Source organism: Pogoniulus pusillus, chromosome 12 (assembly GCF_015220805.1).
Source record: "Pogoniulus pusillus isolate bPogPus1 chromosome 12, bPogPus1.pri, whole genome shotgun sequence".
NCBI classification, from domain to species: domain Eukaryota; kingdom Metazoa; phylum Chordata; class Aves; order Piciformes; family Lybiidae; genus Pogoniulus; species Pogoniulus pusillus.
In genome coordinates, this window is record NC_087275.1 from 16,015,036 (window position 1) to 16,159,214 (window position 144,179).

General features: G+C 39.4%; 4 protein-coding genes across 15 annotated transcripts; all 4 read right to left on the reverse strand.

Moving 5' to 3' along the window:
* Positions 1–4,686: 4,686 nt before the first annotated feature.
* On the reverse strand, positions 4,687–15,405 carry CFAP298 (cilia and flagella associated protein 298). Of its 4 annotated transcripts, none has more exons than XM_064152418.1 (8): positions 15,276–15,405; positions 15,019–15,193; positions 13,095–13,262; positions 11,223–11,290; positions 8,186–8,344; positions 7,608–7,739; positions 5,444–5,539; positions 4,687–5,343 (listed from the first exon to the last, which is right to left on the reverse strand). In XM_064152418.1, exons 2-8 carry the CDS (start codon positions 15,155–15,157, stop codon positions 5,233–5,235), a joined length of 873 nt encoding a protein of 290 aa, XP_064008488.1. In that variant the 5' UTR covers positions 15,158–15,193; positions 15,276–15,405; the 3' UTR covers positions 4,687–5,232. The 4 variants fall into 4 exon arrangements, with proteins under 4 accessions (XP_064008488.1, XP_064008489.1, XP_064008491.1 ...); XM_064152419.1 differs by having other exon boundaries at positions 15,313–15,403; XM_064152421.1 differs by lacking the exon at positions 7,608–7,739.
* A 142-nt stretch (positions 15,406–15,547) lies between these two features.
* SYNJ1 (synaptojanin 1) lies at positions 15,548–84,948 on the reverse strand. Of its 9 annotated transcripts, none has more exons than XM_064152430.1 (33): positions 84,762–84,830; positions 83,259–83,404; positions 71,180–71,266; positions 69,977–70,244; positions 67,025–67,250; positions 65,138–65,221; positions 64,255–64,316; positions 63,571–63,667; positions 62,254–62,423; positions 60,190–60,271; positions 57,398–57,550; positions 54,541–54,697; positions 52,862–52,885; positions 48,309–48,500; positions 48,096–48,180; positions 46,235–46,375; positions 45,677–45,869; positions 44,234–44,392; positions 42,446–42,602; positions 40,317–40,434; positions 39,992–40,207; positions 38,777–38,855; positions 37,645–37,807; positions 34,770–34,976; positions 33,747–33,875; positions 33,092–33,130; positions 27,921–27,968; positions 26,242–26,280; positions 26,082–26,152; positions 23,963–24,071; positions 23,033–23,253; positions 20,684–20,707; positions 18,533–18,621 (listed from the first exon to the last, which is right to left on the reverse strand). In XM_064152430.1, the coding sequence occupies exons 2-32, from the start codon at positions 83,380–83,382 to the stop codon at positions 20,687–20,689; spliced, it is 3,921 nt and encodes a 1,306-aa protein (XP_064008500.1). In that variant the 5' UTR covers positions 83,383–83,404; positions 84,762–84,830; the 3' UTR covers positions 18,533–18,621; positions 20,684–20,686. The 9 variants fall into 9 exon arrangements, with proteins under 9 accessions (XP_064008496.1, XP_064008492.1, XP_064008493.1 ...); XM_064152428.1 differs by having other exon boundaries at positions 20,684–20,704; positions 54,541–54,706; XM_064152427.1 differs by having other exon boundaries at positions 54,541–54,706.
* Positions 84,949–92,103: 7,155 nt separating this feature from the next.
* PAXBP1 (PAX3 and PAX7 binding protein 1) lies at positions 92,104–121,085 on the reverse strand. Its single transcript, XM_064152431.1, has 18 exons — positions 120,538–121,085; positions 118,668–118,796; positions 116,924–117,100; positions 115,400–115,621; positions 114,195–114,298; positions 113,006–113,226; positions 111,884–112,073; positions 106,897–107,020; positions 104,554–104,653; positions 104,005–104,120; positions 101,590–101,789; positions 99,538–99,682; positions 99,264–99,385; positions 98,374–98,450; positions 98,043–98,109; positions 96,342–96,488; positions 95,789–95,943; positions 92,104–93,631 (listed from the first exon to the last, which is right to left on the reverse strand). Exons 1-18 carry the CDS (start codon positions 120,986–120,988, stop codon positions 93,514–93,516), a joined length of 2,865 nt encoding a protein of 954 aa, XP_064008501.1. The 5' UTR covers positions 120,989–121,085; the 3' UTR covers positions 92,104–93,513.
* Positions 121,086–125,259: 4,174 nt separating this feature from the next.
* On the reverse strand, positions 125,260–126,143 carry EPCIP (exosomal polycystin 1 interacting protein). The gene has a single exon (XM_064152432.1). It carries the CDS (start codon positions 126,141–126,143, stop codon positions 125,469–125,471), a length of 675 nt encoding a protein of 224 aa, XP_064008502.1. The 3' UTR covers positions 125,260–125,468.
* Between the last annotated feature and the right edge of the window lie 18,036 nt (positions 126,144–144,179).

Below are 144,179 nucleotides of genomic sequence, written 5' to 3' on the forward strand. Positions count from 1 at the left end.
TATGGACTGGATCCTTAAACTGCAGGAGCTGTCACTTGGGTGAGAGACAAAGCAAAGTTGGTCTGAAACATCAGACCACATCCATAGCAGTGCTTCTAGACCCTTACATGGTCACAGAATCACAGACCTTTAGAGGTTGGATGGGACTTCCAGAGATCATCGAGTCCGACCCTCTGCCAAGGCAGGATCCCCTAGGGTAGTGGTGAGTGTCCTCCATTTTCTGGCTGCTGTGGTTGTCAGAGGTGAGCAGGAACAAGAGCTGCACTCTGACAGTATGTCAGTGCTGCTGAAAGCAGTGGCTGCAGCTCTTTGTGCCCACCGGGGTATTGAATGAAGAATCAGGTGCTCACTGCTCTGCTGGGTCAGCTCTGCAGCAATGGCCGTACACCACAGACACCCACTCTTGCAGCCATGCAGACTGCAGTCCTCAGTCCTCTCCTGTCATTTGGAAAACTTAGAACAGAGCACAAGGGCTCTGTAAGCAGAAAACGTGGGAACAGAGAAGGAAAATAATCAGGAAGTGCCACCAAAGTATTTTAAAGCCTTTTGTGTGCATCAGTCTCACCCTGCTCTAAGACCTTCCAGTACAACTGCCAAATTCCAGTTCTCTGGTGGCTTTACTTGACCCTCATGTGACAACGTGATACAGGACCACCCACTGGCTGGCACAAGGTAGGCCCAGAGCAGTGCCCTGCAGAGCAGCACCCCTACCACACCCTGGGGAGTGTAGTCCACTTCCTGCAAGGGTAAGGTGGTACAGGAGCCCCCTCTACACACAGCAAAGCGCTTGTGCCTTGTTTCCTCCCACCCTCCTATTCAAGGAAACCTCAATAGCACATTAGGAGTTGTAATGGCATTAGCAACTCCCATAACTTTCTACTCTTTAAGATGTTGATGTGGCCACAAACCAAACATTTTAGCAACACTCTGCTGTGCATGCCCTTTGATAGAGAACAGATTTTCCCTTTCTGCTACCAAACTTCAGAAATCAGCAGTTTAGAAGAAAATCAAAATACTTTTGCCAATTTACAAACCTAGGTGCAGAGTTCCTATCTCATCATTCTCAAATTCTACAGACATTTAGGTATCTACAGGCCTTGCTTTGTTCCTGTACTCTTTAGTCTTCTTCCAGTAAGTTAACGCAATTTCCGGCATAATATATGAATGCAGCAGATTCACAGATGCTGTCTTGAGAACTCAGATGAGCATTGGTCCTGTGGACAGTTTTATCAGCCAAAGAAAAACAAGACAAATTTTAGCAGAGAATGGCAGTCAAAGGTATGCAGAATAAAATTGAGTTTCTTCTGTTATTTTCTATGCCTGCTTTCCCCTCACTTTTAGAGAGGAAATGAAAATATTATAAGCACCGTAAGCAAAGGTCCTGTTCAAACATCCCCTCAGAATCCTCTGTATAATGCAAATTTAATTGTCTCTTTTTCAGCAAGTCTTGGAGAGATCATGAACTTCTTGTCCTCTGTTACGTCTGCCAGTTGCAGAGAGAGCAACACTGGGAAGAAGGTTCTACCAATGTGTTGTGCTTTTATCACGGAAAACCAGCTACTTGTGGTCATGGATGCACAGTGGAGTTTAAGGAGCAAGATTAAGAGATATAGATACTTTATTGCTTATGTGAACTTTGCTTTGCCTCCTCTGCTATTGAGTATTTCCCTGCTGTCAAGGATGTTAAATCAAATGGCCAAAAGCCAATGATGACTTCAGTTATTCACAGAGCAGAGAGCCTACAGAACAAACTCCTCAGAATAATACTAATCTAAGATGAAAGCTCTATTTGTAAGAGGGATTCAATTGGATAATTTCAAGCATTCATTATAACTGATCCAAAACATCTGGGAAGCTTTCTGCCAAGGCCGCTAAGTTCAATGCAGTTATGACAAAGTAACTAAAAAAAAAACTGCTTTAAAATGACAAGGAACTCCCGCTAAGAAATTGTTCCAGGGTGCCAATAAACAAGCACTACTAGGTAAGGTCACACTGCAAGCCCTGATTCTTGGGTAACTCATGGGCAGTCTGTCCTTCAGGAATCTCCCTCCCAGGCTGGCAGAACAAAAACCACGTGTCAGAGCTGACTAAACTAAGCTGGCTTGTTAAACAGAAGAAATGAGATCTGGGGGAGGCAGACTGTTGTCACAAACAGCAGAGGAAACAAAGTGATCCCTGGAATTAAGTTTGGAAGGTTATCATTCCCTTCTAGATACTAAATGTGCCAGGCTGCCGCACAGCTTGCTTGAAAAGCTTATAAACAGGGCTACATTTTTTTCTGCCTGCCCAAAGGACATAAATATTTTAGGCTACTTTTGGAAAAGAGGAAAACAAATGAGCAACAACCCAAAGTCATCAATCTATAAATAGGAATTTGATCTTTTTTGAAGCATATATATAATAGCCAAAACAAAACAATTACTTTCAAAGCACAACCTGTTTTGAAATTCTGGGGCTTAGACAGCGTTTGTACACATACCTGTGAAGCCACTAAGGAGAGCACTGCAGAGTAGAGGGGAGAATTTTTACATCTGCAGAAGCCCCCTGTAAAGCCACACCACCACCTCTGGTAAACCAAGACTCTTACAACCAATAGGATCGATCAGGAGCTGGAGGACTAAAAACTTTTATACTAAATTAATGACTTTTATGACAATTATTTCAATTAAGCACTCATGGATCAAAGCATTCACCATATCAGTATCAGCTGCAATGCCAGTGGTACCAAGACATAAAATATCTCCAGACTTTCTTCACCCCACCCTTTGATGACAGCAAAGAAACACAGTAGGAAAGAAGTTTTCAGCTATGAGAATGGTTAAAAACCTCCAAAGAGTCACACAGGACATTAATTTTTATCTGATGAAGTGGCAGAACAAAGTATTCTGTTAAAAGACACTATTTTCTTCCCTCCAAAAATAATTCCTAGTAGTTTTAAAATATAAAGTATTTAAAGTTTTGCAGCTTAGAAAAATCCCACATACTGGTTTGTTGGTTTTTTTTTTTTTTAAATCACAATACTGATATTCAAGAAATAGTACCAGATATCAAACTTTCTTACAGGCAGATGAATCAGAGACTGGAGTAAACCTCCATTAATAGTTCACTGAATGACATTAATTCTCTTTTCTATAGTCCGTCTTTCAGCTGCCAGTTCAGCAAACCCTTCAGCTTAACCTGATCAGTGTCTCCTCAACCATACTTACAGAAAATGGTAATTTTTTTCCCACCATCAAAAAGCAACTAGCAAAACACTTTGTTATCTCACAATGATTCAAACAAGCAGAGATGTAAGACAGAAATATTGAGATCTGTCCATTTGGAGAGTCACAGCCAGGTGCTTTTAGGGGGGCAGTCAATGATGACAAAATTTACTTCCACCTTGTTGCACTGCCAGGCTTGGCAGGGCAGGAAGATTCTGGCTGATAATCTCTCAGACATTTGTGTTTTCAACTGCCTGCCACTAAGCCCTCCTGACATGAAGGTTATGGCACGAATAAAGTAAAAAAAACTATCAAAGAAAAATGTCAAACATGGGTATAAGTTCAGACACCAAACATAATTCATCTGACTTCTAGAGCTGCTGAGCAACACCACAGTGCCCTAAGATGGGACCTATAAAAATATTTCACATCAAAATTTGCCATAAACTATATGCTGAGGAGCCACTGCCTGTTCTTGAGACTGATGTGGTTTGTGAACATGATCTCGTTTGGTTTGGGTAGAAAGGAGGCAAATGTGTGCAGGTACAACTTGGTATCCTGAAGCCTGCTGGAGGCTACAAAAGCAACATCCTTAGCTGGCTTGTCTTTCTATGCTGCAGAACTGAGAAGGTGAGCACCACCAGCTCCCTGCTGCTCTAGGGACAATTGCTTTGAGGTGCAAACAAAGACATCATTTCAGTTGCCTGTGAGTGCCCACATCAGTTCCTCTCTCTTTATAAAAATGTTGATACTCATGTAAAACTTTCGGGGCTCCCTGGCTTTCCACTGCTCAGTGATCTAACTAAGATGCATATCGGCCTCCATGAAAAAAGCATATCCTTTAAGGACACAGAAATCTCAACTTGAGCAAGTTGTTTCTAAACATTAATTATGCACATAATGGATAAGGCCTTAAGCAATCTGGTCTAGTGGAAGGTGATGCTGCCCATGGCAGCAGGGCTAGGATTAGATGATCTTTAAGGTCCTTTCCAACCCAAACCATTCTAGGAATCTCCATAAATAATTCTAAAGACTGAATTATCCATTAACCATACAGTATCCAAAATCAGAATTTTCTCCTCAGAAAAGGACACTACATTTGCTTTGAATCTACTAGCTTTTTTTTTTTGTCTTGAACCCAAAACTGATTAATGATACATCTTAAAACAGTAAGAGGATTGTAAATATCAAGCATGTAGAGAAAATACTCTTCAATAAATCTAATGATGTCTCATCTTAAAATGCTGATTTGTTAGAAACTAAACACTTCTAATCCAGCCATAGTCTTAGAAATATTTCCACATTACAGGTCTTGTCCTAATAAATCTGGTTTGATTGTATCCTATCTACTTGCAAGTGATGTTTATGTCCGTAAGCCAATTTCTGTCAATCTCTGTATGAAAATCTCATAGCTAACAGCTTGTTAAACTTAGTGAGATCAATAGGTTGGCTTCCAATGTCAATGAAAACTAAACCAAAAGAGTGAAGAGTTCCACAAGGATTTTAATGCTATTTGTGTTTATCTAAAAATACTTCCTTTAAACAATCATTAAGAGGTCAATAGTTTGGAAGTGGCTATGTTGAAATGCAAACAAGCACATAAACATCACTACCTTCCACTGGATTGGCCTGGAAAAACAGATTTTTTTCTAAAATAAATTATCTTCTGCAGACTATTCCATCTAAAGGAAATCAGAAGAAAGTATAAAGACTACTCCAAACAGTATCAGACATTCTATTGCATATTTACTTGATATATTTGTCTATGAAATGGGTAATTCAACATTCAAATCATAAGCTTTTAGTAAAAGAATGAACTTCTACAGGCTTGATTCTGCCCTTTGCAGAGACAAGTGCTGCTCGAGTTACACAGAAATGTAACATTTACTCAAAACCTAAGGCTGAAACAGGCATCTGCTATGAAGTGATGATTTCAGCTTTCACCAGAAGAATCCACTGCACACAACTCCTCTTGGAAATAAGTGTATCAACTAAACAGCTTGAAGAGGCAGAAAGTGTTTGTAGAGCTTCATCTCGGCCCCCATTTGATGTCTTTTACACCATGAAATTGTCTTTTCAAAGCATGGTGGTCTGCCCATTCAGCGTTTAGAAATGAGTCATCATCATCATCTTCTAGTTTCTGTAAACAGAACCAATAGGTTAAGAAGGCAGTAACGAACGCAAGCTGTGGTTAGCAGCTGCAACAGCATAGCTCATGTTCAGCAACAAGACACTGTTACCTTAAGTTCCTCCTGCTTTTTGTAGTAATAGAGCATCATCTGCTTTTGCTCTTCATGACTAATCAGAGGTTCACGCCCTGGAGCACCTTGTCCTCTCTGAAAGGGAAATCACCAATTTTATTTACAGTGGCATTTGTGATACAGAAGAGAAGCTGCTGTGCAAAGATAATAAAAATCTTTCTTCAGACAATAGGATTTCTTAAATTTAATAAGGTCCTTCATAACAGGTAAATAAAAGTTGAAGAACTGTTGCTACATTCAAGTGGAAATTATTTTTTCACCTCATCATCTGAACCACACTATCAGCTTTGTGACTATCAGTGGAAGTTGCAAACAAGATTGACTATTTCACTTAAACTTCTACTCTAAAGGTTGTAATATATTTGCTTAAAGCAAGTTCTAGGTGCCTCAGGGCAGACTCCTCAATCTTTAGCTCCCACGCTAATGGCAGATTGAAGATGGCCTAAGACTTAGTAAAGCAGGGAAAGAATGCAGCTAGAAAACACTACAAATAAATGTTCTTCTTGACGCTTCCATTTTTTTTTTCCACAAACTGTCCTCATGGAAGAAATTACACACACAGTAGAAAACAGCTGATGACAGCTATTGTCAGCAATAGCTAACAGTACAATTTGAATGGAGATGGTGAATCCTCTCTGGAACAAAAAGGGTCTGAGGTGGTTTAATTTAGCTCTCCAGCCCAAGAATGCAGGCATCTCTTGTCAAATAGAAAGTCACTATGCTACTGAAAAGCTTAAAAGCTTCATCAACTAAACAGTAAAACAGCTTTTTGGGGTTCCCAACACTTCAACAGCTGGTGTGTTGTCACATAATTTTTCAGTCACCCTGACAGGAAAATGAAAGCTGCTCTGGTCCTCTAAATGACAAACACATAAATCACTTGACTTACCTTTGAGGAATTTTATTACAGACATTTGAAGATAAAAAGATCTGCCATAGCCATTAACACTTTCCGCGGCAGAGAAGCTCTCATAGACATGAAAGCAAATTGCAGTTCCAGAATAACTCTGAGCTAAAAGCAAGTGCTCCGAGACATCTGACACTTGTAAAAACAGCCTCTGAATGTGATTTTATACGTAGAGATACAGACACACATGAATAGGATAAGCATCTTCTGACAAAGCTTTGAAAATGAATTGAAACACCAAACATTCTTCTCACTAGACATGAAAACAACTGTGGAGTTTGTACAAAATCATTTTGTCCAAAAAATACTGGAACAGTTCTGGAAGCCCAGTGTAAGAACATGACTGCTGCGTACACACCAGTATACACTTAATGACTGGCTTGTGCTGAAGCACTGAGCCCAGAAACAGAGGAGGAATAGGAGATCTTTGCCTGGTTTTAGTTTACTCCAGAGGATTACTCAGATCTGTGTTCAAAATTAATATAGAAGGCCTCATGTGCTTCATCACATCTGACAATTGGAAAGTCTATTTTCTTTTAAAGAAATTCATCTGGAAGCTTTAGGTGAGCTGCTGCTGACAGATGCAACTGGATGGTACAGGTCTACCAGCTTGTTCTTCACTCTAGCACTCAGCAAGTTCTGTTCTCTCAAAAACAGATGCATGTCTACATTTCCAATTGAGAGAGTCTGAAGACTTGCCATCAAGAAACTCAGGACATCATAGGCAGGACATTACTGACTTGCAGACAGAGTCAGACACAGAACCAACTGAAAAAGGGATGAGAAGTATCCACATCACATGCACAAAATGTTAAACCTGATTTTTAGAGGCCCTAATATAGAGAGAAAAACATTCACAGGTACAATGAGAAAAATTGGTCAGACTGAATGACTGCATCTGTTCAGTGCTCTGCGTGGAGGTAGAACTGGGAGCCAGATGAGGTTTTTCAACCTTTTCAGTTTGTATTTAATCTACTTTTTAACACCAACTTTGCTGTACTTTAGAAAAGTGCTGTGGAGCAAGTAATAGCAACTACAACATTTAACTGACAGGTAAAGAATTACTAAAGGAAAACCTAAGAATATAATAAATTAAAGCTTTAAAACAGATGTACAGTTTTAAAATATCAGGCTGGAACCACTCTAATCCATTTCATACACCTAAAGACAATTCTCTTCCAAAGACAATTGCACAGTCAAAGGTAAGTGGGAAAGAAATCTCTCAGCAACACTTACTTTCTGTATCTTGACAATGATGGTTGTTTTCTCATTTTTGCCTATATAGTCTGAGAGTAGCTTTGTTTCTTTCAGCTCCTTTCCTGCCCACCACAATTGTGCTTCTGATTCTTCTATAACTTCAAGTCCAGCCTGTGACAAATAAACAAGCTGAATGGCTGGAGGAGTTACAAAACCAAAAACAATTTCTGGAAAAATCTTTCTGGAGTTGCTAACAGAAAGGCCTGTGTAATTTTACACTATACTTCTGCTATGTCTTTCTCCTTATACTTATCTACAGCATTTTAATCTCTATTCCATTCAATCTTGATCTAACATAAACACTTTGGGCAACAAATTCTCAGTGCCAGCATTAGAAAGAAATGACAAGCTATTAAGTCCTAGACATAAAGGAACTTTTTAAAAATAAACTTAACTTATTTTTAGTGAAGCTGTTACTGCGCTTTGATATAAACTGTCAGACAAAAATACTAAACAAAATCTGTCATGCAAGGGAAAACAACTTTCATTAACAAAATGAAAGCATAGCATAGACTTCACCCAGGCACTACATGCAATTCAAGTAAGTTACTGCGTACTTGAGTTCCCAACAGGTCTTCTTTATCTTCAAACTCCATCCTAATTGGATCATGCGGAGGCAATCCCATTGGATACACAATCATCACGGCCCCTCGGAGCTGGTCCAATGCATCTTTCACCATCTCCATATTAACACATACATTGGCCTGAACTTGTTTCTGAAATATGGGCAGAGATCATAGGTAATTTAAAGAAATATGCAGAAAAACTTTGCTTTGTACTCAGTTCAAAGGTTCTACAGTGGTTTATTTGAGCACAAAGATATCAGAAGCATGGATCTTCTCTTATGATTATTGACTTCTGAATACATCACTACACTTTTGCCCCATCTGTTTAGCTTGCTTACACTGTGGAGTAAAATCATTTAGGGGGGTTGGTTGGTGTGGGAGGAATTTAGTAACAAATATTTGTGGAATACAGGCATTCAAACACACAGAAACTGAACAGGGAGTCTTTTGTTCCAAGTATTTGCGATTCATGAACAAGATTCAAAACAGTAGAAATCAAATGAGAGCTACAGGTCTAAAACTTAGGGAAAAAAATAGAGCATGTGGGCAAAAAAGTAAAGCTTGGCATACTGCATGGCTTGTACAGAGATCTGCAAGATCAAATGCTTGAGATAATTCCAAACCCTACCACAACAGATAAGAGGAAAAACAAGGCTCAACTGTAAGAGAAGCAATTAAGTTTTTGCCTATGGATTTAACAGTTCAAATACTCTAAGTAACAAGACTTATAAAAAAGAGAGTAAGGGAATATTGCCTCCTTGTGGATATTCTTTACCTAGCTAACAAACAAATACAATTGGTTTCCTCAATTATCAGATTATCAACTTTTTTTTTTTTAAACATAGTCATATTTCTTGATTTTTATGATTATAAAGTGATAAACCTAAAAATAACACTTCCCAAATGATCCTTAATATCACTCATCAATGAATGTGTTGGTCTGTTGGAAGGTAGGAGAGCCCTGCAGAGGGACCTACACAGGCTGGATGGGTGGGCAGAGGCCAATGGGATGACATTTAAGAAGGTCAAGTGCAGAGTTCTACACTTTGGCCACAACAACTCCAAGCACCGCTACACGTTGGGGACAGATCGGCTGGAGAGCAGCCAGGCAGAAAGGGACCTCGGGGTGCTGGTAGACAGTAGCTGAACATGAGCCAGCAGTATGCCCAGGTGGCCAAGAAGGCCAATGGCATCCTGGCCTGTATCAGGAACAGTGTGGCCAGTAGGACAAGGGAGGTTATTCTTCCTCTCTATTCAGCACTGGTCAGGACACATCTTGAGTAATGTGTCCAGTTCTTAATTCAAGAGAGATGTTGAGATACTGGAACACGTCCAGAGAAGGGCAACAAAGCTGGTGAGGGCCGTGGAACACAGCCCTATGAGGGGAGGCTGAGGGAGCTGGGGTTGTTTAGCCTGGAGAAGGCTCAGGGGTGACCTCATTGCTGTCTACAACTACTTGAAAGGAGGCTGTAGCCAGGTGGGGGTTGGACTCTTCTCCCAGGCAACCAGCAACAGAACAGGGGGACACAGTCTCAAGTTGTGCCGGGGGAGGTATAGGCTGGATGTCAGGAGGAAGTTCTTCCCAGAGAGAGTGAATTGCCATTGGAATGGGCTGCCCGGGAAGTGGTGGAGTTGCCATCCCTGGAGGTGTTCAAGAAAAGACCAGATGAGGCACTTGGTGTCATGGTCTAGTTGACTGGACAGAGCTGGGTTGGACTGGATGATCTTGGAGGTCTCTTCCAACCTGGTTGATTCTACGATTCTATGAATGTCAGTAATTTCATGAGTAAGTCAGCATGGAGTGTGTCAATGTTGCAACTTTTGGTTGCAAGTGACAACACAGTTTAGAGTTGGGAGTCTGACCCAGGAAGACTTGCAAAGTGGAGACCAGATCTGCAGACACTTTTTCACTCAAGTAAAACCAAACATTATTGATTTCCTCCTTGTTTAGAAACAGAGCTGATGAGATGCAATCCAATAGGGGAAAAAAATCCATCTGGAAAATCTTTATAGTCCACGGGCTTTAATCTGAAACAACTCTCATTAATTATGACTCAGAAAGATCTGGCTGAAATCCTGTCTGAATTCAGGAAAGGTCTGATGCAACTCAGCTCACTGGAAGTGCTACCAGGTGACAGGCTAGCTCCTCTACTTGCCTTCATGAGACCTTTGTAAACACTGAGCTGCCCACTCTAAGTGACATATATGACATGTACTTATAACAAAACAGCCAAGAACGCAAATTTATGTGCAGAGGCAACACTGAAAATTCAGTAATGTTACCTGTTTGCCTAACTGGCTTCATGCTGTTTTAAAGTTTCACACTTAGCAATTTCAGAACTGTTAAGGGCAGGGAGAAGACAATTACTTGCACATGTTTATGAAAGAGAAATCTAGTAACAGATGTCACTTAATCAGTTTCCAAGTGAAATGAAAGCTGAGAAACAATACAGAGCATCTACAGATTGGTAAAGTGAAGTTGAATAATTGTGACCATAGTCTTATCAGGGCATACCCTCATGCTTATCTTAGACTGATGGTCAGTCCCAATGAGTTTGAATGTTCCAAGTGCTCGTAAAATCTAAGAGATCAGAACAATTTTTTCAATTAATTATACATAAATCTCCAAAGACTACATAAATGAACAAAAGGTATTTTATTCTAGGAGCATCACAGAATGCAACTAATTTTTTACCGGAAAACACAAGCATTCAGAAAAATAATGCATCAACTGCAAAATAAGAGCATGTGGATAGAATTAAATATGATTTAATCATTCAATGGGGTCTTAGCTGCCAGCATTCACTTGGAAGTTTAGTGTCTAATTCTTCAGCTTGTTGAACCAGTTTGCCAAAAGCGATTAAGGAAATGATTACCAGAAACACCAGTTTTTATCAGACTGTTCGTATCACTTTGTGGTATTATTCAAAACTGTACTGAAAAAAGATGATTTTTTTCTTTATCTGCCCAACTACACAGCACCTATTAAGAAAGTTCCACATACCACATGCAACTTCAGGAAACTTACCCTAGAGATTAATGCCTTGGCTTCTTCTATTGTCTTCTTTATAACTTGCTGCATTTTTTCATTTGGAGCTAAAAATAAGATACATATATTTAATAATTTACACTTACTATAAAGAAAGCAAGCAAAGATCCATCTAGATTATTCTCTGATGTAAGCAAAGAAAACATTGTTAAATCACCAAGCAAAAGAGGCCCTACTAAACTGCAGTCTAGTTACCCGTTTGATAATTGATTGATGTATTTCCTACTAACTTCAGAAACAAAACCATGTTTCTCATGGGAGACCCAAATTACTTTTCCACAAAGACATCTGCCTGGTACTTGGAACAGAAGTACTGAGTAGAATGCTATAGTCATAATGTCATACTTGCCACAACCAAAACTATAATTCTCCATCTTGTGCTGTACTTTGGACTGTTCTGAGCTGCACCAGGATGTGTGCTTTAACCAGGGACAACATCTTGGGGGTTTCTGACTTTTTTTGTCTAATTACAATTCCAATCTAATATCAAATGCAGTTTTGAAATACAATGTGCATTTTATATCACATTTACCAATGTTGTTATAAAAAGCCTCTCCTCAAATACAAAAATCCAATGGGTATAGTTTCATACCCATTCACAGCTGAAAACTTAAATACATTATTTGATAGTATTTAGCTTGGTCCATATTTACACATTGTTCATTATAACTTTATCAATATCACAAAGCTGTCCACTCACTAACAAATAAATGCCAGAGTACAACTATTAAGTAGAAGTGGTGCTTTCTTTATGTTAAAGTTGCTTGCAAACTTCTACTGTATGGGCCAACACTGCTAACAACCATGCCAAACAGGACAGGCTATCAGGATGCCTTCATACAAGACACTCCCCTCTCTCTGAGAACAGTTAGAAGGGAAAACATTTAGCTGTAATGTAAGCAGAACTGCTTCATCAAAGGCTTAAATGCAGTTGGGCAATGTGTTGTGTTAGAACAATTATCTTCCACAAAATAAGACACTTGGAATAAGCTGATGTGTATGACAAGTTAAAACAAGCTATTTAAAGGTTCCTCCTTAACCGATCTGCCCTGCAATCAACATCTGAAGAGCTGCTGACCCGACCAGGGTTGTGGTGTTAAGAGTACAGGGACAGACAGCAAGAAGATCACTGAGGTCCCTTCAATGCAATCCTCATGCTCTTGACTGTAAAGCAGTGCTCCATACACATACCAAGCGGTAAGGCAATATCGCATGGCTGGAGTTGCAGACAGAAAGTGACAGGAGTGAGTTCAGTAAGCCTGAGTCACAGTGAATGAGAAAAAAAGGAGAAAACCAACCTGTTACTGTATCTTGGAGCTTCTGGAGAAAAATAGTACTTAAATATACAAATTAAATTTACTTAAATTTACAAATGAAGAAAATAAATTGATGTTAAACAGCTAAAATTGCTCTGATGATTGTTTACTTATCTTTTGGAATTTAGTTCCAAGTACGGCAGCTGTAAGCACAGGTACTGAAGTGATACACTAGTCTTTAGATTTTAAATTCAACATTACATCAGTTTCTAATCCAAGACAGAAGACTAACATGTGTAGCTAATAGTTTAGCTCATCTTTTGTGAAACAGGCTCCTGAAATAGCTGCTGTTTGAAGGCAGCTGTACATTTGTTAATGTAATTTATTTTTGGAAGGTATTTTTATAATTAGCAAATAGACATGAGTCAGCTAATGTGCTGTCCTGAAATCCACGTGTACTTAGTATTTACTCATCTTTTATTTCTTCCAAGACAATGAAGTGAAGGGTCCAGAACTATGCATTCTGTGTTCCCCATTACATTGCAGACTTCCCTGTGTCAACAGGGAAGAAAACAAACATCTACATTTGATTTACCATGTCCATTTCTTCGTCCAATTTCATCCTTCTTGAAGACACTTCCACCACTCGGTACACACTTTTCTGCCCACTCATCTTTTAACTTCAGTTCTTCGATTTGCTCATCTGTCAGCCCTTGCATATTATAAGGCAAGAAAGTACCATGCTCTGCCAACTCCTCCATCTCTTTAAAGTGTTTGGAGAGCAAGACAAAAAAAATAAATCTGCGTTATTGAGAACATACTATTTCCAAAAGCCTTTCATGTTACATACATGTAGGCAAATTTTTCTCCCCTAGGTTTTAAGAGCTACACATGTGGAACAAGTGATAAGGTATAAAAATATACATATATAGATATTTATGTTGTAATTATATTATGATTAATGCCTTTCATGAAATCATAGTAAATAATACAGTGCAGGTATGGAAAGAAGTGAATACTTGTTGGCTGTAAACTTCTTCCATTTTGGTATTTCCTTGACGTTATCTAGCTGCATACTCCTGTTTCTAAATACCTTTGAGAAAGCAATTTTTCTCAAAATGGAAAACCATGTTGTTTTTATACAACAATTAACTTCTCTGCAGTTCAGCGTACATGTAACTAGACCACCTATAGATTTGCCCATACTACATCCAACCCAAAGAGACAGATTCACACCCAGTATGACATGAAAAACTAAACATAAATCACTCTACAGTAATTTGTCTATTCAAGAAACAGGACGATTCTAGCAGAGCCAACACAAAGGTGTAAATGCTGGTTACTGATGCACAGCCTCATGCAGTGAGACAGCATGTAAACATTGTTTCCTAACCCTCTCACCTAGCCTACAGCATCTGACCCATAGCTTGCAAGCTATGCTCATTACTTTTCTCTTAGAACAACTTATCCAGTCAATCCACTTCAGAGCATCCATTCCTTGAAGGTCCTCCAGCCTCTCTACAATCATCATACTAATTACCCATCTCACAAAAGACATACCAGAAGTACTCCAAGTCCCAATAAATGGGAATTCTGCTGCTGGAAAAATTGGCACCCACAAGAAAACATAAAGGCAAGCATTGTGGAGCTACAGTAGTAGATCTGTAGAGAGAGCAAGTGCTGAAAATACAGTAATCACGGTGCCTCACGTTTGGAGCTTTAAATTAGCCTACGCACAATCTCATACACTACATACAACAGTGGAGCACATCAGGTACAGATGGGCTACACCCTTCAGGTCAGTCTCACCTGAAGAGATCTCCACTCACGTATCTCCACAGGGACAAACAGTAAATGTTGAAAAAGCTGCCTCCTTGAATCAAGCTAAAGCACTAATTTAGGCACATCTAGTGGCTATCACATGGCTGGTGGATGCCTGGCACTAAGCATGCAATAGGCAACACAAAAATGTCATTCACACAAAGCATGCACCGTTGGTCACAAAGGATTTATGCAGCCACTATGGGACAGGACATGCTGCAGTTCAGTCACACAACAGATGAATTTTCAGTCATGTGCAGTGGAGCCATAAGTTCTCTAAAACAAATAAAAACCTCTATTAAAACACCAGAAGATGAGAATTCACACGTGGTTTAGCATTTGTGGTAAGTATTCCCCAAAATTTTAGGAGAGAATGGCATGTCTGCTGCTAAACTGGGGGTTGAAAGGTATTTCTTAACTTCTGCCAGTGTAGAACTCCTTCCGAGTTCGCGGCCAAGGTAAACTCCTAGTACTGCCCCTCAGCTCCGAATACATGGGCCAGCCGAACCCATATACCCGTGAGACCCGAGCGGCGCTCAAGCCCAGGGCAGCCGAATTCCCGCTGCTTTGAGAACAACTCATCCGCCGGCCTCAGAGCTCCACAGCCACCGGGGGTACGGCCAGGCCCCGCTGCGCGCGAGGTGCCGGGAGTCAACCGCCCGCCGGCTGTCCTGAGGAGGAGGCCGCGGGGCCGGTACCTGAGCAGAGGCGCTGCACCTTCAGCCTCCCGTTGTAAATACGGGCTACGAGGGGGGCCAGCTCGGAGAGACGGGCGCTGGCGACCGTCTCCAGCAGGAACTGGCTTTCATCGCCGCGCTTCACATGCAATCGAACCATGGTGGGGCCGGGGTGCGCAGCGGCACAGCTCTACGCCTGCACGGGGAGAGGACGAGGCCGTTAGTGTCGCTGCCCGTCTTCTTCCCCCCCCCAGCAACCGATCCGCGTCCCTGGATACCGGCAGATCACAATGGCGGCCGCCGGCGCCTCCTGACCTCCCTGAGGGAGCTGCGCCACCTCCCCGCACGCGCCCCGCGCGCCCGCCAGCAGCCGCGAGCAAACGGCGCCGCCACCGGCGCGGCCCTGCGCCCCGGCCCGCGGCACCGCCGCTTCCGCTTCCGGCCTCCCGCGGCCCTCGTCAGCGCGCCGGGCGGGGGCTGTGAGGGGGGGAAGGGCGGGAAGGAGGCGGCCGGGCAGCCCCGGCAGACAGAGAGCGAGAGCTAGAGGAGCTGAAGGGCAGGTATGTTTATTTCATGATTACACCACCGCCTTCCACAGGCTGGCACGGAATGTGGTACGCCACTGGGTTCCGACAGTGCAGCTGTGGGAAGGGTACAGCCATAAATACGTGTGTGCCACAAGCGGGAAAGTCGGTACAGTTAAACAGAGCGGTTTGCCACAGGGAACACAGAAGTCACGGATGGATGTTGGGCCTTTCTAATTTTAGTTTTTAGTATTTTCAGAACTTCTGCTAGTAATTGTTTTCATTAATATACGTTACAGCGGTTAGCTATATACATACACACTATACGTTTGGAGCACTTAATTGTGGTCTCTGCAGTACCGTACTCAGTATCCGTAATCCCGTAAAGTGTAGAGGTGCTGTATACCAGGTACAGTTTGGACAGTAGTTTTTAAATCACTGTAATTAAATAGTCAACGAAGAACATAGTTATCACGTAACTCCCACTAGCAAAAAGTTTCCCCCCAAAATTGTTTTGCTAATGTAAGAATATACCAAACCACCAATCACACAGATGCTTATAGCAACAGTTTAAAACAAGGTAATTCACATACTGAAGCACAAAGAGCATAAGTACCACTGCTGTTTAAAATGTACAAGTACTGGTTAATGACCTGAACAGATTAAAAAAAAAAAAAGCACAATATAAAACTCACTATCATCACTCCTCTATCCAACTGCAGCTCATGGCTGGCCACACACTGTTTAAAGGAAGAAGAGAGGATTACTTGATGAATGAAGTTTTGATAACATTAGAGAGCTTAAGAAGAGTACTGTCATTGTGTATAAATGTAATGCTCGCGAGTGTTGTGTTTTACTCCCTGGTACTGTCTGCTCTCAAGCATGCGTGTAGGCATGTATTTGCTGTCCCTTGAGAGATGACAACATTGTGTGACACGTTCAGCTTTGGATGAAAGTACACAGCTGAGTGTCCTAAAACTGCAGTATAAGAGATTTATATCATATGTAAATGGAGATAAGGAAATCGGTCGCTTTAAGCTGATAATAAGCACATTTTATGCAATCTGATGTGACTTTCAGAAAATTGTAACAGCACAAGAGTTGCACATTTATAGTGCAACCTGTAGAACTGTGAGTCAGCCTTCACTGCCTCAAAGCAGCACCACACAGAGAATGGTCCTTGTCTGGGTGAAGAGTAATCACTCAGTTTTAACTGCAAAAGTGACAGAAAAATACCGTTCTACTTTTTGCTTGGAAAGATTTTTAAAGTACAGCAGTAACTCTGGTAGATGGGGAGGATGCTGAGGAGACAGCCTAGTCATTTAAGGTGACTTTTCCTTCTCTGATATTGTAATATGGCTGCTGTTTCCCTCACACGTGTTTTTCTGCAGGACAAGAGAGCCCTTCTAATGTGCAGAAGTGTGGGACAAGCCAACTCTGATATGTGGTCTGCAACTGGTAAAGACTGCTTTGTATCTCAAAACCTAGGGGGAATTTTTTTCCAGAGGTTGAGAGAAAAGTTGTTTCGTTTCCAGTTTGTGGAAACAACCTATGTTTAAAATAGTAGTGAATAAAGCAATGATATGGAGCAATTATTCTGAAGTAATGCTAGTGAGTATACATCACAGTAACAGCTGAAATGTACTGACACAGAAAATTGAAGTCAAATATTGAATATATTAATACACAAAGTTTTGTTTCTATTTTGAAATTAAACTATTTTTGTTGTGCCTCAAATTCAAATATAAACCTTACAAATATCCATAGCCTCTGTTATAAATTAAACCACTTCTAAACAATACTTGTCAACATTCAAATCTCAATAAACTTTGGCAGCTCTTTGGTAAATACTGATAAATATCAACTAACAAAAGAGTAAAAAGGGACTGGGAAGGCTACCAGCAGGGAGCCTGTTTTTTGAAGATTCCACAAATGGAACAGAAATGTGAGAGCTTCCTAAGTAAAAACTACTTCCAGGACTGGATATTTTAATAAGATTAGTAGCTCATCTCTCTTTTCTCTTTCTATTCAAATACTATTACATTGGGACTTGAATAAATTTCTGACCATTTTTTGTGCTCTACCATATATACATATTCAGAATTTATACACACAATAATAGTGGCTGTTTATGAGTTAAGGTTCAGTGCATTTAAAAAATAATTATTGCACACAGAATAATCTCAAATGCCCAATTATCTACTGGATAAATCTAGCAACAAATACAACCTTTTATATTTTTGAACATCTATCTTTCTGTAAAATCTTGTGTAGGTGACACCTTCGGTGCCAAAGAAATGAAAGGATCTGCAGGGGATTGGTTGCTGGTTGTTCTTGATGGTATAGGAGGTGCAGGTGGTCTTCTTGCTGGCATTGTATAGAAGCCATCAGTAGAACTTCTATTCCAATTGGTATCAAAGTTAAAGTCTGAACCAAGAAAAGTATTTTGTCCAGTGCCCAGCAAATCTGGAGATCCAGATGACTTCCTGGAACTGATTTGCTTAAAATCTGGAACACTTTTAGATGGCTTTAGCTTTATGTTGAAATTATCATCATCATCAAACGTTACCCATCCTTTCGGCTGTACATTTTTTACCAGGAAAGATTTACTTCGCAAACAAAAAGTGTTGTCAGCTGCGTCAACTGAAAATACAGGCTTGCTTGTATTACAACTGGGGGGATTTAGAGAAGGGAAAGGATTGCAAGCAGCATGTCCCTCTAGTAAATGTGAAGTTATCTGAGACTCTTGCCTTTCCACTCTAAATGGGTTTCCAGCATTAGGAGTTCTTTCAGTGAACGGATTTGTGCAGTTCAGTCCAGTAACAAATGGATTTGGAGAGCTGCGTTTCTGTTCCTGGGATGTGTTGAAGGTTGGAATAGGAGGCATTGGTGGCATGCAATTTGCAGTATCCAAAAGATCAGCATTTCTTTGTGTTGCTGAAGGCAACTGTATTAACTCCTTTTGGTTTGAAGACAGGACAGGCGATGTTCGAACAGACGTCTGCATCTTTGACATAAGCAGCTTAAATGACAAATCTTCAAAAGGGTCACTGTTTAACTGTGTTTCAAGTTTAGTGCCATATGTTCCATTTATTTTGATCTGGAAAGAAAACAAGGTGCTTAGTAATCATGTGGCTAGCCGTTCTAAGATTATTACTAACTTCCCATTTCTCACTCTTCTGGGAGAGGAAAAGAACCTCTTGGGCTTAAATTGAAACTTCCATACAATTTGGTTGTAACTTGTACAATGCACTTTTAGTAGAATGATTGTTTCTCTTCTAGAAAACAATAACCCTTAACCCCTTCTCTGAAGAAAAGCCTGCTAGTCATTAGACACGTTTTCCCCCCTTGTTGGTTGATGCAGCTTGACTTTACTTCATGCAGGTGAGAATCCTAGCCAAAAGCACTAAAGGACATTGTATATAAAGAAATCTTTTAAGAAACTTAGCAAATGATGCTGTATTCTAAACAAGTGATAACCCAGCACAAATATAAAATAAAAAGCTCTGGGTTTCATTGTTTGAGAGTTTATAACACTACTGTTACAAGCAATATTTAAGCAATGCAATGAAAAGAAAAATTAGTGTTATTAGTATATGCACTTGAGACATTTCTCTGTAGACCTGTGCATCTGTGGGCATCTCCAGGTGCTTCTTGACATATGAAGGTACAATCATCAGTTTGTAATACTTTAAAATGGCAAGTTATCATTGTTTAGAATAATACCAAATGGAGAAGACCATTCTCTCCACAGAATTTCTAATCTTTTAAAACCAAAATATCCCTGTTTTTGCAGCTTTTGTCAAATAGTGCAACTTTTATACCTTGTAACAACTGTACAAAAAGATGGAATGTCTACCTTTGTTCAAGTCATCACACTAACAGTACAGAGTTTGGGGCTTCCCCTTATTAAGTAAATGCAAAGAATTAAGTTTAAATTAAAACAGCTTCTGAGGACTCCAATTTTCACAAAGAGGTTTGTAATTTCAGTGCATCACCTTAATATATCCATATAGCTTGGATATTTAGAATGAAAATTGTGTTAACTAATGTTTGCTTGAATTAGGGCACTAGCTAAAACTAGATTAACTAAAATGCAATACAATGATAGCCTAACCTCAGTCTTTAAACATCTTAAGTGCATTTGTGATGAGTATCTTGAAGCACATCTCCACATATCCACTGCCTATGGCACTATGTCTTTAGACACTCTCAGGAATAAGAAGAATAAACCAAATTTCTCCCCCAATCTACCCAGCATAGCAATTTCTTTTAAAATATTGCAGCTGTGCCTGAATTGGTTGCCTGGAGAAACAAATGCTGGCAACGATGCACTTGCTCTGGTGTGTTTTTGAAATAACAATGTCAGTTACATTCATCCCTGGTACCCTATGTCAGAGAGTTTCTGCAATAGGTGAGGCCTCATGTTACTGAACTGTAAATAAGAGTAGTTCAGTATTGTTATTTTTCTTATGTATAGAGTAAGATATTTTGAAAATAATATTAAAACATAGGCATCCAGGGAGAAATGCGAGGAGTTGAAGAAAGAATATGAATGAAATGCAGCTTGGCACCTGCCCATTAAGTACTGCATTCATTAGCCAAGTAATGTAAAAGCACAAGATCCCAAAGAAACTATGAATCTCCATTGCTCCTTATTGTAAACAAAAGTTTCCTCTGAGCAATTCTGGAGCCAAAGGCTTTCAAAATTGCGACAAACAGTATCGGTTAATATGAAGCTCCCTGTTGTCTAAGAAATGTGAAATAGGGGTTAGCTTTGGAAAAAAGCATTGGCAATACAACTGCATTGGGATTTATTTGTATTAGAGAGAAATGCTAACTCAAATACTCACTCTCTTTTTCCAAATAGACTGAGACCAGGAGATTGAGCATTGACTAAGTGACATATGTGAGGTTCCATTTGTTTCATAAAAGACGATGAAGCAAATATTTGCTATGGCTCTAATAAATACAGTTAACTGTATTGACTTTAATTGCATTATGAAAGGAAAAAGCAAACTATGGTATGACAGTCAATTCATTAATGCAGACAGGTGATTTTTAACGTGGATGAGACTGCAGATGTATGAAAACAAGATTCATACATCTTTTCTGCTTGAATAGATGGAGACCACATACAAGATTGGTAAATAGTCAGATACCTGTTACCCTGATGGTTGCTCCTGCTTGTGAAAGAGACATCAAAGGAAAGAAAATTAGGAAGAAGATCCAAGTAACAAAGCAGCCTCATTTTAAAAATACTTTTAAGTCTTCACAAAGCCATTTTTTAAAATATGAATACAAACCATAAGCATTTATTATATACTATACTAAAATTGTAAGGTTTTGTTGTATTCTGCTGTTAAGACTTACAAGACCTACCATTATCAGTCAAAAAACCCAGTTCAAGCCAATTCTAGTATTATTTCCATACAGACATCCATTGTGCAGCTCATTGTGCTATTTTTTTGAAGACTGATTAAAAGAATTTGACTACTGATGGTCTTATTCTCTCATTCGTCTATAGTAATATTTTTTCACGATTAAAAAAAATCTAAAATATTTTTAAAATACATAAAATTTATAAAATTTCTCAAGTGAAACCCCAAGTATCCTTAATTTACAATTAATAAAACTTATTTACAATAGCTGCCTTTTAAAAAAAATATACTGCTTGGTAATCTATAGTCCTGAACATTCACACTTTATATACAAGCAGTTCTTTTTGTAAGGAGAGATTTATGTTCTTAAATATCACAATCAAGATTTGACTCAAAGGATGAACTTGGAATACACTACCTCTCAAAAGACTGTTTTTATATAAAGATCTTTTCTCAGAAAACTTCGTATTTACAAATTATAATTAAGAAATGACATAAACATCATTTAATGAAACTCAAGATAAAAAGAAGGAAACAGAAATAAAAAGCCCTAATCTGGAGACAAAAACTGAAGCTCAACGTGGGCCTTTCTTGTGATTGCACAACGTACCTTAATCAAAGCAATCTGATTGCAAAGAAAATTAGAGTTGCCTGAACTGTTCTTAAACTACCTGTTAACTATACAGCCACAGCATGACAAAGCTGCTTACAGTGTTCTTAAGTACTTTTTTGATTGCTGTATATAGATGCAGATGAGTGTAACTTTCATAGTAATTTTGAAAGAACTGTTTGCACCTCTTTCACAATATGATCAGTTGTAAAACTGCAAAGAGAAGGTATGAGGCTTTCAAAAGAGGCACAATGCAATCTCTTTCTATTCACAAAATCATGATGTTCTAAAACATCTTATGCCCCCATGTGTATTCTTTGCTGGCAACACTTTATTCTTTCAAAGAAACTACAAGAAGTCCTAATATTCTACCTGTATATTGAAAAATATTCGCTATGTTTTGGCCTAAGTTTCCAAAATTAAAAAGTTCACAAGCAGAAAGAGAGTTTCAGGAGTAAGAAAGGAAGAGCATTTAAAGATTTTTTTAAATTAGAACGTAAAATCAACTAAGGACTGAATTTTGTGCTTCACTGTGCTACAAAATAAGCATTAACCAAGTACTTTAGTGAAAGTGGGCTTCAGAAGCAGGCTTGAGGTAAAAATCGAAGCACTAACGAAAACTTAAGTAGTCATATAGGTTTCTAAAGCTGATTATACATTCTAAAAAACCTACAGATTTACTCTTGGTAAGAAGTGGGCACAAATTAATTTGTGCTTTTATTCAAGTAGTGTACTAGCACCTGGTACTGTAAAAACTAACAGCACTAACCTTTAGTGAAGTACTTGAGCCTTACATACATATAAACAACACAAAAAAATGTGGAAATAGGTTTTCAAAAAGCAGTTAAACTATAGCTTTTCCTTCAAAAAAGGTGTGGGGTTTTTGTTTGGTTGCTTACTTTTTTGTTTTAGTTTTTTGTTTGTTTGTGGTTTTTTTGAAAGTAGCACTCTAAATGGCCCCACATAACAGAATATTAATGTTACTGCACTAAATTTTCGGATTGTATGTTTCTGTGTTTAAACTGACATTAGGGAATGCAGAGAAATGCATTTCTATTAAGTATGTATCATATTGTCTTCCTGCAATGAATTACCGACATAGAGCACAATATCATGCAATCTGTAAAGCTGACTTTATACAATCAAACCTCGTGTTGGCTAGTTACTATGCAGTTTTAAGTCATACATATGTCATTATAAAATTCAGTTCCTTAGACTGAGTATTTTTTCACACGAAGTTTTAAGAACATAATTTTAAGAACAAGCTCTCTGTAAATTGTAAAACTAGCATAAGAAATTGTAAGTTAAACGTTTAGTATTTAAGATGTTAGTCGTTCATGAACAATACATAACCAAGTAAGTATTATCCTACTAGAGCCTGATGATCTTTCAGTGCAGTCTTTTGAACTTGAGTTTTGTTTCTTTGCTTGCTTGAGGAGCTTCACATAAATCTACAGCACTCAGTACAAGCTGTGTTAATTTACATAATAAAAAACAAATGCAAATGGTTTTTTACTTACTTGCTGCTGTGAAGGAGTGGAATCAGAAGGCAAACTGTGAGATGATCGGCTACGAGGAGGCGGTTGTGGGGCTTCCAAACTTTGTGGGGCACTTGTCTGAGATGGATGTGATGCCACAGGTGTCAGAGGCTCCTGCATCCTTAGCACAGGTGGCGGCTGAAGGGTGGGTTGAGCAGGTCCAGCAGCCTGAGGCTTTAGTGGTTCAGGAAGCAACGGTGAGCCTGGCAAGTATATTTGCAGTGTTGTCATTGTAAAGAAAGGTAAGACAAATCTTAAGAACAGCACAGAACAGAACATGTGTCTGTGGAAGCACCATACAGAACTGCAGAAGAAAGGGCTGTAGGGACACCAGGTGTTCACAGCAACTAGATTAGAAGTCATCAAAACCTCAGCATACCTTCATTAAAAATTATTACTATAGATACAAAGCAGAACTGGAAACAAAAACAAACATATTTGCTATATTGAAAAGTGTTTTGGAAGTCACTATTATAAATGCATGTTTTGATACAAATACATTTTAAAAAAACATTTATGTGTAAGTTTAGGAAGTAGGTTTAAGAGTCAAACATAAATGCTATTCCACATGTTATGATTACAGAACAGAGCAGGAGAGAAAATGTGTTGTAAGGTGATCAATAGACGTGGCAGGACACACCAATGTGCCCGGACTAGAACACAACTATCTGATCAAAGTTGCTCTTGATAACATTAAATCTATTGGTCTACATCTCATCTGACTGCTGCCAAGTGTCTGATAAGTTTACTATACTTGTGGATGATTAACAAACTGCCAAATGCTACTACATTTGAGAATCTTAAGTTCTAGGGAAAAAGCAAAGCACCCGTTGAAAACAAAACACTCAAACCAGAGATGGTACTTCTTGACTGAACACTGACATTTAGGTTTAACTTCTATAGTAAACTTACCCCTTGGTGGTTCAGCTGGTTTGGTCTGAGTTTCAGGTGCTGGTCTTCCCCCAGAGGGACGGACATGGCTTTGTGGTGCACTAATAACTCCAGCTCGAGGTGGGACAGTCTAACATAATAATTGGTAAAAAGAAAGTATTTTAATTGTAATTTGGATGTATAGTCACCTACAGTCATCTACTGCTAAATAATTCAGGATGATTAGGGCTCTGCAGAAAAAAAAAAATTGATAACTGTTGCTGAACTGATTTTTCATGCACATATAAAAGCAAAGACATTCTCAAAGCATTAAGGTTCAATTCAAAGCAAAGGATTTTTTTAACAGTTTTCAACAAAACATTATGAGGGTTCACTTCAAAGCAAAGGATTTTTACAATGGTCTTCAACTTTTTATAAAACAATTACCTGTGTAAAAATGTCAGAAACACTATTTTGTTAGCATTAACGTTAATTTTACATAGGCTGTGAATTCCTGTAAGCTACAAAAACATCATCAGCAACTACTTTGTTTGGAGATCTTGTAAGAGCACATTGATACCCCACCATCAATGCAGATGCCATCTAGCTTTCAGGCAATAATTATAGCCTGCCATTTGCAAAGAGCAGCTACAGTCAGTTTTATATAGTGAAAGAATAAAACTGATACATTTCAGAAAACACAAATAAACAAACAAACAAACAAAAAAAAAAATCCAGAAAAGTAACACCACAAAACTATCATGACACAAAGTGGTTTGTAAGATTTCTTTCCTCTAAAACTCTGTGCACTTGGTATATTAACAAAATATTAGGAACAGTCTATATTCTAGAAAAGGTTTTCAGAACAAGCTCTATTACACAACTCTCTACACAAAGAGCATTTAAAAAGAAGCAAAGAAACTTCACCAGTACAAAACAAGGATCATCCTTGATCTTACTTTTACATGTTTTATGTACTCTCCTTCAAAGAGTTTGTATAACAGCCAATTCATTATGCTTGACTGAGTCCATTTAGCAACTTTCTAAATGCTTTAATTGCCAAGATGCATTTTGTCATTTGTATTTTAATAAAAGAACAAAAAACAGATAAAAATACAGATACATCAAAAAGGAACAGAAAAGAAACAGAAGGGATATCTAAAATAATCCCCTGGACTACGCAGCGGGAATGGGAACTGCTGTGGCTCCTGTCCCTGGTGCTGAAGTCCTTGAAATGAAATGCTGCTCAAAACACAGCCTGATAAAAGGGACAGAATCAGTGTCAGTTAAGAAATCCAAACAAGGGCTGAACAAAGGTTTGAAAGGCCAAACAGGTCTTAGGAGATTATTTTTTCTTCAGAACTTCTATTACATTTGTTTGGTTGGTTTGTTGTGTTTTGTCTTTTGTTGCTGTTTTGGAGGTTTCTGGTTGTTTTTAAAGACAATCTTAACATCTGCAAAGGATGAGATGCAGTCAGCTTTGCCCTAAAAAATTATGCTGTCAGTTTTAGCACTGTGTCTCCAAAACATTTTTTTCTGCCTAATACAAGGCTCCTGCTTGCTGCTGTTAAGAGAAATAAGGCAGTTGTCTTCTATCTCTTGTTTTCTTGCTTACAGTGAAGCATTTAAGTGTCCATATATAAGTGAAAACATTTATCAAAAAGAATTTTTATAATAAGACACAGAACTTCATTACATATTGAGTAGTTAGCAATATAATACACCAGCTGCCTATGTAACACAGTAACTGCCTGCTATCGGGATATACATTAGCTGCTATCAAGATACACATTTCAGCACAGAAGGTAATACATTTTCTAATACCAAATCAACAACGTAGTCAACAGGAACATATGGCACACAGAGTAACTTTGCACTGGGCAGGATTCTTTTTTTTGAAAGTGGACATAAAATGTAGTATTATTTTGGAGCCTATGAAGTGACTGTATAGAGTGCAAAACAGAGTCATGTCCAGTAAGTATATTTTGGCCTATTTTTAGTGAACAGACAGGGATTGCTGAGAGGGTATTAATTCATACAAACTGTAAAATGACTAGCCACTTTTGCAGTTTTCTTACAGTTATGACTCACAAAACCCCACTGCCAGTGTAATAAACTGGAGAAACACAGGAGGGAAATGAAGTTAAGGCAGAATACCTACCGGTCTGGTTGCACCATATCCAGCAGTACCTGTGCTTGAAATTCCAGCTGAAGGTGGAGGCTGATTACGAACTGGAACAGACATTAGAGATCACTGGCTTAGAACCTATTTCAGAATCAACTTATTTCTGCAATTAGTACAAAGCACATATTTGTATTACCTAAGTTATCTTTCCTTTGTGTTCCAGGACTTTTTTGTGCTTTGAAGCATGAAAAAAATGAGATTATCTTTGTTAGATAAGCTACAAACAGGTATTATACAGCAATGGTACATTACCACTAATGGAAATGGGAGCAAAAATACATAAGTGGTTTTTTTAGAGTTGTTACATATTAAAGTCTATCCATCAGCTAAGCTGTTACTCAAGCATGCTGTTACCCCATGGCACATGTGGAGTAATTCGACCCTTCTAAGTACAAATTAAGTCAAATCACCTCCTATTTGTTGCAAGCTAAAGACACCCACTTGTGCAGGTAAGCTGGGCTCTCAATCGTGCTAGAAGTTGTTTTCTTTTGTAGTATATTCTGCAAATAGTCTAACAGCAGTCTTTAAAACAAAGAGAACTTATGTAATATGCTGATTCAAAAAATGATGCCATTAGAAGAATACACCTGTAATTGTACATGGCTCAGCAATCTACAGGGTCTACACTGAAGTTCCTGAACTTACTCATTTTGTTTAGGGGATAGATATATTATAGCACCAACCTCAACATTTACATGCTGATGAAAGCCTTGTATGCAACATTCAAGTTGTGAAGTGCAAGCTAGGAAAAAATTACCTTTACCTCAGCCAGTGCACAATTTCTAACAGGCAAAGAGGTTTAAGATTCTGGCTTGTGTTTCTGTTGCTTATTTCCCAGGAAGGTAAAATCACCATGTCAGTTACAGTAACTGGAAGGAATATTCTGTGGTACATAACACAGTTTATCAAACTGGCTTCCAGTTGTCAGACAACCCTGCTTTCTTAGAAGTGGTTAGAATGGGTTTCTGGGTACAGTTCTCAGTAATGCAACTCATACCCTGAGGAACCTGGCACCAGTTTAGCCAGGAGGTTGGACTAGATAACCACCAGAGGTCTCTTCCAACCCAAACTATTCTGTGCATTTTGCCAACTTAGAAAAATGAACCAGTAATATAGCCAAAATTAATTATAGCATAGAGGAGGACATCCTGTGACTATATTTGGACTTTTATTGCCCTACCTGTATTTTTTCTCAATGGGACACATTCCTAAAGAGACAGGAAGAAACCCAAACCCATGTCATGGCTAAAAGAGGACCCATTCAATACTCCATGCACATACTCCAACTAGAATAATGCAAGAAAAATGCTTCTTGTAAATGTATGTCACATACATTTAGGTATCAGAATCAAAATATCTACACTGAGCTCTTCAGAAAGAGACAAAATATTAAATTATAGCCTAAATTGTTTAAATGGAAGTTTCTCTCCACAAAATATATGAACATATGTAGTTCTTTATGAAAAAATAGTCTTCCTAGAGTCCTGATTTAGTTACAGCTATAGTAGCTACTTGAGCAGTCAGTCAGCTACAGCTTCTCTTGAGAGGCAACCTTGAAAGCATTCTTCTTGATTAGTGCAGAGTAAGTTTTCACTTAATTTTTCATGAATCTCAGGACTGCCTTCTGTAACAATTCACACCATCACTGCAAAACAAGAACCAACTTGGTATTCTGAAAACTGTGCTAAAGAAAAGAAGGAAAATCCTACCCATTAAATACCTTCATGAAACCACCTTTCATATAATGAAGGCAACAATATTAGTCAGGTATTAAATTAGAAGTCCATTTCTAGAATACAAAAATCAGTGTGTTACCTTCTACTTCTCTCCTAGCTACCCCAGGACTGGGAGGAGCTCCAAGACCTTTTCAGAGAAAGAAGAGAAGCTGTACATTGCATAAGAAAAGCAGTAGATTGAGAAAGCAAAACCAGAAAGAACACTGCCACAAGACATCTTTATATCAAAATGGCCTAGCTAGATTGTAGTTACATGTAGGAGATAACTGTTTGTAGCAGCATGGGGAAGCCAGACTGTTACAAATTCGAGGTCAGCAAGTATGATCATGTATAGAAATGTGCCATTAGTTCAGTTTTTCATTACAGTTGAAAGAGAATTTAATTTCTTCAGTATTCACTTTCTACAAACTTTTCTAAATACAGAATGATATTAAATGTCAGCCTTGAAACTCTTTGAAAGCAGAGTGCATACTTACACTCAAACACTTGAAAATAAACAGGTACATCACTTACACTGTCACCATTAATTCTGCTTCTTGTAATTTAAGAGAATTACTATGTGGTATGTTTCTGTATTTGACTGTATTTGAATAATTCGATGGAAGAAATGTTTCCCACTTTCTATAATGTATTGTATCCTACAGATCTGTCTCATTAATTTATCTCCAAGCAGCACTCTGTACTTGGGAAAGCTGTGTCAACTGGTGCACAGTAGATGTACAGTTCAGACTGAGAGAAAGAATATTTTCAATCATGCATAATCATGCTGAGTTGCTTTATTTCTGCAGTATGATCAAGCATATACTGGGTCTGTAAAATTGTATGGTAAAAACATGTCAGGACATAGATAACTAGACAGTATGCAAGGAGAAATCCTCAAGGCACGTGCACAGGAAAAAGTAACAGCAACACCTGGCAGTTCTGGAGTGGCTCAAGCACAGAGAAAGGCAAGACAGCCAGTGTGCAAGGAGTGAACCTTAAGAGCAACTTTTGCCTTAGCAATGACACAGCCTCATGCTTTCTCATCATGTGCCAATGTGTGGTATCTGCTCAGGAGTTCTGTATGATCTGGAAAGAGTGCTGTGAATTTTGTCAAATATGGGTGGAAGTGTCACTCAGAGTAGGAAGAGTGAAGGCTGCAGATGAGGCTGGTATGTGATTATCTCCAGAGATGTCAGATCTCTGTTTTTGCTGAACATCTGGTTGAAAGATGTTAAATACTAGCCCATGTTGTATATTCCAGCCTCTGCCAACTGACATTAGAGTTTCATCAAAGAAGTTTCTGATAGTGAATTTCTCTGCAAGAGAAGCAACACTGAGGAGGAGTGAACAGGATGTTTGTAAGGAGGGACAGAGGAGGAGAGCACTGCCTGAGAACATTTCATTACTCTCAGGTACTACACCTCTGCCCTTCTCCCACGCAACTCAGAGGAACCCTGGGGAAGAAAGTGGTAACCGTAGGCTATGAGAAGTCTACCTGCTAACTGAAGAAAATTAAATGGAGGTACAGAACAGCCCAGGAGAGTACAGGGGACACCTCTGAACCCTCTGTGGTTACAGAGACATAAAGCTAGCTGTTCATCTCAGTGATGATGCCCATGGAAATGAACACAATAAAACCTCTCCAAGAGCAGGAAACTAGCCTGCTCATTTCACAGATCTTCTGCACTTTCCTTTCCCAAAGCTCAACTCAGCCCATACTTTAAACAGGTATTTTCATGATTCTCTTAAGCAAATCTGTTTTATGCAAGATGATTAATAAATTCAACTCATTTCAGGAGGAGAAGAAAGGCTGAGAACCTCTTTGACCATAGCACATAGACACGTTCCTCTGTTGGTGCACCACAAAGAGGAAAACTTCTATGCATGAGGATTTTAAAAGGCTTTTCAAATTTAAAAATATTTATTATATGGGAGAAAAAAGGCACCATGGTCAAAATACTCCAGATTTCACTTATTAACAATACTCTTCAACAGTGATAAAATTGTGGTGCTGTGACAATGCTATAAGTCAGCATTACAGGAAAAAATTAATCCTAAGGACAGTGAAAGATGTACATCAATTGAAAAAAACCCCAACTTTTTCAGAACGACTTAAATATCTTAATGGACCCAAAACCCACAAACTCTGTCAAAAAACCCCAAACAGCAACAGGATAAAGACGTTGAACACCTATTGCAAGGCTAATGTGACTATAAACATCAGTGTATACTAATAAGTCTCAGAGAATCACAGAATTGTTAGGATTGGAAGGGACCTCAGGGTTCATCTAGTTACAACCCCCTTGCTTCTTTAGTGCATGTATTTTCTTTAACATATTTACATTTCTTTAATGTCAACTTTTTAACTGTATATTCTGTGTTTCTTTTATTTGTTTGGAGGAAAATCACAATGAAAATGTAATGCATTTCACACATATTGTTGCATATACTGAAAATATTGTGCTTTCTCTCAATCTTAACCTCATCTGAACAGTTTAAACCAATGCTAAGACAACCATAAGCCTTTTTTACATTAATCAGGAAAAATCTGAGTAATATCATTAAAGGAAAACAGCAAAACAAATGTTATTTTTTAACTTAAAGTAATAGGCTATTAAGCAACCTTTCTAATTTTTAATGTTCTGGAAAAAATGACCTGTAATGTATTTTTTTTTGCATAAACTGAGTGCAATCTTCTGATTTTCAATTATAAAAAAAATCACAGCTTCTAAAATCAAAACCTCAGTGGAAATCTTTTGTATTTAGCAGCCAAAAAGTCTACTGTTTGCAAACTCCTGCAGTGAGTACATAGCCTTGTTTCTTTGAATTCCAAGTTACTTCTAATGTACAATATGACCAAACTTAAAAAACCAAAAAACATAAATGTCTAAATCCTGCTCCCATTTTCAAAGCATATTGAGCCATTAGAAGAAATGGGAGGAAAGCCCTCAGAAAAATAAAAAGGGTTAAAACACACGAGGAAAAAAACCAGCAACAAAAAAAGTAACATTTAAAATGCACAACATCTTAAAGATATGATCAAGGTCACTCTGCATGTGCTACAGAAGTCTAATGGAAAGGATATTTTCACAGTGCTTTAGGAGCCTTCATTTTAGGTAAGAGAAACAGATGCCATTTCCCCAAGCATAGCAACATTTAGTGTTCCCAGTCCTGTGCTAGCTTGCTCAGAGCTGAGCTCAGGTATTACTGTAAAGCAAAGCATTATGCCATGAGTGGAAAATGAAGAGCATAGAAAAAGTGGGATGGGCTTTAGGTCAGAATAATATATAAAAAAAAATATACTACAAATACTACAATGCCTTTAAAAAGATTGCATAACAAGCAAGTGTTATGCAAGTTACAATTCTTTATGGAAAGTCATGTTGGGAAAGAGTGTAAAAAAAATAGAGGCTAGCCTTGGTACAATGGAGGCAAACCTGGCAAGCAGGATTGTGTCAGTGCACATAAAACTATACAGGACTGCAGCAGTACAATGAATTAAATCTCACCTATGTTGCACACTGTATTTAAACTGGCTGGCCTCTAAAACTGAAGCATTTTAACAAATCTGAAATATTATGCCTTTGGCACAATAACCTCCTCCATTCAACTGTACGTAAGAGCTATTTACATCTCTGTCTGGCAGAATAAGTTAGCTGATATTTAAATACTTTGTAAAGCACTTTACTTACTTTCTGAGATTGCTCAAAACTTGTCAGTTATTTCCTAAAAAAAAATCCTCATTCTTACCAACTGAGTGGCAGTCTCTGAAAAGCCATTAAGAAAGCATTACAGGGCCACTAACAGGCCCCTCTATCCCATGCACTAACGAGCTGACTGAAGTCCAATCAGGACAATTTGACTGTGAACAGTGTGACAAAGAAAGACAAAGATGAGTTTCAAGCAGCAGCATTTCTGAGAATACAGGAGTCATTATTACATGCAAAACTAGATCAGGCTGTGTGCTGGTTTGAAGCTAGCTGGAATGTTTTGGTGAGAAGAACTAGATTACAGTCTGTGAAAGGGAAACAGTGGTGACATCTGCTTCACTCACAGGCTTGCTGAGAGGTATAAAAGCAAGAATCCAAACATAAATAAGGGAGTTACTCTCTGTCTAGGCTCTGGGCTGCATCTCTCTAACCTCTCTCTGATTAATCCACTTGCTTCCTAAGCCTCCTGTCTGACCCTCCATTCTTCCTTGGGCACAAGGCAATGTCTGGGGTAAGATTGAGAGGGGTGGGAGGAGGGGTGGGCAGTTGGGAGCCCCTCCCGGGGACTCAGGTTTCTGGGAGGGGTGCTGTGTTTCTGTACTACCTTTTACCTTGTCTATTTCTGTATATAACTGTATATACTGTAAATATCTGCTTGTATATTGAGCTGAGCTGTAAATAAGAGCTTCATTCAAATTTCCAGAGCCAGCTGAGTCTAGTCTGGGTGACTTCCAAAGTGTGTAGGGGCAGGGAACACCCAAACCATCACAGGCTGGGAAAAAAAACAAAACTAGCTTGAAGGGTTGATAAGGCCCTCAGCATTACCAAAAGGGTAAGATTTAAGGGAAAACGAAGATATTTTGTTACTTGTGAAGACCCATAGCTTTCAAGTGCCTTTAAAGTCACTGAATAAATTCCTTTGCTAATGATGTGTTTCTGAAATACACCCTAGTTCCAAGAACTAGGGAGGATGTTTCATGTCTCTATGAATGATTTCAGAGCACATTTCAGACTTGGAAACAGGAAATAAACTACCCATATGTCCGTGTTCAGCTTAGAGACAAATACAGCTCAGTGATTTGGAGCACTCTGTGAACTGCTAATCATCCAGGGGAAACTGGGCCAGACCAGCAGCAGTTTCAACTTGAACAGTTAATGGCTAATTACTGCAAGTAGCTACAATGACAATCCATTTTGCAATTCTCTCCTTGACATGGATTGTGAGGAAAAAAGCTAGTCTTGTCAAATCAAAGACAAGTTTCTGCTTTCACAGAAATGTTAGCTGGATATACTTTGACCAAGACTATGTAATAAATTAAAACTCTGGAATAACTTTAATATCTCTGACTACAATGTACCAACTTCTGGATAAATATTTTTTCACAGAGAAGTCAAATACAGTTCAGAGGGGGATACAAACTCTGAGAAAGAAATTACACTGACATTCAAGAATTACCCATTTTTATACCTTTGGACATCATCATATTAATATTGTCACAAGAGAGCACCATAGTAGTTTTGCTATGTAGTCATATTTGAAAACAATTAAAATCATTACCTCCAAATTCTTTTCTAGCAGGTGCAGGACTCCTACCGCCTTACAGTATTTAAGAAATGAATGCAGCAATAATGAAACATATCAGTACAGTGAGAGGGAAGAAAAAGAATGAGAAAGTTAAAAATGACAAGGGTCAGTTTGTTAATTAACCCTGTTGCCCATATGCTTCTGAACATCCAGTTTCTCTTAGTGCTCAGTTGTTTATATTTTCATATGATCCATATGAACTCTACATTAAGAACTTGAACATGACAAAATGCATACATATTGATGCCAAACTTAAAGGAATACAAATCAATGAATGAACAAGAATTTCTCTTATCTTTAAAAAATGAAGATGATATAAACATGAAAATGTGGAGCAAACACTGTTATAGGAAGCCCACATTTTTAAACTGAAAATAACTAACAAAAAACTTAAAACTTACTCACTAAGCAAACCCAGTAATATTTAATTGGTACTGAAAAAATCTTGTTATCTCCTGTGCTGTTACTGCTATTAGAAGTACCAACCAAACATTCCAATGAAAAAAGGGTATGTTCAATTTGGCTCCAAACCAACAATATAACATGTACTTTAGGTATGGACTTCAAAGTTCATCTCACAGACTTGAAACAAAACATTCCTGACACCTGATACACATAACCACATTACCTGATGGTGGAGGTGGCCTTTGTGGTGGAGCCGGGCGTGCAGGAGGAGCAACAGGACGAGGTGGTGGAGGACGCTTAGGCTCCAAGCTCTGAGGAGACTCCTTCTGCTGGGCACCAAGCTGAACTTCAGCTGATGAACATGAAGAACACAGTGCAAAAATGAATCACTTGTACATTCTAATCACAGTAAAGCAAGTTGTTTTCAGAGAGGACAGACAGTCCTGGAAAAAATGATACAAGAGAAGGAAAACAAGAGGGACAAAGCAATGGTGCAAAGAAGCAGATCTCATAAACTGAAATTTTTGTCTCATACACATACATCAGTATATGCTCTTCATGGAACCCTGAACATACTTACAGATTGCAGAGTTCCAAGTTTAGATGTGAACTAAGTGCTCTGGAAACAAATGTTACAAGGAGATTTCTGAAGGCATCTTAGCAGTCTTGGTAAGGTTACTCCAAATTACACTGACATAAACTTAGTTCCAGAAGCCATTCTAAAACATTGTAATTCTAAATGTCCATAGTGAAGTTGAGTTTAAACAGAAGCTTTCATTTTCTACATCCAGTTTACAAATTTGATAGGAGCATTAATTGAAATAGGCTGCATTTGAAGAGTATGACTAGGTGAACTAGGATTATATTGACCCATTGCAACAAAATTGTTGTACAGAGGTTTCCAACTAAGCAACTTAGAAAGGCTATTATCACATAACTTTCTGAGATGTGTCTTCCATGAGGAAATGCTAAAAAAGTGGAGTAAATGAGTTTGCAACAGTGTAGACCAGGGAACAGTGTACTAAATATTAGACCTGGAAAACAAAGCTCTTCCACTGTCCATGCGAAAAACTGAGAGACAAAGAATGAGGTGAATTGCCCAAGGCTGCTTATGCATAAAATGCTAGATAGTTTTTTGCAACACAGCCTTTTACATTAACCTAAAATCTCTACTAAAAATATAAGCTAGTATTCTACCACTGGGCCTACAGCTGTAATAGAGGCAGATGAGTAATGCAATACACACCGTGTGTAGAAACAGGCGGTCCAGGAGTCTTTGTGGGTGCTCGGCTTGGTCTCATTGGGAGTGTAGGTCCATCTGACAGCGTAGGGGATTGACAGGGACTGGAACGTGGTGAAGAGCTTGGGGAGGTTCCAAGACCAGAACTTGAAGTTGGCTGTAGGTGCTGAGGAAGGATTTCTTCTACTTCAGCACTATAGTCATCAATGTCCCCTAAATAACAAAACCCACCCCCCATAAAAAAAAAAGGCATGTAAAATAAAGGAACAACAGTTAAATATTATTAAAAGTGAGGAAATTATGAACTGACTCTAAGCATGAGATCTGCTGCAAAACGTCAAGTTCCAAGCAATTACAATGCTCAACGACCAAAGTATGACTCTTGTGTCATAAAATTACACATGAAGAATAGATAGGTATTCAAACCAGCTGAAAATACATCAAATGCACAATATATATTATAGATGTCATAGGTAATTATGATGCTGTGGTGACTGCAATGCTGCTTCATCTATGAAACAATCTGCTTTACAAAGAAGACCTTGGCAAAGAATTATTTCCCTGGTTTGCAGTAGATGTCAAGCTTCACTTAGCAGCCTTCTGAAAGCTGGGCAGGGGATTTCAAGATTTGTCATGCTACTTGAAAATGTGATGTTTATAAAAGAAAAAAAGTTCAGCATGGATGTGCCTTTGAAAACTAAACTGCAACTTTAGAACAGTGTTGATTTTAAAAATGCCTACAACAGACAATTATTCCATCAGACTCCAAGGAAATCACAGTAATCCTGTCTTCCATAACTCACAGGCTTCTCTCTGTTCAGGTACATGAATGACATGCAGAAGTTTCAGCTTCTATGCACTGCTCAGCAGTAACAGAGTGACTAGGCTACTAATTGTAGCTCTTCGATACCAGAATTTGTGGGATTTGAGATGTCTCCTTTTAAGGGAATTGTACCACTTCACATAAGACTGTTATTAAAATCAACCAATCATACAGGTGTCCAAATTGTTACAAGTCCTGTTTCCTACCTGCACTGGAAAACAGGCAAAGCATCTTATGACACTGAAATTCCAACTTTTCTTACAAGTTTCCTGTACCTGTACCCTTACCAAAACGTGTTTTCCTTTATGAAACACCTGTACAAAATAACCTTGGTCTACTCATTCCAGAATACCTAGCTGCCATCTCCTTTCTTGAAACTTTTGCAACATAGTATTTGTTACTAAGGAGTTTGGGTAGAAATTCAAAGCAAGTGAGCTACTGAGACTTAATCATTATGGATAAAATGATTACATCTATACAATACATCTGTTCAAGAAATGACAAAAAAAAATCCTGTGAAATACATATGGAAATGGAATACACATGGGAAATGTCAGCAGGTAAAGTGTAGTGGGTTTTTCCCTGCTCTTTGAAAAACAGCTGGTCCCCTTGCCAAGGATCTAAGAATACATTCTGATGTGGTGAAGGAGGTGAAGCATGCCATTTGTAAAAATTAAAAAGAAGCTGTGACAAAGTACATAGATTAGAAACATGCAAGTGAAAAAAAGCAAAAATGTGGAGGCACAGTTAATGCAACAGTGATTCACAGATTGCACTGGGTTGGAAGGGACCCTCAAAAGTCATCTTGTCCAACCCTGTTGCAGTGAGAAGGAACACCTCCACCTAGATCAGGCTGCAGAGGGCCACATCCAGTCTGATCTTGAATGTCTTCAGGCATGGGACCTCAGCCACTTGCCTGGGCAATCTGTTCCAGAATTTTACCACTATCACTGTAAAGAACTACTTTATGTCCAACCTCAATCTACCCTGCTCCAGTTTAAAAACACTGCACTTTGTCCTAAACAGACCTTCCCCAGCCTTCCTGTATGTCCCCTTCAGATATAGAAATGTATCTGTAAGGTCTATCCAGAGCCTTCTCTTCTCCAGGCTGAACAGCCCCAATTCTTTCAGCCTCTCTTCAAAGGAGACGTGCTCCAGGCCTCTGATCATCTTTATGTCCCTCCTCTAGACCCGCTCCAGCCAGGTCCATGTCTCTCTTGTGTTGGGGGCCCCACTGCTGGACAGAGTAACCCCAGGTAAGTCCTCACCATAGCAGAGCAGATGGGCAGAATCACCTCTGTTGACCTGCTGGCCATGCTTCTTCTGCTGAAGCCCAGGATGCAGTTTGCTTTCTGTAGCACAGAAGGCCAGTCACATCCTAGGCTTCATTAAAAAAAAAAAAAAAGTGTGGCCAGCAGGTCAAGAGAGGTGACATTCAGTGACTTGAGGATTCTGCTAGAAAAGTAGGACATGAAGAGATACAAAAACCCATCAGAGAAAAAACAAACCCAACAAAAATTGGGGAACTGGAAAACAGCAGCTCATCAATGGCAAAGATCAGTCTGTTCCAAGGAATGACAAAGCTGGACACTTCCTTGTCTGACTCATATTTGCCTGCCTGGCAAAGACTCACCTGGTGTCTTTTTGGGAAGTTGGGGGTGTAAGAATTTCAGTGTTTACCATGGGAGCTCATTAACATTACTAATCTGCTACATGTATTGGCAAAAAAATAATTGCTCTGCAATCTGAAGTTGTGCTTATCCTGCTTATAAGGTGTCTTTGTGAACTGTCAAAGCTGCCTGAAGGATGTCATCCTGAGTGGGTAGGTCACAGGAGAAAGTGTGAAGAATATAAAGAGTGTCAGGAAACTAGTAAAACTTACAGTGTAAACTGACACTGCTCAACAAGTTGTTGAGCTGTTGGAAATCATGTGATTTCTAATTGATCTGGTTTAGAAGAGCATAAATCTATTAAATCAAATTACTGATGCATGCATTAAATTAACCACATTGAGGACTGTAAGCATTTCATGATGAGGAAAACTCTATTTCCACAAACCTTCCATATCATAGTCTGCAGTAACCTCAGCATCTTCACAAAGCAAAGTGGAACTTGTTGATGATGGCAGCCCAATATTAATCTTCTCTAGATTCATTTCATCTTCCAAAGTTCTAATCCAATCTGGATTTTTCAGGCTTATGTTAATAGTTCTTCCCAGTAGCTGAATTGCCAAAAAGAAGTATGAATAAGAAAATTAAAATTCAGCATTCTAGCTAGACTGGAAAAAAACCCAACTGAAAATATCACAAATAATGTTATCAGAGTTCTGGGACTAAACAATAACAGTGACACATCACAACAATAATTATGCTTTTCACTTCGGTTTAGTAATCAAGTACATTAATGTAGTTTAAACTGTTAATTACAACTACTAAATATTTCCTAAGGAAAATCTAACAGCTTGGGTTTCCTTCTCAATTAATAGGAAAGCTTCTGACTATTCTGAGAGAAGAAAAACACATTTGCTTTTAAATGATGTTAATAAAGTTATTTTTACAGACTGGCAAAACAGCAGGCTTTCATTCTGCAAACTGACACATGACACTGAGGCCCTATCCTGCATGGACCACAAGTGAAACTCTCAGTAGATGCAATGATCCATCTGCAAACATCATGTTGCTGAACCTAAGTCTTGACAAGAACAAAGATCAGTGAAAACTGGAACATGAGAATTGACATTTGCACAAAGATCTAATAGTGGCTGTACAGAAGTTAAGGAGAGCTGAAATTTTGACAGTATAGTAAAAAAGTGCTGGACTGTAAAATATAAATATATGCAGGCTATAAATATACTAAAACTACAAACTAAAGGTGAAAACTCTGCTTTTTAAATCATTTAAAAATCAATTAGAAATCCCTCATTTGATGAAGATGCTCCATGATATGGGATCATCATTTCTCTAACAGTCCTTCTATAAATAAAGTTACTAATTCTCTCAGCTGCCTTTTGAAATGCAACATAATGTTGTGTGGCTATCAAAAGTGTAAAAAAGAAAAAAAAAATATATTCTGTGCTACACTGTTACATGAAAAACTTTCAAGCATTAAAATCAACCAAATACAATCTCAACCCACTCACAAGTTGGATTTTTTTTCTTGCTGTACAGAAGTTCAATAATTTTTACATTACCTCGGTACCATTCAAATTCATAACATTCAAAGCAGAGCTTCCTTCCAGAAACGTTACCCACATCTTGTCTTCCACAAACCTGCAAAGCCCATTGCAAACAATATTTAAAATACTTCATCCTAGCTACCAATTTTTGAATCTCAGAGGGTTTTCAATGTGTCACTTGATGGAAAAGACTTAATTTTTAAGTTCATTAAATATATGTAGATGGCTAACAAGCTTTAACTGAATGTATCCTTGCAATGACAGGAAAAATAAAGCCAAAGAGAATCAGGTAAATACCACACAAAGAAAGCATGGTCCTCCTGAAAATTTTGGACTACAATTAACACATTCAGTAGTAACTGTGTGGCAACAGGTCAAATATCTCTATTAGATGCTGCACGTTAAATCACACTGGGGACTTGGAACAATGCTCCTAGTCTTCTAGAAATAAATCCAAAACCAAACAAACAGCAACGACAAAACACATACACAAAAAAAACCCAAACAAAAAAAGAAAACCAAGAAACCCCTACAAACAAGGAAACACTCCCACACTCAGACAAAAAATCCCACACCCAACCAACAGCCAAACAGCAAACCAAACCAAAACATCCCTAGACAAAATATAGTTCAATTAACAGCTTAGTGAAAACAGAATATTCACAGGGATCCTCTCCAGTTAATTGAAAACTACTAATCTGATTTTAGGACACAAAATTGGTGAAAAGTTACAGAAATAGCACATTTTTGGTCAGAATGATTTCTGACAAAGTCAGTATGCTACTCTATTTTTGAGACAGAGTCTCTGGAAAAATTAAGTCTGAAAACTGAGACATACAGGTATGTAAAACTAATTTTCAACTGTAAGCTGGAATGAAAGTTGGAATCTAAATCATAGGATCATAAGATGTTAGGGGTTGGAAGGGACCCAAAATGATCATCAAGTCCAACCCCCCTGCTGGAGCAGGACAATACTATCTAACACAGATCACAGAGGAACACATCCAGACAGGCCTTGAAAGTCTCCAGAGAAGGAGACTCCACGACCTCCCTGGGGAGCCTGTTCCAGTGCTCTGTGACCCTTACAGTGAAGAAGTTCCCCCTTGTGTTGAGGCCTAAAACCAAAGCAGATTGTAACTGAAATGTATGCCAAGATAGTAACTTTATTCAGGAACTAAGGGGGGGACAATGAAGAGGAATAGAGATTAAGAGTAAAAAAATATTTTTAACCTTATAAGTATAACTTCACCATAGCTTGCAAATTTTTGAAGAAGGTCATCAATCAAATTATCATCAAAATAGTTTTCTTCTGCTGAAGAACTTCTGATGGAGACCATTACAGTACCATCAGGTGGTCCCTGTGTTGCGATCACCTCCTTATAAACCTTTTGCCTCTCTTCTGCTTCAATTTCAAATATATCAATGTCAATTAATGCAACCACAGGCCTTCAAAAAAAGAACACACAAGAAAAACTTGTAAGCAGAGCATCTGAGCAACAAATCATAACTGTTAAATCGTAATGATTGGTAAGTAAGATATAAAACAAATCTGAACCTGTGATCAGACGTTTTAAGCTCTGCTCTTCCATAGTGCAACAAAGTACCAGGATTCCATGTATAAGGGACATTACTGTCACTGTGGAAACTAGCATTCAGTAGATCCAGGTCTTCAGCTACATTCAGTATTAATGAAAACAAAAGAGGTAGAAACACAGTAATTGCCAAGCACACACTTTAAAAACATTATAAAAAGCTAAAAAAGAAAGTAAACCAAACCCCAATGTTTTACAGAAAAAAAAACCCAGCTGTTTCTTTGGAACTACTGAACTATCAGTGACTGGTTATCTCATCCTTGATCCTCCTGGCTGGAAAACACCTTTAAGATCATCAAGCTCAACTCTTATCTAGCTCTGCCAAGTCTGGATGCATTCCTGTGCAGCCTGCCTTCGGTGATCCTGCTTTGGATCACCCCAGCTTTGGCACAGGGCATTGGACTAGATCTCTAGAGGTAATTTCTAACCATTCTGTGGTGCTAAACCCTTAGCACCACATCTATATGTCTTTTAAAAACTCTCAGGCATGGAGATTCAACCACCTCACTGGGGAGCCTATTCCAGTGTTTGCCAACCTTTTCAATAAAGAAATTTCTTCAAATATCCAACTTGAACCTCCTGTGGTGCAACCTGAGGTCACTTCCTCTTGTCCTGTGACTTGCTACTGAGAAGAGACTCACGTCACTACAACCTCCTTTCAGGCAGTTATACCAAGATATAAGGTGTCCCTTCAACCCCTTTTCTTTGGACTAGACAACACCAGTTTCCTCAGCAGCTCCTCATAAAACCTGTTCTTGGGGCCCTTTGCCAGTTTCATTTCCCTCCTCTGGATCCAATGTCTTTCTTGTAGTGAATGCCCCAGAATTGAACACAGTATTCAAAGTGTAACCTCCCCAGTGCTAAATCACAGAATCACAGACTGTCAGGGACTTCAAAAGATCATCCAGTTTAACCTTCTTGCCAGAGCAGGATCTCCAGATCACACAGGGACATGTCCAGATGGGTTTTGAATATCTCCAGATGGGACTCCACAACCACCTGGGAAGCCAGTTCCAGTCTTCTGTCACCCTCACAGCAAAAAAAATCCTCCTCATGTTTTCATGGAACTTCCTATGACTCAACTTCTACCCTCTGTCCTTCGTCCTGTCACTGGGCATCACCAAGCAGAGCCTAGCTCCATCCTTCTGGCACTCATCCTTTACATATTTATAAAGTCTCTCCTTGTAAAAGAGGTGCTCCATTCCCTTAACTATCTTTGTGGCTCTGCACTGGACTCTCTCAAGCAGTTCTATGTCACTGTTGAACTGAGGGGCCCACGACTGGACAAAATACTTCAGACACAGCCTCACCAGGGCAGACCAGAGGGGCAGGAGAACCTCTTTCGACCTACCAGCCATACCCCTTCTAATACACCCCAGAATGGCATTGCCATTACCTCTGTTGGCCATGAGTGCACATTGCTGGCTCATCAACTAGGACCCCCAAATCCTTTTCCCCTTTGTTGCCTCCCAGTAAGTCAGTCCCCAACCTATACTAGTACCTAGGATTGTTCTTTCTCAGGTGCAAGACTCTACACTTGTCCTTGTTGAATTTCATTCAATTTCTTCCTGCCCAACCCTCCAGCCTCACCAAGTGTCAATGAATGGCAGCACAGCCTTCTGTGACACTGCACCCAGTTGTGTCATCAGAAAATTTGCTGACAGTGCACTCTGTGCCCTCATTCGGGTCACTGTTGAATATAGTGAACAAAACTGGTCCCAGTACAGACTCCTGTGGGACTCCGCTAGTTATAGGCCTCCAACTAGACTCCATCCCATTGACCACAACTCTCTGACTTCTTTCCTTCAAGCAGGTGCAAATTCACCTCACTACCTGATCATCCAGACCACAGAATACAGAGGGACAATCCCTTCCCTGGTCCCACTTACCACAGTTCCCAATACAGGCCAGGATGTGCGTGGCCTTCTCGGCCACAATGCTGTCAGTGTCATTGAATTTACTGCAGAGGCTGTTATAAGCTTTTTGTTTCATAAAAAGTCAGCTCACAAACACTGGTACTCTGAGTATCACTAAATGGATTCTGTGAGCCTCTTAGAAGACTGTGTTAAATAATCTAAGGAAGAACTCAGACCTGATCGGTCAAAAGGCCATTTTCTTCTTCTCCAAAGAATGCGATCTGTCCATGCTGGTGTGCGGCATTTTTCGCTGGTGTCATAGTCATCAGAGAAAAGATCATACTTATATGTAGGAGCGAAATTTATTTTCCCTTCCAAAAACCCCCTGAAAATCTGTAAGAAACAAAGCAGCTCTGTGTCATGTCAGAAGATAGAAACAGATGGGAAACAGCTTGAAACTAATCAGAATTCTGTTTTCTAACAGTGGAAACTTGTATACACGTCTCTGGGGAGGGAGAAACGACCCAGAAAGATCAGAAGAATGCCAACATTTGTATCTTTAAACCCAGGTTTGTGAACAACCTACTGTTCCTCCAATGTCATTCATAACTTGAGGTCATTCTAGACAGAAATGCTGTCCACAGCACGTCAATTAGTTAGCTGCTCACGTGTTCACAGAAGTTGGGAATTAAGGTTTATATCTTAATGTACTTATCTGAACATGCAAAACATTCCTCCAAATTGACACAAGATGCCCCACCAATAAATAGGAGTTAAGGAGGAAAAAAAAACCAACAGTGGTTAAGGCATTAAATTGTGGGAAATATAAACTGAAATCTGATCAATATAAAAATCAGTGTCAGAAGATCTATGTCAAAGACCCACAACTTAAGAGACTATATGAGTTTCTTTACCATTGGTAATTTCTTAAACTACTTTTATTTAGAAAGTTGCTATGTAAACACCTTTTCTGAACAGCAGCTAGACTGCTTAACAGCCCCATGCAACAGCTGTTGGAGCTACCCTTGTCAGCCAGGTGATGACCCTCTGCTGTGCAGCTAGCCACTTTCTAGTAATGGGATACTACTCCAACAGTGCAATACTATCCTTTTTTCTCCCTGTCCAAACTATTTTGAGTCTTTCACAGTAGAGTAGTTTTCATAGTTTTTTCCAGCTTTATAACTGCAGTAAGGATCCCCAAAATCTCTACATCCCCCTTGTTTTCATCAAATTAACAGACAATTACACTGTTTGCCCATTTGAACACGTGTATCTCTTTCTCTAGGAACCAGCTTATAAAATAATACATTTCAATAATCTAGTGTTTTTCTTCCTGTTCTGGTGCACAAGACACCAGCATGAAAGGAAGATAACGATTTCTGAAAATACTGCTTATGATCAAAGGGCTGGCAAGCACACAAAACAAACAGGACTGTCTTCAACATTCTGACATGCAGCTGGAAAGGCACAATACTCATTTTCACACCAAATCTCAGTCATTACAAATATTCCTTTAATTGTTATGTTCTACCTCCCAAGAAACTCTAAAAACTGAAGCTTTCTTCAGACTTTGTTATTCCATGCCTTTTTCCTTTGTAAGCATCAAGGTACTGTTTGGACTATTAATTTTTCCAACAGAATGCCAGTAACCTATCACTGCAGCAAGTTAGACAGTAACACTACCAAAGTAACACCTAGAAATATTTTCTAACATAGCTGCACCAGATAAAAAAGGAAAAAATATTACAAAAGCAAATTCCAGCACAATATTCTGAAGTGATGATAAGGTTTTCTTTCTTTTCCAAGACAAAGAAAAAACTTACTCCTACAGCTAGTCTCTGTATTTATATTGCTGCCTCTCTAGGTTATAACTTACTAAAAGTTGCTATTGCCCATCCCTCCATACCATTAATTGGATAAAGTGGTAAGTAAAACCTGCTGAGGATATAGATTTACAGAGATACCAAAGAAAAGAGTTGAAAGAAAAGAAGAAAAATAAAGTATGCTAACACTTTTTAAGGTACCTGTCCAGAATTCTTCTGATTGATAAGTTGGTCTCCTGCTATAAGGGCATCCCAGTTCTGTTGTCGTATTAGGTCCTTAACCTCCTCATTTGGAAGATCTATTCGGTAATTGAAGTCACCACACCAAAAGATGTAGTCATGGGAAAAGAGCATCCTGCCCTGCAAAACAATAATACAATGAAGTTAAAATTAATCAGGTGACAAATTTATTCCTTCCAGGTGCAGAAGTTCAGGTTTTAACTGAAAATGTGCACAATTTCTAGCTGATGAGGACAACTGAAATATGTGTTAGCATTTAGTGTTTATATGGTTAGACCACCATAGCCAACTGTATGATATTCACACACATAAAATATGAAAGAAGTTTGCATTTCTTAAAGAAACAGGAATCAACTGAATTGGATTCTAAATTTCTTTATCTTTCTACTCCTGCTTTAGAAGTCTGCTCTAAGATGATGACTATCTGTGTCACAAAGAGGTTACAGATGAGAACAAAATGCTACCCCTGAGATCTTCTGGCACAACATCCCAACAAATTGGATAATAAACAGATTTGTTACCCAGACTTAATTGAAGACTTTTCAGCTGCATACAATTTTCATGGCTAGGGAGAGGCAGGTGGTCTCTGTTAGTTCAAATAAAGCCTAGGTTTTAAAGTGAAAGCTTTTACTTCCCTCTTTTTTGTTTTTATCATTGCCTTTAAGTAAATCAAAGTAGATACACTGTCAGATTATAACAGCAGCATGTAGAAATTGTTCCTAGGGATGACAAGAGTACAGTACTTTCATGAAAACCATGAAACATGACTATGGGGACGAATTAGAAACTAAAAAAAGCCTGTCAGACTCTTGCATGGCACCATAGAAACTAACAAAGGGGAGTTTGACTACAAAATTTAAAACAGTTTTAAGTCCCAAGGAAGTATTTTGTTGCACTGACAAAAGCACTGAGCATTTACTTGGTATCCGATAATCCTTTATGAGAATATAGTACAGAACTGTACCATCCAACTTGAGAAAAAAGAGTAAACAAGAAATTAAGAATGGCAAAAATCATTCTTATGTATTGAAAATAGTGCTGCTTCCCATGGATTTTTTTTCCTCATAGCTGATTAACTCTGCAGCCTATAGAAGCTCTGCTGCACGTCAAGAATCCATAAGGTCTCTTTCCTATACTAAATACTCGATATCTAATGCAAGTGAATTCATGCTTCATCATCTCCAGCAGTCCTTGCACTGGAAAGGTCTATTTCCTCTGCAGTCACCTACTTTAATAAAACTGTTAGGAACTTAATTATCTCTGAGACCTCTAACACAAGGAAAATTGATTTCTGAGGGAATCTGGAGAGAAGAAAAAACAATAAACAGATCTTTTAGATGACACTGCTGAAGCTCAATGTGTTTGACTTCTCTTTCCTTATGAGATTTGAACACTGTTGCTTACCATTGGAAAGCCAAGCTTGCGAGCTATTTCTACGAAGTCTTCGTTTCTCTCTTTAACTTGTGATTGCCCTGCAGCAAAATGACTGCAGACAAAGCAAAGACTGGATGTATGAAACAACATCCGAATTGCTACTGCACCTTTGTTACCAGTGGCTCCTCCCATGCCAGTCTTTACAGTATCAACAGCAACATCCCTAAAAGAGTTAAAAAAAACCACTATTAAACTTTCAAATGCAATGGCAGAGAATTTAACAGCTTTAAATATGAGTATGACATTATGTTGGTAAGAGAATATTTTCACACTGTCCTTTCAGCAGTAAGGCCACTGGGCTGTTCAAATAATGAGCAGGTAGCAGTAAAACACTTCAGCTTTTCAATCTGTCTTGGCAAACAACGAGGCTATTGAAAATCTAAGGTGAAAGAATTTAAGCAGAAGTTCCCCAGGAGATGGAACACCTCTTTTCAAGCCCCATATGCTTCTTAGTACACTTGTATGTTAGCTTCAAAATAAAGCAAACTGGTGGTGACCCAACTTGGGCATAGCTGTGTGTTCACTGACCTGATAAAGGGAGCATGCTGGGGCCTGATGAACACAAAAAGGCAGACGCCCACCAACTGTTCAGAAGCCAGCAGCACATACTTGCAATCTCTTGATATAGTCTTCTGCAGTTCAGCAGCCCAGAGCTTCTGATTGGTTGTGCTAGTAGTGAGGTTAAAAGTGCCAATTTTAAAATTAAATCAAATTAAGTAGGTATCTCAAGTGCTGATTGAGTTGAATAAACGTCATATGAACTTCATACTTCATCTTAACTAAACCTTGTAATAACAAGCCAAAACCAAGTTGTGAATAGTGTCCAAATGCCTCCTAACATAGGGACACAGCCGATAATTTCAAATTCAGCCTCAAAATGCTGCTTCACAACATCATAGCTCATGGATCCTAATGTTGTCTATCTTACTAGTGTTTCTGAGGCTTGGACCAGAGGAGCAAAATCTAAGAACATTTCTAGGAAGTTGCTTCCTAGTCTTGAGTTCAGCTGATACTGGAAAACAGAGTTGTCTATGGTCTTAGACCAAAAACAAACTTCCTTGGAGATCTAACAAACTATGGCTTTCAGAAGTAGCACTGGAAATAAATTAAGAATACCAGACCTGGAAACAGCATTTCACTAGACATAGTGTGAAATTAGGGGATGATGTACTACCACTTTGTCCACAAGGCACCAGCCTGTGCAAAGGGTAACAGTGTTACAGGCCTAAGGCCCTTCTCCCAATGAGGTAAAAGCTTGCTGAACAGCAAGAGACATGTAGAACAGAAAGAGAAAACAATGGACAAAGTGAGTACACTCCTAGGACTACAAAAAGACTTTATTATTGGTAAAAATAGATTTTCATAATTCACTCCAAACTCCACAATAATAAGTGCCTAATGCATGGAATGACATTGGATACTGACAGTATGGAAGACAGCCTTGCTGTATCCAGATCAAAATCAGATCCAAGACGCTCTATACAGGCACACCAACAATTCACGCTCTCTGAAGGCATTTCACAAGGCTTGCTGTTACCAGCACTAGGAAGGTGCAGAGACTAAAGAACACTACAAACACTCAATTCCTTTGAAGCATTAAATGAAGAAGAAAACTAAAGGGCTGCCTGTGCTAGTTTGAAGCAGAGTAGAATGTTTTGGTGAGAAGAACTAGATCACAGGCTGTGAAAGGAAAACAATGGTGATGTCTACTGTCCTCAGAGTCTTGCTGAAGAAGAAAGGAAACATTAGATAACACTCTCGCCTTTATTTCACTCACTCTGCCTTAGGCTTCTGACTGAGCTGCAGCTCCCTAACCTCACTTTCCACTCACCTTTGCTTCTTAACCTCTTGGCTGAACCTCTATTCTTCCCTGGGACTGGGGTAAGGTTGAGAGGGGCAGGGGGAAGGTGAGGGGTGGTTGAGAGCCCCTCCTGGGGACTCAGGTTTCTGGGAGGGCTGTTGTGTTTCTGTATTACCTTTTACCTTGCACATTTCTGTATATAACTGTATATACTGTAAATATCTGCTTGTATATTGTGCTAGCTGAAAACAAATAGCTTCATTTATATTCCCAGAGCCCGGCTGAGACTAGACTGGGTAACTTCAAAAAGTTGGGGCGGGGGCAGGGAACACCCAAACCATCACACTGCCGAAGGTACAATCCAAAACATGGCCAAGTACTGACTGTTTGGATCCTTCAGATAACACTATACATGACCTAAGCGATCAGAGTTTTACTAGAGAAAGCTGAGATGACGTCTGCAATCCTGGCACAGAAACTGGCAGAGCACTAGAATACAGTCAAAAATTAATCCAGACTAATCCCACCCATTACAAAACAGGAAAAAAAAATCCAGAAAAATAATACTGTGAAGATTCTATCACCTACCTGGCATTTACAATGTTTCCTGCATTTAACTCCACCATTTCTTCAAATCCAATAGCAAATATATCTACAGGTTTGCTTTTGCGATCTGCGTGTAAACAGCAAAGACAGCTCATTTAAGAACCAAGACCTCGTATACCTATTTTAAAGTTTATGATCTGCACTACAAAAAACCCAAGAGCTTTCAAGGAAACATTGACAGAATGCAACTCCTACCTTGGAATTCATGTATACCAGCTATCTTTGGTGCATCTAGAAGCCAGTCAGTGAGGGTCTGGTTTCTGAAGGCAATACTTCGAAACTGCTTCCCACCGTTGACGTTCCAAGTCCCGACGCAGACTCTGATTTTTTTCGGCTTTGCATACTTATAAAAGTTTTCACACATATTCTTTAGCACTTTTACAGATGCTGCAAAAAAAAAACAAACATTTGAAAAGGCATTATTTTTTATAGAGGATGCTTCTGCAATGAGATCCTTCCCTTTACAAAATGGCAAGGAATTCATGCATAGGAAGTTAAACTGTGAAAGCAAAACGAATGTAGCTTTTCACAAGGCAAAGTGCCTTTATGGGCATATTATTTGTCTGGGTAGAATGCTGACTGAAAGACAGCAGTAATTTGTTCAAAGTCATATAAATAACATATAAAAGAAACAGAGAAAATATGTTTTATAAATATTTGTCATTCTTTCACACTATCTGTAATTCCCCATGGAAACAATTATTTTGCATACACGCCAACAAATACATCTACCTCATTTTCACACATGACTTTTATGAAATTCAATCTCCATTACAAAGCCCACTTACAAATATGTTAATTTCTCTAAGTGCAAAAATGACTCATACTACATTTACTAAAATAGATACAGGATGTTATTTTATCATATTAGAGTATGTCTATTTAAGCCACAAATCAGAATTATTTTTTAGTTCAGCTGAATTTCTAAGCTACTGCTTTAGTGAGGAAAATAGGCTAGGACTCAAAACAATTAAACTAATTTCTCTGTCCTATCAGCCCTTCTCTATGTCTCATTTCTATCTGCCAAATGGGAGAGAGAATTACAATCGATCTGTAAAGTGCACTGTGAGAAATGAGCAAACAAAAAGGATTATTCAGTGGTCAGACACAGAGCTACAGAGATTTTTAAAGTCCTTTCATAAATCAGCTGCAACATATGCTCATACAGATCTATTTCCCAAGGAAAACAAATAGAGATGAATCTTTTTTTAAATTACATTCCTTTTTTCTCTCATCTCAGTGGAATCCAAAATTGCATTGAGTGTAATTATTATTGTACTCTAAGTGACATTGATGTACCTACTTTGAATACTCTCACAGTTATGAAACTGTGAGAATTCTATAAACAATATTAGATTAAATTCTTCCCTTCACCATGTGCTGTCTTTCAAAATGGTCAGCTACTGGGTGAGGCACTTAGTGCCAAGGTCTAGCTGACTGGATAGGGCTGGGGGATAGGTTGGACTGGATGATCTTGGAGGCCTCTTCCAACCTGGTTGGTTCTATGACTTGATGATACTGGACACATCCTTTCACTCAAATCCCCAAAATAGGATACTTAGTGAGCTGCTGTCTCTGTAGTTTTTGTTTTGTTTTGTTTTTAAGTTTACCATCTCTAAATCTGTTACAGAATCTTGGCTAGCCAATTAAAAACAATAATCAGGTCTCTATAGCCCTCATGGCTTTGAAACAAACTGGAAACAATAGAGATAAATATATTGCATTTGTTGGTTTTGAACACTTTTACCACTGAACAAATCCCATTTCCATAGATGAGCTAATCACATGTAAAAGACAATAAGACTGGTGTCTCCTTGAGGTACTACAGGGAGATCATGCTTGAGATAATGCTTTCTTTATCATAATCCAGGTAAAAGAAGTCAGGAAAGGAGCAAAAAGCCAGCAGAATACTTTACACCTTGAGAGGAGAGACAAATACTGAGTGTACTTCAGAATGTACACACTAGGTAACAAGCAAGAAGACCACCAAATACCACAAAAGCCTCTGAGGGTCAAGGATAGAAGTTACCCAAGTACCTTACCACTGAAGAGAAACTGGTCCAAACAATGTTAAGCCACAACATATACAAGTACTCAAATCATCCAAAGGCTTAGCTAAACCCAAAGAACCCAATAAGAGAGCATCACAGACAGCTTCGAAGTTTAAAAGCAGAGTTTGGACTTATATTCTCTCCAGTTCCTCCTTTTTCTTTTACAAATTTAGTAATTTTCAGCTTAATTTTAAACAGTTATTCCAAATAATTTCTATTTACTACCAAGTGGACTTTAAGAGAAGCTGCAAAACTGAATTATTGCCTATTTAACTCTTGACACTGTCCTGAACAACAAACGTGAAAAATCTTACACTAGAATCCAACTTTAGGAGTAAACTGACAACATGCTTATGACAAACACGAAATCCATACTTTTAAAGTGGCAAGCTTTCTAGATTGTAGAATGGTTTTTTCTAAATTAGAATAAGTTAAAAGAGAAAAAGATGACATTTTTCACCTGTTTTCCAAAATACCAAGTCAATTGTTTTTACAAAGCTCCTGAGCTTCTTGCAAACATTATTTTCCTTCACATTTCCAGCTTTGATATTTTCAACAAAATGGTGTCTCACTCAACAGCATTAGAAATTCAATCAATTATGTTTTCTGTTATTTTGCTGCTAAAATCATTTAACTGCTGTTCATACTAGCAGGCTGATGTCCAGAAATCAGTTCTACACAGAAAGTATTAATTAAAATTCTTGGTGGGCTATTCTGTGCAATTGAATTTAACTGAATTTGATTGAACCCTTTTACTACAACATTCAAATTATTGTTGGTATGTTTCAATATATGCAATTTGTATCCAGATGAAACCCACAGTGAAATAACCACACTGAGAAGTTAAAATATAGTTGACCTGTAAGCTAAGTTGATACATTCTACGTGGAAACACCATAAATGACAATGTGGTTCCAGTAAGCAGTTTTGAACATTGATAAAATGCCAGTGAATTAATTAATTTCAGGTGTATACTACCTGTGACTCAGATGTCTTTATTTTATTACTCAGTAAGTTCAGTAGATACACTAAAACACTAACAGAGAAAAAAAAAACAAAGCTGAGGCAAATGTCAAGGGAAAAAAAAATAATGCTCAAAGTTTGAAGTGATTTTTCCCAGAGGAAAAAAAAAAAGAAGCTTTAAACACTTCAGATGTATTTGAAAAGTAATATATGGACAACAATAAATTGTCCTTCATTCTTCCATGGATCCTCCCCTGTCAATCTTCAGTACCTGGGGCTGGTTAATACCCGAGCATGAAGGCTCAGGGGATACCCAGGCACAAGTTCATTACTCTCTTAAAGTGGGAGCCTTGTCTGACCAATATTAAGAGCATCCTTGTTTCTTCTTCTACTCCTCTCCCTTCATCTTCCCAGGTAGAAGAACATACTTTTTTCCCCTCTCAACCAGAAACTAAGCATCTGATCTGTTTTCACTGAACCTACTTAGAAGAGGTAGCACAATGACTCTCTTAAGGCTAATAGCTCAGAAATAGCCCTTTAAATTTTCTCATAGTTTAAATTTCTCATAGTAAAATCTGAATATATGAGCATTAGAATTATTTAATTTAAAATAATTGTTTCTGGGAACAAGGAGGTTATGAAGTATTGCACAGCTGACAAGTACTCATTGGTCTCCCTTAAAAATATGGACCATGTATATAGCACATCTCCCCAAAGGGAGCAGCTTCATATGACCAGCTTAAGTTAAAAAAAGAAAGTTAAGTTTCCTCCAAGAACGAGAAAAAAATGAAAACAAAGTTGAGAGGCATTACACTGCTTGTGCTGCTAACTTACAGCAATAACAGTAACTAAGAGTTTTCAGAAGCTTCTTACATTGGAGATATCCTTCACACAACTTTTCTCTAGCAGGCTGATCCCTGCACATTCTTATTATTACATATCTCTTCCTGTTCACAGTATGACCAAACCTTCCAAAGCCAACCTCTCATGTTTTAAGTCAAACATCACAGACATGGGTCAAGATATTACTGCAGCGTCTCAAAGCAGATTATTAGGAGTTAACTAGCAAGATTCCCCTTCAGGCCTTCTCTTTACTAAGAGTTTTACCTATGTAGATGGTCGAATAGCTTCAGCTGATGTCATAAGCAGAGGCAACTGTATCTCAATGTTTTTGACTGTACTTTTACTTTACCAAACCCACAAATGCCAGCATGTCATTTCAGATCATTTCAGTACATTAGTCTTTCTTAGGAGATACCACAAAATTGGTCCATCTCATGCAAGAACACAAACAGGTAAAGCCTGAAGAATTTTGCTTCTTATCCTAAACAAAATATTTATACAAAGCAAAAGTACAGAAGCTCCCAAATCAGGAAAAAAAAAAACCATTGGGAAAAAACCAAAACTGACAACAACCAACCAACAAACAAACAAAAAGGCAAATTCCCCTACAGATAGAACAAAATGTTTGCAAAAATAAACACCAAGGTATTGGTTGCCTCTTTTAATACCTCACACTCATGCACAACTGCAGCACTTTTTGATCCCTTACATTTTCACTTATATTAAAGAACTTTTCTTGTATCAAGGGATTTTGGAACACAGGAATGTCAGATCCAAACACTGCTAGGAAAATGTAAGACAATCAAGTATTATGGAAATAGGCACAAGAAAAGGAGCCAGAAAAGAACAATAGCTGCTCAGATATTTACAGCTTAATTTACTATACTATACCTGATTGCAATGATTGCTCTGAAACTACGGATGCAGTAAGAAGGAGATAAGAAAAAAAAAAAATCAGTCAAAGAAGTAATATCTTTTTCAAATTTTCCAGCAATATGTGAGAACACACTGCAACATATCATCTATCACACCTAACCATTTGCATCAGTTAAAGCACATCTTTTATGCCTTCAAATCGATAAAGTTCCACAACGGTATTAACAAATTCTCTTTTCTTGCTTTATTAATAATGGATTTACATCTGAAGTATCACTTCCATTAATTCAGCACCTAACAGAATTGCAAAGACATTATATTCAATGAAGAAGGATAGATGTTCCTCAGGTGACAGAAGCTACAAGTATTAAAAGGGCAGCTTGCATTCACAGAGAAAGTGAGAAGAAATAAAAATGACTTTCAAATGTTTTCAAGTGAGATCCAATTTAGCAGGTTTCAGATGCCTTAATATGAAACCTTGTGGTAGAGAAATGAGATAAAAAGTCTTTCATGTTTGACACAAGAAATCTATAAATACCCACATGATGAAGACTACAATTGGGTAAGATTTTTTTTTTTTTTCTCAAGCCACAGATTTGCACTGAAGTTTAGACATATTTTTCTCATTCTAGGCTGAGAAGTGTTCAGGAAGAAAGGAAGGGGGAAAAAAAGGAACAAATTAAGAATGTTATTAATTTCTAAAACCAGCACCATTTAGCACACTCTTACCCGATATCTTGGAAAGAAGACTTGAATTTAAGTTCCTTCATTGCTCCTCCATTTTTTGTATCCCAGAATACTCTAAACACAGCCCTACACTTGGCCAACTTACTATTTCCCCGCCCACCGGATCTCCAAAAGGATGGTGACCATGTAGGCTACAGCTCTCCTTGGAGATGCAGAAGGCTGTGGTTCAGCTCACTGATCTGACTAGGTAAACCCACCTTCCTGTAATCAGACCATCCAAGGCCCAGGTGGGAACTCTGGCTAAGCAGAGTTACTCACTAAAGTCTCTTTTATTTAGATGTCAAATTTCATGCACAGCCTGACAAGCTTTTGTATAGTGCACGTATTTCTGGGAAAGACTTCTCACAAAAATCCATTTTGTAATGGAAAATCATTCATCTGGAGTTTTCTGACAGCTCCTTTTACTTTAGATTTTCTTTTGTTACCAAAACTCCATTTCTCAGTGCCTTAGAAACCAAAATGAAGGAAAACACCAGCATTCTTAAGCTTGAGAAAAGAATAAATACTTTCTATTTAGTTTAACACCATGGTGAGAGTTTCTTCACCAACACAATGGATCAAATTAAGGAAGATATTTAGCAAATGATCAAAAAATCCTAATATTTTAATAATTCAGGATATTTTTTCCATATGATTGTCATGACTATCACCTGCTATGAATGAAGAACTATGCAGAACATATCTAACATGCACCTACAGTAAATTCTGACAAACATGCTGCCAAATATTTACTCATTATGCCACCAGACATTGACAAAACAAACAGTAAAGAAATCACCGCAGCATGTTTGGTAATATTAGTAAATCAAAAGTAACTTTTGCCTCTTAATAAGCCAACAGGACATAAAACAGCATTTATACTTTCCAACAGTGCTTTGAAAACAGACTCCATACAGACTTCTTACACGAAATAGTTATCAGACATTAAAATCCTGAAAGACACATACCGCGTAAACTGCTGGTGGTTAAGAGAGCCCGTGCTTTATCTGCTAAATCACTATTTAGAGTATTTCCCAATAACAAAACATCAATGGCCTCCTGCTTGGAGCTATCAAAAAAGTTATTTTGAATCGTTCTGGTCACAGAACGAGCACCATCCTTCAGCTTTCCAGCCTGTTAGGGAGGAACACGTATAAAATATTTTATGTTGGACACCGCTTACAATAACATTGGCAATATTCAGTAACACATTTGTAAACTGCATTCATGATTTGTAAAATCTAAAGCAATTTCCTTCTCTATGTGTTAAATAAAAAATTCTGAGCCTACTGTTTGTCCTCCCTCAACCCCACCCCCACCCCCAATCTAGCAATACCTTCAAGACAAATCTAACCACCAAATTATTTCATGTAAAATTATTAGATTGAACAGAATACTGCAGGGAGGGGGAATAAATTTTTTTTCACCCTAAACCATCAGGTTAAAAAAATTAAATTAATATAGTGTCATGTTTAAACTGTGACATTGGATTTTGGGCTTTTCCCCAAATTGTATGAGATGAGCAATCACTTGAGTCCAAATGTCATGACTGATGAATACGTAGGGATATGCACACACAAGCATATTAGTTCAGAATTCACATTCTGAAATACCCACATTTAAAAAAAAGAGACTGCAATTTACTAAGGCCCCCTAACTTTCTAAAATAACATGCAGTATCCCAGAAGGAACATATATACTAATCTATACCTACATACACATGAAGACATTGTCATGGAACACACAGCACATGAGTGGTATAATTGAACACTCCAAAAGAGCAGTGTCCAACTATCTGAGTGAAACAAGAATCTCCCAAGAGATAGACTGCTGCAGATATTCCCTGTGGGTCAGACACCTAGAGGATAATGTAAATCAACATGTCATGCAGCCCCATAGTTGATTCAAAACCCAGCAGTGTTAATCTGTGTATGCAGCACTGGCAGGCACAAAGACATTTTCTTGATGACACAGCTAGTTGCGTTTTATGCACAGAGGTGTATTTCACATGTGGAGTGCATGTCAGCACATGCTATTGCATGTATAAGAAACATAGACCATAATCCATCAGGGATGCTGCATGGTATTACATTATTATTAAAAAACACTCCAAGTTTACAGTTTGCATTGTTCATGAAGGTCTCTTTAACATATAACAACAACAAAAAGACAAAAACTTCAGAAAACTACAAAGCTAACCAAACATTTAGTTCTATGAATTGTACTAGACAACAAAAAGATCCAAACTATTCTTTTGTAAAATGTAAGTAGTAGTAAATGGGCACCATGATTTTTGGGAGACAATGTGGATGAGGTGCTGGGGAGCGTACTACTACAATAGGATTTTATTAGAATGCTGCTCTCTTTCTGTCAGACAATGTGTAACTTATGACATGATCCAAAATCCCACACTCACCATTCACATACCAGGCAAATAATTGAAAGGAACCCAGAGAAAGCAAAAAAAAGAGTAGGTAAGGAGTTAGATGTAACAAGTATTATAATACTTTAAAGAGGACTGGTTTTCAGTATGGAAATGTATATTAACACATTTAAAGTATTTACCTTTAATTCTCCTATTCCAAATTTCCATATTTTTACTACTAAGTACTCTTGGACTTAGAAGAATCAAACTGACAAGCAAGTAATGGAAGAGTTTCAACCACCATTTTTTTTCATTTGAGAAATGAGAACACAACTAACATTAAAACTACATTTTAAAATCAGAGTACTCAAGAAGATACTGAGCAGTGATCTGGTCAGGTTTCACTGAAACAATGCCAAGCATTATATGGCTTTGCAAGTATTAAAGATCTTTGAATAAAGGACTTCTGTCAGGGACACTGTGTTTGAGTAAATGTACTCTGTGTTTAAACATTAAAAATAGAAGTGCAAATACAGTAAATGCATTTTACAAAGTAACAAGTTTAAATAGCCAATTGAAAGGCAGAAAACTACTAATTTAGGAAAACAAGTAAAGTTGAATGAGAATGGGAAACACTCCATAAAATACTTACTGTAGCTTTCCTGATGACATTTTTGTAAGAAAAAGCTAAATATTTTTTAACCAAATTCCACTCTACACTACAAGAAAATTCCCAAATGAAAAAGTTTTGTATACACACCAACTGAGGGTAGAATAAGCAAGAAGTCTATTTTACTTATTTTATGTAGCTAACTGTGATGCTTTGCACACTGTGCAGAGAAGGACATGGTATGATTTGAATGAAAAAGTGATGGAAAAACAAAACAATCAACTATGAGTAGATAGTAAACAACATGAAAGGAGAAGCAGCACATTTCTGAATAAAAAGAATGGTATGAAGAGAAATTCTCCAAGGAGCTGAGGGCAAAATCTGCTATGATTTAACATTTGTCATGATAGGTATCGCCAGATAAGAGAGAATTATGGAAATGAAAAAAAAACACACAACCAAAATTGGTAGAAAAAAGAAAGCATTAGAGAATCAGAACAACTCATGTATCAACACAGACAAAACAAGCCGAAGAGAAACAGAGCATATACACTGTCACGTCGTACAGAATTGTTATTGCAACATTAGAAAGCAAGGTAGAAACAGAACTTGAGGATTTTTTCAGTAGTTGCAAAACTAAAAAGAAATAGCTGGAGGAGCATGAAAACAAAAAAAACACCCAAATGCATCCTGTTTAACAGCATTAATAAACATTTAAAGCATGAAAAACAACATCCAGCGAAATGTCTTAAAGAAAGGAGATAGGGTGTGAAAATGAAACCACTATATTAATGACAGATTTTTTTTTAAACCTACACTGAATACTGATTTTTAATAAAATATATCTTACCTTAGCTTTTCCTTCAAGGGCTCCAGTTCCAGCATAAATTTTACTAACAGAATCACCATTCACGGACCACATGGATCGGAAAACCTCCTGAAAACGAGTAACCAACTGAGGCTTCTCAGCTAATCCTAATACCTCCAGTTGTTTTGTTAGCATCTGCAATAGTTAAAGACAACATTTGCAAGAGAACAATCTTTAAATGCATTTATTGATAATGGACATCATATTTTTTCAGCATATAAGCACAAAAATAAAGACATTTTTTGTTTGTATGTATCATACTGAGTAAACTGATGCTATGGCACATTCAAAAGGCTGCCCTGTACATGGAACTTCAGCACCTGCATTTAATTTTCTTTTAAAGGTAAGTAGTAATACAGGAAAAGAATTATGTAATTGAGTCTTAAATATGTCCATCTAAAAATTCACCAGTTAACAAAGGAAGCTAATTTTGGTTCTCAAAAGTCTTTCTACTTGCACAGTTTAGAGTTAGAGTAATTCCTGTTCTTCCCAAGTGTAATATACCAAATGCACTGATCTCTATTATCAAACACAGTAGCAATGGAGCATTGTGATTAGTAATGCTGTGATTAGAAGCATTAGCTTCTGTTATTCACTCTGTTTACACATGTCACATACTGAAATCTTTACCTTTACAATCAATACATCTGAATTTATTTTCCACAATGCACACTCTACATTCAATGCCATTTCTTATATATATATATATAACATATATAAATGTATTATTTTACATTTAAATACATTACCATTATGCTCAGGGATGTAGAAAAGGAAATTGTACCTAGTTTGAAATCCTGGTTTGTGGAATTATGATTATTTTAAGAATTAAGTAACTAAATAAAAAAACTAAATTAAAAAAGCTGCTTTCAAGAGCTACTAAAAATCTTTTCAACTGTAAGGTGTCCAAAGGCAAGATGAATTCTACAATTATGAACATAAAATTACATGAAGGCAAAATTTGGATGGCTAGGAAGGAATCAGAAGTTACAAAAGGAAACCTGCACTCAAAATCAAGTAGAGATAAACATGAAAAGAAGCTTCAGAAATTGAGTGCTTTATCTTGTAATGTCAGGTGGTCACTTAAAGGTCAGTACTTGTTGTAAGAGGTATCTATCATGTTAAAAATCTAAGAATTGAAACATTTCAATTAAATAAAAAATTAAGCAGCTCATGAGGAATTACCATTGTCCTTCTTACCAGTTTTATACTTTTAGCTCTCATATTTTAGCTGAAATCATAATTTAACTCTCACCAAAGAAAAGTTTGGCACATGTGGTCTAAGAAAGTTTACTATATTTAATCCAGTTCTTAAAAGGCTAAGAAAGGAAAAAAACAATGGTGCAAAGCTAAGTTTGCCTTATAAATACTATATGCATTATATGTGTAAAAAGATTTGCTCCTATGCCATAGAAAACTACTGCATTATCAGTAAAATACAAGAGGCAGCATTTCTCAAGGGTCACTTAAGATAACTTAATTGCTTACTTCAAGCTTGCATTTCTATCTAGAGTGAACCCTTAAAAGTCCAGCAAACAAATTTAGGGCCAGGAAAGACTTTAGTAGTTTGTACCTCCCATGAAGAGTCAATACCAATACACAAACTACACAACATAATAAATGCTGTGAGATTTTTCAAAGCCTGCTGCTGCTCTTTTCAACACATAATGAAATAAAGAATTATTTTTCTTAATTTTAGTAACTAAGAAGTGTGTCTCGCCTCTATGGTGCATGGAAAGCTGAAACAATGGAGAAATAAGGCAGCAGAGCTATTGAACTGTGTTGCACCTGCTACAGCATGTACTAGTGGTGAATGTTACAGTGAAAAATTGTGTTTGCATGAGGGTAAACAGCATTCCTTTTGCCTAAAGCACCAGTGAACCAGCAACAGCAGTTGCTTCGTACGTGCAACAGCAAAGTGCCACCTACTCCAGAATGAGAAACGTTTGTTCTACAGCTAATGGATTTTGCAGGTCTCAGAGAAATTCCTCCTATAGATGCTGTAACAAAAGCATTTTAATTAAGTACAATTCAGAAAACAAAATAAGGATCCCTTTAGTTAGTATCACGTTGCAACATCCATCCACCATTTTTCATTTTTAAACATTCTAAGGATTTTCTCTTTAGGAATCAAACTTAGTTTATTAAGATGAGTGGAGCTGCCAAAAGATTTCAGAGCTACTCTTTTAGCCCAGTTAGTACTAATTTACTCCAATTCCTACCAGTTTCATATCCTCAAACTCTACTGTATAAACCCGCAGGCTAGAACCTTTGCTTCAATAGCAAGCACAACCCTGCAGGACTGAATCCCAAGTTTTATTTCCAGTTACTCAATGTGAGTGTGGCCAAAACCTCAACCATGATACTGTCCCATGAAGAATTTATAGCAAAGTGTTGTGAAAATGTGAGCACACAGCACTGGCAGATGTTAAGTGCAGTAATTCTATATGCTGAATAACTGCAAATGCAAGTATTTTTGTGAAGGACTGCAACACTACTGCCTATTTTAGAATAGACATAAGGAACTGAAATGTAAAAGAGAACAAATACTTTTTCTTAATGCTGCATAGCTACTGTTTAATTACAGTTACTACACAATTACTGCTTCTGCAATTATAAAGATCTGGTAGCTCCAGAGCAGGAAAAGTAATCACACTGTAAATCAAACTGGCATCTATGAAGTATCTTTCACAGGGAAGGCAATGCTACTTTTACAGCCTAATTGCTACAGAAGCACCAGGAGCAGCTGTGTATCTGGACACTAGTTTTCCTACCTCTAAGCCAAAGAAAGCCTGCACGCTGTTTGTTCTATCCAGACAGTCCAAGCAGTTTGTTCTGACAGTACCACTCTGAGATCTGTGCCAAGGACAACGAGAGACAGAGATTAAAAACAACTGAAATAACTAATTTAAACACCCATACCAACAACAAAGACAGGGACATCCAGATCTGAACCAGAATAGTAAATCAGGGTATTGTCAGTACAACCCTACTGCCACTGCAAGTATGCTTATAAACGTGCCAGCAATAGAGGGTTAGCTCCAGTAACAGCAGTTGAATTTTGCAGCAGAGTTGACTATACAGAAATTATTTCCTGCAAATAACATGAGCCCTTCTTCAGTTTTTCACAGTTCTCCTTTCTTACTTAGTTAAAATGTTATGCAGAATTATTTTTTTTTAAATAAACAACCCAACTAACAGACTTCCCGAAAATCTCAGGGGGAAATATTAACTATTAGTTATAGCAAAACAAAATTCAGACAGTTCTTGTATTTGCTTACCTATATTGAGATGAATTTGTGATAAAAACTAAACCAAATTTCTCTTTCCCCTCATGAGTAAAAATTGGAAAAAAAGCCTTTCCCTTTTAGGTCAACAGATGCTTTGAGGCCCTCAGGCACCCTGAACTTTGCAAGAAGCCCATTAACTCATGTTATAAAGCTATCAGAAGGGTCACAACAGGTCATATCCATGCTGCTGTTGCCTGGCTATGAATACAAAACTCTGATGGTTCTTCCACAATTCCTTACTTTCATCATTACACCTATTCCTTACTTTCATCATTCCCATTACCCACCAATTAAGTCAGTAAGGCTCCATTACACTTACTTGGAGATCTAACAATAAATTGTAGAAAGCTCTGAAGAACTTTCTCCCAGATTATTCCTTCATTACCATCTCTGCATTCATTATGAAATACAAAGGCACTTACTATCTTTGTTAGTAAAAAAAGATGACATTCTCCAAAGAAGATGGTAAACAATCTTACAAAAATCATCACTGTATCTTCTATTAATGCACTTCTTCAAGCTATCACAGGCCACAGGCCATTTTGCTTTTGTTCTGTTGTCAGCCTTCTTGATGGGTGATATTATTTGAATCTCCATCAGGACCAAGTGGTGTTCTCCCAACACAAAATGCCACACCAATTATAAAACCTTTGGAGAATGGTTGGTGACTTTTTGAAGTGGAGGTGGGGCTTAAGCAACCTCTCACTAAATCTAATCTTACTCAGGCCTACTAAAATTTGCCCCTGGAGGATTATCCTACAGCCAGGTTAGAGCACAGAGTGATACTAGAACCCTCTTCTCTCCCACTGCGCTCGGAGATGAAACCCCTCTGCACTTGACACAATCCTCTCACACTCAATTCTCTTCCTCATGGATAACCTCACTCAGCAGTTTGCACTGGTATTAAATTAAAAGGAAGATGGGTGTGGAAGGGCAAAGAGCAAGAGTTATGTCTGTTTCTAGCCTGGCTTCTCTTTTGCTACTGAAATAAGCACAGTCTTTGCTTTAGTAAGAGAGGTGGGGAAATAGGGACAGAAGTACAGCAGAACTGAGAAGCACAGAAGACAGCAGAAAACATGTACCCCATTCGTGCCTTGTGGAGGACTAAATTTCTTGAATGAAGGATCCAGACACAAAAAGATTTAGAAAAAACCTGCACTGAACATCACCATTCATACCAACAGAAAATGGTAGGCTCCACTGCTGATAAAAGTATGAGTAACAGTATACAGGAAGATGGAAAAATAATCCCACATGGATGCACCCAAGAGAAAGGACAACTGAACATTTTCACCAAAATCATGAGTTCAAAGACCTGAAATTAAATCATGTCCCATCAATGGCACATATGTATTTTCCATTAATATTTTTAAAGCATATTCAAAAAGAGACAAAGATTTAATAGACTAAAATGAGTGACTCGAATTTTGGTTGCTATGCATCATCTTGGCTACAACGAAAACAAAATAATCTTCTTGCTAAGGGGTGAAAAGCACTCTGGAATAGTAATTTAATCTGAAGAAACTTACAGAAGTTGTATGCACAAACCTTTTCACTTCTTTTCCATCAAAATAAAAAAATCCATAATCTAAGAACTTCTGGACTTGAGGTTTAAGCACACTGTGTAGTTTTTCTGCCTTTCCACCTTTAACCATTTGATGATAGTCGAAGTTCACCATTTTGATATCAGCTGAGTGCTCAGATGCTTTCAAATGACTCTGACATTGTAAAAAGGAGAAGAAAAAAGTATAAATATACCAATAGCTGAACATAGAGCAGAATAAACTACTTAAGAGGCTACAAATATTTTTAAAGCTGTTTTATTAGCTATCTTGTTGATTATATACTTTCTCTTAGGTAAAATGAAACCATTCTTATCACTATTGTTCAACAAATCACTCAGAACCCATTACTATTTCACCTCTCTTTTTTTCTTGCCACAGCTAAAGTCAGATTTTTCCTTATCATTCCTTATCAAGACAGTCTACAGCCTCTTCTACTGTTAAAATGCTTCAGTTTTGAGCTGATTCAGTGGAAATTCCTAATGGTTGCCATTTTAGATATACCTGCCAGCAAAGAGGAATGGCTAAACACTTCATAAACTACCGCTGAAAGACAAATGATTTAGATTGCTGTGGAAGGTGAATGGTCTAAGACATTAAAGCATTATAACACAAAGGGAAAAGAAAGTGGGAAAGGAAAATAACAGATGGCTATTGGCATGTTCTTTGGCTTCAGATAGAACTTTGTGAGTTGTCAGTATTTATGGATAACAATGTGATAGCTATTTTTAACCTAACCAGTGGGAATTCATTAAATTGGCTGCTTCTAGTTAACATCTTCTGAACAAGCATTACTATTCAACCGCAAAATAGCTTTTATGTTTAAATTGATAAGTGAATTTGTGATTTTAGGACAAATACTAAAGACTCTACCCAGAAGTTACGAGAAAAAGATTTTTAAAAACACATCACAGTGTCCAACCCCACAAAGTATCATTTATTTAACAACTTTATAGTGCAGAACACATTTATTTTCTAAATAAGCCATTAATATACATGAAAGTAACTGAAAGTCCCTCAGCATTGTCTATGCTGCCAAGTAATCAACCAGCATATAACTGAACACTAATCAGAACATACACCACTAACTGTATATAAAGCCTTTAGACATTAACTTAGTTATTGTGCATCTTGATAATTGCTTTTATGATGAATACAATTTTAACTGATGAATACAATTTTAACTCCAAGTGGTAGCTATTGCAGAGCACAGCACATCCCTTTCATTGTTTGAAGGCTATATAAGAACTTCAATGCAAACAAACTGCAAGGTTATGCAGAGCAAGAGAATGGTGATACTCACCTGAAAAGCTTTGCTGAGCATATGTTCCCCTTCTTTTGCCCCAAGTAAGTTTACAATAATTTGTCTGCCATATAAATTTTTAAGAGTTTGGAAATGCCTGTTAACAGAAATAAGATTCCATGCTCATCCTCTGGCATACAGAAAACCACCGCAAACACTTCCAGCACTGACTGAGATGCTTCAGAAATGTCCTGGGCACTCCAGTAATTGCCACAAGCCTTTTCTATGTCATGCTCAAACAAATCAGTTTAACTCCAGTAAGTTACATACAGCCACTGACTGCTGCTTCATCAGGATAACAGCACCAATTCAGCAACTTACATTCAGTTAAAAGGCTAAACATGTGAGGTGTCATGGCAAGAATAAACCAAAAATACACATTTTGCTTTTTTTACAGCAGCTGACAAATAGAGAGTAGTGAATGTAAACACACTGCAATTTTGGTTATTTTTGTTTTCTATTTTTAAAAGTATTTTGCTGTTTTAGATTTTATTCAAACTTTTCAACAAGCAATCCTGTAAAGTCTGAGAAAGCTGCCTGGGCAGTTGGCTGCTCTGCTGAATCACACATACTCTCTTTTGCATGGACAAAGCCTCTTGTGTGGCATAACTTATCCCACTCCTCTGAAGAATCATTTATCAGAGGTTTGCAGTACATTACCAAAAATGTAAGACATTCTTTCACCTGTCAAAAGCTGGTGCATTTGCCTCAAAACCCCTTGACATTCTGACACGATGAGATCCCACCTGTGACAGGAAGATTACAATACATTGTTTTTACTCATTCAAATCGTTCTTCAAAGATCTCTCGATCCTAAAAACGGTCTAAAAAATCATTTCACTTTCTAAATGAAATCTCTCAGATTTATTCTGCTTGCTATGGGGTCCATTCTTTTTTACAGGCTTTTCTTAAATGCCTCTTCTTTTCTCTAATTTTTTTTAAATTAGATACTTAATTGTATGATCTAATTACTACTTGTTTTGAGTAAAAGGCATTTTAAGTTTCAGCAGCTCTTTTGCAAAATGCTTATATGCCTAAGACTCTAATTTAATATATGCCTGTATACCTCTGGTTCATATATGCCTAAGACTCTCATTTAAAGAAACTAGAATCACAGTAAGGAATGATTTTTCAACTTCCTTATGAAAAATGTACCACAGTAGTAGCTAATGATACAACTCTTCTTTCAAGAAAACTGAGATTAAATTACATTACAGTAACTCTTGATCCATGCTGACTTCTTGAAAAGACTTACTGTAAAGAAAATTCAAAAGAAAACACTCTCTTTGGGTGCCATTAGACACCTCTTTTAAAGTAGCAATTTAAATTAAAACAGAAAACCACAAAATGTCAATGAGAAAGCATCCAAAAAGCAGTAACATCCAAATCATGTGCAAAACAATGTTCAGAGACTCAAGTAGAGTGAAATAAGCAATAGCATCAACTTGTTCCCAAAGGATAATCTCATCCTGACAGGTAACCGTGCAGAAGTCTAAATGCTACTGTAAGAAGTTTAAAAATACATGTGTAAGAATTATCTGTATAATTAAACCTATCTCCTGCTTACCTGAAGGCCTGGCTGTTCCCAAAACAACGGAACAGATCCTCGGATCTGTATGAAAGATGACACAGAGTCATCTAAAAATATCACCTGTGAAGATAAAAAAGCATACTATTAATAGATACGACAGAGTATAAGGTTTTAGATCTCTTCATCTTAGATGAACATAAATACAATATATTTTTGCATTACATTGCCCACACTACAAGTTAAAATATTAACTGTGTTCCCTAGACCTTTCTGCTTAACCCCTCTAAACAGTAAATAAATTCTGGCACTCTCAGGTGTCTTTGCAGAACCACAATTCACAATGCCTATGAAATGCAGCAAGTTTTTTTTTTCCCACCCCCCAAGCCTGAATGACCTCTGTGCTAAGAGAAGGCTGTTCTAAAAACCTTGGTAAGGGGTCTTCCTGCAGGAACAGTTAAAATGTACAACAATACACAGAAAATGACAATGCAGCCTAATCAGAACACCTGCGAAGATTTTGTGCATCGTAATTCAAAATATATCAGTCTATTAAGTAAATAGGAAATTGAGTGGAATGATATGCCAAAGTCACCTAGGGACATTAGCCTGCCTGGGAACTTGGACACAGAAACTGTAACAACTGTTCTGAGTAAAATCCTGAAATGGGATGTATACAAACAGAGCTCTGTAACAGATAAAATCCTACTCAGGTTACCTAAGCTTTGCAGACTCAGTGAGTCAACCAAAAGATACCTACTCACAAAAATACAGTTGCACACACATCTTGGTACCCAGGTTACTGTAAGAAGTGAGCAAGGAAAAGTCAGCAAAGAAGTACTTAATAGCTTCTTGGACTCCTACATAATAAGGGCAAAGAAATGCAATCAAACGCAGTAGAATTAGAGTGGCTTTAAAAATTGCCCTTGAGAAAAGCTGTGTTAAGTAACTACAGGAATGCTCTCATCTCTCCTGAACCACAAGGTAGGTACCACGTGTTTGCCAAAACTGTCTTTTGCTTGTTTCTACAGTCTTTTTTATTTCACTATTAACTCAGGCCAAAAGAACCAGAAAATGCTTTGGATTAGAAGGGACCTTTAAAGCTCATCTGGTCCAAACCCTCTGCAGTAAACAGGGACATCTTCAACCAGATCAGGCTGCTCAGAGCCTCACCGAGTCTGACTTTGAATGTTTCCAGGGATGGGGCATCCACCACCTCTTTGGGCAACCTGTACCAGCATCTCATCACTGCAAAAAAAAAATTCCTCCTCATACCTAGTCTAACCCTACCCTTCTCAGTACCATCACTCCTCGTCCTATTGCAACAAGTCCAGCTGAAAAAAATTGTTGCCATATTTGTCATAGCCCACTCCTCTGCTTTAATTACTGAAAGGCTGCAATAAGGTCTCTCTGGAGCCTTCTCTTCTCCAGGCTGAACACCCCCAGCTTTCTCAGCCTTTCTTCATAGGAGAGGTGTTCCACTCTCCCATCAACTTTGTGGCCTTCCTCTGGACCCGCTGAAAATGTTCATGTCCTGTTTGTGCTGATGGCTCCAGAGCTGGACAGAATACTCCATGTGGTGTCTCACCAGAGCAGCTGAAGAGCAGAATCACCTCCCTTTTATATGCTCACACATTCACCTACAGCTCAGGAGGCTAAAAGGAGTACAGATACCTACAGCAGTTCAGGGATAACAGCTTCTTAAGCTACTGAAACTCAGACCCATGCATGCCCTTATCTTAAGCCACACTAAAAACCAAGATCATCAAATTATGTAACCTACTTAAATTCCTTATTTAGCAGCAAAGAAAGGATTCCAATATCTGCTGACTTGTGATCTACTGATTCAGGGAAAAAAAACCCTATCCACACACATGATCATCTTGAGTTCATCATCCAAGCACTATGCATTGTAGTGTAATATACCTGCTCTGTTTCAACAAAATTAGCAACATGACCATCATCATTTGTTCCCCGGACGTTAAATCTGGTGCCAGCCCGTTCACAGCTTAGACGTGAAATGAGGCAAGCCTTTGCCTGCTTGTGAGCTGCATAAATTGTCCTTATCTCCACTCCTCCACACATGAGCCGTAACAACCAGTCATCACAGTTCACCCCATAGTGCTTCAGGTGTAAATGCAGTGACTGGTTCCTATCAGGAAAAAAAAAAACAATAAAATAACTGGAAGGAAATTAAATACAGCTGAAATTGTTAACTCAGCTACTGACTTCTTATATTTTACACCCACTACTACAAAAAAGAGAAATATGGAGCTATTAATTTTATGATATAAATCCTATTGAAACATACTTGAAAGAGCAAAGTTTTCAAGAGAACAGCTTAAACATTTGCACAATAGGGATATTGGGTGAACCCATGAATTCTAATTGCCTTAACAAATAACTCTTACAGCCTCTAGTCTTCACCTAGCAAAAAAAAAACCAAAACAATCCAACTTTGTTTATATTTCTCCAGTCAGATTGGCTTTAAGAACTGAAAAGATTACAAACTCTTCAGGAAAAAAAAAACAAAAACAGACAAACAAAGAAAAACAGAGTTTCAATTGCAGGATTACTTTTTGTGGTAGGTAAAGCAGTATTCAATTTCACACCATCACAAAATCAAGCTAGAAAAAAAATCCTTGTCAACATAGATTGATTATTTGTCACCATGTGACCAGGTTTAAGTTTCCAGGAATACATTCATAGCCAACTGATTTTCAAATTTCTGTAAATACCAATTTCAGGGCTAAGTGTTGCATATACCTTTCTCTAACACCAATTATTGCTCAGATGATAGAAAGAGCCACAGTTTGGACCTCTGCATTAATTAGTACCAATCAACATTGCAGTAAGTAAAAAAAAAAAAAAGCCAAAACTTTGGTTTTTCTAAGTTTTTTTGTTTGGTTTTGTAAGGGTTTGTTTGTTTTACCTTACTCTAATGAGGTTTGGATTTTGATCTTCTTTGGAAATATTCACTTATATAAAAAAAGAACTAAAGTTTTCCATATAGTAAACTCTAATAAGGTGGTTGGTCTTGTCACTATCCAGGAAAATCTACCATAACAGCAAATAACATATTTGGTACAAAGGTTGAAGATGTTTGCTTTAATTTTAGCCTTTAAACTCTACATTTCCAATTAAAAATAAAAAAATAAAAATCCACAACTTAGCAAGCATCTCAGTTGAATCACTAGCAAAGAGTCAAATCCTCTCAATCCAGCATGCATTCACTTTACAGAAAAGTACACAGAGGTATTACAACAGCAGAGTGAGAAAGCAAACCCTACTCTTTCCCTGGGCAATCTGAGATTGGAGCTCTCCATTTTTTTTCTTTTCGAACTTTCCTACTTTATTTAGTAAGCCCAAGAAAATTTAATTACTAAAGTGTCTAAGCAGAATATCTTCCTGACTTTTAGTGTTTACATTTCTAACTGTTGGAATGTGGTACTTTACCCATCTACCTCCTGAGAGGACCAATTCTTACTGAAAAAAAACCAAGAGGTAGCTTAAGAAATTTTACAAGAGTCAAAGACAGTCCAGCTTATCTGGACAGGGTAAAGAGGCATCATCAAGCCCTGAAATACGGATTCATCGATGGACCCCAGGTTTTTTCCAGATGCAGAGAGATAAAGAGCCAGATTCCTATTAACTCCTGTAAACTGTATCAGGTAGAGGTTTCTGAAGATTTGAGCATATTCTCTGTCTTATTGTTATTCAGAGTAAACTGACCATGCCAAAATAGTGGCAAAAAGTAGAGTAGCACAGGCCCCTATCACAGAATCACAGAACATTAGGTGTTGGAAAGGACCTCCAGAGTGGCCATCAAGTCCAACACCCCTGCCAAAGCAGGATCACCTACAGCAGCCCACACAGAAATGCATCCGGGAGGGTTTTGAATGTCTCCAGAGAAGGAGACTCCAAAACCTCCCCAGACTGCCTGTTCCAGTGTCACCCTCACCATAAAGAACTGTCTCCCCATGCTACGGTGGTTTGGAATCTTGTATATGGGACAGAAGAGGAGGAAATATGTAGCTTTCCACCTGTTCTAACAGCATACTGCCAACTCTTCAGGACCTTTCCAAGCTTCATGGACACGTATACTATTTTTAACAAAGGCTGAAAACATGGGAGCAGAATTTCTCATATGACAGTCTATGAATCACTGGCATTACTTAAACTGCTTATTGGCAGAAGCAGCAGTATTCCTTTTACCAAGAATTCTCAGGGCAAAAACCTTTATTAAAAAACATTCTGTAAAAAGATTGTGAGTTCAGAAGTCAAGCAACATGCCCTGCAGCTCAACCTACGTGCTCTGCTTCAACAAAAGCAGCAATGTGACAATTATCTGTGTAATTTGCAACAGAACTCCAAAACCCTTTCATATGTTGCAGATTCACTTAGAAATTGTATACATCATAGTATTTTAGAATCCAAAATATTTAGATGAAAACTTTATAGGCATTACCACACTCATTTTCAAAACGTGATACACTGATGAAGAATTAAGAGATACCAAAGCTGAAAAGCTGTAAAGGGTTGGACTTGATGATCTGTGAGGTCTCTTCCAATCCTAATAATACTGTGATACTGTGTGATACTGTGAAAAACAACATCACAGCAACTGTTAAGATCAAAAGATAAGCAGTGAAAATCTGTATCTCCCAGTTAAGAAAGTGGCCCTGGAAACATTGTATCCCTAATAACACACTTCTGTCCTTACAATTAAAACAATGCTATTTTATTTCATCAATATTCAGGAGACAAAAGCGTACATTAAAGAGTGGATAAAGACAAGGATAAAAGCTGACCACACATCAGTTTGCAAAGGCATGAATTATTCTGTGCAACGTCTGAAAAAACACATCTCAAACTCACCAGAAAAACCTATTGTCAGTGGTCTGCTCCTGCATGCTGCGGTGAGCATTGAGGCTCAGATCTAAACTGACACCAGTTGCAGACCATGCAAAGTAGAAGTTTCCCGAGTTCAAAACCTTGCGCACTTCGGAAATGCGATCCTCATCTGTTGAGTCCAGGCGTAAGGATACGAATTCTGTGGAAGTGACTCGAAAAACCTCAGAGTCCTGAATCTTGCCGACAGACATGCATCCTGTTACCAGAACCAGATAGTGTAACAATGTGTCTCCTGTAAAACAAGAAAGGTCAGAGTTAGTTAACAGACCTCCGCAGAGCATGACGGTGATTTCTTTGTATGTTTAAATGCACATAATCTAACCCTAGCTTGCCTGGAAGCACATACAAAAAGAGCCAACACCAAGAACTCATTATCAAATCCTACAGAAGAAAAGGAAACACAAAGAGGGGAAAGAAATTATGCTGAAAATAACAGGGATTGTGAAAACGGGAAGTTATTTTTGTCCACTCCCTCTTTTCTGGAAGTGCTCCAAACTTGCAAGTTACTCTAGAAGGACAAAAAATAAAAACCAAACCAAAGCCAAACCCTAGTTCCTGTTGCAAAGATCCTGTGCTGTGCAGCTTTACAGGAGCAGTGCCATTTTCTTCACCAAGTGAAAAAATAAGGTTTGATGTTGTTACAGTTTTAAGACTAGTAAATTGTAAATAACATTTTTCTAGAGAATTCAGAGTCCAGGAGGGTGAACTCTACTGTCAAGAGGCTGAACAAAATACAAGAGATATGTTTACCCCATTTCATTGGTTTAAAAAAATCCTATATAGCTTGAAGCACAGCTTGTACTCTCTCTCTTCTTTCTTACTTTTTTGCCCTGTCTCTCCCTTCGGCCTTGCTTTCTTCTCTCCCCTGGCTACTGTTTGGGTTATTGGTAAGAATACTGACTGGGAGTGGGAGAAATAATATTGTGTTAGCTGGCAGCAGCCCCTGGACTATGTCCAGGGGGTCTCCAAGGGTATAGCTGAGCTATTGTCTAGGTGTATTTATACATACAGATGTATGTATGTTTATTGCCTTTTATATTTAGCCTACTTTTGTAAATTGTAATTTCATTTTACTTCCAAATTCTGAGTAAACGTGGTAATTACTTTTTTAGGGGTAAACCTCAAGTTCTGAGTGTTGTAAAACCATCACAGATATATTTTACTCACCAAGGTTTAATCTTAATACACCCAAGAGCCCATATGCATCCATTACTTTGGAATAAGTATTCTTGATAGTGTCTTTTTCTGCAGAAGCTATGGAGAGAAAATGAAAGATTTTACAATATAAAAGATCAGAGAGAAGGAGTCCACTCTAAAAAGCTGAGAGATTACAGAAGTGGTACTGGCATGAAACTTCGGGGAAGTAATCAGAATGTTAAGAGCATGTGGCATTTTACAATGGAAAATGAGCATTTGGTCTAATGACAAAGTATGGTTGTGTTACGTTTTTAGGCAACAAAACAAGGACTTGCAAAAACTCCAAGCAATATTCAAAGGAGAACATTGGTATGTTTAACATCATCATCTCCTAATATGAAAAGCATCTAAATCATAAGCAAATGAAAAGCATCTAAATCATAAGCAAATGAGTACTATAACAATTCGTTCCTGCAATTAGTTAAAAAAATCAGTACAGTGCTAAATGTTTTATTTCAATAAAAATAAATTATCCTTTTCCTCCAAGAAGAAAAAAACACCCTGTGATGTGGCAGTATCATTTCCAGGTAAATAAGGTTACCAAAAATGAATCTTAACTAGTTTCATACATATTACAAGCAAAGGAAAACTCTTGTAAGTCCACAAGGCAATAGTATTTAACAGCAATGTCTTAGGATTAAGAAAACAATTTTCACAAACATTTAAAAAAAAAAAGCAAGCAATATTTTAGGAGAAACTGAAATATATCTACCACTATTCACCTGGTAGTTTATGTTAGAGTACACTCAGAAATTAGATAAGCAGCTGAAAAAGCAGGCCCACAATTTGACTGCAGAGTCAGGCGACAAAGATGCTCCAGAGCAGAAACAGGATCCCACCCACTCTGAGCTTTTAGCTACTACTGAAACTCAAAGACTGACAATTCCAATTGTACTACTGGACCCACAAGGATCAAGATTCCTGAGTCAGCAGGGATCAGCACCTTCTCCTTCCTCAAAAATTATCTGCTAATTTTCACTTTGACACACACACCCCCAAAAAAAAGGAAAAAAGAGAAAAAAGAAGAAAAGCAAACCAGAGTTTGACCAAAAAAAAAAAAAAGGCATCAATTGAAACACCTCTTGGCCTGGCATTCTGCTGTTTCCTCTCTCCCATGAGCTATAGCTTCTGTGGAACTGCAGTGTTGTGAACCATTTTGATGAGTATTCCCTAAACTCAGCATATCCCTGCCTGTGCACAAGCCTGAAATCTAAATTCATTCAATATTTGAAGTGCATTTAAAAAATATATTCTTTTACTGTTTGCACTGATACCCTATATACTTGTAATCCAGATGCCAATGATAAGACAGTTACAGCAGCATGGTTATTTCTAAGGTTCACAGCCAGTCTGAAAACACTTCTTCCATACAGTGCCTTTGTCTGCATCTCCAAACCCTGTTTCTTCACCAGATCAGTATCAGGCAGGGAAGCACCAATAAAAGGCACTTCATGCTATGGCTTTAGTTACATTAGATCTATTGCAGTGTCAACTCCTAGCAAAACTTTTCCACAGTGGACATGTAAGTGTTCTTATCATGCTGCCTGCACTTTTCCCATCCTCTCTCTCTTTTTTTTTTTTTTAATTACTTATTTTAAGGTCAAAATTCACATGGGAAAACAGCAAATATCACACATCTCAGGAGGTTCACTTTATCCATCGTCACCTACCCCCAGGTTTTAGCCATTGTCTCCAAAGAATCACAATCTAGGCACATTTAACAGGCTCCACAGTAGGCAGCCAGGACACAAGAAGACCTTACCTGCAACACAATTCTACCACCCCCCCATAAGGCACATCATGCCTGCTATGAGTTACAACTTTATAATTTGATAAGGCAGCTTCTCCTTCCCTGAGGGCACCCATAAGAAGCTCTAGGCATTAGTGTTCACAAGACCTGAAAGAATGATGAACTTTTGTAGTAACTGACATTAGCTAATATAAAGGGATAAAAAAAAAATGGTTATCACATAAAGCTCCTTTTCCTTAAACAGAGCTAAAAAGCAAGTTTCAAATGCAGCACCAATAACAGAAAAGGGAGCAACTCTAGAGCACTACACTACTGCTTTGTCCCTACCACAGCAGCAGCAATCCACAGTACACATAGCTGGTTTGGATGGTCAGCTGCATTTAGACTAAAGCATTAAGGAATTCCCAAGAGGTGCTACAATACTAAGGGAAAAGCACTTGAGTTTTCTGAAAACCAAGATGAGATCAGGAACAAACACAGCTACACCACAGTCCTCATTTTCTTCTGTTTGAACCATTGGGACATCATGGGGACCAGGGCACTGGTAGCCATGGGTGCTTCTCCAGAGAGGCAGAGCAAACTGGGGCCAGCCCCAGCCCATGACATCAAGTACCTGTGTGCTGCGTGGAGATGGGCTGAGGCTAAGCCAGGATGCCAGTCCATGGGCAAGTGTCAGGCCTGGTAAGGAAAATAATTCCAGGATGGCCAAGGCAAGCCATGGGTACAGATATTGGGCAAGGCTAGGACATCAGCCTGGCCTTAATAGGACTCACATCCATGCTAGGCAGTGCTGTGGAGAGCCGGAGAGCACCATTTTGCTGCAGCATAGCTGGGGCTGTGACTGACAGCCCTGAGGGAACTGAAGTCAAGTCCTGGGCTGTAAGCAGGATGAGGGAACCCCCAGGGGTCTGGGCAGGGACAGTCAGGGCTGGTGGTTTCCTCAGAGCCCTGACATGAACAAGTGGTAATGCTATAAAACATGTAAATGGTTACACAGCTGGTCTAGACCAAAAGCCCCTTTAACCTCCGAACATTTAAAACACTTTCCAGAACCAGCACCTACACCACTGCTAACCACAAGGATGCTTTTCATTTTATGGATGCTAAAAGAAAAAAATCCCAAACACCTAGGCCAGAATGTAATCTATTGTTGACTGCCACTGCACAGGGCATCTCTCATTTCTGAAGACACCAAAGTTAAATTTGCAGGTTCTCATAGCACTCCATACCAAACAGTGTGAATAACAATGCAAGTGCTCTGGGACTATCCAGATTCTTCCCATATGTTATGTTTAACTCTCCCTTCTGCACCAAAGCTTTATGAGCATCCATGCTCTTTCACTTCATTCAGCATGCAAAGTCCCTGGACACAGCTAAACACTAAAAAAAACCCCACTGAAGTTACAAAAAAACATGTGGCTAAGACCCCATAACTATAGTATTTTATATTCAGAGTCTGCAAACCTAACTTTCAGCTTCCTCTACAAAAAGCCAAAATTACCAACTGCGTGAACTGCAGCTTAGAAACTAAACCACAAGAAGGCTAAGGTAATCCTGACAGAATTAAGAGGGCATTTCCAAGAGTATTTCCTCATTTCCTTTGTAGCATTCTTAATGAATGAGAACATCTTTTCCCCAAATGGCAGGTTGGCCTGTAGCCATGAGAACCCTTTTGTCTTTGACCTATAACCTCCACATCTTGAGAAAAATTCAATATAAATATGCACTTAGAAAAACATAAAGTCCTACAAATTAATGGACTTACTTCTCCTTGACAAACTGACTTTTTTTATTTATTCAGCCTTGAACAGTTGGAGGTAAGCAAAGCTGTCTAGAAAAAAAGCACTAATATGCTGTCACTCACTAAGAAGATTGAAGACAGACATGCAGCTTCTGAAGGCAGAAATTACCAGCTGGAGTGACAACTTTCATCCCTAAGACCAGACAACAGATTTTAAATCATACTACAGAGAAGCACTAAACTAAACAGTAGACCATGCAAGCATATATATGTCTGTGTATAAAGATGGACATGAAATACTGAGGCAGTATCTCTTCTATTTGTGTCAGCTCAGACGGTAAACATAAAGGAAATTAAAACCAGGTCCAGTTCAACCTACTATATTAATCAGATTCAAGTAGACTAATTCTAAAACAGAAATAATGACTTGCTCTTTACAACAAAACCCCAACAAACCTACAACCTACAACACAGTTTTCAGGTCAAGTCATACTGCATTCTTGTAGAAAGCCAGCAAACCCCATTTGCCATGTCAAGAGAAAAATAATAAAATAATTTAAAGCCCATTTCTATTAAAAAATAATTTGCTGTTGGAATGGGCTGCCCAGGGAGGTGGTGGAGTCACTGTCCCTGGAGGTCTTCAAGAAAAGACTGTTTGGGGCACTAAGTGCCGTGGCCTAGTTGATTGGATAGGGCTGGGTGATAGGTTGGACTGGATGATCTTGGAGGTCTCTTCCAACCTTGTGGAATCATAGAATCAATGAACAGATATCCTGCTTAATTCTGGATTAGAAATTAATCTTGCAATCTCAACAACTGTAATACTAAGATCATGTAGGAAGTTATATTTCTATAGTTATGTTCTCTTCTCTGTGGGTTCACAAAGTGCCATAACAACACTACCAGCTACAACAGTAACTGACTGAAAACAGACAGAATCTCAAGACATTAGGAGATGGAAGGTACCTCGAAAGATCATCGAGTCCCACCCCCTTGCCAGACCAGGATTACCTAGAGTAGGTCACACAGGAATGCATCCAGGTGGGTTTTTAATGTCTCTATAGAAGGAGAATACATAACCTCCTGGGCAATCTGTTCTAGTGTTTTGTCATCCTCACAGTGAAAAAGGTATCCCTTACGTTTACATGGAACCTCCTATGCTCCACCTTGCACCCACTGCCCCTTGTCCTACCACTGGACATCACTAAGAAAAGCCTGGCTCTGTCCTACTCACACTCACCCTTCACATATTTATAAACATTAATGAGAGACATTCCTGAAGTTATACACAGTTACATCAGAAGCAAGACTTCTAATTTAATTTAGATGAGGAGAAAAAGTTTATGCTAACCCTAATGGCTTCCATTTAAGAAGTTCACAAATCTGAACAATATATGACTTGTTCTTACACAGTTTGCTTTTGAAGTTTTAAGACTGAGGTTTTCAAATTTGTCAGACTAGCACAGTTAAAACTTTTGGTATTGAAAAGTTAACACTTCAACATCACCACATAAGTGGCACAAAAATCACAACGGAATCGCTCCTTTCATTTATAAATAAACTAACTGAAGAACCACTTTGTTACTTTTAATGCTTTGCTGATGTGAATAGATGCTCAAAAATCTGGACACCAATGCTATTTAGGTCTGACATAATTCATATAACATTTCCTTTGAATTAATAGAACAATTTTCCCCCACTGTATTGGCTGGTTCAAATTATGAAATACCATTATCCACTCCACAAAGACATTCTATGTTACCATAATGAACACGTATCTTCAGCCTGTGGGGAATCATAGAATCATAGAATCAACCAGGTTGGAAGAGACCTCCAAGATCATCCAGTCCACCCTATCACCCAGCCCTATCCAATCAACTAGACCATGGCACTGTCTCATCCAGGCTTTTCTTGAAGACCCCCAGGGACGGTGCCTCCACCACCTCCCTGGGCAGCCCATTCCAATGGGAAATCACTCTCTCTGTGAAGAACTTCTTCCTAATATCCAGCCTATACCTACCCTGGCACAACTTGAGACTGTGTCCCCTTGTTCTATTGCTGGTTACCTGGGAGAAGAGGCCACCCCCCACCTGGCTACAATGCCCCTTCAGGTAGCTGTAGACAGTAATAAGATCACCCCTGAGCCTCCTCTTCTCCAAGCTAAACAGGCCCAGCTCCCTCAGCCTCTCCTCATAGGATTTGTGCTCCAGGCCCCTCACCAGCTTTGTTGCCCTTCTCTGGACATGTTCCAGCACCTCAACAAACCACCTTTATGCAGCAATGGAAAAAAAAAACAACCCAGACACCTCTAGAAGTTAGTAATTATGTTTAAATACTACCCACTCAAAAAAACCCCCAACAAACAAACAACAAATAAAAACCCAACTGCTTTGTAACAGATAAGCAAATAGAAGACTTGGTTGCTTTAAAACTACTTTTCAGTACTACGTAAAATTACTTCATGAAAAGTATCATTTCAACTAATACCACTGCAGGGGGAAAAAAAAAGAAAACAAAACCCAAGAAAAGAAAAAGTTAAAGCTGAGCTATGCAATAGCTTACAGGTACTTTCCATCAGATTCAGGCTTTCTGACCCAATTGCATGCTCTCTGTTGAAAACAAAACTTTATAGCACCAGTAAACCATGGAGTTTCTTCTAACACAAAATGCTTTGATTAAAATATAGTTATTTTACATGAATGCCAACTGTGACAATTTTTCTCTGTACAAATCAACTTGAAAAAATTACAACATTTTCAATTTAAATATGCTAGCATGCAAAAAAATCTAGCTAATTATCTGAAATGAAGAAAAGCTAATTAGTTTTGCTAAATTATGCCCAAGTTAACTCCAGCAGCATGCAAACAAGGCCTCTTACAGCCATCTACTTAGCAAGTGCTACCTTTCACTGCAAGTCCAGTGGGCAAACCCACAACTTTTACTGTCTTGTGCTACCATGGAAACAAAAACTCACAGAATTGATGACATTCATAAAGAGAATTATTTGTTGCCAGTGAAATCCCTTGTTAAAGTTATCCAAAGGGACATGGTACACACACAGAACAGCCTTTACTGCTCCTGTAAAGCTAGCTGTATCTTAAGCAAAAAGATTTGCTTCTTAATAATTCCAGAACTGTGGACCAAATTCTTGCAGATCCATTATGCCATGCAAAGAGGTCATAGTCCTCCCACACAGGATTTACTACCTCTATCAAGCTCCTGGTAAGATTCTTACTACATTTCTTGTGTTTTTTAAGGCTAGCACACACGGTCTTTGTTACAGTATGCAATTTTGCTGGAAGTGTCTGGAAAGCAACAAGTGAAGTATCTTCTCAGTAGATTTGAAAGAAGAGAAAATTCTACCAGGATCCTAAGAAAAGCACCTGATGATAGGAGGATGTGTTTCAGCCTCCTCAATTGGCACAGCTGCCCTTGACATCCACTGTAGCTGTTGCTTCCCTGCAGTTTCTTAAGTGTTCTAAGACACCCTTTAATAGAAAGGTGTAGTCTGGAAGATGACACTTAGTCAAAGCAATAATAAAGACAGGAAGACGTGATGGTTTGGGTGTTACCACCCCCCTACTCTTATGAAATCACTCAGACTAGACTCAGCCAGATGGAAGTTAAAGAATGAAGCTAAATTTACAGATTAGCACAATTTACAAGCATATATATACACACACATATATAGGGTTATATATAAGTTAAAAGTAATAGAGAAACACAATACCCCTCCCAGATTACCAGGAGGGCTCCTGACCCAAACCTCCTCTGTCCCCAGTCCCATCCCATCCTCCCCTTTCCCTCCCTTCAGAAATAATCAGATCAACCCACGTATATCTCACATGATAAATCTGGAGATCTGAGGCGAGATGGCAAAAAGATGACAAGGAAGTTAGAGGGAAAAAGGGTTAGGTTGGATTAGAATTAAGGCAGAGGCAACCACAGAGACCAGACCACCAGAAAGGAAGAGAACAGAACTGCGAGCTAAGAAGTGTGTGAGAAGTGAGTCTTATCTCTATTTTGATTAGTTGTGTTTCTCACCAGAAGAAAGAGGGATATAGGGTACTGTTGCTTTCTTTTTTCTTTCTTCTCACAGCTAAGGATTTCATTTCTCTCAGTAAAATATTCCAATTAGCCTCCAACCAGCACTGAAGGTGAAACTGCTGTTTGCCTTTGCATCCTGGCCCATAACACTCAGACAGAGAATAATTACTGCTTGAAGAAATTTAATTTGTATGATTGTACCTTTATATAGTATTTTAAAAAAAGGCTTATAAACTTATTTTGTAGGATCTTGTAGTAGTAATAATAATAATAATTAAAAAATGTAGTAATTTAACTTGAAATATTCTCCTTCCCTAATTAAGGGAATGTGTTTCCATTCAAAACTCTGTATCAATGTTATTGGGGTAGCGAGAAGAATCACACAGTGATAGTTTAAATACTGAAGCACTCAGAATGTTGCCCTCCTGAATAAATATGTACACAGAGACATCTGATGCTGCTTTATCAGTATATCAGCTTTCTGAGTGCCTACACCTCCTCAAGCACTGTACCAAATTAAAATCCCTTGCAAAATTATTATATCTCATCTGATACTGTATATAGATAATGGTGTATCTGCTCTTCCTCCCACCACCACCCCCAAAAATGCAGTGTGGAATAATCTTTCAAAAGTGGAGTGTGAATAGGTAATAGAGTAGCACTGCTAACCATGACTATGAATATCAGAGTGCCTGCTGCATACAGGTTATTACAGCTCTTACTTTATCTCTGCAGAAAGTTCAGGGTGGGCATAGTATCTCTTCCCATTCACACCCGCTCTCTTCCCAGCTTTACCATAAGATTGAAGTCAAAGGATGTACACAAAGCTCCTGCTTTCTCCACTCAGGGCTCAGTATTTTCCCAGATGACAGAACATTCTGCTTTACTCATCACAGACAACAAGAGTAAAAACAAGTGGGAAGCTGTCTTATGACTCATCAGAGCCACAGGGAGAGAACATTCTCCTGCTCAGTCAATGAAATCTTTACAGGTAAGATCTCTCATTAAAGAGCTCCATTTCAAAGAATAAATATGCTATTTTATATGTCAAGTAATAAAAATAAAAGATCCGTGACATCCTCCTACTAAATTCTAAACAAATCATCAGTGAAGCTGCTGACATTTAAACCCAAATGCTTTTGCAAGACCTTGAGAAGCAAGTTGGCAGGATACCCTCAATATTCAGTATCTTGAGCTAACCTAATATGAGCAGTGAGGAAAAAAATTAGGTGGTTTATATATACATAATGCAAACAATGTATTTCTCTGATGTTCTGGTCACAGGAACATTAGCTAACCCACCTTTTGAGCAGAAAGCCACTTCCAGCAGAAGCGTGGCTTGGGCTGCTTCCAGGCTAAGACTGATTATGCAAGAACCACCTTTGTGAACCATCTCTTCAATCCTTTTCCTTCCATCCTAATTTGCTGACTTAAATAACAGATTCAGTGCACAGACAACATGTACTGAAAATCACACATGAATTGTACAGCATTTCATAGAGACCTACCTAAACTCCCTCAATCAGCCTGCAGTGCTTCAGTGAATGTAAAGTAGATGAAGGTTAATATTGTTATCCTTCTCTCAGCAAAATGACAGATGTGCTTCTTCAGAGATGACATTTTAAGGATCAGTAAGCTTTCATTCCTTTCCTTCAGCACATTTGAAATCCAAATTTCTATACCTAGATGTCTCAGAAGATGCAGTTCACAAAGGCTCTCAGAACTGAACCGTATGAATCACCTTTTAACAGTGAAGTACATTTAGCTAGGTTGTGCCTATATTATACATTCTACACAGAGGTAAGAACTATGACAGGGTATAAGGCTGAACATAATTCATCTTCAGTATTTGTTAAAATATTTTTAGATGTCTGTCTTTAAGTTTGAGATCAGTATTGTGAATTTTTGTAGTCTTAAATGTGTTGGCCCTATCAGAAAAAAAAAAGTTCAACAAAGTGACACTGTTTTGGATTTAAATTTATATATATTTCATATTACTATTTCTCTGCCTATTCATATGGATTTTACAAACATCTCTGGGATCTTTCCCAAAGACCAGTTTTTCAGTAACTGTGGCTTTTAGGTTTGTATGAATATCCAAAAGTTTGTAAGGCTACAGAGTTGAATCTTCCAATCACTTTCTGTGCCTCGAGTAGAAACAGAGTAGTAATAGTTTGGAAATCTTCTCCAAACATTAATAATTGTACCAGTTCAAACATATACTAAAAAAACAACCCAAACAAACAAAACTATTAGGAGCAAACAGCAAGCAATAAAAAAGGATAAAAAATCCTGAGATAAGAAACTATCTTTTTCCTGCTGTTAGTCCAAGGGTATGATTGTAATCTTTGAACCACTAACAAGAGAATCATGTTTCAGAAACTAAAGAGTTTAAGTGCACAGAGGGAACGTGAGAATGTCACAAAATGTGACAATTAAATATGCATTGGGAAAATATGCTTGTTTACCAGAACACAAACCAGTAACCTTAGCCAGTAATCTGGTTACTCAAAACAACATTCAGATTAGCTATTTCCAGGTAAGTATGAATGTTTACCATGCTGTAGCCTACCAATTAGAAGACCAAGGACAAAGTTTACAGATTAATAACATGCTACTACTGGGTACAGAACCCAAGAGAAGAGAGGCTTTCAAACTTCCTTCAGGTTCCACTTCTGTTCGGCCAGAATGCAAGGCACAAGGCACAGAAGAGGGCAGGAACTTCAACATTGTTTGTTTTTTTTTTTATTTATGCAGGTACTTGCAAAGTATCACAGCACAAAAAGGCACTAATTTACTGTGCTTTTTGAGCACTACTTTCAGGAATATGTTTTTTTTTTTTAATACATTGCTCCTTAAGTAGCTTAAGTATGTTCAGCAATTACTAAATACATTCTAAAATAATTTTTTCACAAAACTTCAAATATGTTATTTTCCTTCCTGTTTTATGGATTTCACTAAACCTGTTCACTAGCTTTATGACTGGTCTCACTTGTTCCAAACCCAATCCAAACTCCACAATCATAGAATCACAGAATGGTTTGGGCTGGAAGGGTACTTAAAGATCATCTCATTCAAAATGCCCAGCTCTGGGCTGGGACACTTTCCAATAGATCAGCTCGCTCAAAGCTTCATCCAGCCTGGCCTTGAACACTTTCAAGGCCACCCACAACTTCTCTGAGCAACTTCTTCCAGTATCTTACCACTCTCACAGAGAAGAAATGCCTTTCAAATATTGCTGGCTAAGTCAATGAAATTACTTACAGATATAATAAGAATAAACTGTATCAGAAAAACAAACCAAAAGAAAACCAACAAAACAAACCAACAAAAAATTCCCAAGAACAGGAGGGGAAAAAAAGCACTTGGTGTTTTTCACCTGGGTCATACCATTGCAGCTGTATGGTCAGTCATGCTGGCATGTCCCATTGCTAACAGCTGCCTGTTCCAACTATCCATTAAAGATGCTCTTCAAAGTGTACACTACAGAGTATAGGTTCATACAGCCTGTCCAGTGCAGATGACTCCATGGTCTGACTTCCAAGTTTCTTACACTAGACACAGGGACACTCAGGTGCCTCAGAAAGAGACCACACTATTGCCAAGGAGCACACTCAGGTATAGGATTGTCAATTGTAAACACCAAAGAAAGGAAAAGCATTTCATGTCTTACTCTTTGGAGATCACATTTCTAACTCTTAGGTCTTGTATAAAGACATACTCCCCACTCAGGCTACTTTGCAATCTCAAAGCCAGAGCATCCTCCTCAAAAGCAGGTTTCTGAGTCTAGTCAGACTTCAGGCAATGAATCGAGTCTCCCATTTTCTGATGTGTTCTCAGAATAGCTAGGCCAGAAAACCACAGACAGGCATCATAAAAAAATATTCAGAAAGTTACTGAATAAAAAAAGCCAACTTTTCCACAGTTGAAGCTTCTCTAAAAGAGCCAAAACCAAGCCTAGAAACTGTGTAAAATGCAGTGCTCATAGCACATTTTAAAAAGCCATCTACAGGCTTCCTGGATCTCTTAAGCACTTCTCTCATAAGGGTCCTCCTTCAAATGAGACTATTTTTAAACAACAAAGCTAAAAATCAAAAAGCCATCCAAAAATCATGATACAAATGAGGTAAATCAGGATGATATATTATTTAAGAATATAGATTTTTTTTTTATTATGAAACACAATGCAGAGAAGTAGCTTTTCAGTGAGTTATGTATTCAGAAGGAGAAGGCTGCTCAGAACCAAAGAAACAAGCAGACGTTGGAAGCTATTAGAAAAAAAAAATAGTATACATGAAAAAAATACATGCATGATGAAATGCAATTCAATGTGCAAAATTTTCTTCTCAACAGATGAAGATATGAAAATTACTTTTTTTTAGTCCCCCTCATTTCAATCAGAAGCCCTTCCAATGGTAAGAAAACAAAACTACTGCTTCTTCACATTCCATAAATAAAGACTAGGGTCTGCCAACTGTTTACATTGTAGTTATCAAAACTTATCAACTTACAGAGGACAGCCACAGCTCCAGATTCAAACATAAGACATTCTTCTCTGTTTCTGGTTTCTACTATCACACTGAATGGGAGTGGATCCAGCTTGTGATAGACACGGTATCCTTTACTGAAAGCCATTTTGCCTTTTTCAGAGGCAGTCCTGTCCAACACAAGATTATGTTAGTGAAACCTTATAGTTCCATATACCTTCTGCAAAGCAGATCTGAGTTACATCCTTTCCAAAGGCTTTTACATGTTAAACAAAAACAACCAAAGAAAACCCCACCCTGCTGGTTCTTTTTACTTCATGAGACTTATTTTACCTCCTGTTCCAAAACAAATATAAGGACTATCTTAGAGGTAACGTTTCAAAAACACAATTCCTCGGGGAAACATCTTTCAAAATAAAGGATTTATTTAAACGCTTCTTAAGAGACAAGGATTTCTTTCACAATATTTAATAAAAAGGATTTCTTAGGAAAAAAAAAAACGAACACCCCCCAAAAAAAACAACAAAACAACAATGAATCAACAACCACAAAAGAAAAAAAAAAAAGAGAGAATGAAAATAAGGTTTGCCAACACAAATATCTAAGTGAGGCAGCTACCTTAATCATATACATATACTAATGACAAACGCAGAGGACCGGAAGCCTGGGCAGGCTTCAGTTTTCAGATCTAGCTTAGGGATCCTGACCTTGTACAAAAGGGCAGTATATTTTAAACACAGAGGCTGTCAAGACCTTTCAAAAGACAATACCAAAACGTCAATCCATTTTGGTTTTCTTTTTCAACTGAAAGCAGTTTTTCGCTCGGCTTTAAGCCCTCCCCTGCAGCGGCTCAAGACTGAAATATTGCAGTATTGTACTAGGGAAACTGCCTGTAAGCCACGGAGGTGAGAGCTGTTAATAAAGAACAATAAGAAACTACAAACAGAAGCGAGAGTAGCCGAATTTTATGGGCTTAAGCTCAGGAAACATACAGCTAGGCAAGATTCTTCTTGAAAGACTAAAGCAGGGTTTTTTTCCCCTCTCCTTTCAGCTCAGCGTCCGTAACCTCCAGGGCGGACACGGACTTTACGCCGCCGGTACGGAACGAGCTGGCGCCCGCCCTCCAGCACACCGCTCGGGGAGCGCCGGTCCGGCCTTCCCCCGAAGCCCCTCGTCCTTGCCAGGCCAGAGAAAAGGGGGCATCAAATACCCGCGAGTTCCCACAGCTCAGCCGAGGGGCAACCCCGCAGCCGGGACCGAGCGGGCAGATACCCGTCCCACTGGCACCTGCCACCAGCGCCGGCGCGCACAGTCATCCACCACTGCCTGGTGCCGCCGGTACCCACGGCGCTGAAACCTCCATTTTGTCTGGCGCCGGCGGCGCCCCCGCGGCCCGAGCCCCGCAACGGCGACAAGTCAGGCCGGCTCCGCCGCGCACTGACAGGCGCCGAGTGCCCCTCGGTGTTGCTGCCGCTGCCACCCCCTCCTCAGCCCTCACGGCCACAGCGGTACCAGCGTCTCCCTCACCGGCCGCGCCACCTGCCACCAGCAGCCGCGCCGCACCGCTCCGCTCCCTGCCGCGGGAACCGGCGGGATCTCACTTCCGCTCCGGCCCCACCGTCCCTTCCGCATTGCGCCTCCCGCCACCGGAAGCCGGCAGAGGCGGGAGGGGCGCTGGTGTCGGCCGTGGCGTCGAGGCAGCGCTGCGGGGCTGTTTTGAGGTGGAATGTGAGGGGGACCGTGGCGGGTGTCGGCCCGCGGGAGCAGTGGTGGCGGGCTGGGAGGAGGCTTCGCTCAGCCTCAGGTTCCTGTGAGCGGCATGCCTCCCGTGGGCTTTCTCAGGGGCCGTGTTGAACCAGGGCTTTGAGCAGGACTGGAGTTCAGCTTGGGGAAACTTGGCTCCTTAAGGAAAAGTAAGGGAACGGAGCTCTGAGCAGAAGTTCTCATTTTTAGTTGTCTTGTAGGTTTGCAGCCTTCGAGGTTGAAAAATATGCTATGGATGCATGGTGAGGCTGTGTTAAACAGTCAGTCTCATAGAATCATCTGGTTGGAAGGGACCTTTAAAGGTCATCTGGAGTGACCCCTTGCAATGCACAGGGATGCCATTAAATACATCAGGTTGCTCAAAGCCCCACCCAGCCTGATCTGGAATGTTTCCAGGCATGGGGCATCTGTCACCTGTTTGGGCAACCTGCCTTTACGGTGAAAAATGTCTGCCTTTTATCTAGCCTGAATCTGTCCTCCCTTAGCTTAAAACCATTAACCCCTTCTCCTGTCACAAGTGGCCCAGCTAAATAAATTGACCCCATTGGCCTCAGTTCTGGTTGTGTGTTCATTACAAGTGCAGCAGGGAGAAAAGTCTCAGGCACAGGCTCAGGAACAGCAGTGCAAACTGAAAAACCTTTCTGTGCAAAGCATGTGATGAGCATGGAAGCTGCCAGTGCAGATGCTCACCAAATGCTTTGAGTCGGGGAGGAGCACTGAATCACGGCTAAAGCCTGCCTTTTTCTCATGGGCTTCGAAAGTTTTAGAGGCAGACTGTGAGCATCTCTTTGGAAATTTCCATTCAGCCTGCGCAGGCTGTTAAGTGGAGGAGTTGTACTGCTTCACAGGAGCTTTACTCTATTGTGTTGGTGATACATTGCAAGATGCTGAGCAGATTAGAAGGCAGGTTTGAGAGCTATGTGCTGAAATCGAGAGAAGTGAACTTTGCCACACTTCAGATCATGATGGGGCTAGGATGGTAGTTTGGTTGGAAAGCTGAAGAAGATAAAATCTGAAGAGATGTGGGGAAACTCTCTTTACTGAGACTATAATTTGAGCTAAATATGCATGAGGGCAAACATGAGAAGTATTGCTACATCCTGAGATAAATGCTGGGCTATCTTTGGTTTTATGTAGGATCATTTCTTTGTGCTGCCTTCTTGCTGACAATGAATTCTCATTGCGAAGGCTAAAAACGACAAACTGAAAGACCTTTCCTGCTTCTTAGAAACTTCGTATCAAAACACAGTATCACAATATCACAGTATCATCAGGGTTGGAAGAGACCTCACAGATCATCAAGTCCAACCCTTCACCACAGAGCTCAAGGCTAGACCATGGCACCAAGTGCCACATCCAACCTTGCCTTGAACAGCCCCAGGGACGGCGACTCCACCACCTCCCCGGGCAGCCCATTCCAGTGTCCAATGACTCTCTCAGTGAAGAACTTTCTCCTCACCTCCAGCCTAAATCTCCCCTGGCGCAGGCCACCTGAGAGAAGAGAGCAACCTCCTCCTGGCCACAACCACCCCTCAGGTAGTTGTAGACAGCAATAAGGTCACCCCTGAGCCTCCTCTTCTCCAGGCTAAACAATCCCAGCTCCCTCAGCCTCTCCTCGTAGGGCTGTGCTCGAAGCCTCTCACCAGCCTCGTCGCCCTTCTCTGGACACGCAAAAAGTTGTGTTTGATATATATTCAGTGAGTAGCTCTGATCTTTTAAAAGAAATAATAGAGTGTGTACATAACCTTTAAATATCTAAATATGGTCTTATCCCACATACCTGTCATAAGGTAAGTACCAGCTGAGTGGAGTGCACTGGTGGGAAAGAACACAGAGCAAATATTTGTGATATTAAATACAGTATCAGTCATCTTTGTGTACTTTTATCTGGCCAACTTCCTACATGGATTATGATGACCCTGGTGAAAATGTTCTAGAAATGTTTTATTTTTCTAGAATGATAAAAATACAGTGTTTTAAAAGGCCATTTAAGTTTCCTGAGGCTTGCAATTATCAGAATGCATAATTGCTAACAGCTTATTACAATTTATGCTATTTCTCACTTGCTCCTGGTAGACACATTCAATTGCACTATTTAGCATAGCATCAAAAAGAAACTTAGGAAATGTTTTTATTATTGAGAATGTAAACAAAAAATAATGACAGTGGGGCTGCTGTAGAAGCAAGCAAGCATGTGATCGTTTTATCCATGCATAATGATCACTAACAGGACAGCACTTTAAAAGTTGGCTTACAAGATGCACCCAAGGCTAAATTGATAGATACATGTAGCATAAACCAAATAATGTATCAACTTCATTCACATTTTTTTCAGCATTAGAGTAGATTCAGATGGCAGGTGTGGGGTTTTATGTAAAGTAGTTTTCTTGCCAGCATGTGTAATTTGCCTTGGGATAGTATTTTTTTTTCTTTCTGATAGGTAATTATTATTACACAATTGAAAGTGGACTACTCCACTGTTTGCTTGGTGACTTTCCAAAATGTCAGAGAAGTGCATCAGTTGATACTATAATCATAGAATTGGTGAATCATGCAATGATTTGGATTGAAGGGGACCTTCAGAGGTCTTCTAATTCCAGCCTCCTGTTACAGGCAGGGGCATCTTTTATTAGGCCAGGTTGTTCAAAGCCCTGTTCAACCTGGTCTTGAACATTCAATGACAGGACATTTAAAACTTTTCTGGGCAACCTGTTCCAACATCTCACCACACTCACTGTAAAGAACTTATTTCTTGCATCAAATCTAAATCTATCCTCTGTTGCACCTTGTCCTCTCACTGCAATCCATGATAATGAGTCCCTCCCTATCTTTCCTGCAGACCCTGTTTAAGTACTGGAAGGATGGTTTCCCCAGAGCCTTCTCCAGGCTAGACAACTTCAATTTTCTCTGCCTGTCAGGATAGGGGAGGAGCTCCTGCCTTCTGATAATCTTTGTGGCCCTCCTCTGGATCTGCTCAATCAAATCCATGTCTTTCTTACACTGGACATGCAGAGATGAATACAGTACTCCAGGTGGGATCTCACTGGAACAGAGCAAAAGGGGAGAATCACTTCCCTTTGCAAGATGGCCACACTTGTTGTTTTCAAGCATACTACTGGCTTTCAGGGCTGCACATGCACAGTACTGGGTCATGTCCAGTTTTTCATCCACCAGTATCATCTGAGAATGTAAGAAATGTATTGCTGTCCAATCATGGGAGCTTTGATAAAGCTGTAGTCAACCTGCAAAAATATTAAGTTTACAGGTGAATGGAAAATGAGAATGAGTATTTGATTCTGACTAATTGCCAATATAATATACTCCATTATATAGCAAAGCATATTACAAACAAAGTTTAATTTGTGCTTCAGTTTTGTGTAATAAAAGGTTTTGGTGATTTTTGTCCACCTGCCAACTGTATTTCAGATTCACACTAACCTGAAATAATGGAAGGATTGAGACACACCATTGAAATTGGAGCTTATGAAGCGAGGAGGAGGAGGAGAAGGCAGAAGAGTCAGGAATGAAGAGGTGCAGTTGAGCCTGGGATAACAGGTTGTGGGGGAAAGGTGTTGTGTTAATTGTCTTTATCTCTTGGTATCCAAATCTATTTTAGTTGGCAATAAATTAAGTAATTTCCCCAAGTTAAGTCTGTTTTCCCTGATAGATGGGGAATTACTTTCTTTCGACCCATGAGCTTTTCTTCTGATTTTCTCACCCTGTCTTAATGAGGAGGTGAGTGAAAGACCATCTGGCTGGGCACCTGGCTGCATTCCAAGGTCAATCCACCACAGCTTCACTGGTCTTCAGAGTACAGCCTGTTTAAAACTCCTTTGCTGTCCAAAAGCAGAGTTGCCTCCAGGCTTCTCAGCAACATTTACCATTGGTATTTAAAAGGTGAGGAAACCCAGTACCATGCCGCACCTGTCACAGACAGAATTGAGATGCCTGAAAGGGGAGGAGGAAAATTTCTGAGCCTGCAGATCCTGCTGCAAAACTGGGAGGATTGCAAAAGTTATAAGAGTGAGCCTCGACCTCAGCAGTGTCAGCAGCTTCACGCAGCCACCTCTCCCTTTGGCAGCAGCAGCAGCCCTGGCTGCCAGGCTCTGGCATGTGCACTGCTGGCAGCTGGGCCGTTCGACTAAACATTCACATTTTGTCAAAGACATCTGCTTTACTGTACATTGCTGAATTGGCACATAAAATGAAAGTTTTGACGCTATATTTAGTTAGTGTATCCTTTCTAGCACCTGTAAATCCCTACCTGTCATTAAATCTTCAAATCTGAGTTTGTTCTATCCACCATTTGCAGTTGCACATTCTTTGAACTGCTAGCTCCTTGAGGTAGTAACCATGTGTGTACATTATACTTTTAGTGTCTTTAGTTTAACAAATGCTTTTTGATGCTTGGGACTTTTGGATAAAAAAGCAATATGTAATTTAAGTGTAACACAATTACTTTAAGCCACATGTCCCCAGGGTGTGCACAGCTGGGGTGGAGTTAGTTTTCTTAATAATATCTAGTATGGGGCTATGTGTCGAATGGGAAACAGCGCTGGTCGCACAGGGATGTTTTATTTATTGCTGAACAGTGCTTTTACATAGTCAAGACTTTCTCTGCTTCTAACATCACCCCATCAGTGAGTAGGCTGGAGATGCATAAGAAGCTGGGAGAGCACACAGCTGGGGCAGCTGAACGAAGTGATATTCCATAGCATATGCTGTCACTCTTATCTCAAGCGAGTTTTCTCACTTTGGCCCTTCTGATTCTCCCTCTCGTCCCAGAGGAGCAAAGTGAGTAAGCAGCTGGGTGGTGCTCAATTGCTGACTAGGGTTAAACTATGACAGCAAACAGCATAGTCAAGTGTGTATATGAACTCTAGACCATGAAATTTGGGCTCAGACATCTAAGAAAAATACTACATCAAATCTTGGAGATACATTTGTGCTTCTATGCACGTAAAGCACAAAAGTAATATAAGTAGAGTCAGTGGGACAGTTAACATATTTGAACAAAATCATATGCTTAAATTGTTGTTTGGAGCAGATCTTTAAATTGTAAGTCTTGTGTACTGTTTTATCTCCATGCAATTATTTTATCCCCATTCATTTATTTCTGCATATTTGGGGAAATAGTTATAATTACAGACATTAAGTACTCATGGACAAAAATACCTGCAATATTTCATGGTGCAGACAGACTAGTCCAAGTAAGAACTGTAAGGCGACCAAAGTTTTATGTTTGGAGTACCACACAGAGGGCAAAACTACTCTGCTCTGATCCATCCTGTTGGTTGCATGTGAGTTTCTCAAGAAACCACAATCATCTTTTTTTCTTGCTGCAACCATTTTTGAAGCCTCCTCAGACTTCTCTTTTCTGCACACACCACTGCTAACTCTTGCAGGAGTTAAGCTTTACAAAGCCTAATGGTCAGATCACAGGTATTGTTATTTCCTTTTAGAGCACTAATCACAGGACACTTAATTTTCACTGGCCAACTAATAAACCGAAGATGACAGGGATACTGCTTTTTAAGCACCACCATGCATGTTCAGACTGTTAAAGCAAACCTCACCAAGTCATTATGCCAAAGCCATGCAGTACAACAACACTTCAGGTGCATATCCCTTCACCTTGTGGATGTATTTTTTTTCAGAGTACTTCCTAAAAAATGTCTTTTGTTTTATAGAGTAACCAAGGGAGAAGTGAAAGCAGAACCACTGATTAGTAAACTTGCAGAAAATGATGTGTATGTAAAAGGAAGAGAAAGAGGAATTATGTGGCTTTCTGACTCTGCACATTGTTTTCCTTGATCTGCTCCATTTCACATTTCAGATTTAATTTTGATGTCCTTCACAGTAAAGGACAAGGTTTTCCCTTTGCTGCTGGTGACCTTTAGGGTAAATAACTAATAACTGTATTCATGCATAACTGTATAATAAAATAATTATAGAACTGTAATAATCAAATAATACATTTTCCTGATCATAAAAATGTCAATGGCTGACAGTTTTACATGCAATTTTTCCCTTACAAGTTCTACATTTTCTTTTCCTAAACAATGTTAACTACTAAAGAGGTTGTTATCTCAAGACCCCCTCTAGAGTTCTGAGAATAGGATTGCCATGTCACTTAACGTGGTAGCACCTTCTCACATGGGATTTCACCATCATCTAGAACGTCAGTCTCTTAACATGTTGCGATTGTTCATTTTGATAGTGAACAGTGAGATACACATAGTAAAGTGGGAGAATACTGTCAATGCAGTTGGCCTTGGATTATACCTCAAGCATGCAGCAGTTGTCTACTGACCTTTAATTTCCATTAATAAACGACATATGGGTAAAGTGGCAGAAGTGAGAGTGGTTATTTTGCTCATAGCTTATACAGCTACAACCATTATACATAGGGAAGTGCTGCACTGCCCTAAATGAGGTGTTACAATTGCCCAGAAGTGTTCTTTGCTGCAAGTTTCTTCACGTTATTATAGTCTAAATGTGACATTGTTTGGGGATAGGAAGAAGAAACTCCTTCCTAAGAGTGCAAAGGCTTAGATATCACAATCACATGGTGTCATTACATTAGGGGAGGACAGGTGATGTGTAACATAAATAGCTGGTCTTCCACAGCAGTTTATTAGGAAAATGACTACAGGTTATCTTAGAAAAAAAAATCTCTGTAGTTATAATCTATAATGAGGTTACAAGGGAGATATTCTCTTCCTTCCCTCCCTTACAATTTTAGTCAGAATCTGAATTGGAGCAAAATGCTTCTATTTTTAATATCTTGAGCTTTGTCCTTCCATAGTCTGGAGCTCCTTTAGTAGTGTGCACACCAACTGAAACTGCAGTTACAAAGCTGCATTTAAGTTTTGTTATATATTTTTATATATATATTTGCATATACACACACATACATACTATTAGAAGTGAATTTTTGTATTTATCCTATTGCTTTTTACAGTAAACAAACTTTTCTTCACTCCAAAAATTCCACCTTCTAAGGATGATTTCTTTCTAACACAGTGAAGCAGTCAGCCAGCACGTGTATTTGCATTAACACCTTCCTGAAGGAATAAAGCTTAACAAGTTGCATTGCAGCAGCTCCTTGATAGACAAGTTTATTGAAACAATTTCTAAAAGCAGGTATTCATGAATGTACTCCATCAATCCCAACAGTTCAGAAAAAAATGTTCAGTGTCCGAATGAAGTGTGCATGTTACAAATTGTACATTTTCAATATACTCTTTATACCACGTGACATGAGCATAAAATACAATGATTTCTTCTGTTATCCCATATGCCAATTTATTGCTACAGTTCCCCGAAAAAGTAGGGCACACCTAGAAATAGCTCTTAATCCAAGGCTATTACAGCTGTTCTCATGCCTTGAGCTTCAAGATCAAGGGACTAGTATTCTGATGTAAGTCAACAGGTTTTTATAAGTGTTTTCTTTTAATTTACATTTAAATTGAGCACTTTTCTTGTGAGACTATTCTTAGATGGTATTTAGAGGGAATATTTGAATATTTACTACAATATAAATACTTCAAATGATAGGATATAAAATTTTCTTCACCTTATTTTGCTTGACATCTTTAGCTATGCCAATCAGAAGAAATGGGTTCTATGTATGAAGTATAAAAAAATACAGAAGAAAAAAGAAGACAAATACTGAATTTAACCAAGTTGCATAAAGAAAGAAGGTCCAGAGTTCATGGGCAAACTTACTTCTATAAAATGAAAGGTATTTGGGACTTTGGAAGTGTTGTCACGTATACTCGTGCAATAATCACAAGTTCTCACTATATATCTGTATTAAAAAAAAGGCAAACTCATTAAGTAGTGATTTTAGTTTTCCTTTCTGTTTTAAGAACAGTCTTTTAAAGAGTTCCATATTCTGAATGCAAGTAAATTTTTAGCTATTCCAATTTGAGTGCAGCACAGCTACTTTTCAAAGGTCAGGTTGCATTTCAGTATGTCTCTACTCCAGCTCAAATACTTTTGACATGTTTAATTGTTTTGCCAGCCCTTTTGACCAATCATAAGATCATTTTCTTGTCAAAATAAGTACTTTTAAGCAAATGAAAACCTTATTCCAACAGTACAAGGTCTCTATATCCAGTGTGAAAGCAACACGATGGTATAAATATATGCATACATTGCATTACACGTAATATATCAGAACACATTCCAGTTAGCCATGGAACAATTAACAGGAGTAGATGACTACTAATCATGGGTACAAAGTATTTTTGTAAACAAGATTGAGAAACTTGAAGGAAAATTTGATTTCTGGAAAGATGACAATCTTGGGATTCCATTTTTCTTCTCAAAGCCTTTTTTTTTTCTTTTTTTTAAACTTGTGTTGTTTTTTTTTAAGGATGCTGTATATAAGAATGCACTTTGTATTAAAACGAAGATCAATACTTTACAGTTTAAGAAACTTTACATATGTACATAAATTACACATCAGGAATGGTTTTAAAGCTCAAAATAAGTTGTCCAAAAAAGTCTATTTTCCTTCTATTAAAATCTTTATCTCTTTTACGTTGTGATCATTTGCGACGGTCACGGCATGATCCAGTGCTCGGACACTTGCTAGAAGCTTTATGATCTGCTTTATGTGCTCCCTGAAAATGGGGAAGGTAAAGTCAAGACAGAGACAGAATAATCATGTACAAAAATTAGTATTTCAACAGAAGGCTACATTATGAATCCATAGAGCAGATGAGTTTCCAATAACTTCAGTTAATTTTCTTCTCTGCTTGCTTAGTATGATAAAGTTGGCTATCAGCTTTGTATTGAATATGAAACATTTATTTTGGGAGTAGGAATTAATCATACAATATGGTTTAGGACTAGATGCAGTATGATCTCAAGAAAATGTTTTAGATTACTAATAGTACTGTGCAATGAATCACAGTTCTCTGAGTAACCATAAAAATCGAGGCAGCAAGTTTGCTTTAATGCATGCCTTAAAAAGGTAGGAAGCTTGGACTAACAGACTGCATTACTATTCAGGTCGCTCTAGGAAGCTCAGAGAGAACAAACCACTAGGGAAACTGTACTTCTTTAGCTGCCAAGAACAATTCTGGTACCTTGATAGGAGGATGGACACAAAATTTGGACCAGTCTCACAACAAATATTAGAAGTTCAAAATTCATCTTACAAATGAGCTTAGCTCATCTGTGAAAAAGCATCCAACATCTGGAAAACGTGCACTAACAGACACAGGTAAAGATATACTTCCCTCTCAGCAGAAATTAATGCACTTTAATTTCAAGCAACTGTACTAGGGTTTTATATGAAAAGAGGTAACATTCTTCATTTATAGAAAGTGTTATTTCTGCTGCAGATTTATTTTATCTGCTTAAGGGAGGCAATGACAACAGATGTGTTAAATCTGGGGAAAAGCAAAGGGCCTGAAGATAGAAATTGTATTAGAACTTAATAGTAAAAGAAGGATTAACTGGAGGTTTCTCTTTATTCTCCCAATAGAAACTTTTACCACGTTATCTATTCAGATGGAAAAGAGAGTTCTTTCAAATCAGGAACAGGCTACCAAAAGAGAGAAAGTTTAATCTCTACTGGATTCTCTCAATGCCTTCGTTTCAGTGTCAGCACCATGCTAGGCTAGGCACTTCAGTTTCAGAAAAGGAGGAGTAACAAGTCTATTTTGAATCTGAATCATGAGGAAATTTAAAGTGGTATGTGACACTACTATTCTACTTTGGACATAGAGTTCTGCAGCAAAGCCTAAGAGTGGATAAAAAGTTGTTTGAGCACAACCCAGTGCAGCACAAAGCTCATTGTTCTCTGAAAATGAGATGAGTCACATGGCACAGCCAAAGGTGACTCTCAAGACAGAAAAGTGTCTAATAACCAACATGGTAACTGGAAATAAAGTGAAATAACAAAAAAAATTACCCTATCTCTTAACCAAGACTCTTCTGCTACAATTTAAAGGAACCATCTGTCCCTATGCTTCAGTGCTATGCCTAAGATCAAAAAGGAAGAAGGATCTAACCCACCAGAGAGCCTCAATAATTGAAGAGTAACTCAACAATGGCTCAAGCAAGTTCAGCTATCAAGAATGACCAAGGCAGGCAAAAAGTGGGCTCATCTGTCCAAGTTTCAGGTTCAAAACTATTGACCTTGAAACCTTTCCTTCTCCTGCAACAGCATAATCACAGTATATCTTTGGTTAGAAGAGTCCTTTGCGACCATCTGATCTTCCAGTCTTGCTATATTCCTGTCTATCAGTGCAACAGTTCTAAGTTCATTGTTGCTTGAAATGATACACCCACAGCATTTCACATTTCTTGACCAGCAGCAACATTTGCGCATCTAACCCGAACTTCTAACTTTGCCAGTTATCAGATACAAGTAAAACATCTCTTCAATATAGGGAAAATCAGGTTCATCTAGTTGTACGTGCAAATAAAATCAGAACTTTTGAACTGTACCCAAAAGCAGTTTGCAATTTAAAAGCCATTATGGAAACAGGCTCACAAGGTGGAAAGTCAAAAAATCAGTCGCTATAAAATTTGCCAGAACCAGTGACCCTAAGCAGTAGTAGTAGTGCAAAAGATACTATGAATGTTTACAGATGTCCAGCAGGTGATGCCTTCTGATACTATAGAAAAAAAACAACTCCCTATCCATCATAGTACTGCAGCATTTCTGAAGTTTCAATGCAGCAGTGCAGAGATTATTTGCCCCCATTTTTGTGCATCAGCAAAGTAATACACGGTACAAGAATTGCAGCTGCATCAACTCCAATTACCTTGCATTTCTTTTCTCTACATCAGAGCAACCAATGCTGTTTCTATAAATTGTATCAGCCAGATGAACAAGGTATCTACAGAAGTTTTCTAGCTGAGGGATAGTCTTCTCTCCTTTTAGATTAGCGAACCACTGTTTAGGAAAGCAAGCAATTACCTAGAGAGAACAGGAAAAAGAAAATTAGAACACAATGTAACAAAAATTTTAGAAGCTATCTAACATGGCTTGTGCCTTCTGTCTGGAAGAATGCAGCAACAAAGCCCAGCTGAGTGACACAGTGAGAAACCCACTGAAAAATCTCACACAAAGATCCAAAATTCAAGCAGTAAAACACTGAAATCAATGCTGCATATAAACTATCTACAGGCATGAGCCAGAGAAGGTACTTTGTTTAGTTTGGTACTAAAAAAAATACATCTATTTTTCACTAACATCACAACTTTGAGATATCAAAGCCAACATTTTATAGGCAGCCTCAAGTTTTAACTACATTTTTCCTTCAGGTGAAATTTGTGATTTACAAGTGATTTTAAATACTGCTAGATTTTACTTACACTTTGAGCTTTCTTAATGCTGTCCTCTCCATACTCAGAGTTTTGAAAAGCCATAAGAATATATCTGTTTAACAGACCATCTATTGACAGTTCCTGGAGAGTTTTGTTTGAAAGGATTCCATACCACTGGAGAAAATTTCCTAATAACTGAAAATACAACACATGGAAAAAAAAAGGTATTAAAAAATTTACTGAAACCAGGAAATTGATCAAATACTCTAGAACTTCTTCAAATGCAAGAACATGACCAAGTAAGCAGTGTAAATATGCCTTCTATTATCATCAAAACTATTCAGCATCCATAAAGTACCAGCTTAGAGTGCTATAAATTATTATACAACAACCACCACGACTTTACTCATACTTTGCACAAGAAATCAGAACAAAAAAGAATTAAAGTTTTAAGTCACCTTGTTCTCAAAACTTAATGTCAATGCCAAGCCAAATGAGGCCCAGCATATGCCATACAAGGGGCAAATTCTCAGTCCTCCTGACAATGAAATCTCTAGCTACTCTGTCAGCATACCTTTATTTCCAAAGCATGGTGACACAAGCGACACAGAAAGTGTCATAGGGGAGTGCTGGCTAAGCCAGCCCTGTAGCCTCAATTGCCCAAGGGGGTATGGGCTGTGGAGAACTGCTGCTAGCCTCATACAAGAGAACATGACCAGTGGTTCACTGCTGAGGCAAATCCGAAGGAAACAGTACAAGCACTTGCATCCCAGCTTCTATTTCTGCCTGTCTGTGATGCTATAACTGACTTGCTTGCACAAGAGATGCATTTTTAATGCTTGCCTAAAATAAAGCAGCAGTAACAAGGTGCATACTTCTCAGACTGAGAGCTACTGCCAGAAGCAGGCAATTTCACTCTTGAAAGAGACACAAGCCCTAAATAAGTGAAATCTTTCACTTTTAAGAACAGCATTTCAATAAATGAGCGTAACTATTTTTTGCTCTAGACAGCATTTAAGAAGTTGACTTTTATTTCTTTTGAAGTGAAAGAAATCAGAGTCAAATACTTTTAAAAAAAAGTGACTGCAACCTTATTCAGAATGCAGTTTCTCTCACTGCTGCAATTTAAACAGAAAATTCCAGATAAGACTTCTGTTTGCAGGATCACAGAGATCAGCAGTTCAATCAGCATGGCTCTCACGCTTTTCTGTTTAGTTGGGAGCTTATTTTGTTTACCTCCTTTTATGGAAAATAAAGTACAGTCATAGCTGTTGTGTGTTCTCCACACAGAGTCTTTTCATCATTTCAATTAAACTAAGATTACAACTGTTCTTACACTTCAAATACAGAAGTGAGCTTTCCAAAAGAAACCAAGTAACTTTCATGAACACTATCTACCAAAAAACAAACCCCAAACCAAACAAACCAAGCTCCCTCATTCCCACATGAAATAAATAAAAGCAGTATATTTCATTCTGACAAGCACACTGACATTAAAAAAACAACCCTGTCTTGAGTATGCTAAGTACACCCACAATGCACGAGTTAAAACGACAGTGCTTTCACTCAACAATCTTTCTGAAGAGTGAACAGCGAACAATGAATGATCAAACACTAAGAATCCCAACTCAGAATTCTTTCAAATGAAGTTAAAGCAATTTCCACCTACCATTTTCCACAAGTGTGAAGAGGATTTTATTGCTACACTGTCTAGACCAAAAGATTTACCGGATGTATTTACTGACTTACCTTAACAGAGGACCAAAACTGACGTTGGAAAAACAAATATGGACCAGAGTTCTTGTTTTCTAAGATGCTGGAAAGTAAGAGATTTCTTTAATGAGCAACCAAGACCACCTCTGTCTGGCGTTTGCTGGCTTCCTCCTTCCCACACACAGTTCATTTCTATAAATATTCCCTTCCATCCTGCTTGTCTTTGCTAAATCCTCACAACAACAATGAAAGATCTCCTGTATCCATTCAGTGAACCATATTGGGAAAAAAACCCTTGTTAACTATGGACAGAAGGCATCATCCATAGTTAATAAAGGTCTAACATCACAGTTGAAAGCAAACTTACTTTTTTGGATATAAGGGCATGAATACATCATCATCTAGTGTTCTCCTCATTCTTAGCAACAATGCCTTTAAAAGCATCTGAAACAGATAAATTTTTTTTTAAGTGTCCAAAGCACTACTTAGTAGTTAACCACCCAGAGACTAATTTTCAAAGCAGCAAAGAACACTTGTGACCATAACAGTAAAAGATATGCATACTTAAGCACACAAATGAATAAAGTCTTAGAGAAGTCTATAATCATTAACAAAGCAGAAATTTGACACTTCCCACCGCCTTCAGGTTTTACTGAATTATTTTATATTAAGCTTGGCTACACAGTTAGCTTCTGTGAAGCCAGGGGTTTTGTCATTTTTAATCTCCTGTTAACTTTACCATGCATGTACACTTTAGCCTATCAGCTGTTATCTAAGGGCAATGCATATGTTACAGTAGCTACAGCACCTGAGCTCATGACACTTGCTCTTGTATTCATAAGACATAAGTAAACCAGTCACGTTTCAAGGCAATACATTTGAAAATGTTATAAAGATCTAAAAAAAAAAAGTAAAGCTTGACTATTTGTAGATAACTACTAAAGCAAAGCTACAGACCAAGCTGTCTTAGCATCGTTCATACCAATTTTTATATCTAGCATCTATTTTCGGGAAGACTCCACCAAGTCTCTCCTAATTTATCACTGTACTTGACTCTTCATAAGTCAGCTGTCAGGCATTTAATAATTATGCAAAGGATTACAAAATAATATAACTATTTGTAATATAATATGAAACAATGGCAAAATTATCTTTCCCTCTCCTAAGCATGCTGGGCTCTCCATCATAGCATATTAAAAAAATTCAAATTTCTTAAATATCTTGCATAAGTTAAGGAAAGAGACCAAAACAACTTACTTGTGTATTTTTGTTTTCTGCATTCACCACTGTGGGATATCCATCTACTAGTTTCTGTACAATTGCTACCATTCTAGATGTTTGTGTTGTGGAAAAAGGATCCCATATATTTTCAGAAATTACTGTAAGAAATGAAAGAATTATTCCACTTTGCAAATTCTTAAACACAGGTACCAAGACAGACAATGGTTTACAAAACATTAAAATCTCAAAGCACAGACAAGCACATTAGGTTCCATACCCCCACCTTTTCTCCCATTTTCTAAGACTTTACCTGTTAATTTAGGAATAATAACTCTCTCTACGATGGTAGGCAATAGCGAAATATCAGCATCATCTTTCACTTGCTCCTGTTCTTCACAGCCATAAAACAGCAATGATTCAAACCACAACATAGTCTCAAAATCTCGACACTTGCCCTGATAAAAAAAATACAAACACCACAAACAAAACACTTGAGGTTAAATTCTTTGACAGAGATTTGAAGTCAACATATTAAAAAAACAGTATTATATATTCAGGTTTGACATTCACAAAATAGAATAAAACTACGTTAAAACAGCCCACTGAGTGTGCTAAGCAGGCAGGGTAAGCAGAAACTGAGCATAGTAACAACTTGAAAATCTAGTCCTGTTTTGTCTACATGTCAGGTAGGAGGAAAGGAGGAGAGAAAATAGTGCCTCAAGAACAAACAGTTTCTTAACCTGGCATGAGGATGAGCAAATCACTTTGGCTCCCCTACTGATTTGTGAGAAGTGAAGACAATGTTCTGCCTCTTTGCCTGGACACTACTAATCATGCCTTCACAGGTCACTCTAGTGTACATGTATCAAAACCAGAGGAGGAAAAACAAAGTCAATTTTCTATAAATCAGCCAAATGAACTAATTAATTCTATAACCACAAAATGACTAGACCTAATGAAAGTAAAAAGGGGTGGAAGTAAGACTTGAGGGGTTTTTTTTGGTAGCTGTTGCTCTGCAGATCTAAACTTCTAATTACACCTGAGCTAAATAGCAGCCCACAGATTAGGCAAAAGTCAAGTACAGTTAATATGTGCTGCTTTATGTAATTATGCCTTCTGCATTAAACATCTCTTTTTTTGAATGCCTTGTAATTTGTTCTAACAAAATGCTTAACAGCACCAGCAACACCAAGTAGTGAAAACCATTAGATTTGAGAATTCTGTGCCATGTCTCAAATTAAATTGAGTTTTGTTTTGCCAGACTGGGAAGTCACATAGAAATAGCCTAGGGGAAAGGCAAAAGCACAAAACCAGTTTTAAATTTAACGAGGACATCTTCACAGATTTTTTTTCCCTCTTTTTAGTTAAATACTCTGAATGCTCTCTGAAGAGAACTCAAGTTTCCCTTCCTCTGCAATCAGAACAGAGGGGATGGAAGATCCCCTTCTACAAGTAGTCCCTTGGTAATTTAGAAAAGAAAAAAACACAACCCCCCCCCCTCTGAATAAAGACAGTCACTCAGTTGTGAGACTGCACTGTAGGGAGGTGAAGTTTTTAAAGGGAGGAAGACAAATCTGCCTTATTAGCCTAGTTTCCTAAAAATACCCCAAGATTACACAACTGCTCTCACTCTGTGCCTTGACCCACTCCCCAGTAAAAGCCAACATGACAGACAAAGAGCCCACCATTACTGTGAAACACCTGACCTCAGCAGAAATCTCACGAGAGCTTTCACTGGTAGGAAAAACAGAGTAGAAGTCAAAAGCTACCTGAACTGTTTGTCCTGATGGATATATATGCATGATGGTCAATGAATATTTTTCCAGGGGTACTATGCTGGGCTGCAACAATGCTGTCCTGCTTTTCCTGTGTTCTGTACCTAATAACTGGCCAATGAGTACTACAAGGAAGACTTCGAAGTTGCTAGCCAGGGTATGAAGTTGTAAGTGAGAGAAAGAAAGGTATAAATGTAGAGACTTAGGTTGTAGGTCAAGATAGAAATAGGCATCTTACTGTTTCTTCAGAAGAGAAAGTAACTCTACAATCACATTTTTTCCTTAAATATTTTAAAACCTAAATATATTACTTAAGAAACTATTTGACTTTTTGGTCTACACTACTCAATGATAAGGTATTGACATGTGCTGAATTGAACTTTGGCCTGCTGAGAACACAGAGGACAATAATCCAGAAAAAAAACATAAAAGCTTCACCTCAAGAGGTGTACCTATTTGAAACTTTATTCCTAGAACACACATTTGCAAGATGCACACAACAAAGGTGTAATTTACTTTATTCTGCAGAGGTGTGAAGGAATTGCTATTTAGAAGCTTATGTAGAAGTTGCTTGGAGTGGATCTTACCTCCAAAGGAGTCCAGATAAGCAGCTGAAGTCTGATTAAAGGGTTAAAGAGCTTTGGTAAACAGAGGCCAATATAAGCATCCTTATAGGAAGCAAAGTACTTTGATCGCCAAGCTTCAAACTGTGACTTAATGCAATCGATTGAGTAAAAGCTTTCCAAAACATCTTCAAAAACTTTGCTGGATTCTTTCAATATACGATCTGGTGGGGGAGAAAAACAACAGTACTAAGTTCATCACCCATTCCATGGAACACCTCTTTCAAGAGAGACTTTGATGCTCGCTGTCGGCAGCTGACTCCTATAACTGAAAACCAAAAAAAGCCATCTCCTTTAGAAGCATGAGAATGCAATAGACCCTTTTATCACAGGGCTTGCTTTAAACACTTTGTGCAAGGATTTTCAGTTACCAGATGTTGGACAGGTGATACATTGGGCTACATGCCCTGTGGATCTAACTTCAAAGCTGCCCTCCTTCCGCACAAGAGTTTGAAACAGCTGATTTCCAAGTCCCTTCCAACCCAAATTAATTTATAATACTGCTCAAAGTGTACAGGAAGGCATCTCAGGTAAGACATCTGAATCAGCATTTCAGACAGGGTCCTGGCAGACTGCTGAACATAACATGGCTGTTAGCAGCTGGCAACCATTACAATCCCTTAGCAGCTTCCTGAGATTTTGTTTTATTTACTGTACTAGAAGTCTATACAGGCCAAAACATTTCATCCATACATTGTTTTCACAGAATGACAGAATCAACCAGGTTGGAAGAGACCTCCAAGATCATCCAGTCCAACCTACCACTCAACCCTGTCCAATCAACTAGACCATGGCACTAAGTGCCCCGTCCAGGCTTGGCTTCAACACCTCCAGGGATGACAACTCCACCACCTCCCTGGGAAGCCTATTCCAATGGTGAATCACTCTCTATGAAGAACTTCCTCCTAACATCCAGCCTACTTTTCTCTTCATATTTTCTACTTCTCAGGCTTAGTGTCATTTGAATCAGTCATTGTATTCTGCAGCCAATGTTTTAAATGCTCACTTACAGTAGCAGCCTGTATATAACTAATATAACTAGCATGCACCAGCAGGTAGAGACAGGGCTGAGGAACATGTGATGATGTCATATAAACAAACTTTTCACACTGACATCAAAAAGATGCTACAAATAATGTTAGCAGCTCCACAGTGCATCCCTCCGTTGCATATAGTTCACTGCTGATTCTAGACTAACATGAGAGCTACAAAGGATGAAATGCCTTTAGAAATACCACACTTACTCAAACTGATGAAATTCCTATAAAAGGCTTTTGTACACATCCAAATACCACATTATAAAGAGCAATTTGGCCACACTGAATTTTAATCCACATAATTTAACTTTAGCAAAGTTAGTTATAGCACCCAGCAGCCCTAAACAGTTGCTTTATTTCTGAATTCTCTGCATCCACAATTTCGCTAAATCAACCAGCAACTAAAGGTGGGGAAACTGTCTGCACTTCTGAAAGGATCCAAGTGCTAGACAATTAACTGCTTTTAAAATCTGTCCATACTTTGAGTCTCCACAACCACCTACTGCAATGACTTTGGCATTTTTATTACACTCTCTATGGGAAGTGACTTGTTTACTTGAAATCTATTCTATCACATCCTTCCATGTCCCATGTCAACATTCTCCTAGCTGAAGAGTCTAAAGGTGTTTGAAGCCTCCTCATATACAACGTAAGTAGTTCTACACGTGACACTTGCTGCTCTTATTCTCCATATGTCTTTTAAACTGATTAAAATCTCTTTCATCAGAGAGAATGATAATTTTACTCATGTTCAAAACAAGATTAGGATTACAACAGTGATGCTCCATATTCATTATAAAATTGCAGATAAGACTCAAGTCAAGTAAGCACCACAAGGTTATTTCTGCAGTGCTTACATTCAACATGTTTTCTATCTGCAAAATTTGCCAGGCTGTAGTAAGAGACTACAAGACTTTTGTCACTATTTCTAGATGCTTATGCAAAACTCCAGGAAATACCTCCTATCAAGCAAAGAAAGGTTTCTACAGCACTGATGTCCTCAGACTTTCACAAGTAAAATCAACAGATATTTGAAGAATGATAAACTACATTATAAACCGTAGGGAACGCTTAGTATCTGCAGAAGGTATAACAATGTACTGCTTGCTAGCAAAAGAGTGTTTGAATTAAATAAAAAGAACCTCAGTTAGCAGCAAGCTACACAACAAGTTGGAGTAGAGAGACTGTTTTGGTCACACTGGAGCTCCAGCAAGGAGCAGTTCCTAAACTGTCTCCAAAATATGATGAAATACACAGATAAGGCTACATTTGGATCTTTTTTTTTCCTTCCCTGCCAAATTTCCTGTATTTTTAAATGTAAAGCTTCAGTAGCTTTTCTAACCTCGCTCCATGTTGAAGTTTGTAATATCCGTTGAAGTTTCCTCATCATCGCTGGAAAGGCCTTCCAGGTGATCTGCCATTTTCCCAGTTTGCTCTCTTGCTTGTCTACGACGAGTTCTGGAAAGGACCAGCAGCATAAAACAGCTTATTTCATCCCTCCTATACAATGAATACATCCACTTAAGCTTGTCAAAATTTGCAGTGCAAGGAAATCTACACTGAATGAAAGCATCAGCTATGTCACTACCTCAAATATTCCACTATGTTGCTCTCTCAAACAATGGATAGAAGAGAAACTATCAGAGATCATACAAGTGTGGAATAGGTTTACTATGCTTTATTTCAGTGATTTTAAACCAGCATCACGTAACAGTGCTTTGGTTTGTACAGTTGCATGAGAATTGGGGACTTTCAAGAATATTCCCTTGGGGCATATCAGCTTAAGTGTTTATTCCCTTTGCAGGAAATGAACATGAGTATGTCACACAGGACAATTGTATTCTGCAAGTAGGCAAAAATTACTAAAGGGCAAGAAATTTTAGTACTCTACCTTCTAGCCTCTCTTTCTGCAGTCCGACGCTTTACTTGTTCTTGATAGATAACTCTGTCTCGTCCAAAAGATTCAAGATTTGGTGCCATCAGTGCTTTATCTGTAAAATTACATTGATAAAAATTAAAATGCTTATCTATGATTATAGAAATATGCTATAGGCAGTTTCATAAGAGCCTTTTACTGACTTTGAACTAATTTGAAGTAGAAAGCCAAAGTTGTCAAAAAGATGTACTCAGAAGCCTGGATTTGCAACTGTAGAGGTTAAGAGAGGAAGCAGTGGAGACCAGAAAAATCTCCATTTAAATGTCAGATAGTTTTCACCACACTTCACTCTTGTCCCTCTCACAACAATGCCCAACTATATGAAAGCCAACATTTTTAAACAAAAATTGCATGAACTGAATGTTCCAAGACAAAAGTAGTCCTCACATAAACATGTTCACCACAAATCTTTGGAGAAGAAAATGAAAGAGAAAGGTAGAGGAAAGTCACCGACAGGAGCAGGAATACATATTGTTTCAGAGTTCTAGCCATAGTGGTTTCTGAAATTTTTATGGTTTAGATCACCTAAAAATTAAAACTCATGAAAATCCCTGGGAATAAATCATCTTCCCTCCTCTTTTTAAGTTGCCATTCATTGTAGATGTTCCTGATTATAGGAAATACAGCTAACTAGTGAAGCTGATCAGCAACCAGCATGCAGACCCAGGAGTGTTTCCAGTTCATCTTTTTCAGATGTCAGCAGACTTTTGAATGTTAGCTAGTGCTCAAATCCACTAAAATATAAACATCAAAATTTAAACAAAAGCCTACCCAAATTTCAGGAGTAAATTTGCATGTTCTAACTAAATCTATTTACAAATATGTCATTTAAAATATTAATGCTAATCTATGTCTACTCTAATTCTATACCACAAATACTAAGAGGAATCTTAACACAGAGATGAATCTATCACTTGTCCAACATTTAAAATGTTATTTAAATCTGAGCTATTTGTCTTTACACAGCAGAAAAGCAACAGTTGGTAGACTTAAATTCACTTCTAGCCCTTTAGTGTTCTGACACAGTATGAATAAAAGCAGATCTTCTCTGTCTCCAATACACATCAAATTGAAGTGTGGCATCAACTCCTAGTCTCTGTGATAATGTGAGGGACACAACTGAACTATTTCTAGATGCAGTGAAATCCAGTCTCAAGATTCCCAGATTCTGAGAGCTCTCTTTAAAAATCAGTCTTGACAACTATATTTTAAGCTTCTTTCAGGCAATCTGTTTCTAGTACACTAGGTTTCTAGTTCTCACAACAGCATTCCATGGCAAAATGGCAAGGTCTACACACAATGCCTGGGGAGCTCCAAATACAGTCCCAAAAGGAGTATTTGTGCTAATCACTCCATAGAGGGATGCCCAACTCTGATCTCTAATGCTTTCTCAATCTCAGTAAGTTCTATCTAATGGTATGAATGAAATTTAATCTCCGTGAAAATTTCATCACTGTGACAGAATAGGAAATGGTTTTTATTGTAGGATTTTAGGTCAGCAACAGAACAGACAAGGAAGTAATTTTTAAAAATGAAAAGCTTTCCAAAGCAGAAAGACAATTACTACTAATCTGGTACTTCACCCATTATTTAACATGCTAAATAAAGCCTCCTCCAAGGAACACCTGTTTTCACCAAAGTTTACATTTATACTTCTGTAGAATTTTACATACTGAAGAGTAATCACCACAAGAAAATCCCTCATTGAGAATCCCCATCCCCACACTCATTACAGTAAGAAGATATTTTAACTTGCTAATTTTAAGGTGTATCTAATTCAAGTTTACTTTTTATTAGTGTGATTTTTAACAATGGCACTAGTGTCTTCTGGGTTTTAGCTGTACCAAGTAAGTGTCTGAAATTAAATACTTATGCTGCCTACCAAACAGAGCATTAGAAAGAAGTCAATTCTATCCCAGTGCTTTTTGGAATTGTACAGTTAACTGTAGATGTTACAGGAAATGTATAGGCTCAAGGAGATTAAGAAAAAAAAGTCTTGACATAAGAGGAAAATCATGAATCACATGCTACCACTGCCACCATGCATACAGTTTCAGTGCTAGGAAAGAAAAAACATAGTTAAGAGCAACAGAAAGGAGAGATGAAGTCAGAGCTAAGAGTGGCTTTGAGTTTAAAAAAAAAAGATCAAAGATTTTTTATCTAAACTTCCTTCCGCCTATCTCAAGAGTCAGGATAAACTTCAAGTCAGTCATGCTTCAAACATTTACATTTAAATTAAGCCATACTAAGTAAACAAGGTTGTTTAATGAATAATAAAAACCTTCAAGATGGACTGACTTGAATGGCTTGAAAACTCCGAAGATTCATCTTTAATATCATCTTGTCGTCTTTGGACAAGGCGGGAAGCTCGCTGTTTGTACAGCTGGTGCATTGCAGATTCAAGTTCATTAATCAGAGGCACCTGTAAAAATACAACACACTACGTAATGTCATGGTCTTTAGGTGCTCAGTTTCTGGGGTACCATACTATTCCGAAGCACAATGCTCCCACTGTACTTCTAGTCGCACAAACAGTTTCCTTTCACCCACTGGTATCATTTGGGCCAGAGAATTGTTTAACGTGAAGAAAAAGCATGCATTTAACAACGCTGACAGCTTTCAACCACAGCAATAGCATTCTGAAAACAACTTCTGTTAGCTGAATGAGTCTACTCAGTAAGACAACCACTTTAGAGAGTGTGATATACTATTTCATGTAATCTTGTTTACTTTACCAAGTGAGCTACGTATTGTGTTACAAGTGCTTACAATTCTCAGACCCGATTATTTCCTCTCTATCTTTAAATAAGAATGTAGTAGTATTTTACACTTTAATGAGAAAATAGTCTGAAGTGAAAAAAACAAAGTGTGAAGCTAACCTCCTGAAGCCAGCAGATACCAGTTTTGTTAGTAGCATATGCTGAAATATTATTATTGACATTAAATGAAACATGTTATGCCAATAGGTAATTCAAGTCAGCAAAATATTACTCTAGCCTATCATTAAAGTTGCACAATCCATGTGACTTATGCATCAAGTAAAATGTTTGAACAATACAGACTTAAGTCAGATCCAACCTGCTGCTACATTTTTTTTCCAAGTGGGCTAAATTTCAGCAGCAACTATAACAACAATAGCTGATGTTATAACACCTAAGACTTTCTTGACGTTAAAGAGCAGGTTCACTACCACTCACTTTTGCAAAAATTCGGTTACTGAGAGAAGTTAAAAGTAATTAGAAATATTAAAATGATAACCAGAGCTTTTCACAATCTCTTCATCTGAACAGGCAAGCCCTTTAATATGAACACTGAAGCTACACCCTCCTTACCTCCATGACACATGCTTAATCCACAGTCTTCCAGACTTTTAGCTCAAATATTTCTTTGTTGCCTACTATCCAGGATTAAGGTTTTTTTCAAAACAGAGATAAAATCAGACTTTCTTTCCTGATGTAATTTAGAAAGTGACTCAGCAGCTACTAAAGAACCTCCTCTGGTAAGCATAAGATAAGATTATAGCTACAGGGCCATTGTAACTGTCTGAGAATGACACACACATCAGAGGTGAAATTACATGGAAGGAAATATTAGTTCTTTGTGGTATAAACTGGGCTACGGGCATTAAAATGAACGCAACTCTGTACCAACTCAAAATATGTACAACTTTCTTTTGGAGAAAACAGTACAGAAAAATATGAGGAGGGAATATCCCAGTGCTGGAAATGTATATTCAGAATGTAAGACTCTTTTCAAAACAAGAATAGAAATGTTTAAAAATAAATATGTTTACCACAGAAAATATAGCTTCTTCAGCATGTAAAGGCAACTCTAAAATTTGAAAGTTACAGAATCACAGAATTGTTTTGGTTGAAAAAGACCTAAGATCGAGCCCAACCATCAACCTGACACTACCACAGCCATTAAATCATATCCCAAAGTGCCATGTCTACACACTTTTTAACACTTCCAGGGACGGTGACACCATCCCCTCCTCAGGCAGCCTATTCCAATACCTAACCAAAAGCTTTCAAAGCATCCCCAAAGGTTCTTTCTATAACTGCCTCAGGATTAAAACCAACCAACTAGTTATGTATTCAGGTATAAGAATCCATTCAAACTATCTCCCACTTAAAACACAGAAGTCTTACAAGATGTTATTCTTCTGTAATCAGTACTATGGCTGATGAGTGACTGACAACTTCACTAACCACTATAAAGCTGCAGCCCTCACTCACTGTCAGTTTTTTATTCAATACTTTAAATTCTGGTTTGGGTTGTGGCTTGGTTAGGCTTTTTTCACTTTCACTGTAAACAGTGCAAAAGTGAAAAGCTTACTGAACATACAGTTCACAAGGATGATTTTAACCTACAGCACCCAACTCTGACCAATACAAGAGTGATTTGATAATTTGCTTTTGCAGATAAAACAGCGGTTCGCCTAACTGTGCTGTTAAAGTCGTGCCCAGAACAATTTAATCTTTCTGTACCTCTGACATATTCCTATGTTCAACATGTGAAGACACTGTTACTTCTTTACAGCCATCTCAGAAAGTGTAATTTTGACAGTAATTGCCTGTGAAGGAAGGCTTACAAGCATCTTACACTCCACTGATTTTATCATTGATGGGAACAACTGAAAAAATAAGCAGAGGATTTGACATTTCCATTGCTTGTTTCTAAAATACACATAATAGCTGCCTCTGCTCCGCCCCTTACCAATGAGGATAGTGTTTCTAACATTCACAATCTCTTCAAAACAATATGAACAAAATTGTTTTGCTTGCTAGGGGATCATGAAGGGTTGATCATGGTGAATAAAATGGCATAGGGAAGAAAGTCTAATTTATGATGATGTTTTTTGTTCTCCAAAACTAAGTCAACAGACACACGGGAACATAGGAATGAAACCATTATGTTTCTACAGCAAAGCACTTTCTGACCAGTACCAATGTGAATCTGATTAATAATCATGGCTAGTTCTAGTAAAATAAAGCATCAGAGAACTGTATTTGAAAAGATAGGGAGGGACCTAGCTTTTTACATATTTATGATACGTGTTCATGTATGTATATGTAAATATACACATACATACAAACACAGGCAATACTGTTATTACACACATGTAGACACATTTTGTATGCTTATGTATAACAACTACATACATTTTATGTTATAAACACACACATTCTGAATATGAAGCAGTCGGGGCCACAGGTTTTACAAAAAAGCTAAAGGTAATTTATCTCTACACCCAACAGGTAAGATGAATTTACTGTCCTGCTATACTTTGTTATTTCATTTAAATGTTATTTTATTACTTTATTTTTCCCCTCCTCTACCTCCCTTTTAGAAAAACTTGTGGTGTCCTACCGACACTGGTTTTTAATTTAGCAGTGTTTTCATCACACTGAAAGCACCCAATTCCAAAACAGATCATCTGGCCAAAAAAGGGAACAATATATGGGGTATCATAAAGAATGAAAGGTTTCTGTTAAACTGACCATGTCACCTCCTAATTTTGCAGCTCAGTTGTACACACGGATACTGCACCAGCCTCCAACCGAAAACAGCAAATGAATGTCCCTAAGAAGCATGAGATGGTAAAAAATTCACATCTTAAAAATTCAGTGGACTGGCATGACCGGTGGGGTACAGGGAGGGTCAGAAGGGGGAGGTCCACGTACAGAACCCTTAAAAGACAAACTACATGGAAAGCAAAGATATATTCTGAGAAAGCAACTTTGACAAACCTGTTTTTTAAAATTAGCAGCTAATTTGCTGTATAATGGCTGGATTTATCTATTAGCATAGCCTGATAGGTCAATAACCTTCCTACAAACTGAACTGAAATGTTACACTCCTACTTGTCAATAAACTTTTCTGGTTTATACAAAATCTGGGAAACTAAAAAGCTTAGATTATACTCAGAATGGTGCATTCCAGAACAATTTGTTTAAAAAACATATTTGAACAAGACAGCACGAAATATAGAAGAGAACCTCCAGACACTGCATATAGTTATCACAAAAGAAATTTAACATAAGGTCTTCAGAAAGAAGACGCTTAATAAACACAGAGGTATTTAAGTTCTCTTCTGAAATACAGAAGAGATATTCTGAAATATGTCTTTTATCACAGAGACAAAATTGTAAGAAGTTCTCTTTAGCAGGAATTTAGGCATCTGGGTAACAAGCACTAACACTGCTTCCAATGAAGATACCTTTACTACCCTGAAACAGCTAATGCCAACAGACTCAGGAATCCTGCTTCTTCAACGAGCAGAATTTATTGTAACTAGTCACTTAGCTGGGTGAATTAGCTGGTCCACACCTGCATTTATTCACAACATAGCTATTCTTCAATAGGACTGAAGATAGGACTCTTCCAATACCACTAACACTGAACAATTCATGTCTAACCGATTACCAAACAGAACACTTTTGTATTTCTCATCCATGCCTAGTGAGCTAGGTAAGCAGCAGCTTCAACCACACAAATAATTCTGATAGCTAACGTCTTAAGATAATACATTACTGTATTCAAGTCAGAAGACAGTAAAGAAGTAGCCTGTGTACCACTAATTGAATTTCACATCTCCTCTGTGCATGTGTATATATGCATATACAAATACACGTATTTAGGAGCTCCTATTATATTTACAGCAAAGTAATTAAAGCATAATGAATAAGAAAAGAAAGAAAGAGAGACTAGGTTTTCAAGTTATATGTATACAAAGGTATGGCAACTACAAGAAAGGAGCATCATTTTAAAGTTTGGGTGTCCTCAGACAGCTACACTAGTTATGTAACTTTTCTCCTTCATACACTGAAGTAATAACAAGTATGTGAAAATGTCTGAGAGGAGAAAGGTTATAGCAATATACAAAACACGAGTCTACTTAAAGTGTTCATGAAGTCCAGAAACTAGCAAACTTGTAATCCAGCCTCTATTTTTGCTGACCCTAGATATCAAACACAAGTGAAAAAGCAGTGTCTATGTAAAGGTGAAATACCAGAGTATCTACTAAAATCCTAAAGACATACAACCCAAAAGAGACTTTAGGCAGTCAGTGTGGTCTCTTGCACTGTGAAAGAGAGATTGTTGATAACCAGCTTAGCATGATGAAAAGTTAACTCTTCAACCTTTGAATAACCAAACCTTTAGAAGAACATGTTCTCAATGATTTTTTTGAAAACACAAGGAGATGTGGTGGTTGGCATGTACTACGAGTTCCTTTTTTTTTTTTAAGAGAAAAAAAAGATGAATGTTTTTGCATCCTTACCTTTTCACTGAAACACTCAAGCAAGTCTTGGACATACCCTCGCATTTCTTGCAAAAACTTATACTGTTCACCAATACCCCCAGAAGACCCTTCTAATCTTTCAATTGCCTTGGTAGAGTCCTCTCGGCTTTGCTGATGTTTCTCATATTGCTGCCGATTAGCTTTGTGCAATTCTTTCATAGAGTCCAACCTGAAGGGCAATGGATAAATAGCAAATTTACATCCAAAAGTCTGTATATTTCAGACTGTTGAGATATTAAACAGACAGTGCAAGTACTAAGCCTATATACAGGATATACTAAAAAGACACATTCCCTGACTTTCATTCCTCCTTTTCTCCCCTCTCTACATAAGCAGCAAAGCTAATGGCTCGAATTAATTGGCTAGACTACACTGAGTGCTTTGCATTGCCTACTCAAGTTTTTACAGGAGCTGATAGCCCTTATAATAGCACAATGCTGGCCCCTAGACTAAATCTGGGAGACAAGGGAGCAGGGAAGAACTTTATCTTATGAAAACCAGCCTTATTCCTCTACTAACGTGATTTGCTGTCAAAGGCTGTAACACTACAAGGGGCATACAAACCAATTTTGAAGATGTATTAAGTGCAACTTGTTCACTACAAATGATTTCTCACTGCAAGTGGGTTGATCATTCAGTAGAACCTTCTGCGTAATTGACAAGCAGATTACAGCAATTGAACTACACAAAACCCCCAAACCCTGCACAGGATTTTATCTAGTGAAGAGGAAAAATCTGATTCACAGTTTAGAAGACTGTAACTTGACAAGCTAAACACCTCACTGGCCTTTCAATTCTTGACTACAAGACTGTGCAGTGTCCAGAAGATGAAACTCAGACCTGTCTTCAACAAGATCAATGGCCTCATTTTTAAAGCTTCACTTCCATAGAAGCAATCCAAGGAGACTTTCGAACAAAGTGTCAATGTCATCTTCACTTTGAGCTTTTTTTTTGTTTGCCTTTTTATTATTTTTTAAATGGATGTGCCAGTCAGTACTTTTCCAGCGATGAAACTCTGTTTGCTCACCGAGACTAAAAGACGCCTGAGGAACAGAAAACTAGGGGACAGTTCTTTAAGTCTAAAAAGATGGTCTGTCCTACCTGTCTTTAAGCTGTTTCTTTACCAAATCAATAGTAACAGGAGTCATCTCATTACTGGGAGTTTTGAAAGGAACTGTGTTATCTGTTTTTTGAGACTTGGTTTCTGATGATCCATACGCCGCGTAAGTGTATGGAATGCCATATGAAGACCCATAAGACAGTGTCTGGTAAGTGTTCTGGTAGTACAGATTATTCACTTCAGCAGGCTGACTTGGTTGAACCTAATGGAAGAGGAAATGTAATCGTACCACATTAGACTTTAAAGAAAGGAAAGCTTACTTTCACATCTCAAATGCCTGCATTTTTCCACTTTATAACAAGTCCATTTATAAAATCCAATTATCAAGTGCATTTAAGTGTAGAACTTCCAAGGCATAGGTTAGAAGAAACAAATACCCTCAGAAGCACCTTCTGACGTGGACAAACTCATAGTATCATCGGAACTTTAAACATTGATACATATAACAAGTCATTAAATGACAATTTTAACCAGCATCTAACTCCTACAAAACCCAAACACTTTGCCTTAGCAAAATTTAGTACCACTTGAAAGATGACACAGATTCTTACAGTGCATCTGGTTGTGAATTTGCTAATATTTTACTTAAAAAAAAAATCAGAACTACCCTCTTCAGCTGAGTGGCAACTTCACAATGAAGGTACAGATACAGCCTGCTATGAATTCCGTATCTATGGTGCACCCCAAGATATAGAAACAACAACGAAACGTGCACTGCTTACACAGACTCTACCAGGCCAACGATATACAAGAACAGAGGTCTCTTCACAGCAGCATTATTCTACCTCTACATTAGGCTGCAAATAAATGCTGGTAAACAGCACCACAACCAATTGGTATCTACCCAGAACAAATGCACATGAAAGTGATACAAATACATATGAACGGATACTTAAAATCATACATCTCTGGAGACATTCAAGAACCATCTGGATGCATTCCAGCGTGATCTGCTCTAGGTGATCCTGCTCTGGCAAGGGGGCTGGACCAAAAGATCTTTCGATGTCTCTTCTAGCCCCTGACATTCTATGATTTCTGTTTAAGTAATATTAGAAGCTACACACCAAACTTCTCAGGTGAAAAGGCCTTCTGTAAACTACTCAAGTTTGTAAAAGATTTAGCCAATGTATGCAGAAACAAACAAAAAAGAGTTCACAACTAAATACATGCCTGAGGTATGTTGATTCCTTTCCGTATCTGTTCTTGCTCCCATCTGCTGAGTTCTTCATCTTGTTCCCCTGCCACCAGTGCTTCATCATCGCTTCCCTCAATACCTTAAGATGAAGAAAAGAGGTCAACAAAAAGGAAAAGATAATATACTCATAGTAAGGGCCACAAGTTCAAAAACCTGAGAGACCACACTTTGGTGGGAGCACTTGCATTCATTTTCCTTTTCTGTTCACAAGGAATTAAAGGATGGTAGCCTGTGAATTATTATCACAGAAATTCCATATAAAAACACCCTGTAGTAGTTTAAGAGCTAATGCTGTATTTTGGTTCTAAATTATAAACAAGAGAGAGAAACCTTTTGGACACTTTAATATAGAGTGAATGAGCAGGGCACTGTTTGTAAAAGGAAAATAATGATAGCCTACTATATCATTCATTGCCTTCTGCCTTTCACCTCCTCCACTGCTCCTCTGTGCATGGCTGAACACTAACTTTGACAGAACTGATAACACGTGAGGCCCTGCTAATTTTCTATCTGGGGAGAGAGAAGGTGGCACTGTCCCCTTCTGAGTTTTCTTTGTCCAGGGCTGGGAGGACTGGATTTCTGTATTATTTCTAAACTGTATATAATTGCAAATACATGCAAACGTATTTTGTATATATGCTTGCGAATTTAGCTTGCTGTAAAATACTGCTCTATCTTACTTCCAAACCTTCTGAGCAAGTCTGGTGATTTCAATTTTATTTTGGAGGCTAATTTCTTAACTTACCAAACATCCAATTAGCAAATTTGCAATTAACAGCTGGTAAAGCTGTCTAATGTTAAAAACATACATCATCTTTCTAATTCTCCTTTTCCAAATTTAACCTGCTTGACAGCAAGAAGAATGCCATACAAAAACTCTAATGTTTTTCTTTTCACAACTACTTCTTAAAAAACAAAGTACATAAACAATTCTAACAGAGCCTTAGTGTAGATTACTACCCAGTTCAGCAGCATTGTGTGCTTCTAACCACAGGAACATAGTTAGCACTCAATTTTTTTTGCAGGCAGATTCCATTACACAGCAGCTTTCCTTCAAAATAGAACACAAGTACAGATTCATGCCTGTTTGAAAAAGGTATTGTTTAAAAATGTTGAATGGCAGCACTTGCAGTGAAAACAATGTAAATATTTGTCAGTTGTCCTTGTAAAAAGGTTTTACCTATTTCCTCCGCAATCTTTTGCCTTTGGGATTTTTCCTTCACCGTAAAAACTATCCTCCTCTTCTCATCATCATCTTCATCATCACTGGCATCATTTTCATCTTCTCGAACGAGGCGGCCTTTACCTGGTTCACTGTCAACAGGGGTAAAGTCTCCAAGCTCACGAGCCATTTGACGCTTTTTCCTAGCGGCATGAATAAAAGCAGCATCTGGAATTTCTCCTGGAGATAGATGTTAGCATCGTTAAACAACCACTGCAACAAACCAAGGATTACAACTTCCTGTTACTCATCTCTACCACCCTAACAAATCATCTCTGCAAACAAGAAAAAAATAAAGAAATAAACATCCATACTTGCAGAAACATTTGCAAACAACTTACAAGTTGTACATGCAAACTTTCTGAACAGAAACCCCTGAAACTGGGATCTTTCCCAAGTCTGGCTCTGCTTTCAGCAGCTCACGTGCTGGAAGAGCAAGAGCCTCATGTTCCTATGGGAAACATTCCTAAAGAAGAGGAAGCCCTTAACAGGAGCTGATTATTGCAAAGGGAGAAATAAAATAAGGTTCTTGACTGTGTCACTTCCTGTCCTGATATTTTTCCCAACTCTTCTTATTTTGAGGTAACAAAAAAACATCGGCTGTCTCAACAGATGATGATAGCTCAGAGCTTAAACCAGCAACAACCTGGACAAAGCTCATGTAAGATGACTGTACAATCAAAGGGAAACATGAAAAGCAGACCTAATAAAAAAAAAATAAAATCCCTATCACAAAATCAGTGCAGATCACCCAAGTCACAAAAACAATGGTCTTCCAAACCCAATTTTCTGAAACAGGAATAATTTTTAACACTCCTTTGAAGAGCTATGCACAAAAGGTTACATTTCAGATTTTCTTTATATTTGGAAAGAGAATCTCTATTCAAGTCTGCAGTATCTTCAGGTATATTAATGTACGTATCACAACACTTTGTAATAAGTAATATTACCCTAAAAAGGTAAAAGTTTTGGAAGTCAACTAGGAAATTCTTTTTCCCTTGAAATATGGCCAAGTCTGTGGAACCAGGACATCCATCTGATATTTGGGGAGCAAGCTACAATGAGTTAGCCAACAGTAAGTAAACTATTTACAAAAATACTTTCTCAGACTGATTTCTTTGGCCTCAGGGTTGGACCAGAATCTCATTAGACAAAATGAGATAGAAAAACATCTAAGATGCTTTGCAGATCTGTAACTGAGACATTCAAACCGAAAGCAGTTAAAATTCATGTGAAGTAAGCTATTCCAACTCTAAATATTCTTAGTTTGTCGTCACTCTGAGAGGCAAATTATTCTGCAGTAAAACATTTTCTCTCATACAGTTTGTAATATTTAGCAGCTTTGGAAAACAGCAGTTTCCTGAATTCTCAGATGCTGGGGGCACTACTGGACAGTAGTTCCTAATCTCCCAAATACATTAATCTGTTGTAAATGCTGCATAAAGCATTTGTTAACATATCAGACATATTTCAATAACCAACCTGGGCGGAGAACATTCAGTGATGACAGTGCACTTGAAAAAGCCCCACCAGCTTTTGGTTTTTCCTCTTCCTTCTCACTTTCAACTTCCATTTCTTCTTCACCATGCTCACTGTTTGCAGTTCCATCTTCCTGGCCTATATCCTTAATCTGTCCTGCCTTTTCTAGTGGTGGTTCGACTGGTAAGACAATAAAGCTCAGGTTTTATTCTTTTTATGAGGATCATTTAGAAATACTTTTAAGGTTCACCAATCAAAAGTAAAAATAAAATGCAAACATTATGTGATCATCTTATTCAAGTAAAAGATGCCTTCTTGTGAAGTCACTGACATTCTCTCAAAGTAACATCTAACAAAACAGACATCTCGACAACCACTGAATATTTTATACATTGCCAAGCATTTAAAAAGTGAGGAAACTCAGTAATTAAGATATGTGCAACCTTCAAATAGCTTCTTATGTAAGCAATTTGAAAGTACTGCCTGTACTACACCAAATCTTTCCACAAGAACAAATTAATTTCAAAACATCCCTTTTGTCTTGGGCTGGGTGCAACATTACCTTACACTGGTAAGGTAATCCAAGCTGCACATAACTGAGTTTTCAGACTTTAGCATTTGTTTATAAGAATCCAGACTAATGACTTCGTAGTAGCTGTGAGATCTTTGCACTAGAACCAAGCAAACTTACAGAAATTGCAAAGCAGATAAACAGAAAATAAGCACATGCTAACCATGTGCAAAATCGAATTTTTAAAGGATCTTTGTGATAGAAGCAAGAATTAAGATCCAGATTTGCAGAGATCAGCTGAACATGACCCACAGAAATTGTAATTTATGGTTTTGCTCATGCCCTATACCCACCGCATAGGTAACTTAAAAGATTCAACTAAGAATTTGTGAAGGTTTTAATGCATAAAAAGCCTCATTAAAATCTTTAAAGATTTTTAAAAGATGAATGTAATTAACTTTGAAAAGGTCAGTTTTCTGCACAGGACCATGTTCAACTCTCACATGCTGCAGCTATACCATTGCGATCTTCGAATCATATGTATATCAGCTTGTGCTCATAGCACTGTAGGTTACTACTCCAGACAAAAACCTACTTAGAAAAGAAATAATTAAGCTTTACCAATGAGCCTCTCAAAACCCAGCAGCAGAAGTACAATGACAGTGCAATTCCCAGGCTCTATTCCAAGCTCTGGAAAACTGCATATTGTTAAAAGATCCTTCTGCTCCTGTCACCTTAACCATCAAGTCTACTCTAAGGCTGAGGTCCTGAAACAGACAGCTTTTGAACAATCTACCTAATAACCAACACCACCACTCTGGCCATTCCATGTTTTCCTTTTTCAAGATGTGTTACAAGGACATACCCTGTCTGATAAGTGCTAATCACAGTTCTAAACCAATTTAATTCCTTTCTGATCTAATAGGAAAAAAAATCATCTGAGTTTAGCTCATAAACAGAGCAGAAATACAGAAACTACAGATATCTACTGACAACTACACACACAGCTGCGAAAATTCATCCTTCTACATCTTTTCCACATGAAAAAGGATCAAAGAACTCTCTACCAACTTCTGAACAGCATTTGTAAGGTTCAAATGAACGCACTTAATACATGCTTTACTTGAGTTCTAACTGCTAAATCCTCTAAACAGACTGAAAATTCACCCTGAAAACAAGCAATTTGCATTTAAAATACTTAACATCTTCTATTATAAAAGTTAGTTTTGCAGTTACCATCTGTTGGAGAATTGACCTCTGTCCTAACTTTTGATTTTTCAAGATCTTCTTTGTACTCTTTCTTCAATTGTTTTACAATCTTTTTGCTGTAACTTGATTTCTTCACTTTAAAAACTTCTTCAGTTTCTTTAAAAGAGAAGTTGAAGACATTACATTAGATCTGCCAAGAAGCAAACTTACCTATCAAATATCCTAATTTTGTACCTAGAACATAACGAAAGCCATTAACAACAGGACAACGCAAATTTACATTCTCATTGTTGCAACAAAACCACTCCCCTATCTTTTCGTGTGGACCTGTGTCCACATCATCTTCTTGCAGTCATTTTCTAGTGTGTTCACTCCACTCATGGCACCACCAAGTGTACACACACGGCCTGCTTTTATCTGATTGTAGTATTTAAAACAAGCAAACCAACCTACCTACATAAACAACCAAACCCAACCAACTAAAAGGCTGATCCCTTCACCATGATCATAAATTTGGAAGAAAATTTGCAGCTCCAACATTTTGGGTCAACAGTCTTTTCACAGCCAAACACGTAACACAACTGGGAAACAACTAGTGAGTAAGGGAATGGCTGGTTTTGGTCGTACTACCAGTTCAAATGCCTGCAACCTATCAAAAGGTATACAGTAAGTTAAAAAGCTAAAGAAAACTATGCAGGAAATCCACAAGTGTTTAGGATTTAAGTCTAGAGTGTAAATCCACGTTCCCAGCATTTCTGTCAAAGACTTCAGGTCACTAGTCTTAGAATGCAAGTTCCAGTGATCACAAGAAAATGTCTTCTAAGAAAATTCAAAACGCACACTAACTCTTGCTGAAAAAAAGGTGTCACAAAAACAAGCTCATTTTATTCACCCTGAGTTTCTGGGATGCAATGAATTCTGGAGTTTGAGGAGGTGGTTTTGATATTTAAAAATAATTTTAATATGCAACAACTATCATCCATAAACTGATTACCTAAGTGTGAATGGACCAGTTTGTGACTGCAATACCACTACTGTGATCCTGCAGAATGATTATATGAAGTACTGCACAAGCACAGCTACTCAATTTTTCTCAAAACGGAGGTCCAGACTGCTCAACCACTGTTTGTAGAGGTTAATCTAATAAACCTTGTGGATAGCTAGATGAACTTACTCTCCAACAAAATACCAGTGCCTTCACATAGTTTGCAAAGAGAACAGGCGGTCCAACACGGCCTGTTAACACCAGCCATACCGGATGAAAACAAACTTCACACAAAGCCGCAGGAAAGATGCCACTGAACCATTACTGATAGTTCTAGGGCAAGAGGGAGGGTCTGGGATGAGGCAAGGGAAGCTACACAGGTGCTGGGCTTAACCCCTGCTATCAAACGAACCCAGGTCAGACTAAATCCTGTGCTCTGACCGGCAATTCACCCAGCCGGAGTGAGCACGACAGGGGTGCAACAGTCAGGCACCTGCAAAACAAAAACAGAGCCAATCCACCTCGCTAAACTAGAATCAAACCTGGGAGACATCCTCCCGCTGCTCCTCGGTGCTGTAAGCACGCTGGTCCGGGCTCCCGGACGGGAGAGGGGTCGAAGACGGCTGCCGATGCGGCGCTCCCCGCCCCTGTATCTTTGACGCCCCACACTACACCCCCAAGAGCGCTCTACTCCCTCTTCCGCGACCTCTCATCACCCTCATGTCACACGGGGCAACCCGACTGCCTTAAAAAAAATAAATAAAACAAAGGTATTGGTGCTCTTGGGGACGGAGAGGTGTGCAGACGACAGGAGAAGGCCCAATGCAGGGTGCTCATGAGACTCCGGGTCCCTTCCACCCTGCAAAGACCGCGCTGCCCCAGCGCCCGCGCACAGGCAGCTCCTCGCCTCACCCTCTTCTTCGTCTTGGAAGCTCAGCAGACTGGCCCGCGGCACCTCTTTGTTCTCCCGTGACCGCTTCTTCTCCTTGGGGCGCCCGGCTCCCGGGAGTCCGTTGCCTTGCTGCGGCGGCGGCGGGGGCGGCAGGAGAGCGGGCGCCGGCAGAGCCCCCAGGCTTGCCCTGTCGCCTCCTACCAAACCCAGTCCCAAACCGAGAGCCGCACCGTAGCTTGCGGCGCAGGCGAAGGCAGCCGGGCTGCCGGGCAGGGCGAGAGGCACGCAGCCGGCGGGCAGCGGCAGGAGCCCGGGGCCCCCCGGCAGCGCCATGGAGGCCTCGCCGGGCCCTTCCCCCACCGCCTCGGCCGCCGGAGCCGGCTCCTGAGGTGGCTCCTCATCGCGCTCCTCGTCCTCCTCCTCCGAGTCATTCCGCTTCCGCACGTTCACCCTCCGCGCCTTGCGGAACATCCCGCCGGGCACCGACCCGCCGCTCCGACAACCGCCCGCTCCCGCCACCCCACGCCGCGTCCTAGGCCCGACTCTCCGAGCATGATAGTCGCCGCGCCGGCGGCCACAGCGCCCCCTCCCGCCTGCCTCCCGCTGCCTCCCGCCCGCCAACGGCGCTCGGCCTCCCGATCATAGAGACCAGCCAGGAAGGAAGATAGAGTGTTCTCAGCGGGGAGCGTAGAGAGACGAGGCTAGAGCAGCCGCCTCCCGGCCCAGCCACTCCCCTCCCCGCTTTCCTTCCCAGGGGCTGCCGCTGCCGCCATCTTGTGTCGAGAAAGCAGCGGGAGGATGTGCTGCGGCAGGGCCGAGCAGCCGCTGTGCGGGCGGGCGATGCGGCGTGTGCTGCGACTGGTGTCCTTCTGGGACTGGTGTCCTTCTGGGACCGGAGCGACGCCGAGCCTCGGCCTCCCAGTCCCCGCGCCCATGCGCTTGTTTTTCACAGTCACCCTGGGGATGTAGGCCGCGGTCATCGGGAGAGGAGAGTGAATACCCACGCAGCGCTCAGCCTCCGTCATCTCTTCGGCGGGTAGGGTACTCGCTTCAGCAGGATCTCGCTACCCGCATGCAGCCGGCTTCTGCCAGAAAATTCCGGCCTTCCTTGAAGAAATACTGCTGGCTTGGAGGGGGGAAATAGTTGTGGTAGTCCTCTTCGCTAGTGCTGGATAGCAGTGCTTGTATGCGCAGGGCCCCTGGGGCTCAGCCTCACTTAGGCTGAGATCCTCAAGCCAGTCGAGCCGGCCTTGGTAGCCACTCAGTTGACAAGAACTGCAAATGCGAGTTGGGTGGCAGACTGAAAGATAACTGGCCTTTAAAGACAGACTTGCCAAGTACAGGTATCTTGTCAGCCGTTGGTCGTATCGGGAAGGCCAGACTCGCTTGCAGCAGTTTTTGCCAGCTGCCTCGGGGAAGTCTGCCCATGAGGAGATGCAGGGGGCCTGGCTGGTCTGCAGTCTTACCCTATGCCTGCACAACGAGATACCACGTAAAAGCATGACTTACTTCAGTGCTGTTCTCAATCTGTGCTGACTCCCCAAAGTCATGCCAGTGTTACTAGTAGGTAAGAAAACTAAATTTACAGCTCCCATCTAATTTTTTTTCCTGATGAAAAAATAGTTCCATTTCCATTGATTGGCACATCCAATAATCATGCATCAGTGTTAAATGCTGGAAAAATGTATACAGGTTGGACCTGACACACTGAGATTAAAACATGTTGACTAAAAACTAAATGTCATGAATATATATGAAGCACCGTAAGATGTTCAGTGTGGTAAAGTGTCTCTTACATGGGAATTCAGCTCACAAACCCACAGTTATTTCTGCAGGATGATGCTTAATGTATCACTGTGTGTAGCTTACATGCAACCAACCAGCAAAACTAATAAAACAACTTATGCGAGATATGCTTTGTATGCATTGTTCTGAAGAAACTCTCCAAGCTCTGAATGCAGTCCTTCATATGGCAAAGCCATATAAAATTGAATTTGGGGGAAGCAGGTTATTTGCTGTTAAGAACAGGGGAGCTGAAAAGATCACTGCAACACTGATGCTGTGGATTTCTGCTGCACGTAATTTTATTTTCCTCCTACCAGGAGAGTCTGCAGCACACAGGAATAAGAGGGCTTTAATGTCAATCTTTTTCAGAACACTACAGTGGCAAAAGTGACTGAAACGGTAATTTGCAGTGTTAGAAAGCCTGTGGATTTATTCATCTCATGGTTTCTTCCCAGCAAGGCCAGAACACGTGCATTCCCAGTTACTGCTGCATGTGTGAGTTTTGTACAGTAACAGCAGCCAACCCCTCCTGTTATGGCGCTGTGGAAGTACTGTGTAATTCAGCACTTTTTTTACTAGAGGGCAGCAGAGCCCCAGTGAATTCCTTGAAGATCATTTGGATTTGGTTCTCCCAGGTAACCGAAATCAATATATACTCTTCCACAGACGGTTCAAGCATGGACTTCCTGGGCATTCAATATGGATTATTTCCCTGTGTCTGTCATACATTCAAGGCATGTAATGCACTCAGAACACACACACACCCCCCTTTCCACTGCTAATCCTTAGCCCAGTCCCAGCTCCTAACCGTTTTGTAACTTGTAACACAATTGTGTGAGGTTTCACGTGATCACAGGAGGTTAGAGGTTGGAAGGGACCTAAAGAGGTCATCCGAGACCAACCCCGCTGCCAGAGCAGGACCATACAGTCTAGTGCTGGTCACAGAAGAACACATCCAGATGGGCCTTGAAAGTCTCCAGAGAAGACTCCACAACCTCTCTGGGCAGCCTGTTTCAGTGCTCTTTGACCCTTACAGTTAAGAAGTTCCCCTTTGTGTTGAGGTGGAACCTCCTGTGCTGCAGCTTATATCCATTGCTCCTTGTCTTGTCACAGGGAGCAAGTGAGCAGAGCCTGTCCACTCCCCTCCTGACACTCAGCCCTCAGATATTTGTAAGCATTTATTGAATCCCCTCTCAGTCTTCTCCAGACTCAAAAGCTCCAGGTCCCTCAGCCTCTCCTCATCAGGCAGTGTTCCAGTCTCCCAATCATCCTTGTTTCACTAGAAATACTTGTGATTTGGAGAGAAGGTTTACAGCTTGTCGTCAAGGTGCTGACAAAGGAAACAACATCTTTACAATGACTGATTTCATAGTTCTCTGGCTGAGTTAAATTGAGTTTAAGTCTCAGCCTTCAAATACCCTTGTGCTTAAATCTGTTAATTTTCAGTTGCAGATCGATCCCATTGATTAAATAGTTAGTGCATTGTTGATTTCAGTGGAAAAGCTCACAACAGTGGAAGGTGTGCTGAAAAACACCTTTTCAGTATTCCAATTTTTTTTTCTTCCTAGCAAAACTGCTCTATGATTGCTATTGTAGAAAAAAGTTTAAAGTTTTGGAGCAAGTTCATTGCTTCCTCAGATTCTTGATAGCCGTTCTCCTCAGTACACATATCCCAGTTTCATGTAATCTTTGCTGACAATACAAGCCTGTTATAACTTGCTATTCAAAAGTCCCTGTTGGGCTATATGCATTGTATCTCATAGAATGTCATAGATTGGATTGTAGTATCTCATAGAATGAATTGTATTTCAACAGCCATGGACAGGGAGCAGATTTGAGGCTGTGTAAATAGCCCTGACCTGTTTTTCAGGGAATGATAATGCTCCTGCAAAACATTTGAAAAGTTTTTGCCAGAAGCCTTGTCTCCCTTATCAAATGATTGTTGAATGGGATCTTTCTCCTTCCTTATAGGGGACAACATGAGCAGAACTTGCTATTATCATAAGGGATGAGGTCAAGTTCCCTACATTTGGGGAAGTTACAAGTGTCAGCACACCCAACATGGAGCAGACAGGCCTTTCCATGGGAAAAACACCTTTGTGAGCATGGTGTCTCACCTGTCAGGTGGCTTCTTGCCAAGTGCTTTCCCAAGATGTGTGCTATGGCAGAGAACTCACTTTCCTGGTCATATCCCAAACACACCCGCAGTTGTGCACTGAGGTTGGAGGCTGCCTGCTTAGCCTGTCCCTGCTTTCGTAAGAGGCTGTGTCACCCAGCCCAAGCATAGGTTTCTCAGCTCTGACCAAGTACCAGAGGGCAAGGACAACTCAGCACTCACAGTTTGAGTAATCTGTAACAATCTCACACCTCTTGAACCTGACATCAATGGGCTATATGGCTGCATCAGCAGGGCTACATACAGCAGATGGAGGAAAGGGATTATTCCACCTGTCCCAGCTTTTACTACACTGCATACAGAATACTGCATGCAGTTTTGCTCCTCCTAGTGCAACTGAAGTGGTCCGGTGGAAAGCCACCAAGATGGTCAGAGGCTGACATACGTGGCTAAGAAAATATGAGGGATCTGTGCTTGCTTAGCTTTGAGAAGGGAAGGTTTGGGTTAATATGTGGAAAAAAATGTTTCCCCATGAGAGCTGGTAGGCAGTGAAGCATGTTGCCCAGTGAGGTTGTGAAGGCTCTTGGAAGGTTTTTGGGACCTGACTGCAGAAAACCTTGAGCTGTCTGGTCTGATCCCAGACGTGGCTGTGCTTGGAGCAGGGGGTTGGACTGTACTTCTTAAGCTACTATCTTACCCAGGTGATTCTCCAAAAGGCTCAGGTTCTTCTACAACATGGTTGTATCTTTTTCTGTCTGAGGCACAAAATCTATTTGCAGATTTCCATTCTTAGCTTATAATATCTAAAAAGAATGTGTACTGATGCTTTCTAAACCAGTAATTTCACGTTGTCTTTTTTCTTTAGGAAAGTGTTTGCTGAATCAGTCTGATGAGTCTCTCTTACTGTAAAATCACTTTGTAAAGTACTATCACAGTCAGAATGTCTATCCTGCAACAACTTCTCTTGGCCAACTCAAAGAGAATTGAAAGAAACCCCATCTCTCTCTGAGCAGTTTGACATGCCTCTGGCCACTGACTATGTTAAATAACTCAGTAAATGAAGGTTACGACATAGCTCTTGTTATCTGAGGTTGAGGAAATATCAGAGTACATTAAGCTTGGGAAGTGCTCTGTGATACTGGAGATGTTCTCCACGCTGTATGACTTCAGCAAAGAATATCCATTGAAAAGTGAGGTATCGAGAAAAGAAAGATACACAAGCATTTGTCTGTCTTTGTTGTGTACTGCAAGCAAGTCATCTTTTTCATTTTTGCTGCTGCTGTAGATGGTGACACTTTGCTCTGGAAATAGTCCCTTGACCTTCTTTACTCGGAGCTTGCGAAGTCCCCAAATGGTCAAGTATTCAGTTGGGAGAGGAGTGGTGCCGCAGAAGGACAGCTTCAAATCCCACACCCTTGTGAAGTTGAGGAGCACCTCCAGCACAGTGGTGTCTGTGAACCAAATGGTCAGGTGGCTGTTGTAGGTAGTTTTTACCAGGGCAGAAGGCAGCACTGTTCTGCAATTGCACATCAAGTTTGCCAGGCTGTAATCACAATCACGAATATCTGTCGAGCAGCTGCAGTTGCGAATTGTGTTTTCCTTGGTGAAAATTAGCGTATGGTTCTTCTGACTTCTCACAAAACTGCCAGTGATTTGTATGCCAAGGAAGCCAGCCAAAAGGAGAGCCAGCCAAAAGGAGAAAGCAGAGAAGGCTATTGGCTTCATTAGTACTGGTGCCAAGCTGCCAAATGTCTCCTCTTTTTACTCAGTGAATTATATCATTTGGCTTCACCTACTGAGGAAAAACAATTTCTTTATTATCCTGAACACCACTCAGCAGTTAATATTGCTTTGCTTTTCCCACTCATTATCTCTCTTACCTATTCAGAATCATACTGCAGTTTTGCAGGTTTCCCTGTATTACAAGGGAAACAGCTAAACTGGTTCAGAAAAATTAATTGTGACTCACGTTTGGGATTCTTCTTTCACCCCTCTTTTGCTCTAAATAGTTCACTTATGGGACAGCTTGGACACCCTCTTCCTTATCCAGGCAGCATCTCAACCTGCCAGTGTGAGCCAGTGCTCACTTCTCCTTTTTGCTTTCTCTTTGTCTACTTCCCAACAGACAGGAGTGACAAATGACCTGGTTCTCCACTGAGTGAGGCAGTCTGAGAAGGGCTAAAGACAAGTGTTGTGTTCTATACTTGAATTTCCAAGTAAGAGTTGCAGCAACCTTCCGTTTAAACTGAGTGTGGGATATATCAGGCAAAGGGAAAGGAAGAAGAGGTGGTTAAGGGCAGAAGCACTGCTGAATGCAGCACATATCCTTCAGAGCTGTGGTATACTAATAAAACCTAATTTTGATCCACATGAAGCTATGTCTGCACCAGCCTTAGCTGTAAGTTTTGGAGACCAAGAACCATTTCCCACTGTGTCTCTGCACAGCGACTAGCATAGGGTAGATCCTGGGTTTCTTAGTTCCTCTGCTCTTCTTCATTTACCCTGGCAAAGTAAGCACTTCCACACATGTTAATGAAACAAGTTTCCATCCCAGCCACTCTCTACCTCAGCTGATTTGAAACATGATTGGAGGGGACTTTCAGATTCCCAGCTACCAGCTATTTTGTTTTCAAAGCAGAGTTGAATATGGAATTGACATTACCACCAGATCCTTTCCAGGAATGAGGTCTTTAGCTTGTGATAGACAGTTGTATAATAAAAACATCAGCTCATTGTTTAACAGCAGTCAGGAAGTAATGAAATTGTTAAGATGTAATAGGAATAAGATTGGGGGAAAAAATAAAGGAGACTGTGCTATTGAATTACGGCATAAATCAATTGTTTGCTGACACTTACCTGTTATGTGCAGTTTGGATCCCAGCATTTCAGAAAGGATACCATAGGACTGGAGTTCAGAGAAGAGCAACAAGGGTGATGAGCTATGGAAGGATTTTCTTTAAGTACAGTGGAATTAGTTTAGGTAAGACTCTAGGTGGGAGAACAGATTGTTGAGGCAGGTATGGTGGTGACCTCTAACTGCACAAATAATATGAAGATGGTTGGCAAAGATCAGTTTTTCACTGCTCCTTCCAAGAACAGTAGCAGGACATTTGAAATAAAAACAGTAGGTTGCAGCTGATGTTTAGCAAAGCAATTTGGAGATGTGAAGAGTTTTCAGAAATTCAAGCAGGACTGAGTTCAATGAGAAGTCCACTTCAGTCATCATGTACACAGAATGCAGAAGGCCCTGAACCGGAAAAAATGGAGACAAAGTTATAGCAGTAAGTATCTCATGTTCTTGTCCTGTTTGAATCATAGAATCATAGAATCAACCAGGTTGGAAGAGACCTCCAAGATCATCCAGTCCAACCTAGCACCCTGCCCTATCCAATCAACTAGACCATGGCACTAAGTGCCTCATCCAGTCTTATATTGAAGACCCCCAGGGATGGTGCCTCCACCACCTCCCTGGGCAGCCCATTCCAATGGGAAATCACTCTCTCTGTGAAGTCTCTACTATGCACCTTCTTACGGTTGCATGTGGAGATGGCTATTTAACTAGATGGATCTTTAGTCTGACAGATTATGGCCATTCTTACTGTGCTGGTTTGAATCTAACTGGAATATTTTAATAAGAGAAATCAGATGGTTTGCTGTGAAAAGGAAAATAAAGTGATGTCTATTTCACTCATAGGTTTGCTGAGACATATAAAAAACAGAACACAAACATAGATAAGACAGTGTCTCTCCCTGGCTTCTGCTGTGTTAACTGCTTCTGCCTGACCCTGCACATAGCCCAACTAAACATTTTGCTTCTAACCCCCCTTGCCGATTCTTCCAACTTGCTTTGCACATAAGGCAGACTCTGGGATAAGGGAGGGGGTGAAAAGAAGGTGGAAGGGTGGTTAGGAGCCCTTCCTGAACACTGACTGCTGGGAGGGGTATTGTGTTTCTGTATTCATTTTAACTTGTTTATAACTGTATATAGTTGTAAATAATTATAATATATTGTAAATATCTGCTTGTATATTGTGCTAAGTTCTGAATATAAAGCTTCATTCCTTCACTTCCAGTCAGCTGAGTCTCGTCTGGATGAACTCATTGTGTGTGGGGGGGGGGGGTGGGGTGGGGGGGGGCAGGTAACTCCTGGAGCCACTACACTTACACAACACCTATGTAGGGTACATGTATACAAACTGACTCAAAAGCTATCTAATTCTCCCTGGATTTAGTGTGTTGTTTTCTTAAATGAAGGACACAGCCATTTTAATACTTAAATCAAATATTTAATCTATGTTGCACATACCAGAAATACCAGTCCAACTGTTAGCTAATGTTTAACTTCAGAGGTCAGACTTATGTAAGCTGGAGCTGTTCTGGCATCGTTACTGCTAGATTAACTTGGTCTGCAGTATCTAAGCATCTAATCATGCATCACAATGAAAATCCTATTGCAAAACTTCCACCTGGGCCCTTAACCAGGGGCTTGTGGCTAAACAGTTGTGATAAATCAGAAAGCTACAATATTGCCAGTGTTTCACAATTCAATGAAATTGAGAGATTTTTAACTGTCCTGAAGATGTTAATCATTAAGAAGGCTTTGGTGGTTGTTGTGATCTTGATTTTCATCTGGTAGGCTTCCTGAAGTCCAAAGCTACCATCCCATTTTCCTTGTAGACTACTTTAGAGAAAACTGCTCCAGACTTCCTTTAGAGGAAGCTCTTGCATCCCCACAAATTGTAGAACTTTTTGTTACAAACACATCTGTTTAACTGAATACTTCAGAGAACAGGGAGAAAGGCCAGCTCTAAGCAGTAAGAGCAACTCCATAACAACTGTCTAAGTCTGTAGTAAAACCTACTGAAGAGTACCTGGACACAGTACCTAAACCCCAGAGTACAGACTTAGCATATGCAGGTAGATGAGGAGGAAACCATGAGAGCCTGTATATTGGAGCAAGAAGGGTGAAGTAGTAAGCTGTAGAGAGGAGAAAAAGCAGTGATAAGTGACCATGTGGAGGAGAGGCAGATGCAACCCAGAGATGGGGTGGAGGAATGAAGGAGAAGGAAGGAATCCTCCCTCAACAAATGAGAAAGCTCTTTAATAGGGCAGAACATACAGAAAGAGTATAGAACTGGTCCTAGAGAAGATGCTTTGCTAAATTTACAAACATGTTTTCCAGAAAGCAAAAGAAAAAGGAATGACATTTCTCTAGAAGACCCACCAATTTTGCTTCTGCTTTGGCTCCTGGCTTCTGTGGTTTATATCCAACCTAATATTTCTTGTTCATTAATGAGTTGTTCCCTCCATGCAGAAACTGAAGGAAATGTAGATCCCAGCAGCTGCCTCACAGTCCCTTCAGCCTGCAGTGCTGAGTGGTAAGGCATCCACTGCTTTGCAGTTCTGGTCTCTGTGTTAGGGAAGGGAAAAGAGATGCTGAATTCTCTGCTCAGCAGCAAACAAAAATCCTAATGATTTTAGCAAAATTTTGCTTGCTTCCAGTAGTAATTACATGCTTCTGGAAAAAAAAAAAAAAAAGAAGTTATTTTGGTCATCTAAATGTAGCTAATGGTGTTAATTTTTGTCCTGAGATGGGGGCCTTTCAAGTGAAAATTGGTCTAGACATAGATACCAGCAGAAAATTATTGGAGTTTGATTGTCTCAGCCATGCATGTTTTCAGATGTGTACTCTTGCCAGCATTGAAAGTTCTGCTTTATTACATGTTACCCCAAAAGCTTTCTAATGCAGGGTTGCATCCCCACTCCTTTTTTGTCACAAGCTTTGATAGCTAAAGGAGATTTTCTATGCTTATTTAATATTAGTGTCAGGTTTCTGAATTTGTTTCAATCATTAGGATTTTTCCCTTTTCCTAATTCTAGATCTGTGTATTAAGAAAACTGCAAAAAAAGCAATAAAAAGTCTTTGACTGTTGTATGAGAATGCTACTGTCTCAAGGAAAGTTAATCCTATTCAATGGAAGTCCCAAGTCTACACAATTAATTTCTTCACAGGGTGCTTCCTTCCATTCTCTATTCAGGAAAAATACTAATTAAACCCCCTCATTGATTACTTGTGTTAGCATGTGCCTCTGTGAAAGTGTTGTATTAAGCAAAGAGGAGCTTAAAGCCGCATAATCTTGTGCAGCTTGAGTAACGTACACAGGATGAATACCTAAACTACCCAATTTAGATCGCAATAGCACGAAGGCCTGGGCGACGAAAAAAGCATTTAAGAGGATCTATGAACACTGCCTCTTTCTTTTCCTGTTTGCATGCAGGTATGAGAGGGATGTTTGAAAAAACACCTTGTGTTTCAGGGAGAAGGTGACAGCAAGAGGATAAGTAGAGCAGCTTAACTGGACTGATCTCGCTGGGGCAAATGCATTGCTCTCCTACCACACTCAAAAGGGAGGCAGGGGAAGTAGGCTTCCATTACTCTAAGGGGCAAAGCACACCTCAAGCTTTGCCTTATCTATGTACTCCTTTGGTGATATTTACTTGTGGTCTAACCTGTAAAACATTTGTTGAAAAAGAGCTTATTAAAGATTGCACAAGGCAACTATTGGGTGGTTGTGGTGTGTTCTCATCATAACTAACTGGAATTTTGCTTTAGACCCAATCAGAGCTGAAAAAAAACCCAACCCTTCTAGTGTTAAATTGTAACTGAACAAAAATGCCTCTGGCTTGCACATGAGAAAGAGTGAGGTTAGCTTTTGACATCTGCTGTACTAACCAGGTGTTAAAACACAAGAATACAGGAAAGTATGAAGGGTTATGTAAAACCAAAAGAGTCAGTCCCTTAAAGTCTAGTGTGAGTCTTCACTGCAGAACAGCAGCATTATCTGATCAGAAAGCCCAGGGAGGTTCAGGCCTTGAGAGAAACAAAACGCTGGATTTGACCTTTCTACACTGTGGGAGTTTCAGGAGTTCCCTAAGAGGGCTAATTGCAGAGAGAGAGAGGTATTTTGTTTTCTGTCTTTGTCTACAATTACCATATTTAGTAAATGCAGGAAAATAACTTTATGATGAAAGCTGATGTTTCACAGGCTTCCAGGCTGCAGCAGGATCCACGCTTATTGGCAGTAACTTCAAAACTGTATTTGCATTTGTATCTGTATCATGCAGCAGAAGCCCAGGCTGCTGTAACTGAACTGAGCAACTAGTGCTGCAGCAGTGGTGCTGTCAAGTGTAGCGGAACAAATTCCTTCCCACCAGTGATAAAAGTACAAGATAATATAGGCAATTAAGTTGCCCTGAACTTGAACAGACCCTTAAAAATGTTCCCATGTAAGTATTTTGGTATTTAGATGTACACAAACTCCAGGACAGAAAATTCATCTAAAATCACTTCTGCAAAATCATCAAGCCTGTCCATCTCATGCAAAAAATTCTGTCCATACTGGAGGCAAACATTACAGGCGGGAAGGTTGTGACATGTGGCTGCAAGGGAGGCAGATTAATAGGAGAAAAGTAAGGCTTGCCCTCCCAAAGAACTGGGGGTGGTAATATTTCCCTTTTTCCTCTTGATGAAGGTCACCCTTCTCAGGTACAGCCTGATTATTCCCAGAAAGGATGCACGTGTGTAAAGCCTTAATTTTCATCCTTTGCTTCAAGTATGAAGCCCACACCTTTCCTAACAAAGACAGGGGACCAAAATGAGTGGCAGGATTTGCTTTGCCAGGACAAACCTGGAGCTAATCCAGCTTAGAGGTGTGCACAGTACATGCTGTCTGGGAAGGGTGACACACACTGATCTGGGTATTCACCTTTGAATTGTATCATGATAAGCATTTATATAAATTAAAAGTGAAGAGAAAGTGGTATAAAACTTGGAAGGAGAGCACTGTTCTGCACTGTAGAACAAAGCAGTAACAGATCAAATTTACCTTTCCCACAAGCACCAAAGGCAGGATTTGTCATTACACCTATGTAACTGGATTGAAATAAGTGTTTTTTACCTTACTTTGTCCCTACTGTGTCACTGGCTTGATTTATAAATTGAATGGCAGCATAAAACACAGGTCCCAGCAGCCTTCTTCAATCCTCCTTTTCCAATGATATTCTCCAGGCAGTTTTAGCTGAATAAAATGACTCAATTCCTGTCAACCAGAATAATTCCCACCAACACTTGTCACCCTCAAAGGTTTGCCTAAAGAAGTATTTGCGAAGTGGAACAAAATCATTCTACTGTTCTTTGTGGTTATTATTCACGGAGTTATTAATTATTACCGAGAAACATAGATAGAGTGTATAAACAATTGCAACATCTGAAAGACAAACTTCACAGAATCTCTTATTTCACCGTGATTACAAAACAACAAAACTGAAAAGAGGCAGGGGGGTGGGCATGTACGACGACACACAAACCAAATAACAAACCTGCCAGCAACAGAGTTACTTTGCAAAGAAATAATTGTGCTGGAAGCTAAACTGATTCATTGAAAAAAATACAGGCTACTAAACGTTCCTCTGTTATTTACCCCACTGCTTCTCGAGCTGACACAAAGACAGAGACTTACTCTTTCTCCAGATGCTGGCGGATGGGTTGGTCACCCCCCGGCTTCCCGCCTGGCTGAGCTTGCGAAGGCAGGGATGCTCGGCTGGGGCTGGGAGCGGGATGAGCCTGCGGGGCAGTCGGCAGTGCCTCCTCTCCCACTCGCTGCTGCTCTTTTATGTTTTCGCGGGGCCGGCAGCCCATGCCGTTCCCCTGACAACCGGGAGAGAGGCCCAAGGTCTGCCCCTATCGTTAGTGCCACCGCGGCAGGATCCCTGCCTTTGTTACCTCGGCTCCCACAGGCTCAGGTGTGCCTTCCTGGAAATGCTTGGAGGTGACGGCTGACCTCCCTGCCTGCTCTGCGAGGGGATTTGGGATGTAGCCGAGCGGTGGGAGCTGGTGACCCCTATTTGCAAGGGGGCGGCCAGCCTCGTGTGCGGAGAGGGAGACAGGACCTCAGGCATGCTGTGCTTCCCTCCCAGTACTGTGCAAGTCCTCCACTTGCAGAGCCCTGTGACTGTCCTCATGGGACACATTCTGTTCTGTCCACTTTTGGGGGGCTTTGTGTGTAGGCTAAAAGCATAAAACACCCAGGTCCAGTTTAAAAACCTGCTCACCCAACTGGTAGGAGTAACTAGAAATTGTAAGACGCAGCTTAGGAGAAGCACAAAGAGACTCTCAACCATATCTCTAAACATTGTGGATGCTTCTGCATGATCCAGCATGGGGAACAATGTCTTTGCATCATATTCTACAGCACTGTTATTGCAGGAGACAAGCTACACAATGGCAGAATGTCCACAGCTAGGCTGGCACTAACTGGCCTCAATAACCAGCAGGATTCATTGCAAGGACAGGACAGCCATGAGCAGTCATATGGAAATGCAGTAGAAGCATCCTAAAAAAAAACATTGAGGGAAGTTCTGCAGGGTAAAGGTGCTATGGTGCAGGGCACCTATGGGAAATGCAGAGTAAGAATTGCTGTGATTCAAATTGCAAGATATTTACTGGTTGTTTTTGCTTGACCTTTGCATGCCAGAGGCCTCTCTGGGAACTGCTCATGCTTTTACCTCAGTAAAGGCATTTGGCCAAAGTCAGTATTTAAAGTGTCACTTAACCCCAGTTCAGAGGAATATTTGGGCATTTTATCATCACTGAAATCAGTGAAGCTGTGTCTCAAACCCTACCTACTTATTTGCAAGATCACAGGATCGCAGGATGTCAGGGGTTGGAAGGGACCCAAAGAGGTCATCGAGTCCAACTCCCCTTCCAGAGCAGGACCATACAGTCTAGCTCAGGTCACAGAGGAACACATCCAGACAGGCCTTGAAAGTCTCCAGAGAAAGAGACTCCACAGCCTCTCTGGGGAGCCTGTTCAAGTGATCTGTGACCCTTAGAGTTAAAGAAGTTCCCCCTTGTGTTGAGCTGGAACCTCCTGTGCTGGAGCTTACATCCACTGCTCCTTGTCCTGTCACAGGGAGCAAGTGAGAAGAGCCTGTCCCCTCTCTCCTGACAGCTGGGTGCTAGGTGCACGCTGCCACCCTGTGGCATGCATCCTGCCTGTGGGCAGCTGCAGGGCACAAGCTGGGTCTCTAACAGATGCTAGTACCAGTTATTAATATCTGAATTGGAACATACAGACACACAGACACGCACACACATATAAAACATTATACTGCTATATATGGAAGCTGCTGTGCAAACCCAGCAGAGGCTCCAGCACTGAAATGTCCAGAAAGAAACAAGAGGCCCAGGAGCATAGTTCCTGTAGCTGTGCAGTGAAACAGAGAGGAAACCTGGGGCTCTGCCATTTAAATGACAGCATCTTTTCCTTCACGTCTGCCTGGGATATAATCCTTGTCAAGCCTTCCCTGCCCTTTGTGAAAAAAAGTCTCACTATTACAACTAAGAAAAGACTACATAAAAAGTGCTCCCACTGTGTAAAAACTAAAAATCCCCCAAGCTAGTCAAGACTTCATTGTTTTAATTGCACTACCTTCCTACTCCACAGAAACTGTTCATATTGTGGTACTCTAGCTGTGGGCAGGTTTGGTGACTCTCCTGGCCGCATTGAAATTAGTCACAGAAACTCAGAAAGCCAGAGCTTGAAGAGTTCAAATAACCTTGTATAGTCCATTCTTTAGCCTGTAAAATCTTTTAAAATCTCCACTTGCAGGGGTTCTGATGCCCTCCAGTTTAGCTTGCTTCAGTATTTAAACAAACTTAGCATTAGAAAGTTATCCAGAGTATACAACCTGCAAATAAAGTAACTATTTCCCCCCCTCGCTCTCAGTACACCATGTATTTTAAAAATAAACCCTAAAATGGTAATTTTGAGGTTTACCTTTTTTTTTTAGAACAAGCAATTCTGGCACCTTATGCTCCTAAACCAAGTTTCCAGACTTGACTTTGTCAAGATGATGCCTGAAATCCAGTCCAATCTTCATCCTTCCTTGAGCATTTCACCTTTGGCTACTAGGGTCACTGCAATAGGAGTGTGCCCTGTTTTCTACCTATGGGTACTCACTGCTCAGTGAAGGGCTACCACAAGCAATCACCAGTCCACATATTACCATGGTCCATTAGACAGCAATTTCTTTTCTTAATCAGTAAGTTATTTCCCTGAGCACCAGATTCTGCAATGTACTGGGCACTCTCATCCCTGTCATTTAAACTATTGTAGAATGAGACTTTAAATCTCTAATAGGTTGAGAGCCAGGCTGAAGGATGGATATTAGCCTTGCCTGGGTTCAGCTCTGTTTTATGGACACGTAAGTGAGCCAAGTGGCTTCTGTCCAGCAGTGTCACTGCTTATGTCTCAACGTGCCATCATGGAGAATGGGAATATGTTCCCACCTGTGTGCAAAGTGGTCTGCCTGCCACTAAAGCACTTGCATAGGATCACTGATACTTTTTGTCGTCTGTCTCTGGAGGAAAAGAAATGCACCTGTTATCTGGTCTGTATTTGTGCATACATGGCTTCTTGAATCAGGAAATTATTCTGAGTTGCAGTGTTCCTCCAGAGAGAATGCAAAGACTTGTGACTGGGGGTGCTTCTTTCCCATGTCCTGTGCATTCTTCTCCTATGATTTAGAGAAATCCTAAAATGCATTGGAAATGCTACAGCCTTGGGTTATAAAAATAAGCATAAATTCTGCAAGAGGCTAAATAGCAGGGAGGTTTTAGAGAACAAAGCATATATCTCACAGTAGGTAATAGTATAATATTCCAGAAGCTGACATATATTATGCATATTACACCAGCATTAAAACCATGTGAAATCAGTGGTGACTGGCCATGATAGATCGGTACTTGCTTCTGAGTTGACTAGGGTTAACCATTAGGTAGTCACTGTTCAGTAAAGTGAACTGAACGTTTTGTTCCATTGTCAATGGATAAACATTTCTAAACAAACACCAAAACCCTGCTTCCACATTTGTCAGCAACCACTGCTCATCTGAACCCACAGACCAAGGACCCTGTATATGTAAGAGAGCTCATCTCTCTATCTAAGGCTTGCAAAACCTGATGAAAACCAAGGGAATAAGCTAGCTGTACTGAAAACTAGGTTATTTCAGAGTTTACTTTGGTTTCTTTGTGGAAGGAAGTAAAAATAATGTGTCTGTCTAGCCCATAATGTGGAGCCCACTGGCATAATGTCCAACGATCCCCAGAGGAACTGTGTCATCACTTATGGCCGTAGATTTTTGTTGTGGAGACAGTCATCTGCTAAAGAGCTGGACTAAAATCTTTGGCTGATGTTATCTATGACACCATTCAGGTGCTTGGTGGTTATGCCTAGATATTGGCTGCTGTGGCTGATCTTGGCTTTGTGAATGCCATTGCAGCTGAGCAGCAGGCTACAGATCTGCAATAAAGCTCAGCTCTCCCCATCTCCCACTGAATGCAGCAGCTTAGAGATTGTTAAGGAAGTCGGAATGCTGATGTTCAGTGATATGCCAGGTCAACTGTGGCATTGCTCCATGTCCTTTTACAGCAATAAGCCATATCTTGCCTGCTGGAGCCACTGGCCTCTGAGGTGAGGAGAGGGACTGGGGCCCTATGCTTCTCTGGGAAATGCAACCTGTAGCAGGTTTGTGAAATGATGCCAGTGTGCAGTTGAGGTACAGGCTGAATTTCCTGTCTTATTTTTTATTCCTCTTCTTTTAGTGCACCAGCTACCCCCTCAGGCTGTCCCCGAGTCAGTTCTACAAAGATAAAAACAGCTAATTGCAAACCACATCTAGAAACCAACAACCTCTTTGATCTTTAGGGAGGCAGATTGTCAGCTTACCTGGACAGCCCTAAAGTGCCATAGGGGCAGGAAAAGCTTTTAGCTGTTATATGCACATCTCTGTGGTTCTCCTCGGGCAACAGAGGGGTTCCCTTGTTACTGTGCCAAGCTGTATTAGGGAGCACGATGTGGAAGGGAGGACAGAAGACAGGAAGCGTACTGCTAAATTTGCATTTGCAATTGACTTGTGTAGCTGCCTGAGGGTGAGGGCAGCAGGAGCTGTACCTGCCTTTGAAGAAGCTGAGTAGGTATACCTGTGATTTGAAAAACCTACTCAGTTGATGTGGCAGACACTGCAGAGATCTGAGCAGCAAACGAAGAAATTATCCACAACAGAGGGATTTCCAGTGCTGTAGAAAGGATTTGTCTTCTATGTAAACAAGAAACAGATGGGAGAGCAAAGCTGAGGTGAGAAGCGATCAGAAACTAGTTTGCCAAAGGTTGTCCCTGATCGGGCTGCTGTTTTCAGGGTGCCTGGCTGCATCCAAGCTTAACAGCAACTAAGCGATTTAAGAGCAACGAAGCTGGTGAAGGGCAGTGCATATAAGTCTTATGAGGAGCAGCTGAGGGAACTGGTGGTGTTTAGCCTTCAGAAAAGGAGGCTGAATGGAGACCTCATTGTCCTCTACGTCTTATGAGGAGCAGCTGAGGGAACTGGTGGTGTTTAGCCTTCAGAAAAGGAGGCTGAATGGAGACCTCATTGTCCTCTACGTCTTATGAGGAGCAGCTGAGGGAACTGGTGGTGTTTAGCCTTCAGAAAAGGAGGCTGAATGGAGACCTCATTGTCCTCTACGTCTTATGAGGAGCAGCTGAGGGAACTGGTGGTGTTTAGCCTTCAGAAAAGGAGGCTGAAGCAAGGTGGGGGTTGGTATCTTCTCACACGCAACAAGCGACAGGACAAGAGGAGTCAGTCTTAAGGTGTGCCAGGAGGTTCAGGTTGGGTATCAGGAAAAAATTCTTTACAGAGATGGTTAATGGGCATTGGAACAGGCTGACCAAGGAAATGGTGGAGTCACCATTCCTGGGGGCACTTAAAAGATGCGTAGACATGGTACAGAGGGACAATATACCTGTTTCATGCATGATATGTGTATGCCTCTGTGTGCCTGTGTGTGTGTTTAGGGGAGGGTGCCGCCTTGTGCCTCCGAGTGTGTGACACAGGCAGTTGAAGCAGCGACCGGCAGCCACCGGAGGGCGATGTTGCTTCTTTTCCTGCGGCGGCGGCAGCCGCTTGCGGCCATCCCCACAGTTCCCGCCCGCGCCGATAGACGGCGCCGCAGCTCTGGCAGCTGCCCGCCGCAGCAGAACCAGGCGGGTGGAGGCGCGCTGAAGGCCGCAGACTGCCTCCTCCGTGAAGGGCGAGCGCCGCCTGTCGGGGCAGAGGGGCCAGGGCAGATCAGAGACCTCTGCATCCCTGCTCCGGGCACTGCGATAGAGACCTGCACGACCCTCCACTCCTTCCCCTCCAGGTGACCCTCCTGGCTGATATACAAAATGTTTTGGGTTGGAAGGAGCCTTTAAAGGCCCTCTAGACCAAAGCCTTCGCAATGCACAGGGACATCTTTATCTAGGTCAGGTTGCTCAGAGCCCTCTGCAACCTGACCTGAAATATTTGCTTCCAGGGATGGGGCATCTACAACCTCTCTGGGCAATCTGTGCAGTGTTTCACTGTAAAAAATGCATACATCTACCCACTTTTAGTTTAAAACCATTACCCTTTGTCCTGTCACAACAGGCCCTGCTAAAAAGCCTTACCAACTTCTCTCACTTAAATACTGACAGGTTGCAATAGAGTCTCTCTGGAACCTTCTCCAGGCTGAACAACCCCAACTTTCTCGCCTTTCTGCATAGGAGAGGTGTTCCCCTCTCTGATCAGTTTTGTGGCTCTCCTCTAGACTGCCTCAGGTGTTCCCTGTGCTGAGGGCTCCAGTGCTGGATGTGGTACTCCAGGTGGGGTCTCTCCACAGCAGAGTGACAGAGTCTGACCCCTTGACCTGTTGGGCCATATTGATCAGGTTATTTTACAGATTTCATCTCTCCTGACTTAATGAGCTTCACAATTTGCAACACTGAAGCCTCTTGTTTTGCTCACACCAAAGGCTGTGGAGGACATAATTCACGGCACACTTGCCCTGTGCCATGTTCCACCATGACTAATGCAGCTTCCAGGAAGGAGGAAGACCCCCAGCAGCACAGAGCAGGCATAGCTGCTTCTCTCCAGCTCCGCTTCCCTGGTCAGGAGGAGGCACAGGTGGCTGGGGATAAAGTGGAGATGGCTTGAGTTTTACTTGTTCTGGCCATGCTTGGTATTTCCCTTTAGCTCTTGCTGCTATCCCTAGGCAGCTGTTGTTCCTTAATGCAGGCATGTCTGGGGCACACAAACCAAGAGGCACAATGGAAACCTGTGTCGATGAGAATGGATGCTTAGGGAACCCGAGGTGACTGCTGGCGTCCCCTGTGTAAGATCCATGCTGGAGCCTCCCTGAGTATGGAGGGAGCAGGACAAGGGCTATGGGAGGAACGAGGCAGGAGTGCTGAGGATGACCACTGCTGTGTGTGTTCCTGGGAGCTTTAGGCTCGATCTGCTGAGCCCCTGATGTCTGTAGCTGTTCAGGCTCTGGCAAGGGTGCCTTGTCTGGGGTTAGATGTGCCTCTTTTGAGCTAAATACTGTGAGGCGTTCTTGAGCAATACTCCTCTTTGGGTGCTTTTCCTGCAGCCAGGGCCAGAGCAGCTGGCAAGACTCCCATATGTTGGGTGACTCTCTGCTTCAAACCTTGGGGTGCGCATCACATTGGCCGTTAGGCTGCACTGCTGATCAGGTATCTTTTCCTTCCCTCCTCTTCATTCTTTTTTCCCCCCAAAGAACAGGGAAGTTTGTGAAGCTAGGGAACTCTTACACGTTAGATCTGATTAAGGGTAATTTTAAGGAGGGGTAGGGGGGTGGAGTATGGAAATCCTGTTACTTGTCTTCCTGCCTTTGAAATTACTCTCCGAAGAGCCTTGGTCAGGGAAGATGCTGCCTTGGGTTTGATGCCTAAGAGTGATAAGGAATGAAAATAAAAACAGGATTTATGTTAAAGATTCAATGGAAAGGTGCATTTTTCTTGGCCAGGAAAGCAAAGCAGAAATTGCTAAAGGCAGTGATTTCAATGACATAATCAAGACCAAGATATTCTTGATTACATTTTGGCCACGTGCTCGTGGGAAAATTCACGCCCCCTCAGATACAGTGCTGCTAGTAAAAAGCAAACAGTTTTCATTGCCATTAAAGTTCTGTACAAAGAAATCTGATAAAAAAACAGGACTAAAGACCAAAACTGTCTCACTCGTATACACTTATCTGCTGGTTTTTTTGAGGCTACCCTTGTTCATTCTTTCTGTTCTCCTAAAGTTCACCTCCAGAGTGATACATCTTGTTATTCATGCTCTGAATTTCCAGTTAGTACATTTCTGTGTTTGAAGTGGAACACTGGAAACAACAATATCTGTATTGATGATCAGTACCTAATAATATTTAAATGTTGATGCAGTACACTTGCACCAAATATCATGCAGGATTTCTAGAATGTGTTCTTCCCTTTGTGCCACACCTTTATCTCATTATCCAAGGTAGGAATAGTATTTAAATGCAGCACATTTATTTACTTAGAAGTGCCTTTTATTTCCTATGTAAAATGTTTCTCTTTAGGATCCTCCAGATTAATTGCCTTTCCTATGTTCACCATCACAAAACAAGGCACCATCGAGTGGCAAGGATAGCTCCTAACACAAAATGAGGGAAGGAAGTCTTACAGCAGAGCTTTTTATATTTCAGTTCTAACAAACAATTTGTTCAGATGTCATTGCAGGCTCTGTATCAGGTGAGGTGAGTGTGGCTGAAAGGAACATGATACCAACAATCTTCTTTTTACTCCTTGCCCTTTTACAGAAAGAAAAAAGGCTTTTGATACCTTTGTATAATCACGCTCTGAAAGTGCAGGCAGATGAAAGAGGTGTGAAACATTCAGTGAAGTGGAGACTCTGCTGAGTTTCATCTTCTCTGACCTCTGTCTGCTCCTGTGCTATATCCAGCAGCAAAGGCTGGAGGCAGAGGATTGAAGCTTGTTCTTAGTTTAAGTGTTGTTTTTTTTCTTTCCAGAATGTGACCATTTTTACACACTTAAGAGCAATAGACTTGGGTCTATTGCTGTTTATTGGATCGCAAATGTGCATCTGGCATTAATAGCCAACTAAATAGCAAACTGGATCAGCAGGCTCACTTTCCCCTCAGTGCTCTAATAGACCTCTTGCCTACCCAGCTTCTGGTAGAAAGTCTACCTAGGGCAAAAAATTTAGGTGCTCAAATACAGACTGAGAAGGTGGAAATGAACATGTTTCATGGAGAAGTATCTTCAGAGAGCAGAAGCTTTCTAGCTAAGAGGACCTCACCTCTGTGCTTTACTCGTGGAAGTGAGAGGGCAGCAGCAGTCCAATTATGGAGAACAATTAATTTTACAGATTTGAGAAGCCACAGTACATTAATATTAACATTTTACAAACATGAGATTTTATTCACATAGTTTGTCAGGAGTAAAATCACTAACAGGGTCTGAAAAAAATGTCAACACTGAGCACTATACTGACTTTATGGCTACTGCTCTCAAATGTGGAAGCTTCTAGTGCTGTTGATACTCTACATGTGAATTCTTTGTACTTCATAAAGCCTTCATCAGCTTGATTACTAATAGGGAAACAACTTTTCATTGTCATTTATTCATATTTCATGGGGTTTTGAAGTTTTTTTTTTCCTTTATAGAATGAAATCTCATATTTTCCCTATTTACTTGGCAGAAATAGATCCCAGCACAGTGAATTGTAGGGATTTTAGAAGTGTGAGAAATTTTAGTTAGGATGATGTTCAGATCTGTTGCCTTATGTTGCCAACACTGAAGGAAAGAGAGCAGAAATAGAGTGGTCCAAGATTTATGTGATACAATAAAGTTGGCCAACATGAAAGTGCCAGACCAGCCTCTTTTGATAAGGTTCATGTAGGACCAATCAAATCAAGTGCAGTGAAAGCTGTGTTTCAGTCATACCTTTTCAGGACATTACTGGATGAGTTGGGCAGGCTGGTTGTGTTGAGTCAAATTTCATCCCTCTTTCATAACACAGGAAGCTTGGGTGCTTATCTGAGCAATGAGGGGTTTATGTCAGGACTCAGATGTATAAGGGTGAGGTGTTGAGTTAATGGATGTCATAGCCCTGGAAGATGTGGCCTTTGGCACCTAGACTGGTGATGCTTCTGCATTTGCTTGTAATGCTACTAGAGAAACACTGGTTAGCTTGAGAATTGAGATCACAAGCCACACTTATGTAGCTGGAAAGACACACTACAATGTATCCATACACCTGTGGAATAAAGCTTAATAATTCTTAGTGGTGTATACTAGTTGACATGCCTTTTAATATTACCACTTTCAAGAGAATTTGTTTTACCGCTGGGTAGTCTAACAAGTGATAAAGTCACTGGATGAAATCTTGCTTTATTTGAGTTGGTGAGGACTAAAAACACAATGAGATTTAAAGTCAGTTCAAGAATAGACTGTAAGGTGTATTAGGGCACAGAAAAGTGTGCTAATGTGTCCAGCCAGGCATCTAATTGATAGTTACCATCAAGCTCAACAATTATCTAAAATATTACCCTGAAAAATGAACTTTTGGAGAGGTGCCAGATTGCAAACTCCAGTGTTTATGACCAGACAACGCAGGCGATGCTTTGTTTTAGAAACTGAGTACAATGAGAAACAAATGACAAAACATTTGATTTTATGTTTGTGATCTTCATCAAATTAGCAAAAAATCCTTGGAGGGCAGAATGAGAATTTGCAGGCATCATTAAAGAAATGTCTTTGTAAAGAGACCTTAAAAGAAGGCTGCACGAATAGTTGGAGGGAAAGGTGTGACTGGATGGTATAGAGACAAATTAGAGGACTTATTATGTATTTTTGTTTTCATCTTTGGTAGCCAATCCTAAGACTTTGTGATTTCCTGGAAAGACCCCTTACTGTGCAAACAAATCTGTTTAAAAGAGTCTTAAGTGCACCAGCCAAAAGTGGAGTCCTCACACACTGATGTGTACATGTGGAAATGTGGGGTAGCATTAGACCAATCTCTTTATAGTGGTTAGTTGATTTGTTTGTTTGCTTGCTTTTCATATGTTTGAAAAGTAGATTGGATCAATATATGCCATAATTCAAACTTCTCTTCTTTTCCTAAGGTAGGAGCAACCTGACACTGAGACTGGTCATTGCTTGTTAGTCCTTAAAGGTTTTCTTTTTGCATGTGAAGAAGACATATACAAGTGAAAAAGGGATGCCAACAGGTGTTCTCTGTATAATGTGCTGCTCAATGTTTAATGCTTAGCCAACTATACACATGCCAGGATTTTTCTTGTTCAAAACTAAACCTAATTAGTCTACTTATTCCACATGCAGCAGCCATTTGAAGAAATGTCTAATGAACATGTACAAATGAAAGGTCACAGGCAGAACAGCTTCTGCTTGTGAAGTCTCCTGATTTAAAATGTGGCTCCCAGACTGATGGTCACACTGATCATCCTTCTGAACAGCAGATGCCCCAAACAGCAGCAGCCAGTCGGATTTTGCCACTGTCCAAGTGAAGTGTCAATCATGTCACCACTCAAAATAAAAATCAAATTAAAATCATTTATTTATTCTACAGTCTTCAGCTAAAACAGAAACTTAGCTGAAGACTGTAGAATTTTGAAGAGAAATAACTGTCAAAAAAAAAAAAAAAAACAGAGGAGAGGGTGATCTTTCCAGTTTCAAAGTACGTGGAAAATTGCAATGTTATATCCTTTTGTCACCTAATTATGAGAAATAAAGGCTTCCCCCTTTTCCAGTTTTACATTTGCATTTATAATAGCATGTTGCCATGGCAAAATCTTATAATCCTTGACTTCTTTGATGGAAA

Excerpts from the sequence above, each read along its gene's own strand:
- CFAP298 (XM_064152418.1), bottom strand. The coding sequence starts at position 15,157 with ATGGTTCGATTGCATGTGAAGCGCGGCGATGAAAGCCAGTTCCTGCTG. Across the intron at positions 11,291-13,094 it reads TGGACGAAGAAATGGACATG|CTCCAAATGAAAAAATGCAG; the intron begins GTAAATCAAATG and ends TCTTATTTTTAG. Across the intron at positions 7,740-8,185 it reads AAGACCTGTTGGGAACTCAA|GCTGGACTTGAAGTTATAGA; the intron begins GTACGCAGTAAC and ends TATTTGTCACAG.
- SYNJ1 (XM_064152422.1), bottom strand. The coding sequence starts at position 83,382 with ATGGCTTTCAGTAAAGGATACCGTGTCTATCACAAGCTGGATCCACTC. Across the intron at positions 33,876-34,769 it reads ACCGCCTGTTTCTACACACG|CTGAAGTTCAGCTTGGTGCC; the intron begins GTGTGTATTGCA and ends CATGTTCATCAG. Across the intron at positions 23,254-23,962 it reads ACCAGCTGAACCACCAAGGG|GCTCACCGTTGCTTCCTGAA; the intron begins GTAAGTTTACTA and ends TATACTTGCCAG.
- EPCIP (XM_064152432.1), bottom strand. The coding sequence starts at position 126,143 with ATGAAGCCAATAGCCTTCTCTGCTTTCTCCTTTTGGCTGGCTCTCCTT.
- PAXBP1 (XM_064152431.1), bottom strand. The coding sequence starts at position 120,988 with ATGTTCCGCAAGGCGCGGAGGGTGAACGTGCGGAAGCGGAATGACTCG. Across the intron at positions 104,121-104,553 it reads GCAGAAAGAGAGGCTAGAAG|AACTCGTCGTAGACAAGCAA; the intron begins GTAGAGTACTAA and ends GGTCCTTTCCAG. Across the intron at positions 98,451-99,263 it reads CAGAAAACAAAAATACACAA|ATGCTTTTAAAGGCATTGTT; the intron begins GTAAGTTGTTTT and ends TATCTGTTTCAG.